At 39.4% G+C, this 144,179-nt stretch overlaps 7 protein-coding genes across 8 annotated transcripts; 4 read left to right on the top strand and 3 right to left on the bottom strand.

Annotated features, from left to right (window-relative positions):
• The first annotated feature begins 768 nt into the window (after positions 1 to 768).
• LOC108681261 (ATP-dependent RNA helicase DDX51) lies at positions 769 to 13,642 on the top strand. 2 transcript variants are annotated; one of them, XM_018170277.2, is made up of 9 exons: positions 769 to 1,098; positions 8,038 to 8,128; positions 8,925 to 9,130; positions 9,978 to 10,134; positions 10,685 to 10,965; positions 11,264 to 11,511; positions 12,203 to 12,536; positions 12,833 to 12,998; positions 13,430 to 13,642. In XM_018170277.2, exons 2-9 carry the CDS (start codon positions 8,108 to 8,110, stop codon positions 13,628 to 13,630), a joined length of 1,614 nt encoding a protein of 537 aa, XP_018025766.1. In that variant the 5' UTR covers positions 769 to 1,098; positions 8,038 to 8,107; the 3' UTR covers positions 13,631 to 13,642. The 2 variants fall into 2 exon arrangements, with proteins under 2 accessions (XP_018025766.1, XP_018025767.1); XM_018170278.2 differs by lacking the exon at positions 769 to 1,098 and having other exon boundaries at positions 7,942 to 8,128.
• An 857-nt stretch (positions 13,643 to 14,499) lies between these two features.
• Positions 14,500 to 23,772, top strand: LOC108681259 (dnaJ homolog subfamily C member 22). The gene is made up of 8 exons (XM_018170276.2): positions 14,500 to 14,871; positions 18,541 to 18,687; positions 18,921 to 19,071; positions 19,275 to 19,476; positions 19,750 to 19,881; positions 20,196 to 20,328; positions 20,711 to 20,793; positions 21,089 to 23,772. Exons 1-8 carry the CDS (start codon positions 14,752 to 14,754, stop codon positions 21,213 to 21,215), a joined length of 1,095 nt encoding a protein of 364 aa, XP_018025765.1. The 5' UTR covers positions 14,500 to 14,751; the 3' UTR covers positions 21,216 to 23,772.
• Positions 23,686 to 35,741, bottom strand: LOC108681258 (RNA polymerase II subunit A C-terminal domain phosphatase). Its single transcript, XM_018170275.2, has 13 exons — positions 35,571 to 35,741; positions 34,287 to 34,504; positions 33,735 to 33,930; positions 33,353 to 33,478; positions 32,723 to 32,964; positions 32,247 to 32,440; positions 30,746 to 31,626; positions 30,524 to 30,608; positions 29,654 to 29,739; positions 29,278 to 29,407; positions 28,646 to 28,725; positions 28,008 to 28,059; positions 23,686 to 27,634 (listed from the first exon to the last, which is right to left on the bottom strand). The coding sequence occupies exons 1-13, from the start codon at positions 35,634 to 35,636 to the stop codon at positions 27,258 to 27,260; spliced, it is 2,733 nt and encodes a 910-aa protein (XP_018025764.1). The 5' UTR covers positions 35,637 to 35,741; the 3' UTR covers positions 23,686 to 27,257.
• A 20,124-nt stretch (positions 35,742 to 55,865) lies between these two features.
• On the top strand, positions 55,866 to 75,493 carry LOC108681255 (CCR4-NOT transcription complex subunit 3). Its single transcript, XM_047883163.1, has 15 exons — positions 55,866 to 56,023; positions 59,216 to 59,283; positions 59,607 to 59,771; positions 60,092 to 60,247; positions 60,445 to 60,627; positions 61,436 to 61,564; positions 64,706 to 65,221; positions 65,541 to 65,637; positions 65,988 to 66,110; positions 66,437 to 66,672; positions 66,705 to 66,761; positions 67,240 to 67,324; positions 67,637 to 68,043; positions 68,295 to 68,504; positions 69,470 to 75,493. Exons 1-15 carry the CDS (start codon positions 55,999 to 56,001, stop codon positions 69,566 to 69,568), a joined length of 2,556 nt encoding a protein of 851 aa, XP_047739119.1. The 5' UTR covers positions 55,866 to 55,998; the 3' UTR covers positions 69,569 to 75,493.
• Positions 75,303 to 81,424, bottom strand: LOC108681257 (GPI-anchor transamidase-like). The gene is made up of 9 exons (XM_018170274.2): positions 81,226 to 81,424; positions 80,650 to 80,807; positions 80,071 to 80,206; positions 79,438 to 79,549; positions 78,922 to 79,018; positions 78,143 to 78,260; positions 77,671 to 77,781; positions 77,190 to 77,365; positions 75,303 to 76,733 (listed from the first exon to the last, which is right to left on the bottom strand). The coding sequence occupies exons 1-9, from the start codon at positions 81,295 to 81,297 to the stop codon at positions 76,649 to 76,651; spliced, it is 1,065 nt and encodes a 354-aa protein (XP_018025763.1). The 5' UTR covers positions 81,298 to 81,424; the 3' UTR covers positions 75,303 to 76,648.
• A 1,169-nt stretch (positions 81,425 to 82,593) lies between these two features.
• On the bottom strand, positions 82,594 to 100,413 carry LOC108681256 (YTH domain-containing protein 1). Its single transcript, XM_047883162.1, has 16 exons — positions 100,278 to 100,413; positions 97,424 to 97,519; positions 97,013 to 97,103; positions 96,273 to 96,523; positions 95,775 to 95,984; positions 95,162 to 95,269; positions 94,247 to 94,522; positions 93,092 to 93,209; positions 92,529 to 92,613; positions 91,553 to 91,998; positions 87,552 to 87,694; positions 87,089 to 87,194; positions 86,554 to 86,677; positions 85,763 to 85,858; positions 84,826 to 84,972; positions 82,594 to 84,482 (listed from the first exon to the last, which is right to left on the bottom strand). Exons 1-16 carry the CDS (start codon positions 100,303 to 100,305, stop codon positions 84,387 to 84,389), a joined length of 2,421 nt encoding a protein of 806 aa, XP_047739118.1. The 5' UTR covers positions 100,306 to 100,413; the 3' UTR covers positions 82,594 to 84,386.
• Positions 100,414 to 104,398: 3,985 nt separating this feature from the next.
• On the top strand, positions 104,399 to 113,830 carry LOC125178721. The gene is made up of 2 exons (XM_047883165.1): positions 104,399 to 104,586; positions 112,776 to 113,830. Exons 1-2 carry the CDS (start codon positions 104,535 to 104,537, stop codon positions 113,828 to 113,830), a joined length of 1,107 nt encoding a protein of 368 aa, XP_047739121.1. The 5' UTR covers positions 104,399 to 104,534.
• The last annotated feature ends 30,349 nt before the right edge of the window (positions 113,831 to 144,179 follow it).

A 144,179-nucleotide genomic window follows, 5' to 3' on the forward strand; every position in this document is an offset into this window, starting at 1 on the left:
ATTTTTAGTTGCTGACAATTTATTATAAGGCATATCTGAATTTACATATAAACGGGCCAATATTATCATGAATAGTTTACTAAACATATATTTAGAAGCTACAGAATAGCAAACATCTGTTAACTTCTCATTATAATATCGTACGACACAATAGGAAAGCAATTGAAATAAATCTATGCACATCATATAAGAGAAAGTGCCACAACTTTTGTGTTGGGGGAAATCTTTATTTTATATCCTAACGGGCACATTTGTTCCCAAAATTTACACTTTACTATATGCATACGATATTGTCAACATTATTGATAATTTGTGATTTATATGTAATTGGCGCATTTTCCAGCTACAAATTTCAATCATTGGATGTAGTAAAATGTTTTCAGTAATTGAGGTACATACGTTTTTCTCAGGCGTGGTGGAGCCATGTTACATACACCTCTTTTTTGGTCAAGCTCAGCCGGCTACTACGCATGAATGCCTGGTGGCAGAGAAACAAAACATGTTCCGTACGCATTCTGAACCTTCAGAGAACACACTTTATTAACAGAAAATAGCTAAATGCAATATCTTTACTTTTACAGCCATTTTTATTAGTTGGGCACAAATGTTCCCGTTCGGCGTTAATGGGTTAAACTGTTTAACTAATATGATACAAAGGCATAGATTGCATGCAATTGGGTCCACATTCATTTGAGCTGGTTAGGAGTTGGATGCTAGCGTATTTTCAAAATCAGCTTCAGGTATGATTTTCAGAAATAATATAAACAGTTAAAAAGTAAATTAATTATGACCATAGAAGAAAATAATTTTGTGTGCTCTGAATCAACTGGTCAAACTCTGAACAACTAATACATCAAGTGCGCTTAATCAAGTCGTATATCAACTCGACTTTTGCATTCAAGTATATCAGCAAGATCTAATGGAACTTTTTTCAGAATCAAGAGTACATCCTTTACCAGCTGCAATGCTGTGAGGCCTCCTCAAGAACTCCTTTGCTTACCGGAGAGTGACGTGTCTCTACTCGCGACCTCGGAAACATTCATGCCGGGCGCAACGCTTATGCAGCCTTCCCAAGGTCTCCCTTGCTCATCGGTGACTGTGAGTGACGAGTCTCTACTGGTGTCAGTAGCGACCTTGTAACTTCTACCAAGCACAACATGTGCTCTTCTTTCAGTAGATTCCTCTTGCTTATCTGTGAGTGACCCGCACAATTAACAACCTTGGGATCTTCTCTGTGTTGCCTGATGTAGCGTTCATACCGATTGCCGAGGCCGATTTCTGACGACCCGCAAACCTGTTTCTAGTTGCATGGAACGGTTTTTTTAAGGTGAAATGCTTTTTTTAAGTGAACCTCTAATCTTAGATTTCCACTCTGGTTGGAGTTGTTCTTGGAAGTTTCCTATAGCACATTCACACATATGGCGAGGTATGGCCATAACCTCTGCTGCAATAATCTGTCCCCTTAGATGTGGTAGGGTGTGAGGGCAAGTGGGCAACTTCTGAACACCCTTTCTTTTAGATGTCTCCAAAGAAAGAAATTGCAAATGCTCAAATCAGGTGATCTCGCAGGCATAGTGGCAAACCAGTGATTTTTTAGAATTAGTTCATTTTTAGTTTCCTCATTTACCCAATATTTAAGCCAATATCTTATGTTTGATGATGCTGGTACCCACGATACTTTTCTGGTCTACTTATAGGACTTAAAATTGAACTTGGAGAGTCTAAAAAACTCTCTGCTTTGCTACTATGCTCGCAGGCCACTGTAAATCGCCCCTCAGAGACACCAGACGTCCAGAAAACATGTGTCTCAAAACATTGAGTGACATTCGGGCTGTGTGAGCTGTAGTCCCATCCTGCTGGAACCACACGTCTCCCAATGCTTCATTCTCAACAATTTTTTCCAGCCTGGGCTGCAAGAAATTTTGCAACATTGCAGCATAGCGTTCGGAATTCACTGTCATGGTTACTCCCTCCTCTGAGAACGACTCCAACAGTGTGTTGCAGCTAACGGCCCCCATCTTTCAGATATTGTTTTCAAAACATAAGTATTCTAAATGGTATGCTATGCTAACCTCTAGGAAAATAAACTTTCTTCTTTATGTACCTCCATTACTCTTTTATTTTGCCTCAAAACTGCTCAATCAGTTCTGCCCCACCCTGTATATTGAGAGGTTGAGATTGTATTGACCTTTTAGGCAATTAGAAAGATTTTCCACCCTAATATGAGTATTATAATTAAAATATTTAATTTCAATCTTTAAATATGTGAATTTAAAACTAGAAACAATACAATTACAATTATAAAACTATATATAAAATAATTGAATGCAGTGAATGGAAATAAAATTTTGGAATTGTGCGCATGTTTATTTCAAACAGTGTTAGCTTTTTTTCCATAACTTAAGTCTTGCTTCAAGTCATTTGAGGTTTGTTTGGTTATCATTCAGTTTATGTTTTTGGTATTGGTTTATTGGTCTGAATTAAATGGGAACAGTGCAGTCAGTCAATCAGTCACTACTAGTCGGTGTGTATAGAGGGTAAAGTCAGGTAGATTTATGGGACATAAAACTAGTAGATCTATTGATAGTGCTGTGCACTGTGCTATCAGCTACCTATCTGTTGTGTGACTCTTCAATGTTAAGAAGATCTGCATTACTGAAGTGTTTTTGTATATTGAAGCCAGTTTAATGGTCAATATTTAGCTTGTTACCTTGTTCCATACAAACTTTACAAAGCTAATGAATGGACTTGTCAATAATTGTTTACTCAAAAGTACCTGAGTGGTAAACACAACCTTGGCCTCTTGGCCATTATTGAAGGCAATAAGTGCCCTTTTAGCCATCCATTATGATCCATATACTATTATTGTTAGTAGGCTAATTGCCACATAAAAAATAACCTTTAAAAATGAAAAGAAAAACTGAAAAATAAAAAAAATCATAAAAAAATAAAAAAATCATTGATTTTTTATTTTTTTGATTTAAAAAAAAAAATAAAAAAAATCATCAACCCTGGAGCCTTGAGATTTCATACCTAGTAAAATTATATGATATTAGAATTAGAGCCACAATAACTAAGAAAAAAGTAGGACTTTTCCCAACTACAGTAAGTGCAATAAAAACTGGCACCTAAAAAAAGTGAAATTCATCTACAAAGCCTAATAAAGGTGAAATAAAAAATAACCTTAAAATTTGTTTTAATACTTAGTCATTTGACCTTTTGGCTTCAGGACCCTCTCAAGGCAATTTGGCATACTCCTGGCTAAGTTTTCAAAATAGTAAACATCCATCTCCTGAATCCAGACTCATTTTATTTCCTTCTTTAATTCTGGAAGTGATGTCAAATTCACAATTCTCAGCTTACTCTTCATGTGTTTCCATGCATTTTCAATAGGATTAAAATCAGGGCTATTTCCACACCATTCCAGGACCTCAATACCCTTCTCTGCTAGGAAAGTCTTCACTTAACCCATTAATGACGAGAATTATTTTTTTGATTTTTTTTTTGTTCCTTGTGAGAATATTATCATTTGTGATGGTAATATGTAAAAATATGTTCATATATTTATTTTTCGTTCTGTGCGAAAAATTATAGCTTGGTTCCATATGGAACTGCTCGGCATTAACATAACGTTTCTGCAAACAACACTGTTACCTATAGTAAATCATTCAGAATGAATAGAAAGGTTGTCCATTTTACGAATGTTTGTGGGCGCGTTGTCCACATTGTTTGCATATGCAGTGCTTCTGATGTCTTTTTGCTGGCCGATGTTGTTGATTGCTGTATTGCACTTCATCAAGGATCAAAGTAGAAGGGTGCACTATACATCCTGTTTTTTTATTTAGGGTCTCCTGTATTATTGCTTTTCCTAACCAACCTTTTTGATAAGTCATTGCAATAGCCATTCTTTTTTTTCAAAAGTTTAAGAGAAACCAAATTAAACCAAAATAGATCTTACATATAATATGTTAGCCTAGTACAAATTGCATCATGTTTGTGGGACCAATCTATGTTCCAGCCCATGAATAAGTTACTTTTTCTATTAGATCCACCGAATGGCTTCAATTGCAGAAAATATATCGTCTGATTTATCTGCTGCCCTAAGTTTATAACTAAATCTCACGGGCTAGCCACGTATATGTCATAGCATAAGGTGGCCATGTCAACCGCAGTTGACTTTCTTCTCTGTTGATCAGGGTTGGCGATTTTTTTGATTTTTTTAAAAAAATCAAAAAAATCAAAAATCAATGATTTATTTGATTTTTTCATGATTTTTTTGATTTATTTGATTTTTTTGATTTTTTTCAACTTTTTTGTCTATTTGAAGTGTTATTTTTTTATGTTGCAGTTAGCCTACTAACAATAACAGTATATGGATCATAATGGATGGCTAAAAAGGGCACTTATTGCCTTCAATAATGGCCAACAGGCCATGGTGGTGTTTACCACTTAGGGATTTTTGGGTAAACAAAACTCTACCTCTATACACACCAACTAGTAGTGACTGTAGCTGATAGCACAGTGCACAGCACTATCAATAGATCTACTAGTTTTATGTCCTATAAATTTACCAGACTCTACCCGCTATACACACCGACTAGTAGTGACTGAGTGACTGACTGCACTGTTCCCATTTAATTCAGACCAATAAACCAATACTAAACATAAACTGAATGATAACCAAACAAACCTCATACGACTTGAAACGACACTTGAGTTATGAGAAAATCTAATACTGTTTGAAATGAACATGTGCCCAATTCAAATATTTTATATCCATTCACTGCATTAAATTATTATTATATATAGTCATATTATTGTAATTGTTCTGTTTCTAGTTTTAAATTCACATATTTAAAGATTGAAATTAAATATTTTAATTAGAATACTCATAGGTATTAGGGTGGAAAATCTATCTAATTGCCTAAAAGGTCAATACAATCTCAACCTCCCAATATACAGGGTGGAGGAGAACCGATTGAGCAGTTTTGAGGTAAAATAAAAGAGTAATGGAGGTACATAAAGAAGAAAGTTTATTTTCCTAGAGGTTAGCATAATATACCATTTAGAATACTAATGTTATGAAAACAATATCTGAAAGATGGGGGCTGTTAGCTGCAACACACTGTTGGAGTCATTCTTGGAGGAGGGAGTAACCGTGATAGTGAATTCCGATCACTGTGCTGCAATGTTGCGAAATTTCTTGCAGTCCATGATGGAAAACATTGTTGAAAATGAAGCATTGGGAGACGTGTGGTTCCAGCAGGATGGGGCTACAGCTCACACAGCCCGAATGTCACTCAATGTTTTGAAACGCATGTTTTGCGGATGTCTGGTTTCTCATAGGGGTGATTTGCAGTGGCCTGCAAGGTCACCTGATTTGAGCATTTGCAATTTCTTTCTTTGGGGACATCTAAAAGAAAGGGTGTTCAGAAGTCACCCTCACACCCTACCACAGCTAAGGGAACGGATTATTGCAGCAGAGGTTATGGCCATACCTCGCCATATGTGTGAACGCGCTGTAGAAAACTTCCGAGAACGACTCAAACAGTGTGATGCAGCTAACAAACGCCATTTTCCTGATATTGTTTTCAAAACATAAGTATTTTAAATGGTATGTTATGCTAATGTTGAGGAAAATAAACTTTTTTCTTTATGTATCTCCATTACTCCTTTATTTTGCCCCAAAACTGTTCAATCAGTTCTGCCCCACCCTGTATAAGCTAGCTAACACATTTAAATTGTATATTGTAATATATAACAAATAGTCAAATAGTTAAAGACTACTTATAGCCTTATAAGAATTAGCTAAGCTGCTAGCTACGTACAATGTACTGCACACTTGATGCCTCTGTACCAAAAACATTCAATTTATTTGAACCTAATACACACTAAAGGCAACAAGTTTATATACCAATTTGTCATTCATAGTACATTTATGCTAAACCATGAATAACAATACCTCAATATAAATTAAAGACTGCCACTCAATATATTTAAATATATGAAAAAATCAAATAAATCAAAAAAATAAAAAAAATCATGATTTTTTTTATAAAAAAATCAAGTGATTTAATCACATGATTTAATCATTTCGATTTAATCATTGCCAACCCTGCTGTTGATAGTCATTGTTTTAACATTTGGTGATTACTGTTTCTACAATGACTATTCTTGATAGGCGAGCGATATTGCTAGTGGCTGCCTCATCTGAGTTATCTAAATCTCAGTCTGTTTCGTTTGTTGCTGCTTCTGTGAAAGTTTCAATTGCAACTATTTGATCTTCGTGCTATTCTTCTCTCGAATCTCAATTATCTGCCATAAATACAATTAAAAAATCTGCCATAAATACAATTAAAAAAAAGTGACTCGGGATGAAAAATCGTATAGTGTAACGTACCTACTTCCTAATATTTCAACTTTTGGGTTATATACTCCTAACAGCTCTAAAGATAACAGTTCAGTAATAAATAACAGAAAAACTGTGGCTCTAAGATCTAAATAAATAATTTCTAAATCCAAACAAATTTTTGAAAGACAGTGCGTAACTATATCACAAAGTAATCAACTGGGAAAATGAGATGACCGGAATGCTTACACTACTGCCGAGCGGTTCCATTTGGAACCAGGCAAAATATTTCATGATCTACATGACATTAGAAACATTATATCACGTAATACCATATGCAGAATTAAAAGTACTCTCTTTATCGATAAAATTCTGCATCTAACTTATAAGTAATAAATTTTTAGAACAAACTACTTAGGTACCATTCTCTGCAATGATGTCAAGCCCTTCTGTCTGACACCTGATACTTACAATCTTTTAATGTTAACTGAGCAGGAATTAGTCGGCGCAGCAGAACCAAACGTTGTCAGAACACGTCCAAGATGTGTATCAAACCTACGCATCCACTAGTATATTGATTTGACCATGCAATTTTATTATGAATCCGTTTTTTTCCGCTGGTTCCAAATGGAACCGCTCGGCATTAATGGGTTAATTGGACATGTGGCAGCAAGCCTTGTCATGCATGAAAATTTATGTTCCATGAATTTTATAGGGCAGCAGCAAATGATCTTTTAAACACTCAATTTAGCAATTGCCATTCATTGTACGTTTTTTGGGAGGAAATACAGACCCCCTATACACATTAGGCCACTGCAATAGTCCCAAACCATTACAGATTCAGTATGCTTCACAATTTCTGATATTTACTTTTGGGCAAAAGGGTGAGAGTCACTAGGTCTACTGACCCTTTCTCTTTGGTTGGGAAACATCTGAAACATGCTGTCGTTGCACCACATCACTTTTAACCATTGCTCAGGTGTCCAATGACAATAATGATGGGCAAAATCCATTCTTTGCTTCACCATATGGGCATTGAGAAAGGGTTTTTGTGCCGCAACCCGGCAAGGTAGGCCTAGGTCTTTCTGCAGGCGATGCTGCACCGTATGGACAGATACCTGCTGAAGCAACATCAGTAAATTTTTTTTACACTGCAAGGACCCTCAAGATGGACCTATGGCTCCTCCCTGTACTTTCACAAATGTTTAAAACAATCACTTTTTCTTCATGTAATATCAATACTCCCTTTTCCACAAGTGAGATGTCTTTAGGGGATATTATAATTAATTGCAATTTCACAGGGACGTTTATTAAAAAAATGTGTTTTCACTGAAAAAATCGGTACTAGTGCGTATCAAAACGTGCGCCTGCTACAAACACAAATTGCAACTGGCATATCGACAAGTGACTGGCATCACTCATCAGGGTCTTGGTAGTTGCCAGAAGCCTCTTTAAGTAGATTGCAATATTTACAGCATCTGAAATGCAAATTAAATTGACCGCACCAAAACAGTGAAAATGGATGGAAGGGTGCCAGTTTTTATTGTACTATCTGTACTATGTACCTGAGATAAAGGTGAGCTTACTGAGCTAGCCTACTAGTTCTATCATTTTTGTGCACACTCGATCTAACATTTTGTAAGATGATTAAATGATATTTTCTGGTGACAAAATTTCTTCAATTTCAGGTATCATTTATTGATTAAAATCTTGGATTTGGACCTCCAGATTTTGAGAAGGCAATCCAAACATTATAATATGGTGCATTCTCAAGATAAGGTAAGATCATTTATTGTGGAGCTTCCTAATTTGTATGTAATCATAAAATTAATTTTTGTGTATCAACCTTACCATGTAAGCTTCATAACATTTATACCGTACCTACTTGGTCATCTTCGTGAAAGTTATCTTTTAATGAATGTATATCAAAGTCTCACCTCATGGTAATCATGCATGGGTGTCGCTGCTGTTAAGTTGCCTCAAAGTAAAGGAAGTGATTAATTTATTCATCAGTTTAAATATTACATAATCTGTGAAGATGTGATGTGTGTGTGATGTTATTTAACATTTTATATGAATGATTATGATTTTCATTGATTTAATGATATGATTATTTATAGATGATTTATGAGTATTTAACTTTTTATATGAAAATATTAAATTACATATGCAATTTCTTTGAATTATCAGGGTCAAGAATTTTGGAGATATGATAGTGCAAGTATTTGTAGTTTGTCAGTGTTTTTCAGTATCAATGAGTTGTTATGGTAATTTTGTTAGCTATAAATCCAGTTCCATTGATGTTTTATGATCTTCAAAGCTATCATGCCTGAGGTAGGGTGCACTGTTGAGGTTCCTGAGGAACCAATCTGCAGATCTTGGGTTCAAGGCTGTAAATGCCAGTCATGAATTCAACTGTATCTCCTGTACAGTTGACTAATATATGCAAGCATCATTGGCTAAAATGTCTTTGATTCGTTTTGCTTTTGGTAGCTTTTTTGACAGCTTCAAATATCATGTACCTACTTCATTTACAATATAATTGCAAAACTAAAACATAATTTTCTTGTCTTAGGTTGAGCGTGTACTTCCATACTGGCTATCCAATCCTCGGCCGCTTGGACAGGATTTACAAAATGACAGCTGTTCAGTGATGGACATGCCCTGGCTTGACCAAGCCCTGGTTGGCAGACTCAAGCAGAAAGGCATACATCGTTTCTTCCCTGTGCAAAAAGCCATTATTCCTGAAATTTGGGCACAAGAGGCTGAAAATGAATCTTGGTTTGTGCATATATCAATTTTTTTTAGAGAGAAATTATGAAGCAGTTAGTTATTAAATGGTTAGAAATGTAGCTTAAATTTTGCAACATATAAGTATGTATTAAGTTGTATAGTACCATCAACTGGGGTGACTTTGGCCACCAGGGGTAACTTCGGCCACCACTACAACAGAAACAAATGGCAGCAAAACAAAATAATAAATGTTGGCCAAAGTCGCCCCAGTCACTTTGGTCAACGTTTATTATTTTGTTTTGCTGCCACTTGTTTCTCATGTAGTGGTGGCTGAAGTCACCTCCAGTGGCCGAAGTCACCTCCAGTGGCCGAAGTCACCATAGTTTACAGTACCTAAAATATTTGGTCAGGAGATAGCTATAGTAGCTTTTTTGAAGGGGTTTATCTCTGTGTGCATATGATTGTTTACTCATTTTGTCAGGTCATTTTGTTTACTCATGATGACAAATGTGTGTGTAGTATTGAATGCCATAGCATTGTTGATTTTTAACTTGAAAGATACGGTATTTCATGTATATTCTGTTGAAAAAATACTGGATTATTATTATGAGTAATTAAAAAAATACTTTGGATTCCTCAATAAATTTGGTCAAATAAAGTTGTGATTTATTTTTCTGTTTAATCAAATGTATACACTTTCTTTAGTTTTTTCTTAATAATTTTTTTTGTTATTATGTTTAATTTTTAATGGTATCTTAGAAGCCTTTATGAGACTGTATGGATCAAAGAACAATTTGATTAAATTTATTTTGTTATTCACTTATCTATTGAATGAAAAATTTGTGTTGGAACAATGGGCTCAATTTTTCCTGTTTGCCTGACACTATATTTTCAGGGTGTGTCCAAACGATCTGTGTGTGTCTGCCATGACTGGCAGTGGCAAGACTCTGGCTTATGTTCTGCCCATCCTTCACTGTTTGAAGCCTCTCGCCAAGCTCCCCAAGAAGATAAGAGCTCTTGTTGTGCTACCTACTGGGCCCCTTGCTCTACAGGTAGAGAATAATTGAACCACTAACTGCCTATGAAAATCTATAATACGTAGTTATTAATAGTACTCTTTGCAACTGATGTAAAGATTAATTCAACTCATCAGGGTTAGATGATCTGACCTCATTTGCTAATCCTGTGTATTTATTGTGGAGTTTATGACCTTGGAGTTTATGCAATGAATGGACAAGGAGGCGTGGTTAGAGATTTTTGAGGTTTTGGGAGAGTAATTCGTGATTTTCTGTAAAAAATTTGCAAGAAATTTCTCTAGAACTGACCAATATTACTGGCATTGAGTTTGGTCTTAACTTGCATGAAGTGAAGTCTGAAGACAACAAGTGGCCTTAAGAGTAGCGGCATCCAGAAAACTCTGTTTAAACTACTTAGTTGAACAAAGCGTACATAATTATGAATAAGAAGTTTGTTATCCTCTTTAAGAGTATTTTGTAAATTTACTAAATATTTTAACCTGTAACTAAGAACTGTAGTATTAAATTTTAGTAAATGTTACATAACACAACATGGATTTTTATAATGAATTGATTGTTCTTTCAGTCAGTGAAGGTATTCAGGGACTACAGTGATTGTATGGGCCTGAAAGTTGGCACTGCAATTGGGCTTGAGTCGCTACGTCAAGAGCAAAGTGAGCTGGTCCGCAGACTGGAGCCCTGGGAACAGAATATGGTCAAGAGTGGACACTATGGGGTACTTGGCCCTCCTAAGCCTGGCTCAGACCCAGTCACGCACTGTGTTCTGGTGGATATAATTGTGGCTACACCTGATCGGCTGAAAGATCATGTTGCTCATACCCCGTCTTTTGATCTCTCTCATCTAAGGTGACCTTCTAGGATTTAATTACCTATGTGTACTTCTACCAATTTATTTGTCTAATAATTTTTTCAACTCTCATTAATTTAATTTTTCTGTTAGGTATATTTTACACCATACACTGAATTTTGCAACTTCTGCTGTACATATTTGAATGCAAATGACATCTTCATTAAAATCAGCATTGATAGATCCTTTATAAGTAATTCACAGCTCATTGATACCGGCACAACGTCTGCAAAACTTCATAATGATAATTAATAATGATAATTGATCTATTTTAATGATAATTTTTCTATTTTTCAGATTCGTTGTTTTTGATGAAGCTGATCGATTGATGAGTGGCGATGGAGGCCACTGGCTCAACAGCATCGTGAACACTATTGAAACTCAACAACAACCAAACCAGAAGCGCTTCTCTACGATCTTCTCTCCTCCCGAGCCTAAAGCCATGAAGCTTCTCTTTTCTGCAACGCTCTCTTGCAACGCCGAGACCTTGCAGGTCATCAGGCTGCACAATCCTGTGCTGTACTCTACGGATCTTGCATATCCTAGTAAGTTTTCTTTTAACACGTTGACTACGAAGTGGTACATATGCGTACCACGAAATGTATTTCTCCAGGACGTAGTGATACATAATTAAGGTTGCCTAAAATCGGCCAAATCCGAGAACGAAAAAGGCCAAAAAAAGGCCGATATACTAGTTTATTTGTAGCTTCTGCTATACAAATTCCATTTATTTTCTTTTTGCAGTATTTAAAATTTACTTAGGAAGTACCCCTATCATAAATTTTAGCTGGCCAACGCAATTGAGAAAAACTAAATCACGGAATTTGTCCGGAAAAAATGACCGTCTGGCAAAACTGTTTAAAAACGGTACTAAAATTGAAATAATAGTACAAGATGAAGCAATCGTAGTCAACGTGTTGAAGGAATTAATCTCGCTCGATTTAGTATGTACACAATTCATTTTACCTACTCTAAAGATCTGTGTGCACCGTATTCTGCTGGTTAGCCAACAATAATGTTTTTTAGCTCTGCTAAAATGTGTAATTGCTCACTCAATGTAAACTTGTTTGTATACCATTTTACGTACGTATATATGCTGTTCACTCTTACTGACATACTTCTGTGCTCAGGATGAATTGCGAATTCGGATCTTATGTTTAATTTCTTATTTATGCTTATTTCGGTGCTTTATTACTTAGCTCAAATTCCATGTCAACTAAATGTGCAAAATTTCAGACCGGCATCGGGGAAAGCAAGCAAACGGAAATTATTCAGCTCGTGCAAAATCTACAGCAGCAGCAACTACTACACACTCAGTGCCGAGCTCCCTCACTGAACAGTACATTGTCTGTGAGCTGGACCTACGTCCCTTACTGCTACATCACCTCATCCTCACGCATCATTGGAAACGTGTACTCGTTTTCACAAACAGAAAGGAAACTTCTCATAAATTGGCTTTAACTTTGCAAAACTTGTCTGCTGACGGCTACAGAGTTGCGGAGTTCTCATCTAAAATTGGCAAACTTCAGGCAAATATTATTCGAAAGTTCCACAAAGGCGACATTCAAGTGTGAGTTTTATAGTGTTCATTTATCTCCAGCTATTTCTATCAATGCCAAAACGAGTAGGAATTTCTTCTCTTACTGCACTTTAAGAAACTTTGACTCATTGCTCTTCAATGATTTATGTTCATCAATCTAGCTGAGAGCGTTGAAAATTTCCAACCTCATGAACACTTATTGTAATGATAATCTATCGAGTAAATAATATTGTAATCTATCGTGCGAGTAAATGTGTAATATTGCAATCTATCTAGCGTGCGAGTAAATTTTCGACGTCAGTTACCAATTTTTTCGTTGCTTGCAGGTTGGTATCGACTGACAGCCTGTCTCGAGGCATGGACTTCTCTGAAGTGAGCGTAGTGGTGAACTATGACCGCACCGAGAAGTACACCACCTACCTTCACCGGATCGGCAGAACTGCTCGTGCTGGCAAACCCGGTTTAGCTTTATCACTTATCAGGCTTGTCCAGGTGTGTTAGCATCCTCACGAAATCTTTCTTTTATTATTACACTTGTTTTCTTAAACATCTACGTATTAGACTTAAATGAAGTTTACTGACTTTAAAATCGTCAGACCTTTCGTTGTGACGTTGTTTAAAACAATAAACGTTGTTTATGTCTGAACAATGAATTTAGAACTTTGTGTAGGTCTGACAATGACTGCATAGCATCTAGTTATTGATTCAATCAGATGACGAAAGCAGTTTATTTCTCTATTTATTTTAAAACAACGCTTATAGGAATTAATTATTGCTTATACCATCCTCAGAATAGTTTCCTTACTTCCATATGAACTGTGCATGATATAAAATTATATATTTTAATCTCCAACATAGATTAAAAATCAACTGGTATAGATATTATGCTCCATCGTGATCAACTCGGCCTTTTATACTTCTAGGTTCATGAATTTAAGAAGATGGTAAAACAGCACTCAACCCACAAAGTCACTGAATTAACTGTCGACACCAAAGAACTTCACCCGTACGAAGAACTCTACAAAGAAGCTCTGAGACTTCTCAAACAAAACGTTATTCAAGAGAAACGCACCAGCGCCAAACGTCTCAAAAAACATGTTGTTGGCTTGAAAAGTAAATCTTAACATGAGTCTATGTATTCATAGTTTTATTTTTCCCTCTTTGATCGATTTGTACGAATAGACGTACTCCTACAACTTGATCATTATGATCATATCGGCTAATATTGTCTATCTTTGCGTCAAACATAAGTTTGCTTCCATCAGCTATGATGTATTTTGGGTAATGGACGTAACATGCAGTCTTTATCTCTGTTTATTACGCATGGTTGCATTTTGTTCTGGTTAGAAGCTAATATCACAATATATTTCATTCAAATTTGCGGAGAGATGCTATTTGGTTTCTTGATTCCCACTCGTGCATCTGGCGCATGAAGCATTTTTCTCATGTTTTTTTTTTAATATTCCGATTTACAAAAGTGTCGACGTTTTCTTTGGCCCTTTATTCTTGCGACGATTACCAAGATTTTTTTTTCACTATGTAAATTACGATAATTGGTAATAATCCTTGTCCTTTGTCTATAAGTACAGCTATTTGAGCATTATTCCAACTTGATATCTGTGCTATGATGGTACGTTGCGTCGGGTGTCACTTTGCAGTGTGGAAAAAGGTTTAAAATAGCATAAGAAATACACTCATTTATACTATTCATTGCAATTCATGGTATGAATTGAGCCTAATTGTTTCAGAGTTGTGTTAATATTGCTATAATTAATTTAATGTATTTTACCATGAGCGCAGTTGTAAGACAAATCTATGAGCATGAAATGACGTTCGAAAAACTAGAAAATTTTCTTCGGTAGATTTCAAATATTTTTCCTCCGGTTGCATTAGTCTTGACTCTTGACATTCCGAACAAATTATTTTGTGCAAATCTCATTTTTTGGCGGCGGCGCTCGTCATATTTAGTGTCGTCACTTTGACCGAAGCATTGCATTCCGTATTTTCTTTGATTGGACGGAAACCGACGCTACTCCACAGATCTGCAGCTGTCAAAATTACCAAGCATATGTTTGGTAATGATTGTCGATATTCGGAGTGAATTGATAACACCTGCGCTCAGCGCTGAGCACGTAGTAACTTACCGGTCAGATAAGTCTATTCGAATTTCGACTAGAGGACCCGTTGAACATCATTCGTCGCATATTTAAATTTTCACTCTCTTTTATTCACGAGTACTACTATAATGGCATATACAGAGAGCATTAAAAAGAAGAGTCGAAAGAGCTTGTGTACTGCTTACTTCTTTTGGATTATTGGAGGTTGGGCTAGCTTGCACCTATTGTACCTTCGTCGTTATGATCATGTAAGTAACTGTTAATATATTTATTCCTCAAGCTATGAATTTTTTACAAAAATAGGTATGTACTCAGTAGTCAGTACTATTATTATTATATATTAATCTTCTAGCTATCAACATTTTCTAGCTTGAAACTTGAATTTCCCTGCTTAGCCTAAGTACTGGCCAGTTTGGCCTTATCCTAATAGCTAACCTCAAATTCAATTCTCAAATGTCAATTGTCAATGAATGTAAATGACCCTTTTGAACTAGGAGCTCTCTTTTAGCAAATAGGTACTGCATTTACTAACTTGCTGATATTCATTTGTAAAAACTACAGAACACTGTTATACTCAGAATCAGATGGTTGCACAACTTGCACCTATAATTTATTTAATAGTGTTAAAGCTGAAACTTTTTTGGACTCTTCCTAAAGTTCATTTTTGAGTCCTCTAAGTAGACCAGTTAAGTATCATGGCCCATTCATGGATACCAGCATAATTCATAGTGGCAAAGAAGAGAATTATTTGTTGTCATTCATTGAGTTCCTTCAGGTCCAGGAGTTCTATAAATAGACTAGGGTAAATGCGGTACCGTAAAATGGGGTAACTTAGACCGGCAAGGTAACTTAGACCACTTTTCGTTTTTTTAACAAAAACCCCCACAACTCCAAAACTATTTGACATAGAAGAATTTTGTCAATAGGCATTAAAGGCCTAATACTAAGGCTACATAACACAATAGAAAAATTTGAAAAGTTTGCGTATCTAATAGGTTAAAAAATTAAAAATGTGATTCACGAAAAAAAGCTATTATTTAAAGCCTGTCAGAGTACCCCCTCCAATTTTTTTTCATTTTTTGGTTAAATAACTCCAGGTTTTGATGCATTGTAGTAGAACTCTTCTAGTTACATATGCAAACGACAAATTTTAGGAAAGTGTCATAGTTTGCAAATGGGGGGTGCCACCCCCCAAATGGGGTAACTTAGACCACCTAATGTCAGCCCTAGTTCGCTGTGTGAGCTGTATTGGGATACAAAACGGCTTTGAATTTGAACACTAACGAATATTGAACACTACTTAATTACGTTTTAATTAACAACTATTAGGCTTTTAATTAAGCAAATTTCAATTTTTGTACAAAGCTTGGAATGATCTGTGTGTGTCCAATTCAAGTTGTGTCGGAATTAGTTTTCATGTGTCTGAATCCATTTCTCAACTTAATCATCTATTAATTTATTTACGACTTGAAATCAGCAAATACAAGTATACTTAAAGGATTCCTAATATATTCACAGACGTATTTAAAAGTCTCAAACCATAATATTCTTCCTATAAAAACAGTTATTCACTATTTGGTAGAGCAAGGTCAACTGTCAAATTTGACACTTTTTTCGATGATCTCACTGGGTAGTGTGCATTGTCTCTCTTTGGATCTCAATATTTTCCCGCTAGATGGCCAAGACATAGTGTTTTGGCATTAGTTTGATGCACAAATGTATGACGTCACCATTTCAACCATCAACGAACGCATGGAGCTAAAACAAAGCTTAATATAAAGGAAAAACTAGAGAGGTGACGGAATTACCCACGATGTCGGAATATACCGCGTTTACCCTAAGTACCAAGTATCATGGATACTAACATTATCATACTTCAATGATGAACTAGATCATGGAATTAACCTTGAACTGGTTTTTGAAAAATTTGCTTTTTTGAAATACTTTTGCTGCTATGCTAGTATTATCACACATAAAAATATTAGTTAAAATCTTTGCCTTGCAACCATAGTAGGTGAGAAAATTAAAATAGAAAAAAAATTGTATTCTACAACCCTGATTTATCTGAACTAGAAAATTGGGCAGATGTTGCTTGTAAATCGGACAAAAAGACCCATAAATCAGGCCAATTTCAAATATTTATTCAGTCATTTCACAATTGTTTTCAGTGAAAAGGGAGAAAAATCTGCCTATTTTACCTATTTGGGGTATCTGGCAAAAGTATCCAAAAATTGCATGTAAAAACCATTGTTCCTTGGGTGATTTAAAAAAATTGCAGGTGAAAATGGACTGTTTATCTTTTTTTACTGTAGAAATTGGGTAAAAGCCATACGAGTGAGTGAAATTAACCAGATTGGCAGGCATTTTTGCTAAATCAAGGATTTCTACCTAATTTTCCACTTTCTATTTTCACCCACTTTTTTTATTTCAACACATTGACTCCAATTGCTCATATGCCAAACTTCCCCAGCAGACGGTGACAAATTTAATTTCTCAAGTTAGTTTGACGCTTGCTGTTGCATTGAAAGGAGGTGCATAGCTCTATATGCATTAGACCGGACATATTGGTGAGAGAAAACAGATGGGACATATGTGTACCACAACGTACTACATCCAAAAAAACCTTGCGACAATCAAAGTGGGACACTATTGTACCACGGCTCTTCGGTATAGTCTCATGAAAAACATGAAAATGTCTAGAAGTGGGTGCAAAGCATCAAATGATAAAGGAAATATGACTGGTATTCCATATTTTTATTAATTTTAATCATTTCCGCTCACTTTATGTGATAAACTGAAATTTGAGGCTGTGACAGAATGCTGTATTTGTTTCACTTCTGTGATATTAAAAAATAGGTATGTGCATTTGAGATTTGTTATATTTTTTCATTGACCCTATTCTTTCTATTACTGGTAAAAAATATAATGTGACTCTTAACTTCTTTACTTTTATGTTAAAATCTATTTTGAAATAAGGTGCTGAAATAATTGAAATGGTACACATATGTATCACTCCGTACTGGAGCAATATACCTCGTGGTACAGATATGTAGTACCACTTCGGAGTCAACGTGCCAAACCACCCATGAAGCAATCATTCTCACATGCTATATTATGAAACTTCTGCCCAATCTTCAAAATTGGTTGGTTATTGAATTAGATTACCACCAATTATCAAATAACTACAGTCCTGTTTCAATCTTGCTAGAAAGTTGTGGTTCAATGTTGTGTATAATTCAGTATAAATATGATGGTTTCTGTTGAAGGCCAGCAATATAAGTGTTGAGTTGTTGACTGTTGTGGTGACTCAAATGCATTGATGTTTGATATATGCAGAAATTTTGATACATCAAATTGATAATAAAATTTATAACACTTAGATTAAAAAATATATGTAATTATATAGTATAATATTTATAGATTTTATAAATTAAATCTAAAAATGGCTTAAGTTATTTATCTCTGTCAAAGTTGCACCAGAAAGTGGCTCATGTCTGGCCCCAGGATTAGGCTATTCCAATGGATCATTGTCATCCTGTATGTATGTTTTCCTATTTGCAATGATATATGTTTAAAAATTCATTTTTAAAAACAACACTTCTAAAGAATCCAGTGTCTCCAATGTTACATAAGAAATGATAATGATTTATAAAGTAATTGTGGTTTAATCAGCAAATTTTGAGTTTGACATTGATAGGCCAAGAGTTGAAGTGATTGTGCACTATTTCACCTGTGCACATAGCCCTTATTTCCTTGCAATCTGTCCAATGAACCTGAAAAGAAAATTTCCATCATTCCATATGCTGGTTTTGGTTCTAAGCATATTAAATAACATATTTTGGTTTTGATTGTCTTTTGCATTTATTTAGATTTATTATAATTATTGTATTTATTGACATATTTAATTTTTTTCACAGGCTTTTGTGTACTGGTGGTCCCTTGGAGGCTATCTTGGATGTGGTATCTTCTATGACTTCTTCAGGATTCCTTCTTATGTCCAGGAATGCAATAATGATCCTGCTTATGTCAAGAATTTCAAAGAAAGAGTAAAGAAAAAATCAAAAGTTAGTACTGGGATGTTCAATATTTCTTTAAAAATTCTTGCTGCATCAACTGTTTTGCCCAATATGGACACTAAGATATTCTATTGATGATATTTACTGCATAAAATAAATTTACTGACAAATGTAGAATGATCAAAAGAGGACATGAAGGTTATATCATCAATTGAATATTTTTCCAAAAGATTTCTTTCGTTTTGTTTTTTGATTTTTTAACAGTTATTTTTGTTTCACAGCCACCAGTAAGAATTGTGCGCATGGTTGGCCAGGTGATGGTGGGCAACATGTGGTCTCTCTTGGTGTGCTCGGCCCTGCCCCAGGAGCTGCTCTCTGAAGGGATACTGCAGTTCATGTCTGCAATCATCGGTCCTTTTGCAGCAGCCATGGGTAATGCAGACATTTTTTGAATGCCTTGCCAATAATTCAATACCTTACCCATTCAATTAGATAAATTCAAAACCTTACCCAGCACCATCAAAATTAAATGTAAACACATGATCAAGGTTGTGAACCCATGTTCTCCAGGATTTTACAATTTGCAATTGTTGTCAGTTCACTATTTTCTATGAAATTTATTTCTCCTTTTCTAGCTGTGTGGGTAATTGGCAACATCGGTAATGAGCAGGCTGGTTCCCCTAAATGGGCTTTGATTGGATCCTATATAATGACACCATTGGTCTGGTATAATGGCACTCAAGTGCTAAATTCCTGCTCTGTACCATCCATGCTGCTCTTCAATGCCAAGGGCAGACGATGGCGCCTCTCTCCACCTCCTGCAAAGCCTGCATGCAGGTTCGACTTTGTAGCAAAGAAGGGATTCTTTGTTCATCCATTTTTTATTGCAGTTTATATACCTAAGATTACTTTTGCTTTTGATCAAAGGAAGTTTTGTTTTTTTTATTGTTTTTCGTAAAACCTTTGCTTATTTTAGTGGATGTATCTAGAATGAATTTAGCTTTTTTTCATAAAATTATTAGTGCCTATACTAGATTTTCAGAGTAAGAGAAGTTACAGACATAAAAAAATCTACAAGTTGAACTAATAACAATTATTACCCATTCACAGACAATTCTTATATCTCTCTATGGCATCATTGCTTTTTGCTGGCTGCTTCAGTTCGTTTCTTTACTTCAATGCCAATATTCATACTGAAGGAGAGAAAGTTAAATTGAGAGACGCTGTTCGCCACTTTGTCAAGTGAGTTTAAATGAGTGGTCACTACGCACTACAAACTATGAGTCTAACAATAATTTAATTGACTGGATGTGAATTTTTCACTCTATATATTACGTATTAAGTCTGTCATAATTTGAAGAGGTATCTGGTATTAATTTTAGTGCAGTCTAATAGCATTACGGATTATTCTATTTGAATACAAGAGACTATTCCAGATTATGATTGTCATTCGCCAACTCACCAGGATATTTATTTACCTAGCAACGTAACAAAAATTCAGCCTATGCAATTAGTTTGTCAGTCAGTAAATTAGCTAATTATTTTCTTTGTTTTAGTTCACCAATGTTTCAAGAGTTTAAGAAGAACTTCTATAAAGTCTACAATGACACCAGAAATGAGGGCTTTTCAAAGGCGTGGGAGAACTTCATTGAACTCATGGATCCGTTCGGCAGTCAGCATGCACTAAAGGTACTGTTCTAGTTCTTGCAATTGGGTGAAGAACAAAATTAGTAGTTGTCAATCAAATTTTCCAGAAACTTGTCCTGGTCCCAATTGTTCTTATCTTTTGTTCATAGTTTTTATTTAATTATTTTCATTAAGATACCGGTACTCATAATTATTGCTTTAAATTTTTATCAATTAGGTAAATAGAATGGTAAGAATTTAAGTACCGTAGTTATAGAAATGTTTGCTTGATATTTGTTAGATTAACCTCTAATAATCATGACCCACGATTGTCTTCACTATTTTTTCTTGATTCTTTTCATTCCTGATGTTCAAGTGTTGAGGAACGTGACAAATTCTATTATTTTGTTTCAATTTTTGTAACTTTTATCTATGAAAATTTCAGGTTTTGGATCTTCCCCAAAATGCTACTCAAGCTGAAATAAAGGAGAGAGTTCGCACGCTCTCGAAAAAATGGCATCCTGATAAGTGAGTATTAAAATAAATAATGTTATTTGTTGTAGAATTAAAATTTGTGTTTTTGGGCAATTTCTTTTTAAAACATTTTCATATCACAACTGTTATTTTTGAAGGTTGCAGCAGAAACAGTTCAGTCCCTACATTTTTACGCGATATATAGGTATTTAAATAAACTTTATTCATCCACAATTGAAACAAGTATTCTGATGGCTGGTTTGCAATCGTGTACCAGTTCACAAATTTTTCACTAAAATTTGAATTATATTTCATTAATTAGCAAATAGTAACGTGTGTTTAACCACAGGCACACTGACGAGGAAGCAAAGCTGTTGGCGCAAGAGAAGTTTTTGGAAATTCAGCAAGCAGGCGACGCGTTGCTGGAGGAGAAGCGGCGACGGGCGAGACGGAATAAGAAGAGCACTGAGCTTTGATATGCTCGCTTGATTGGCCAACTCTCTCTTTGATGTGGTGTCAATACTCGTGTTGTAGTAACATGGCATTCATTTAAACATGAATGAACTCTAGACTGATTTGTCTTCACTCAACACAGTCTAATCGATATGGAGCTTTTTTCGACTACCGTAAGCATTTTACAGCTAAATTTTTATTGGATTCTCTGCATACATTTTGTGCTCCCGTCATTGATTATAATGTACGTCTTAACCCTTTTATAGGCATGAATGAACTTCTCCATTGTATATCTTTGTCGATTAAAATGTTCTCGCGGTATGGTCTTTGCTTCGAAGGCATTCTTACCTTATTACTTAACTAGAAATGTAATTTTCAATTGTGAATGATCAAGATTTCAACCTTTTTCTATGTCAACGTCTGTTGCAAAACTGTAGCGCAACTGGAACAAAGTTTTATACTAGATGATTAATGTCCTTTGTTCAACACATGCCTTTGATTGTATATTTGATGTCCCAATTGGATTGGCTGCAATTCATTGCCTTTGTATCGACATCTCCGTCATTTACTTGTAAGGTAGCTGAAATTTTATGCCCTCACATTGTTAATGCTTCGGTTCCGTGGACTTGTTTAGCTTCTAGTTCCTTAGTTCAACGTTTGAGTGCAGCGTCAATTAGGGCTCTTCTTGTCTTGTGTGATTTATTGATGGCATTCCAGGAGTTACTCGCAATAAATTTATTTTCTAATGAATTTTCGCTCATAGATTAGCCCCTAAATAAATAATCCATTCGGCTCATAAATTTGTTAGTATGTTTAATGTTCTAACCCTAATTTAAGTTTCTATCAACTTTATAAAAAAAGGTTCGATATTCGCAAGTCTGACTTGTCTAAGAACTAAGAAACTCACTACGATCTGAAAGCTGCCAGTTGTGCATTATTGTTTACTCTAAACTCCTTATTCATTCTCGTTATATTGATTTACTTGATTTTCTTGCGCTATGTTAGGAGAAGAGTTATATTTTAAATGTTGTAGTTGGTAAGTAATTTTTACTTGCTTAATCTTTGACATTAAGGCATTCTTCTCATCGCATGCGAAACGAATTGTTCGCCAATGCAGTATTCAGTGATTTTTCTCTTAGTCTCTCCATTTCATTTGTCTTGGATGAGATTAGGCTAACTATTATTATGAATGATATTATTATTTTATTTTAAATTTCTACTGGTGTAGACTTGAAGTGGGATGTGAGCTTCCATCAGAGCTCCAATAACACTCCTTCGTCTTTTGCTTCTTCGGCATCATTGATGAACTTATAAGGTCTACAAACGAACGTGTCAACTCGCCTTTTTAATTTACAGACCATGAAACCGAATTATTCTTACCTCGACTGCACATCATTCCATTCGAATTTTCTTCGTTGTCGTTTTTATGCAAACCATTAAGTATTCAGATGACCTCTGTACATTATCATTATCAGTAAGCTAAGACTCATTATTAGTCTTAAATCTCATGTAGCTCACGGCGTGCCTCTACTCACTTGTAACTCGTGTGTTGTGCTCATACACTTTGTGCACAAATGCTTCTTCACCGAGGAAGTCTATTCATATTTTGTGGGGTTACTTCGATAAGCTTTGTACGGTTTACAACAATAAGACATAAGTACGAATCATGGGGGAGATGTCCCTTAGCGGTTCGTTCGTGTCAACGAACCGGTGTTGAATTTGATAAATTTCTTCTGAAGAACTGATGTATTTCTGTGAGGAATTATCCTTGAATATATTTTGTTTACCACTGTTGCATGCTACAAGTATCGCAATGTTAACATTTGTTATAAGACTAATTTGCGTGCGAAAAATATCGTGCAATCGTTAAATTTACCACCAAAATTATGTTTACATAATCTACATTTTTTTGCTAGTGTATGTTAGAGACAATTCTATTACAAGTATTACGAAAAGTTGTAAATTTTACTTTACATAAGGTCTACCAAGTTTACTTATGAGTAACTCTTGAAGTTATTGGCTGTCATCACCAAATAATAGCACAACGTCTGGAGAGTATCGTTTTCTTGAACATTATTGAAGTCTTCAGTTATAATAGTTCATTTGTTTAACGAGTGTTACATTCCTTTGTTTAAGGGATTTATTTACCGTCATGAATGACGCTCAAAATTTGGTCACTTACCTAAGCCTTTGCAAGCGACATGGGATTAAATATTTTGCTAAAGTTCAGAAAATGTGTATTGGGCATTTCATCTAGTTGTGTTTATTGCTTTCGTTCATTTTTATAACTTCTAATCAAGCACTGTCATTTTGAAATTACTTAGCGTGTATTTTGCCATAGCCTGTAAAATGTAAACAGTTTTATGAATCCATAGCTTACGTTATTCTGATGCCAGATTTCATAATTTTTTTATTGAAACGTTTCTTGTAATTGAATGTCTTTAAATCGAAAAAAATGCGCCGCTAGTCTACGGGCTCAAAGAGAGAAATGACGAGCCTTTCCTGTTTATTGAGTTTTGTACTTAGTGGTCAGACGATCGTTAAATTACAGCACAAGAAAAAGAAGTGACAAAAGTTAAAGACCCTGGTTTCAATAACCTGGTTGCTACATACAAAAGTATTGCAGATACATCTATAATTTTTTTGTTATCTAAATCATGAAGCAACTATGTCAGAACATCGCAAAAAAAGACATTACATTTTGAAGTTCATTTCAAATAAAGCTTAAACCTGCACTGACGCCGCAGTTAATATAGAATTTTTAGAGAATCCAAACCAAGAACAAAAGAAACGGAAATGACAATTACGCAACGCATCCCAGTCGTGCAAAGATACAGTATTACCTACAACAGATGTTTATCTCGTAAAAATAACTCATCTACATCAAGAGGCGGAAGATCATAAATATTCCTAAAGCGCAGAATCTGGCGAGAAAAAATCAGCATAAGAATCTCAAAGCAGATAGATTGGATAAGTGGACAGCAGCAGAAACGGTTCTTTGTCGCTAGGAGGGGGCGACACAGAGTATCCTGCCGCTAGAGAGGAACTCAGGGTGGCAGGTGTAAGGTATCCTGTCTACACTGCGACACTGGCCTGCAGTCAGATGGTGTGAGCTATAAGGAACTTGGAAACATTGTTTTATGGGGATATGAAATCAAACGGAGCTTCCCGCAAAAATCATAAGAGAATGAGAAAATTAAAACGAACAGCTTCATTTCCGACGAGAGACACCATGAGTGAACTTTTGTGCTACATCAACACTGATAATATATGATAATAACAATGCCTCAATATTACGGAACCTAACATGTAATTTACACGCAGCGCGATCAGCTAATCTGGATTGAATTTCTATTCTTGGGATAGTAAATAAGTAAAATAACCAATTGATGATACATGTACATTCGACATCTTGACTAACAATTATCTGCAACCGTTACTAGGGCTCTCTTGACACATTGAATGCTTACACGGGACGTCGGCCTAGTTAGCATTGAATATAGACTTCGCTCCGAAATTCTTTGAAATTTTTCGCATCGAGGATCAACTAATACTTACAAATCTACACATTCCTTGTCGTACTGGTTTCACTACTAAGTGCAGATGATGACAGGGTATCTATTTATCTTCACATAAATTGTTAACATTATACTTGGTGATGCTGACGGCAGGCAACACCGGAACTCAGAGGATTGCTATAAACTCCGACCAATGATTTGTGGATCTGATGCACACGACGAGGTCTTGGTCTTACATTGGGTTGAACATATAATAGCGTTCTCAATGGTAACACTTGGCACATTAACGTTAAACATCACAACAGGTCATCAGAGGTAACAAATCGCGCGCTCAAATATGACGGACATTCTTTACAACGACGTCATGCTAAACGTAGTCAATTATTCAAGCCCAATAGGTACATAACAAGAACAAGGAGCTAAATATACAATGCAAGATTATCACGCATGACAGGTACAATGTAGAACTCTTATGAATAACTAAACCTGAACAGTAGTTATTCAGCAGCAAATGTAACTCATATCCAATATGTAACTGGTGTGACCTAAGGTGTTACATTAAAATCAACGAGCCCGGTTTCAACTTCATTGATGCTACATTTTCCGGCTTATTTTGCGCACTAATACGTTTGTGAAGCTCGCCATCTATTGAAGCATTCAAAGTCATCTGTGCAGAGCTTCATCCATTGAGAATGGAAGGGGATCCATGCTTCACGAAAAACTGATGTACACTTAAAAAAACTTTTCGGTTACTCAATAGTTTCATCGTCATCATTTCTCTCATTGCATATCATGAGAGGTTTAAAAGCTTAGAAGAATCAACCAATGGATTACCGAGTCGGTAACGAACCAGACCAGCTTTAGCCAATTGTTGACAACAATAAGAGAGAGCAATAGAACTCATCGGTAATAAGTCCACCAAGAGACAGTACTTATAGCACGTATGTTTGTAAGCAATAAAACTAAATGCGCTTTCATGAGATTAGCCCATAATTGTTGTACTCTATTACAGGTTCAGGTGACCAGCATACGTAACGAGATCATCTCAGGTGGACTACACCACAAGTGTACAATAGAAACTCGTGCTTAAACATTTCTTCCTATTAAAAAGAAATTTGATAATAACTACAAAATGAAAATGTATGTTGAGCTTATACCGCCCCGTACTGCGCATGTATCGACTCAACTAATTAGATGCGAGGTTGGCAGCCATCAAGGCTTCTGATGAGAGGAAAACGCTAATTGATAAGCAGCTTGGAACTAATCTATGAAAACGAGGACGACATAAATATCAAACGCAATAACTAGACTTCATCTCATTATTGTGTGCAGAACAAAAAATTGCTCAAAGCAACCCTCCCTTTGAAGTCAACAACTATTCCCCGATCACTATAAAGTATAAACATTAATACAAATAATTATTCCTCTATGATACCTTCACAGATGATTCCGTGCAAATGAAATTTAGTTCAGATGAATTTTTCAGTTGATGCCAACCAGTCCATTTATTATCAAGCCATTAACAAGTTTACATTTATTATCAAGCTATTAATCGTTCGTGCGAAAGAAATCCACTAATTTAACGAAAAAAACAATTTCTTTTAAAAAACATGAGATCGCTTTTCTGGAGAATAAGTCAAAAGCATGAAATGTTATGAAAAAAATTTCGTCACGTAGTTTTGACTTTCAGAATAAGTTTCGTCCCATGAATTGGGAAGCAAAAATAGGCATAGGGAATAATTGGGGGGAATTTTTAAATTCATTCCCAGTCCTATTCTATATTCCGAGCTCACTCAAGTGTGGAGAAGGCCGAGCAGTTAGCACTTATAGTCTTAGCAACTTACTTCACTGCGCTTCATCGTCGATGGACAGTAACACGTCTAACGCTGCTATAATTTACGGTTCAATACAGCTGTCAACGGCTAAAACTTTTTTAAAACTATTGGAATAATGTTTATAATTCTTTTACGAGTGGATAACTCTCTATGAATTATTGTGTGACTCAATATCAATCCATAAATCTAGCCCAATAAGTTAGAAGAGTATGAAACACTTTAAACCGTACAAGAATAGCATGATACAACGTAGATAACGGAAATTCCATGTCTGATGTTGAGGCCTGGTTGTCCATTTACCCAAATGCAGCCATAAGTTCGAGGGCGGCAATGTTTCCATTCAATGTCCTTAAATGTGCATCCTGTTCACTAAACACTCGTTGAACACAATTGAACAGCTTGTTACACCTCACATCCCAGTCTCAAGGCCACGATCTCTGTTGCTTCAGAACTAACATCTGCAGCTCAGCTCAATAATCACGTACTTTAAATTTAAGAAAATCAATCATGTACTGTAAAATCTCATGAAACAGATTCCACTTCATTGAAACTAGAAATATGATAGAGATTATTCATCATAGTAGCATCAAATATCGAGACAAATTGCATCAGAGAGAATCCAAGTTAGTTTCCGATTTTGTTTTAGTGTGTACTGTATACTGTAGTGTAATGATTTGCTTAATGATTGACCGGCTTTCAGTGTGATGGTCGCCTACGAGTCCATGAGCTCTTGCTCCATCTTCAAGAGTCGCTCTTCCTCCCCGCTGTCGAGCGCCTCCATGTCGCTGCTGTTGTCGCTGCTGCTGCTGCCGTCATCGCTGTCGCGCCTCACGCCGCTCACCTTCTCGCCACGACGAAACTTCACACTGGGCAGTTCCTCCTCTTCATCGTCATCGTCGTTGTCCAAGTTCCTTGAATTTTCATCATCATTGTACGCTTGGTTTCTTTTTCTTCGCTTTCGTCTGTTTCTTCTCTGCTCAAGACGACTGCTGTCGCCGGTGTTGCTGTCTTGAGATGAACTAGCGTCTTCCAAGTCGTCGTTCTTCAACGAGCGCTTTGAACCACGATTTTTTTGAGAACCACTATCTCCTGGTGAACAAATGATTCTAATTAAATGAGCAGAAGAACCAAATTAAAACAACTTATAGTATCTAAAAGCAAGAATACATGGTAGATAACGCTAACATAAATTTCTTCAGACAAATTTTTAGTTTTAAATAAAACCATTCAATTTTTTTAATTGCATTAATAACGAAAAATTAATTTTTAATGTTTTTAATTCCAAAGATATATGCGTTCTGTGCTTACCATTCAGCTTGTTGAGTGAATCACGTATTGACATGAAATTGAAATCGAACATGGTAATTGATTTAGCTTCATTAATTAATTGACCACACTGGAACGCATTTATTGGTCGAATTTACCGAAAATAATTCGCAATAGATCGGGCGTAACAATTCACCTGAGGAAGCTGATCCGTCACTGGAGTTGTCTCCCTCGAGGAGTTCCTCCACCTGATGAAAAAAAGCCTCTTAGTTTGCCTTAAATATTATAACAATAAATTAAACGGCGTCCAAGCCAACGGAGCGCATATTTATTTCATACTTTACAATAAATTTAATGTAACCTAATATGAGCATTAATTATGATTGCCAACAATTATCTTAGAGACGGTCATTTATATTAGTTACGAGCGCGTGATAGAACAGATACAACATTGAAACTTGCAGCGAATATTGATATAAGAAATGGAAATAATGTGATCACGTACATTATTTCCTCGACAATGGCAGGAGGTATGGCAAACGTTGAAAATAAAAATGCAAGAGATAACGGGGAAGTTTGAACCAAATGAAAATATTCAATAAGACGAACTTCGAAAATAAAAATTCAAGAGATAACGGGGAAGTTTGAACCAAAATGAAAAAAAATTCAATAAGACGAACTTTGAAAATAAATAAAAATGCAAGAGATAACGGGGAAGTTTGAACCAAAATGAAAAAAATTCAATAAGACGAACTTTGAAAATAAAAATACAAGAGATAACGGGGAAGTTTGAACCAAATGAAAAGATTTCAATAAGTTGCCAGTTAAGTTTACCTCTTCCATCATGCGTTCCTTGGCCTTGTCTTCCATGTAGAACAAGTCGAGGCTGTTCTGACGCGAGGCGTTGGGAGGCACTGTCGTGGGTTAGAAACTTCATTGTGATTAAATGATTAAATATCAGGAAAAAATCACAATAATACTTTCTGAAGTTTACTACAGTATTATACAATAATGAATGTTAAATAGTACCATGACGTTTCCGATATTTCTTCCTATAAGAAATAAATTTACTGCAAAATCTTTACTTATCACCATTATATAAGTGTTTGGGGGATAATCAACGGTTAGAATTAAAGTAATTCCATCTACGCCAAGAGATAAAAAGGGATGCGATTTGATGATAGAAACGAAGAGTGAAGCAATGACGAGTTAAGTGAACCCAACTACATAATAATGAAGAGAACTGTGTTGCTGACAGAAGTATGGGGCGCAGCAATGAAGAGAACTGCGTTACTGACAGAAGTATGGGGCGCAGCAATGAAGAGAACTGCGTTGCTGACAGAAGTATGGGGCGCAGCAATGAAGAGAACTGCGTTACTGACAGAAGTATGGGGCGCAGCAATGAAGAGAACTGCGTTACTGACAGAAGTATGGGGCGCAGCAATGAAGAGAACTGCGTTACTGACAGAAGTATGGAGCGCAGCAATGATGCGGAGGGTTGCGGGTGACGGTAGACGAGGGAGTGAGAGGGAAGAGTCGTTCATCCACACGCTCCCAGCGCTCCATGCAGCACCACAGCCAGTCTGGAGTCACCACCTGAGCAAACAGCAATGTTAAAAACAAGCCAATAATTATTAAATTGGGGCGGGCGCTCAGTAATAGAACAAAACTAACTCATCACTTCAAATCAATACAACACAGTACGGTACGCTGTACCAGTACTAAAACAAACGCTACCCTTTACGTTAGGGACACAATATGAAACGAGGATTCAATATCACGTAAAAAAAAATTAAAGGAAAATACCACAGATAAATTAGCGATAACTCGACCTGGCCTCACCTTGATTGCTTTGCACCGCTGGGCCTGATGGACCTTCTGCGTGTGAGGATTAGCGGCCACCAAATGCGTCGTGTACGATGCTTGGCCTGTGATGAGTAATATTGTAGCGCGTCTGCAGCTATCACTAGTTACTGGTAACTAATAAATTAAAAATAATTTGAATGAAAAAGGTGGTAATTCGTCAGATTTATTTCCAAGGTAAATGTTACCTTGAAGGCAATATAATTGATTTCATTCCGCGAGTTAGCGTTATGAATGGAATTCACTCGAGAAGCTCAGAATGAATAGAACCTTGAAGCATGGAATTACATTATTAAATCATAAATTACGTGAATTGAAGAGGACAAACCGTTTTTAATCATACTAATAACGTATAATATTACAGGAATAACTTGTAAGAATATTTAGAAAATTCATACAGGGTTTAATTCCTTGACTAAAGAAATTGTAGAAAAGAAAAAGGTCGCATTTGTTGCAATTCTCTTTTCATAAATTAGTATCTTCAATACAATTCAACTATCATCATCTTCAATTACTGTCTTAATACGTAGTGTCTTTTCTGAAAAATTTTCCGTTGATACCTACAGTTCAGTATTTTCTAAAGTGATCTAAACTGTACATTGGACTTTGCAGATCCACATTCGCAATCGCATAATGTTTGCTACTGCAGACAAATTCAGCAATATGAAAACAAAATATTTACTTTTACAAAATGTCCAATTTTTTCCAAAAAACTCACAATACACATCCACCTAAAAAACTAATTCAAAAAATAAAAAATAAAATTCAGATCTATTTATATACCTCTTTCTATTGATATCCTATGAATTAGTAATGGTAAGATAAGGATGACTGATAAGAATGACCCACCTGGCTCGGGCGCACCGTCGCTGGCAGGCGGGAGGCGCAGGTCTTCGCTCACTTTGGCCCCCAAGCACATGGCGATCCCGTATGCCTGGCAATAAATGTAAAAATAAAAACATAACTCAACCCTAAGTAAAAACTTGAAAAATTCGAGTAAAATTTGATATGAAATAGAGAACACAGTTGACTATCAGATAAAGCAATTTATCACACAGAAGCAGAAGGCACCTTGCTACTTCTGAGGTCAGAGTTCTGCGGCACAACACTGGAGAAGACGATGTTGCAACCTTTCAGAACACTGCCGCGGATTTCCGGCACCAGCCACTTGAGGTCGGGCAAGAAGCCTCCGTCTTCGGCACCGTCAGCTTCATTATCTAAAGAGCCAGGAGCCTCGGAGGAGCTTGCCGGTCGATATCTAGCATAAAACTCGCTGTGAATCTTCTTAAGTATATCTTCCAGGTGTAAAAGGTAGTCGTCGTGGTCAGGTACATCTATGGTATCGCTATTAATGCTTGGAAAACTTTCCTCTAATTGTAAATTAACAGAGTCTTCAGTTTCAACACTAGGAGAATCGTTAGGGGAAGAATTAGAGCTTTCTTCAGTAGCCTTACTTGACTTCACATCATCTTTTTCAGTGGGTACATCGTCTCCTACATTCAATTTTGTGACTTCAGTGTCTAAGGAATTATTTTCAGTTTCATCAACATTCTCAGAAGACTTTAATTCTGCATTATTAACAGCTAATTTCTTATCTACATCATTATTTTCAACAGCAGGACGTGACACTTTGTCACTAAGACTCAATTCTCCTCCGTTCTCCGATGGTGGTAGAGCTTGCAGGTCAGTCGGCAGCTCGATCGAACTAGTTCCGACGTTCATTTTAGAATTACCAGTAGATTTCATGGGATTTTCGTCACTAGTGACTGAGTTTGCTTCGTCGTCGCTATAAGTGGTACTGGAGCTGCTACTGCCGCCGCCACCACCACCACCGCGTGAGCGAATAGAACCCTCGCTTGCTGTTTCATGTTCGGATTTTTCGTCAGTTTCCGCGCTAATCCCTTTCCGTCCTTTTACTTTCGAACCGTGCCGGCGTTCCGATTCTTTTTTATCTGGAATAAGAGACAATAATGAAGATTTCCCATACAATTAAGATGAATAACAACTACTACATAGTAAAGTTAAAACATGTTTAATTATAAATGCGACCCATTGGTGTAGTAGGTATGTAAGCTGGTGGGCATGTATGTAACTTGTTGACATGGAAGACGTCAGATAGATATAATTGTGCCTTAAAAATAACCCGTGGCGAGATAACGAATATGCGGGGGAAAATTTAAAATAACTTGGTAGGATGGAGACCATATCAGAGTGATAGAGCTAAGTCGGAAAACCTAGCAACGTTAGTAAGAAAACAACGTTAATGAAATAGCAGCAACGTTAGTGAGATAGCAGCTACGTTAGTGAGATAGCAGCTAGGTTAGTGAGAAAGCAGCTACGTTAGTGAGATAGCAGCTCCGTTAGTGAGATAACAGCTATGTTAGTGAGGTAGCAGCTACGTTAGTGAGATAGCAGCTACGTTAGTGAGATAGCAGCTACGTTAGTGAGATAGCAGCTAAGTTAGTGAGATAGCAGCTACGTTAGTGAGATAGCAGCTACGTTAGTGAGACAGCAGCTAAGTTATCGCTGAACTAGCTACAAACAAGGTAGGATAAAATCATAAAAGACTTACTGAGTGCAGAGAAGTCAAAGCCCTTGTGCTGCTGGTCGTTCTCCTTCTTCTGCAGGCCTGGCGGGGCATTAATGTCGCCGGTGTGCTGGAAGAAGTGGTAGGGGAGGACCTGCACCACGTTTGGGGCAAAATGCCACACATCAGACCTGTCGTCCATGATGCACACGAGCTCGTCCCCGCACGGGAACAGCGACCTGTACACATACATCTTTTATTGAATAATATCAAAGGCAATTAACACTCTAATAATTTTCATAACTTTGAATTAATGAACTCACTCCTTGACCTCTTACAACTTGATTGTAATGCAGTTAGCTTCAACAGTTCCTTCAGAAAAATACTGCAGAAATTCTAATTTTTCAAAAAGGGCAAAACTAATTCAAATTTTACCTTTTTATTCAAATTTATCAACATCGTCAATTCAATAAATGCCTTTAACATATTCTGACAGCATAATTAAACATTAGATAACGCACTTGAGATTAGCCTTCTTAGACATTGGGTCAAGACACTCGTTGCGACTTAGGATTCTTTGCTGGAAGAGTTTGCCATCAGGGTCGAGGAAATGCGCAATGACATGCGCATACTCGCGCACTCCGAAGGTGCAGATGTGCAGCTCGTAGAGCTCCGACATGCGCGCCAGGAACTTGCGAGTGTACGGCCGCAGGCGGCAGTGGTACACGGGGCTGTGCGGGTGCAGGCGAAAATGGTGCACGTCCTGACACAGAAATATGCCATAGATTATGGGAGATGAAGTACATTGTGACTAGAGTTGCTCGACTGTTGTTCAGTACTAAGAAATGGAAACTGTCATCATTTCAACTTCTTGAAATATAGAAGCAAATTGAAAGATATAATAAGATAAGAAAGATAGATGAAGTACATTATGACAAGAGATTCTTGACTGTTGTTCAGTACTAAGAAATGGAAAATGTCATCATCTTCACTTCATGAAATATAAAAGCAATTTGAAAGATATTATCATCATTGTCTTCCTGAAAGTATATTATTGTTTAAATACAAATAAAACAAAGTTATGGTCAGCAGGGTCATGTTGATCAAACAGCTTGAACTCATTTTTGTGGAGAGAAGAGGAATATAAGAACCTTGATGTTGTGTGGTACGTTATCATTTGTGGTGTGAAGGAGCGTCTGGTCGAGGTCAACTAGCAACACAAGTTTGTGTTTCTCCAGCAGATGGGCTCGGTCTGCTGCTCCCAGCCGCTCAGCCTCCTGAGAATTGCAGAGCAACATCAGCAATTAACTCAAAAATTTACATTTTAGCCAAAATATGTTAGTAAATCACTTGCACAGTGTGTACATAACAGAAAATTTTGAGTAATGAATTAAAAACTAGATAATAACTTGTTTTAATATTTATAAGCACTGATTTAAAAAAAATTTCAATACCAGCATATTATAGCTATGAAAAACTAAAACAATTAATTTAAAAATTAAAACTACACAGTAAATATTTTCAAACACATACTTCCACAGTGACTCTGAGGTTAGGCATGGAGTGCAACATAGAGACCGTCTTGGGTTGTATGTTTGCTCGGCCTGGTTCCCTTGCACTGCTGTCCTCCTCCTCATCATCGTCTTCTTCAAAAGTGATGCCACAGTCACCGCAGGTGTTGCCCAGCATTGTGGGATGCTTGCACACTGACACTCTCAGTAAAGGTGATCTGCAGAACACAAGGTATTCTCTCTAATTATTTTTTGATTGAAGATTTCTGTAAAACAATACAGATGTCATGTGAATCTACAATTCATCACTGTACTTTAGGCAAAATGTCCAAATGTATTGGCAGATGAATTGCATAATGCTACCAAATATGTGGTCAATGCTGTTAACTACCGCATCAGTAGTAAAGTGCAACACTTTGAGACGAGTATACTTGAAAAATGATCAAAATTTAATTAATTACCCTTCAGTGCAATGAGTTTTGAAATTTAATGATCATGGGGAAACTAGAAGATTCTTTGGCCGAGTTGAATGCTGCAGACACATAAAGTTAAAAATATAATCTTATCAACTTACCCAAGAGTGACAATTTGTCCAACTTTGATGAGGATCTCTCTCACAGTTCCTGACTTGGCTGACTTTATCAAAAGTTTGTTGCTGGAACTTGAACTTGATTTTGAATGTGTTGCATGTTTGCTGATGGACAATTCTTTGTCTTCGCAGGCTTCCAGCTCACATACACGCTGACGTAAGTACACTGGACCTCCAATGAACTTGATGTACACTTGTAAAACCTGCAAGAAATATATTTTTAAAATATTTAATGTATGATTCAAGTTAAAATAATTGAAGACAAATAAAGTATACTAAACAAATATTTAAAATTTGGCAGGTTGACTTGCATGCATAAAGTGATTTGAAATCTCACAAAAAGGACCATCATGTCTCTTTCTTTGTATTTGAGGCTACATTGCCATGCCTCAGCCTATCACCAATTATCTACCCATCATTCCATATATATACATGGCATCACACCATACAATGGTTAAGAATCAAAATATGTGCTTTCAAAGAATAAGTTGTGGATCTGATAGGGTCTCTATGCTCAAAACTTGAATAAAATTTAAAAATATAACTCAGTACTCACTGCAGTGAGTGACAGAGAGCACATTTTCATATCGACGAAAACATGAAGCCACGGACGGACAGACAGACGGACAGATGGACAGACGGACATGGCAAGCACAATAGTGCATTTTTTCATAAATGAGAAAATGCACTAAAAAGGAAATTAAAACACTAACTATAATTTGATTCAATATAATTTAGTTGCTGTAATTAAATTGAAGTGATATGGCTACTTCTGTCTTTTAAAAATTTGACAGATATGTCATTTATGTTATCTGACCAAAACAATATTTAAATGCCCATACCGTACTTCAATTCTAGAGCATGGCAAGGAGTGATGCTTTGTATGAAATGATAGGAGGTGATTATTTATTAACATGTGGCAAGAGAAAACATTTTTTGTTGCCCTTCCTCAAGTTCATTTTTGAGTACTATTAGTAGACTAGTAAGTATCTTGGATACTGCCATTATCATAAATAAGAAATTGATTAAAATATTAAATAGATCAGAAAATTAAAAACGAGCGATTCTAAAAAATCACTGGTTTGCCACTTGGCGTGGTGAACAATGGTGAATTAGTGTAGCTTGATACACAAACAGCAGAATAAGATTGGTCATTTTTGGGAAGTTTTTAATTATTATATATGTACCAGTATACAGTAATTTGCAAGCCAAAGGGTCAAGCTAGAAATCAATTAAAACTTTGTCCAAACTGACATGCCACATACCTACCTTGTAAGTTTTTCCTGGGGGCAATCCATCTTCTCCTGTCAAATGCAATACCTCTGTGTCATCCATAATACAATTTAGTTGTCATGAAGTATTCATCTGTTAAAATTTTTGAAGTGAATAAATTAAGGATTTACTTCTAAAGTAAGTGGTTGTCCTATATTTAATAAACAATAACGATATTACCATCAAATGGGGTAATAAAAGACGAGTAGGGTAAATTGGGACAGTCCTCCATCATGGCATAAAAATGTTATAGCAGCAAAACTAATTGAAATATTGCCAAACTAAAAATAGTGGCATAAACTTTGACATTTTTCTATCTATGTAGAATTAAGGAAGTTAAGAAACATACATCTACTATATACATAGCTCTAAAGGTCACTGGAAAAAATGTTTAAAAAATTATATTTTGGAAAATTACTTCTGCAAAGGTCTGTAGTAAAACAAATGAGGCAGTGTAGTAAAACGAGGCAATGTTTTGCAAATAATTTCAGGGAAGTATTGATAACCTAGCATGAATTTTACAAGCATTTTAGTGAGAAAGTATTGAAACATTATTTAGCCTAGGGTCATTTAGGATTTAGCCAGTAGGATTAATTAATTTGATCAGCTTGCTAAATGCAAAAATTTAGCATGTCGTTCATGCACAATTTTGTCAATTAGAATCATTTCTTGACGTCATTAATAACGAGGCTATTTATTTAAAATACAATGAATAATGAAGGTATTACAATATCTGATGGTTGTCAAGATTATCTAGTCTGCTTTGTTTTCAAGTAGCGTGCTCAATGGTCAACGCTAAGTTTTAGCACCTCTTCAACGCTTTACCAATCAAGAGTTTAGCGCAATGAAGCGGACAGGAATAATTCCAACTACGCTCATTCAAGCCTAATGTCAATAAAAGCTTCATTTTTAATTAGGACCACGTTAGTTTAGATTTGATGAACTAATGCATGGAAAATGTGCTAGAAATTATCATTCAGCATTACACTCCAAATTGAGGTGGTTCAAAAAATCTGACACTGCAGCACCGCAGTAGCGCTGCATCCCTCAGTGAATGTGTTGTAATGACAATTCCGCTGTTTCCAGGTGTCTCTAATGGGCGAGGCAAACTCGTGGTCTACTTGTGAATTGAGAGGTAAGGGCAAAAGGATAATGAAACAACTGGTCTAAGAAATTAATAAAAGGGATCTTGTACTAAAGTGAACTCAGGTGACTGATATAAATGAACAAACTACTCTGTAGTTGTAAGTTAAATGATGTGTAAATCATAAGTGATTGTAATGAAAATTAGAGCATGGGCAGGCAAGATGGAAGTTGTTGCAGTTAACTGGACAATGGTTTTGCTTGATAGGATATTATCATATAAAATAAAAAATTAAAAAATTAAAAAATATATAAAATTAACTATTAATGGGAACAATTTGCACAGCTTTGGATTGCAGGCAATGGTGTTATGATAATTTTCATTAGTGCTGGAACACAACAAGAAACAGATGGAATTGTTAAATATGGATGCATCAGACAGTTTAAAATCAGGTAAATAAGTGAAGGCCAGTGGAAGTCTAGTAGCTACTTCAAACTATTGTTAGTCATGAAAAGATCTGGTCAAATGACATGATTTTAGATCTTCTGTGAACAAGGCATGAAACGGAAAAGAATCGGAGGCAGACCACATCAGGCCTACACTTTGGCGCTGAGATCACTATGTTATGTTATGTTAAGGCAGCAAGGGATATGCTACATCCTAGCTTAATTATGCTAGGATGTAGCAACTAAGCGTCACCATGTAGCAACTAAGCATTGCCGAACTAAGCGTCGCTGGGCCGGCGACGCTTAGGGCTTAAAAACCCATATATTGGCAATGCTGCATCCACCCTCTGCACCCTGGGTTTCTAGTTCAGACATAATAAAAAGGACCAAAGGAGGCCTCTAAAAATTAGAAATAAAAATTTTCAAACAATTTTTTGTCTACCAGGCATTGAAAAAGGAAATAAAAAGACAAATGAAATTATAATTATATATTGAAAATTTATAACAATTAATTTTGCAGTTTCATCCGCAGCGCGGGAAGTCAAAAATGTAATCCAAGATGTTAATGGTGCTCTTTAATACGTGCCGGGCACTTGCATACATATATGGATCTTGGAGTAATTCGATATGGACTACCGGTAGTTTAAGAATTTGCAGTTGTTCAGTCTCTAATTTAATAATGAACTATTCCATTCGAATTCACGTGCTAACAAATTCAATTCTATGCAAGTGGTATTTCAAATGATGAAATGTGAACGAGATTGTGAGGAAATGTGAATGAGTGTAAGTCTGTGTATGAGAAATAGTGAACGCGTCTAAAGAAAGACTTGCCCTAATCCCAGATTGCCACCCTGCATTACAGCAAGTAAAGCGGATTGAGGAATTTGTAAATTTTATAATGACATGTTTGCAAAATGCAAACCTCGCTTTTTTTCAATCAAACAAAAATACATGACATTAGAGCCAGGAGATTTAATACCTACTGAAATTATTTGATGTTAGAGGCTTAGAGCCGGATTGAGCCGCAATATTTCAGAAAAAGTAGGACTTTTCCCAACCTGGGGTCAGTGGGTCACTGGGGTGAACTCCTCACTCTTGTGTTCCAATGTGCTGCTTCCGGCCCGTGCCGCATTCTGACAAGTCGCCATATTGGAATGAGGAAGGAGTTGTATAACTTGTATCTTAACCACCAACAATCTCATATTCTCACTTTCACAGAAATGTCTGAGTTTTGAATCAGTCATTGTAATTTGTCAGCTATAGCCTAATCAGATCATTTCAATCTAAGTAATGGGTGAAGGGTGATCATGATTCATGGGTCTTAACTCTAACTCTGATGCATTTGGACAATTTGGTGAAGCACCAGGGTCAATAAGATCTTGACCCTTGGCCTCAGATGAATTGATCATTGAGGGATCGTTTAGCATTTTCACAAATCACAATTATTAGGAAACAGAGAGGTTTGCATGAAGTTCCTCTTTTGACAACGGTTCAAGCTTCTCTCCCTGTGAGGCTGTGATCATTTCTTGGTTACTTACTTACTTACTTGGTTACTACTTGGTTACGATGAGGCGCGTCACCGTCTTGAGTATTGGCGCCCCCAATCTGCATTCTTCAGGGTGCATTAAATGTTGTTGAGCATGTTGGTGGCTTGGAGGTATTTGATGATCAGTTCAGCAGGGAATTCAGGGGTCATAAGCGAAGACAAGCAGATAGGAACCGAGAGGCGAGCGCATGCGGATTTCAGCTGGTCACGTTGAGGAGACAGTACCGGACAGCTGATGAAGAGGTGTTCAAGGGTGAGGCGGCTCTGACATGTTGTGCACTGGAGTGGGGGGGATCTTGAGAAGTGGTGGCCGTGAGTTAACAGGCACACTCCTAGCCGGAGCCGCGTGATTGTGACTTGGTGAGGCTGAGGGAGAGATTGCTGAGTTAGTGGGCCTAGTATTGGCTTGAAGGAAGTCAGTTCTTGTGGTTGTTCAGTCCATGCTCTCTGCCATATGCTGCGAAATGAGTGTGTGATGAGTCTTCTCACATCAGCAGAGCTATAGGGCATCTGGGTGATTTGGGCAAGCTCCAGTGAGGCATGGGCAAGTCTGTCAGCAGCTTCATTGCCTTTTATTCCAACATGTCCAGGTACCCACTCCAAGGTAAATTTGTTCGGTATTGTAGTCATAAGCAGGTTTTGTATCCAAGGCACCAAGTGATGTCTGGAAGGGTTGGCTGATTGGAGGCAGGCGATGCAAGCAAGGGAGTCAGTAAATATTACAAATTTGCCCATTTTTTCTGCAGCAAATTTTATTGCAAAATATATTGCATACAGCTCTGCTGAGAACACTGAAGTGGCAGGTGGTAGTGGGGCTTTAATTTTGAATAATGGGCTGTAGATTCCACATCCGGATTTGCAGTCGCTCACAGAGCCATCTGTGTAGACTTGGTGGTGAAGAGGGTATTTATGCTCCAGTAAGTCCTTAAAGGCTTGCTGCCATTGCTCTGGGGAGGTTTCTTCTTTGTGTTGTACAGCTAGTGTGGCAAAGGTTCTGATTCTGGCTGGGATGTATCGTGCTTGCATGGGCACTGTGGGGATATCCTGTGCCTTCAGTTGGAATTTTCTAAAGCCCTGATATGCTCGGCCTGCAGCTGGTAGCGGTCGTGCAAGGTGTTCATATAATGCATAGGGGTGGTAGTTGAGTAGCAGGAGTCTTGCTGGGTGACGTGGTATGGTGAGGGCGCGGGTACAGTACATCAGTAGAATCTGTTGTCTTCTTAGATTGAGTGGCATCAGGTCTGCCTCTGCCTCCAACTTTACGACAGGGGTACAACGCAGTGCCCCGAGTATGATGCGTGCAGCTTCATATTGAATTCTGTCAAGCTTTTGTAAGTGGGTGGCTGCCGCTGGGCTTAGTAGAAAACTGGCATAGTCGAGTTTAGATCGGATTAATGCAACATACAGCCGCTGAAGTGTTGAGGCATCAGCTCCCCACCGCCTGGCAGCAACCACTCGCAGTAGCCGAAGATCAGCTTGGCATCTGGAGGTGAGGTTTGCTATGTGCGAGCCCCAAGTCAGTTTTTGATCAAATATAACTCCCAGAAAACGGACCTGGGACACAAATTGTAGATTTAAGCCATTTAGTATTAGCTGTTGGTCTGGAGTTTGGCGTGCTCTGGTAAACACAATGGCTGTGGTCTTCTCTGCAGAAATTGTTAGCCCCCACTGTTGGGACCACCTCTCTATAGTCTGTAGGGCACCTTGCAGAATGTTGATAGCTTCTGTTGGCGTTGGTTGGGACACCCAGAGGGATCCATCATCTGCATAAAGTGAGCACTGCACTCGTGGGGGAACCATTGCAAAGAGGTCATTGATCATAATACAGAACAGCGTTGGGCTGAGTACAGAGCCTTGGGGTACACCGCTGTATACCACCCACACGGCCACCCACACGGGTGCGTAGTGAGCGCAGTGAGAGGAAGTCTCTCACAAAGCAGGCCATGTTGCCACTGATTCCTATGCTCCTCAGTTTTAATAAGATACCACCGTGCCAGACGCTGTCAAATGCTCGTGATATATCAAGGAACGCTGCAGCACATGAGTTGTTGATCATGAGGCTTTCATGAGCTGCTGATTTCAGGCAGAATAGTGCATCCAAGGTGCTGTGCCCTGCTCTGAAGCCGCTTTGGCAGGGGTTGTAGAATGCGCTTCTTTCTAGTTGTACCTGCAAACACCAGTTGATCATTTTTCTATTATTTTGCAGAGGCAGTTTGTGAGAGCGATGGGGCGGTAGGAGGAGACAGATGTTGCTGGTTTTCCTGGCTTGAGGATGGGGACAATAATAGCCTCCCTCCATTGATGTGGGAACCCGTTTTAATATACCTATGTAGTTGTAGAAGCTGAGTAGTGATTCTATTTGTTGGGAGGAGAAGTGGTGCAAAAAGCTGAAGGGAATGGTGTCAGCTCCAGGTGATTTGGATGAGGATGAACGGAGTGCTTGGTGCAGTTCTTCTAGGGTAAATTTTTTATTGTACCATTGCCTTGAGTCCCTTTCAAAGTGAGGAAGGCGGGCATCTTGTGCTGCTTGATGTGCAGAGAAGACAGGGTCATCATATTTCCCACTGCTTTGCTTTGAGAAGTGCTGTCCGAGGAGGTTTGAGGTAGAGGATGGATCTGTGTGTAGGGTATTGTTGCTGATAAGTGTCAGTGCTCATTGAACTCGTCTGTGGAAGAGAGCCTTGATCTTGCCCCAGATCTCTCCGCTGCTGGTTTTTTCTGTCATGGTGGCAAGGTATTCTTTCCAGCTCTCTTTGCGGGCGGTCTGAACTGTTTTCCTGAAGATAGCTCGTGCACGTTTGAAGGCAATCCAGAGGTCGAGGTTGCCGATATGATTTCTGTACTTAGTTAGGGCGCTGTTCTTCCTGCGTCTGGCCACTGCACACTCCTTGGTCCACCAGCAGTTGCCTAATTTGTGTCTGCCTAGTGCCTGGTGCTGAGCATGGGATGTGAGCATGAGCAGCAGCAAGGATGGCTGTGGTTACTGCCCCGCATGCTTGGGTTGGTGATAAGAATACTTTAGGTAGGGTTAGGGAGTTATGAAATCCTGCCCAGTCGGCAGAGTTGATGTGCCATCGTTGATGCTCTGAGGTCTCGAGTGCTATGTGCGATGAGATGATGAGAGGAAAGTGGTCACTATTATAGGGGTCGGGAGAGGGGGCCCAGTTGAATAGTGGGGCGATGTCTGGAGTTACTATGGTGAGGTCTATATGGCTGTATTGCCCTGAGGGGGCCAAGAAGGTTGGTTCAGAGGTGTTCAGAATAACCAGGTCACACTCATGCAGGATGTCATTTATTGCTACTCCCTTGCTGTCTGTCTGGGGAGAGCCCCATGTTGTGTGGTGTGCGTTACTGTCAACTGATATAACGAAGGGTGTGGGGAGTTGTGAGATTAGGGTGGGTAGCTCAGCTTGTATGACATTCCTGGGGAGATTAGGAGGTAGGTAGAGGGAGCACATTGTGATGTCATGCCCAGGAAGGTGTATGGTGGTTGCACATGTCTCAAGTGGGGATGTTAGTGATAGTATAGAAAGTGGAATGGTTGTCCGTACCAAGGCCAGGACACCTCCCCCACGACCGCATATTCGCTCACAGCGAGCTGCAGGCTGTTGGTAGCCAGGGATGTGTATTTTGGACTCCGTCTGTAAAAATGTTTCTTGAAGGCACAGGATATCTGGGTTGTGATCTGATACTAGCTGCTGGAGATAGGGCTTGTTAGAGTGCAGGGAGCAGATGTTCCATTGGATGATCTTGAGATTCATTGAGAGATTGAAGTGAGGCCAAATTGTGCAAGCGAGTCAGCTACGGTTGTGTCAGCATTGAGTAGGTGGCCCATCTCGAGGAAGCATTCAGCGTTGTCTGTGATTTGTGTTGAGAAGAACAGGCGAATAAGAATTGGCAGCAGTTTGGTTAGGATATGCAGGAATTCAGCTATGTGATTTGGTAGTGCAAAAGGAGGGGTTGTGGCGTGCTGGGTGTAGGCACTTGATGCGGTTAGTGGGCAGTTGCGGGCTTGGCTGTGCTCACTGCTCAGGACTATGGGTTGGCGCTGGATGGTCTTCATTTCTGTTGTTTGAGAGGTCTGGCTGTGTCTCACTTCTGTTGGTATTAGCGTGGGCGTCAGAGTGGTTTTGGGTGTTTGGGTACTGAGATAGAGATTTTGAAGGAGTGGCTTGCACTGGAGATCTGGTGGGTCTGAAGGTACTGGGTGGTCCCCATTTCCAAGAGGATCGAGTTGTTGGTGGCTGGTGTGATGGTATGGAGGATGATGCATCTTGGGCGATGAGCTGTGTGAGTGTTGGGAAGACCTTCAAGGAGTTAAGTTCCAGGTTGTTGGCATCTTTTGTTGGTTGCTTGTTTTGTTGACTGTTAAATTCACTGAGTTGAGCTGTTCTTGCTGTGTTGCTTTGTCTTTGTAGTATAGTTGGTGAGGGTGCTGGGCTTGCTTCCTCGGCCTGAACTCTGGCTCGGGCAGCTGCAAAGCTGATCCATTCATCTGCTGTGAGGTGGCATGCATAGATTTTGGCCAGGTATTTTGGGCACTGCCTAGATGTAGCATCATGGGGACCTTTGCAGTTTAGACATTTTGGAGGCAGGGAAGAGTCAGGGCAGCTTTCTCTGGTGTGTCCCTCTCTGCCACAGTGGCTGCATGATGGGTGTTTGTTTGAGCAAATCAGGCTGGAATGTCCGAATCTGCAGCAGAACCCGCATCTTAGCGGGTTAGGATAATATCTGTCTACTCTGACATAACAGTATCCTATCTGTATCTTGGGGGATGGAGTTGGGCTCAAAAAGGTTAGAACAAAGAGTGGGACATTAGCTTTTGCTGGATCAGATAGGAGCTTCCTCACTCCCACAACTTTGTTGGGTCTCAAGATGGACAGTAGGTATTCTAGGGACTCACCTTGCAGTTCTGGAGCAAAGATTTTACTGTATGAGAATTGGGAGGACCAAGCAATTGTGGTTTCAACTGGAATTGAGGTGTCGGCAGGAGCAAATTAATTCATTTTTGTTATTGCATGCACTTGTTCGAGTGTTTTGGTGGTGACCAGCAAGGATCCATTGCGTAGGTGTTCTATTTTTTCAACTGGTCCACAGATCATATCAGTAGCCCTTGCAATGCGGAATGGATTTATCTTTGACAGGTCGGTTATTCCATCCTTGGCAGTTATCAAGATTTGCCGGATGTTCTGTCCTGCATTTTCCAGATGTTCAGAGCAGTTCAGATTCACTCTTGCTGATGTTGGTGCAGCATTCTGCTTCATGCTAGACCCATTATCTTGAGTTAGATGGTTTTTCTGTGTTATTGTTATTTGGTTGGGTCCAAGGGGGCTGGTGCTGGTAGGGGTTGGCCTGATATTGATTTTAGCATCTCCTCTTAGGTCTTAGCGTTGTATCTTGTTTCTCTTGTTGATGCGTTATTTCATCTGCACTGTCTGATATGACTCCACTTATTATTGAGTCAGCATCGTTTTCTTCCATGTCCGTCATGGAGGGTATCTAGATGTTTTCGCTCAGGTGACCGTGTCGGCATGTGTCATATGTGCAAGTTACACACGTAGAGACCAGTCCGTGGGATGGGTGTTTGTTACTAGTCCTGGGCCACTGTGCAGAGAGTGGATGAATATTGTAAGATCTTTGGCGACACTTCAGTAGCAAAATTTATGCCTTCAGAAGATCTTGCCGACACATTTAGATTAAAATTCTTTCATTTACCTAATATATTTGTCAGTCTTCGGCCAACTATTTAAAAAAAGTAAGGTTTCCGGTATGTTAGAAGATTGATCAGTATGCAGTGAAGCTTGCCCGGAAATCAGTTGCGATGAGTTCCCACCAAAAAAATGTAAACATCAAGCTTACGATTACGTAGTTGCGGTCACATTACAGTGGTCAAGGTCAGACTGCATTATCACATGTTCAGTTGACACTTGCTATATAAATGGACTGTTTTTAGGGTAAAATTAGTTATTTCAACTTATTTGGGGTAACACGTGCATGCAACCTTGTAAATAAGTTCGTGGCTTGTAAATAGTTTTTCATTTCTCAGCCTAAATGGCTTTTCATTAAAAAATAAAAATTACCCGGCGATGCATCTTAAAATTACCCGGCAACGCCTAGGGCTTAAAAACCCATATATTGGCGCATAGTGGCAAAGCAGACAGTTTTTTAGACTCTCCCTCAAGTTCATTTTTGAGTCCTATAAGTAGACAAGTAAAGCATAGTGGCAAAGCAGAGAGTTTTTTAGACTCTCCCTCAAGTTCATTTTTGAGTCATATATGTAGACCAGTCAAGTATCATTGATACCAGCATTATCACACATAAGAAATTGCATTAAATCTTGAGTAAAGGAGGAAATTAAAAATGAACTGATTCTAAAAAATCTCTGGTTTGTCACTATGTATTGGCGACGCTGCATCCACCCTCTGCAGTCTGCACCATGGGTCATAGTGGCAAACCAGCAATTTTTCAGAATCAGTTCATTTTTAATTTCCTCATTTACTCAAGATTTAAACCAATATCTAAAGTATGAATGTATGATGATGCTGGTATCCATGATACTTTGCTGGTCTACTTATAGGACTCAAAATTTAGCTTGAGGGAGAGTCTAAAAAACTTTCTGCTTTGCCACTTGTCACTATGCCATTATTTATTGCCATGGGTAGGTATGTGCACAAACGACGTACGAATCACAACAAACCAAGCAAAATGGCGGACCAGCAATTTTTGTTAGCGCGCGCGGAAGACATTTAGTTCTGCAAGTCCCGTCCAACCAAAACCATTATTCGACCGGCTCGTGCTTGGAAACAAACAAAAAAAGCTTTAATTATGACGACGCCATCTCATTTTTTGAGAAATCAGCGTAGTTTACTTAATTAGTGGGCATTCACAAAGGGTGCCATTTTGTGCTGAAAATAAAATGTGATATCGTATTACAATATTTACCAAAATGTTATCAGAGCAAGCTAAGAGTTCTTTGAACATGCTTGTAACATGTCAGAAGCTCTGCCTACCATCAAATAGTGACGGTGAGGTCTGATAAAAAGACGATTTTTGGTTTGAGATCTGACCTGTGAATGACATCCGAAATGGCGTTTGAGATGCGGTCCTATAGTACCGCATCACGAACGAGACATAAGATGAGACATATAGGAGGTATAGGACGAGACATGAGATTGGACACGAGATGAGGAGACGAGACATGAGACAAGACTTGAGACAAGCATGAGACGAGACGTGAGATGAGATGCGAGGCAAGACATGAGACAAGCATGAGATGAGACGTTAGATGAGACATGAGACGAGACATGAGATGAGACGAGACATGAGATGAGACGAGACATGAGATAAGATGAGACATGAGATGAGATGAGACATGAGATGAGACGAGACATGAGATGAGACGAGACATGAGATGAGACAAGACACGANTGTAATGAAAATTGATTCACTTGGCGCACGTGTTCGCGCAATCCCGGCCATCAATTCTACGTCGCGCTGCCGCGTACGAGCAGTTTGTGGAGGAACAGACGTAAGCCGCAGTTTACGATTACGATTACCGTACGTTCCGTATCCGGCAAGCGGAACGCGGAAGACGCGCTGCCGCGTACGAGCAGTTTGTGGAGGAACAGACGTAAGCCGCAGTTTACGATTACCGTACGTTCCGTATTCGACAAGCAGAACGCGGAAGAGTCAGAAGTAACCCAGACATGTCTTACATTTTATTATTGTCACTTCGACTCGCGTAGTCAATATACTCGCGTATATTGTCGACTTTGTAAAGTACGGCGCACGGCGCATTTTTTTACCAGCATTGTACGGCGCACCGCGCAGGTCGTTAAAATGACAAAAAAAATTCCCGCGCACCTGGCACATCTTCCTGACCATGGGTTGTACAGCAAGTGTCAACTGAACAAGTAATAAAGCAGTCTGACCGCTCTAATGCGACCAAAACTATGCAATCAAAAAAATGTTGTTTACATTTTTTGCGGGAACTCATCGCAATTGATTTCCGGACAAGCTTCGCTGCATCGTAATCCATCCAACGTACCAGAAACCTTACTTTTTTTCTAAATAGTTGGCTGAAGACTGAGAAATATATTAAATGCAAGAATTTAAATCTAAATGTGTCGGCAAGATCTTCTGAAGGCAAAAATTTTGCCAATAATGCGTCGCCGTAGGTCTTTAAATCTTCGTTCACTCTCTGCACAGTGGTTTCGACCTACCCCACTTATACTTATGTGATATTTTTCTAAATTTTTTCTCTTTTCAGTGGTATAATTTTCATTACGATCAAAGGAAAAAATTTTTTTTGTGCACATACCTACCATGGGTCCTGGGGACTCTCTGTCAGCATGCTTGATTGTTGCAGTCAGGCGAAGGCCTGATCCTGATGCGGCACTTTTCTTTGTGTTAGGGGTGGCAGCAGGAGAAGCTATTCTTCGTTTTCGTGATTGGCTGGATTGATTCTTGCTCGTTGGACGTTGATGGTAGTACCGTAGTAGGTGTCACTGTGGGCGTTTTTCTGTTGCTTCCGCGCCTTCCAATATTGTTGGATTCTTTGGGTCTCGTTTCTGTGGAACTTTGGAAGGGCTGTCATTTTCATGACGACCCTCCATTTAGGAGGAGTTCTCCCTTGTCTTCTTGGTGGCAGTTTAGATTTACTACTCAAGGGAATGAGACAAAAATTTACGGTTGGTTAAAGTTAACGAACATACACAGATTGAAAGCCGGCAGATTTGGTCTCAGCGAAATTACCACCACCTTTCACTGTGAACTCTCGATTGAAACTGCCAATGATCATTTCAATTTTCAAGCAAAACTCACATAGAAAAGCTGGTAATTCACCGCAAACTATTTCCCGGAACACGGATTGGAGAGATTTTCATTATTTTGATAAGAGAACTATCAGTTTTAGTTTTTGGTCCATAAATGATTTGATCCATGGTTGATTTAATATATTTATTAATTCAACTATGATTGGATCCATGGTTGAACTATATAAGGTTGAGTTCACTGAGATCAGTGACGTCACAGACGAACAACAAACTACATCCTCAAAAATGAGCACCTCAAGGGTCAACCTTATACTAGTTCAACCATAATTGGATCCATTAAGTAAAATGAATTATTTCTTGGCTAATGTTTTTAAACATATAATTCCGTTACAATTTGTGTGATGGTTTCTGTTTATTTTAAGGTAAACTTTTTTCCTATGTCATAGAAGGGATGACGACACAAGTTCTTTTCTACTGTTACTAACAAAGTTTTATAAGTTTTATCGAGCAAGTTATTTTTCATCCCTGTTAGGTCAGACTGCATGAGCTAACTACACTACGTGTTTCTCAAAAAATAACACCGAATTGGGTTAGGTAAAGCAAAGAGCACGAGAAACCTACTACAAAAGACTTTTGATTTGGAGTATGTAGTTTCATTTTTTAGTCACAAACACTGCTGTGAGTTAATCACGTATGGAATCTTTTCTACATATTTTTAAGTAAAGAGAAAAAAATTACCAACAAAGGGATCTTCGGCGTCAGGTCACATCAGGCCTATTCTTCAGCGCCTACATCACCATGACATGACATGACATGATATAGAATAGAATAGTAGTGTCGGCACTGAAGAAATAGGCCCATAGCCTGTTACCAATTCTTGTACTTTTCTTGACTTGATTCATAAGGGATTCGGCCTTTAGAACCCGATCTTTCCAGAACTGACGATTGATTAAGATAGTTGCTGGACTTATTGCCTGGTCGGTAAGTTGCTAGGCATTTTAAGACTGAACATATGCTCCTGCATAGCTTCGTCTAGTCTGTTCTTGAAGGCGTTCATACTGGGAGCGTCAACGATGCAATCAGGGAGGCTGTTCCACATGTCGGTGACTCGAAGAGAGAAGAAATGTCGCATGGGTGTCCTTACCTTATGACCTTATGATGAGTTCGGGACTTCCTCGTCCCCGGTCACGCTGATGCGCCGCCTTCGTCGTCCTCCCTCTCAGAGTCGTCGCTAGGCAGGTCACCCCGCCCTCGGATCCCGGATGTAACGTTGGACGTGTTCCGTCCATTTGCCCTCCTTTGGGCCAGCTGATGCAAGATGCTGTTGCTTGTCACTTGCTTAGGATAGTTTCCCGTTACTGGACAATCCGGGATCTTTCTCAGCCACTTGTCCAATCGTCTCTTGAATGTTGCAAGGGTGAACTCCTCTCCTCTCAGCGCTTTTGGCAAGGCATTAAAGAGCCTCGGTCCTGCCACGGACAGTGATCCCTCACGAAGAGTCTGTACTCTGGCCGTGGCTCGGTTATTAAATGGGGGAACCTCGCACCGCCTCCCTCTCCTTTCATTGTAACGTGTCACTATTCTGGATGTCTCACTTTCAAAGTTGGGAGCCAGTCCGGTTATCATCTTCCAAGTGTACAGTATGATATACCTTTCTCTTTTCCTCTCCAGTGTGTACAGCCCCAGGTGTTTCAGCCTTCCCCAGTAGTTCAGGTTCAGCTCCCTTATGCCGCTGATCCTGTACGTGAAGGTCCGCTGCACTGCCTCCAGTTTCCACACCGCACCCGCCTTGAGTGGCGACCAAAATTGGCAGCAATACTCAAGATTGGGGAGCACGAGGGCTCTGAAGAGTGTAATCATTGGTGCTGCTTCTCTCGTTCGAAATGTCCGCCATATCCACCCCATCCGTTGCCGGCTGCGCGCGACTATTTCCTCGATATGGGCATCGAACGTGGCTTCAGTACTCATCAACACTCCGAGATCTCAAACTAGTTGCTTCTCCTCAATTTCTGTGCCATCTGATGCTAAGTATCGATGTGGCATCCCGATCTCTTTGAGGACTCTGTATCTCATTACTTCGAACTTGGTGCCGTTGAACTGCATATTGTTCACTAGGGCCCAATCGTAGATTAACGATAGGTCATCCTGCAACCTCTAGCAGTCTAGGTAATCTGTGATCTTCATCAGCACTTTTGTAGCGACCGCAAATGACGATGTAGAAGCGTGGTGTGTTCTGAGTCAATATCGGCAATGTGGATGAGGAAGAGGATCGGTCCAAGCACTGGGCCCTGCGGAACTGCGCTTTTCACCTTCGCTTCTCTCGATTTCGAGTTTCCAATTGCGACAGCTTGTACTCTATCTCTAAGGAAGTTGTGGATCCACCTTAGCATGCTTCCTCTTACCCCCAACAGCCTCAGCTTTCTAAAGGGCACCCCATGGTCAACTTTTTCAAAAGCATTAGATATTTCTAGGATGTCTAGGTCTAGGTATATCTAGGATGTGTTACAACGCAGTTTTTTAGTTCATAGCCGTGGCCCCTGGTGTTGCTTCTTGTTTCAAATTCTAGTAATCCTTCTGGGACCTTGTATAGGCCATGAGTATACTGTTATACACGTATGTTTCAATGAGGTCCCCACGCAGACGTCGATAACCGAGGCTCGGAAGCTTCATAATCTTTAATCTTTCCTTATAGGACTTGCCTTTCAAGCCCGGAATTATCCTTGTTGCACGTCTTTGAACACTCTATTAAATTTTTATCCTTTTCAAGTTTCGGTGACCATACAACGTTTCCAAACTCTAGGTTCGGGCGCACGACAGCAACAAACAACTGCTACATCGCTTCTGCATCTTGGAACTCGAAAGAGCGGCTGATCAGTCCAAGTCGTTTATTGGCTTCATTAACTTTGCCTTCAATATGCGTAGAAAATTTCAACTTATTGTCGATTATTAACTCCTAAATCTTTTTCCATTGTCGACTGTTGACACTCTGTCGTTGCAACCGTGTCCTCTCATACTATAATCTTGCTGTTCATTATTCTTGCCAAGGCGTATTACTTTACATTTGTCAGCGTTAAAACGCAGCTGCGCACTTATCAGCCCAGTCAACCAGCCTGTCAAGATCACCTTGCAACTGTACTTTCTGCGACGTATTCTTTACTGTATTATAAATTTTTGTGTTATCAGCATTCATCGAGCAGACGCTAGACACAGCTTCTTGCAGATCGTTTATAAACGCAACGAATACAACAGGCCCGAGAACGCTTTCTTGTGGCACGCCGCTGCGCACTGAAGCTAGTCTGATACGGACCCATAATACAAACACGTTGTCGTCTCCCTACCAGAAAATTTCTTATCCATTTGAGTACATTACTCTCAATTCTCAAAGACTTCAATTTACCCAACAGCCGCTCATGTGGGACACTGTCAAATGCCTTGGCAAAATCGAGGTACACTGCATCTACTGGCTCCCTTTCGTCCAGGAGGCGGGTCCATTCGTTCAGAGTAGACAAGAGGTTAGTGGTGCAGGATCTCCCGGCAATAAAACCATGCTGACAGTCTGATTGGAGATTATTAGCAGTCAAATGATCCATCAATCGATCCCTCACAACACATTCCATTACCTTGCAAACGACACTTGTCAAATTGACAGGGCGACAGTTGTCCGGGCAGCTTTTGACTTTTGTCACCTTTTTTGAACAATGGTGTCACTTGAGCTTCTTTCCAGTCAGCCGGTAAGATCCTTTCCTTCAAAGTTTTTCGAAAAAATGACGTCAGTGGGCCGGCTAGGACAGTTGCTAACTATTTAAGTAATCTGGGGTGGAAGCCGTCCGGTCAACAAGACTTGTTTGGATTTACAGCGATAAGGCGCTTGAGAACCTCTTCTTCTTGTGCTTCAAAACTTGTTAATTTAGAGCCGACTGGGCGCTCTGCAATAGCTGGAATACTGTTCAAGTCCTCTTCATTGAATACGCTACTGAAAAACTTATTAAAAACGTTAGACTTGCCCTCATCAGAGGACATCTTTCGTTGATCTACTTTCAAATCAGAAATACCGTTCTTTATCTTGCATTTCGAGCTAGCGTACAAAAAGAAGGCCTTCAGGTTTTTCTTTTGCATTTTAGCAATACTTTATTCGGGGGTTTTTACTGCGGTGCGACAGCTTTCTTTAGCTTGATTTCGAGCTCTTGCGTATAGGATCGCTACGAGTCTGAAAATAACGCTGGTAGGCTTCTTTCTTTGTTTTCAGCTTAGCTAGAACTGTACTGTTCATCCACTGAGTTTTTTAGCTCCACCTTCTTAATTTGAGGTACACGCGCATCAACTGCAGACATAACCGTGTCCTTGAGTAATGGCCATGAATCAGCCACATTCATGTCCTTAATACAGTTCGAAATATTCACTGCATTCACTGCTTCACGAAGTTTATCATAGTCGCCTTTCGCAAAATTTAAACGCTCACGCTTTCGAGGCGACTTTTCTGTACATCACTTTAGACTGAAAAACAATGATTGGTGATGGCTTTTGCCCAATGATATGATATGATATGATATGATATGATATGATATGATATGATATGATATGATATGATATGATATGATATGATATGATATGATATGATATGTACGTCTCATACATCATCCGTCACTCATCAACTGGAACGGTCAACGTTTTGGTCAACGTCAACAACAAATTTATCTTCTCTTCCATGAATTTTTCACTCATTCATCTACGCAAATTAAGACGTATAAAATAACGGAAATGATAAAACGACATCATCCTACATGAAATGTACTGCATCATCAAGTCCCAGTGTTGCGTATTAGAAGCAATGAGTACTGTATGTATTCCAAATTGCTTCTAACAATTCGTATTCCTCTCAATGGACAAATGCGCAAGAGCGCTAGAGGGTCAGCCACTGCTTTCACGTCCGAATTTCGGTGCTTTTATGCAATCTCGATCATAAGTAGCCAGTTATGTATCCGGCTTTATTTACTCACATTGCCTCGACTTTCTCTCGACACCTGAACAGATCTAATCAAAATTCATTAATAGCTGCAGAGGGTGAGAAAAAAAGTGTGGCTAGTAAATTTTTCGCAAAGTGTAGGCATGTGAGAAAAAAATTCTGTCGTTGGCTGCAAGAAGGACTGGGTAAACACGTGAGGTCGTGCAAAAGTGGTTGCATATTTTATTATCTCAATAAGTGCTATTATCTCAATCCAAAAACAGTGCGCAGCTGGTAAATCTTATTGTGTTCCAGCGTGGCCTACGGTTTATAGCTCATATTCTGAATAGAGCTATTTTTTGCTGAGGCTTGGAATTGGCAGGGTAATTTACGAGTTGGAATTTCGGCCCACTACTGCATCGCAGTAGGTGAGGCCGGGTACAGAATTGCCTGCTTATGAGCGGGCAGGCTTGTAATTGAATAATGTTAGTGGACCGGCGGTCTTGCTTTCAGCCCAGAATTTATTGGCTACTTTGCCCTCCATTCTTTACGATCAATGATATAGCGGTATCAGCGTTGAATAGGCCAAATCTTGCCTGTCGCAACTTATTGACCTTAGACATCGCAGAATTCTCACAGCTTGTTGGGATTGCGAACCCGTACATCATTGCTTCAATCTTTCAATCTCAACCACCCGTCCACCTTGTCAATTATGGCCAAAATTGTCACAGGAAGCTGAGATCGAGCCCACAACTCACTGTTGTAATCTTGGTTCTCAGTAGTCTGTACTTTGACAACGGGGCCACCGGGCATTGGGCAAACCTTTAAGAGTAAACTTAAACGAAAGAGTTTCCAGTACCGTATTTGCAAGGAAATCTATTTCCAGCAACTGCGAAGTTGTGAGGCAAACATTTCCTCAAGTTGGGTGAAATTTATAGTAAAGCATTCATTTTTCACTATCCTAAAACCAAATTCTATATCGATTGAAATGTCTGAATTAAAAATGTCTCGATTTAGGTCATTAGGTCATATTACGAAGAAATTACGAATTTTACAAACATAAATTCCGATTCTGAAACGATTGAATTGAGACCCTTGAAATTCATTCAGCCACTGCTCAATCGTACTGTGAATTTTATTATGGAAATTGGATACAATAAGGAGTTGAATGACTGTAGTTGGTGTCGGAAAACCTTATCTTGAAACTGCTGAACTTATATCCTTGAAATTCACACAGCCACTTTGCAGTTGAGAGGTAGTTTCATGTTTAGACTGAGTTGAAATATTGAATTGTATCTTGAAAGTCAAGGTGCTTGTAATCATGCTTCTACCTGTCCAATCGATCTGAAAATTTGAACACTTGCGTAAAGTCGGTGACAATGCATGAATCAATTGACAGAATAAATAATTTTGAAAATTCAATTTTTTTATATATCAAAAAATTTGAAAACAAATTTTTTTTGTGTGTTTGAAAATTAAATTAGAAATTTATTTCACATGTGTAACATCACAGACACTGGATTCTTTAGAAGTGTAGTATTTGAAAAGTAATTTTTATACGCATATTTCACCGTGCAATTGGCCTCGTGTATAGGCCCTATATTTAGAAAAGAAAGTACGTAGTTTTTTTAAAGCTAATGTGTTTGAAATTTAATGTTCTCAACAAGTGTTACTCTTTTATGTTCATTTCCTTCAGAGTTTAATAAGCTGTGCTGAGTTGGGCGACTTCGAAGCGATAGGCGACAATTACAACGCGACTTTTATCCTATATGCAAAGCTTAATTGGCTTATATAGGCATCCACAAGAGCCTATTATTCATTTTTTGTGATGTTGTTTAATATTGTTACTTTGTCGCAGACGCGTGTGTGAACAAATATTAAAGAGAGAAGGACATAACAAGCGTTCTGTAGTCTCAACTAAATCTATAGGCAGCGCGAAGAATATCTGAAGATGAGTTAGGTTGAGCATTCAATTTGATTCCATTTTCATCATAAATGTATCTAACCGACATCAATGCGCAGTGATAACTATCAAAAAGTCGTTTACTAAGTTTGTTTTTGGAAGACTAAACGCTCTTTTCCCGTAACCATTATTGGTTACGGGAACCATATTGATTCCCGTGGACCATATTGGTCCACGGGAAACCATTGGTTTCCCGCAACCATATTGATTTGATTTATATTTAATAGTCACAGTTATTATCTACTTACCAAACCACTGCGTTTAACATAAACAAAACTTAATTTCGCAGATTTCGCTTTCTCTTTATAGGTTATAATAAGCTCATTCATTGACTAATAAACAGGCGACACGTGATCAAATTAAATTCTGATATTTAGTTAAAAAAAATATATTTTGTCATTGGCAATGCGAGCGTCACCAGAATTTGTTTCTTTTTCCATTTATGATAATATATAAACCTAACTCTGTGACCAACCAAGCTAACTAGTCATATGTCATTGTGATGTTATTGTGACGTGAAATGTTTCCTACCGTAATAAATGCTCAGGAATAATAATCGAGAAAACCATTAATTTACTTTGTCAGTTAAAAATGATTTATGAGAATTTCAACGAGTGACTCGCCATCAAATTATATTGGAAGTGCCGCGTATAAACTGTAGTTCTATACTTAAGAGGGAAATAGCTGAATGCAGTCATTTATTTATAATTTTTAATAAGTTATAAACGCAGGCACGTAACATACTACATAGAACACGCGCTATCCGACGAAAATTAAATGCAAACCGTAAAGATATTAAAGAAGTAAATAATGGAAATCCCTTTAACGAATGCGCTTTTCCTGTAGGTATTCTGTATGCAGTCAGCCTGTCAGGATATTACGCAGAAGACAATTTTTAGGTACAATATCATCCTGAATATAGTTAATTTATGAGAAAATCTTTATGAATGAAATCTTCGGATAATACGTGGACGACAAAAAATTGTTCTATAGACATATAAAATTTTTTAAAATGACAATTAATAGGAAACATATACTAAATGCTCAAGATATAAGGATATTAAAAGAAGATGAAAGACATGTTAGGATATTGAAAGAAGATTTTAACGAGCGCACAAAGCGCGTTGTTGCGCTCTTCATCGACGATAACCTGCAACTGGCCGATTTCTGTCAGTGACTGTGACTGAAAAAATGAACGACATCAACATGAACCCATTGATATCTTTGTCACAAAAATGTTTAAAATGAACAATTAACGATGGAATCTAAAATATAATAAAAAAATTAATTAAAATTGAATAGATAAACAATGTTATTCAATTAGTAATGAGGAAATGAGAACATTCTGATATCACGTTATACCAATAATTTAAATGCACGCTATTAGGGTTTGATGGCTGGCCATAAGAGTATAAACCACCTATTAAGGAGATGTGCTGCAAAAATAGAAAAATATGCAAATATTGCTTTATTTTACATCAAAGTAAATTTTTAAAAGACTTGGATTTTGCTTCAAGAAAAGAAGATCAGAAACGCAGCAATGGTGGACACACTCTAAGTATTCGCAGTCAGTTGAAAATATTTACTTAAACAATCGACCGGTTGTGCATGTATAGCAGTAATTTAATTATAAATATGTCAAAAAGTACCTGGAGATCCATTTCATAGCCATGGCCGCGTCTAGAAGATTACAAGGTGAGTGTAAAATGAAAGTGAGTAAAACGAAAAACAAGAATTGAGTTCGAACAGTGTTATGTGTTCATTGTAAACAAAAGCAACTAGTAATAAAGCAACGCATCGGGCTATTCTTTGTGCAATGTATGTACCTTTTGTCTTAAATTACTGTGAATCTATTTGATTAATAGTCTCATTTACAGATTCTGTATTTATGATGAATTTTCAAATGAACCTATTTTTAACTTCACAGTTCCTATCTTTATTTTAACTAAATTTTTCTAGGTAGGTAGGTAGGTCGTTCTTTTATAACATATGAATTAGTGTAGATGTTTTTTCTATAATTTTAATGAGCTCATTTTTAAAAATTTCAAGTCATTTGTTTGTCCATATCATTTAAATTCAATTTTAATCTGATGTTTCAGGCACTACCTACCTAGGGCTAGGCTAATTTGATTTGAATTTCACAACATGTTAATTGACCAAGCTTGTTTATTTGCAATACCCAATACCTATTCATTTACTACCTGATTTGTCTAAACTTTGAAATTACCATCAAGTGTCAACCGGGGGCCTGCGGCTACTCGGGACAGTTTTGAGCATTTTTTTTGGTAATAACTATTAATAACTTCTTATGATGAAACATTTCATAAACAAGTTTATGCTCATTTTATAGCTCATTGCGAGGGCTATCGAATGGCATTGTCAAAAAAATTAAACATGCTATTCGTAAGGTGCCAGAAGCAAATAAAAAGTGTCCCGAGTAGCCCCTTCGAACGGGGCCATAGTGACAGACCAGAAATTTTTTAGAATCAGTTCATTTTTAATTTCCTCATTTACTCAAGATTTTAACCAATTTCCTAAGTAAGCTAATGCTGTTTTCCAATTTTCCATGATACTTAACTGGTCTACTTATAGGACTCAAAAATGAACTTGAGACCAAGTCTCAAAAATTATCTGCTCTGCCACTATGAACGGGGCTACTCGGGACACTTGGAATAAAACTTCATTTTAAAACATTTGAAGCATGCAGATTGCAGAGTATGCAGAGTGTACTCATCCATTACTAACAGTACTCTGAAGTCCTCCTTTTTCATTGTAGATGATGTAGAGGTAGAATAAGTGACATTTTCTGCGATTTTTACTTGTTTTTCCTTTACTGATATGATATTACCATATACATTAATTACCATATTATTGATGTGATATTACCATATCTATGAACAGGCCATTGAGCATTTCAACTACCTTGTCCACTGCAAGCTTCATATCAGCAGCCTTTATCATTTTTTTCTGTATCTGTAAGCTTACAGGATGGCTTGTAATTTCACACCATTTTAATTGGGTTAAGTGAATTTACTATAAAAAAAGATAGTGAAAAACGTACCTGAAACAGAAAGGAATGTTTTAGTAACATAATATGTTTTGGAGAAATAAATCATAGTTTAGGTCAATTACTTTCATTCTATGATGCCTGGTGCACAATTCTAAATATGACATTCTATGCACAATTTTGTGATGACTGATGATGCACTAATTTTTTGATAAGTAAACTTTTTTTGCTCAGTGAGGTAAATGTAATCAATATTCTTTGTTTTTAATCAATTTTTTTCTTAACTGGAGCCTTTGCTAACTGAGGTTCTACTGTAAATGTGTTTTTGGGGGTGTCCCGAATAGCCCCGGGAAATCCCGGTGGAAATGACCATTTTTTTTTTACTACAGACCTTAACAGAAGTAACTTTTCAAAATAAAGTTTTTCACCATTTTTTCAGGAATTTTTCAAAGCTAGTGAACGTAGTATTTTCAAACTTCCTTTATACTACATAGATAGGAAAAATGTTGACATTTACGCCACTATATTTATTATTTAGTTTTGCAATATTCCAATTAGTTTTGCTACTAAAACAGTTTTACGCCGTGTTGGAGGACTGTCCCGAGTTGCCACGCCCGTCCCGAGTAGCCCCGGTTGATGGTATCTATGGGGTATGGAGGGACTTCCTCTCATGAAATGTGTTTCTTATGTATCATTATTCATTATTACTTGCAATACTTGGTAAACCTACCTTTTGATTTTCCAAGGTGATCTAAGGAAATGTTTTAGTTTGACTGCTTGAAAATTGTAATGAATTCTCATATGAACCAGAAAATTTTGCCATGTAACACTATTATATATATTTATGTACCGTAAAATGGGGTAACTTAGACAATTTTTTATAAATGATGCCATTTTTTTACTAGCTAATTTAAATTTGAATTTAAACATGCAAAATACAGGTCTATACTCAAGCTTCACTCACCATAAATTGCTGGCTCCTGCCTCTCATAGTCTTTATGTAATTTCAAAATAAGTGATGGTCTTTGTTACCCCAGCTCTTGGGGTATCTTAGAGCGGGTGGTAAAATCAGTTATATTTTTTGGTAAAATAACTCCAAATAAATCCAGGTTTTGGTGCATTGTAGTAGAACTCTTCTAGTTACATATGCAAATGACAAACTTGAGGAAAGTGTCATAGTTTGCAAATGGGGGGCACCGCCCCATAATGAGGGAAATGTGACTACCTAATGGCAGCCCTGATGGGGTAATATCTGTCTCTTATACACATCTAGATGTGTATAAGAGACAGGAGTAGCCCCGTTCGACGGGGCTACTCGGGACACTCTTTTTTTGCTTCTGGCACCTTACGAATAGCATATGGAATTTTTTTGAAGATGCCATTCGATAGCCCTCGCAAAGAGCTATAAAATGAGCCTAAACTTGTTTATGAAATGTTTAATCATAAGAAATTATCAACAAAAAACGCTCAAAACCGTCCCGAGTAGCCCCGGTTGACGGTATAGTACCACTCCTAGAACTTGACAAACTGAAGTGAAAGCAGTTGATAAACAATGTTTGTGACTAACATCGTACTATTTTGTGCACATTAGAAAATGAAAATGAGCCCAGCAAGCCTCATAGGTCATATTTTACAGCATGTCTCTACTTAACTTTCATTTATCTATGTATTTGATAGATGACTTGCATTTTGTGTGGGCAGAAGTTCCACTAAATCATTTTGCTTTATTCCAGTTAAGAATCATTTATCTTATTATTGCCCTAATCACTGAATATTATACTTTGTTCATGGTTAGTTTTCAGCTTGATGTGACTTATGGCGTATTTGCCTAAATTTTCAGTTGGTAATGAAAAAGTATGTGAAGTTTTTTCTCGTTCCAGGTGAAATTGATCGATGCTTAAAGAAGGTTGCAGAAGGTGTTGAGCAATTTGAAGATATTTGGAAGAAGGTAATTGGCATTGAATTATTAGTATTAGATTTTGTACCATTGTCAAATTATGTAAATATCTCTAATGCAGCACAAAACATCTCTAAACTATAAAGTTTCAAAGTAATTCTAATTATTATTTTGAAAATGAAAAAGAACAAATTTTCCATGGAAGCCACAGTTTTTATCAGTTGTTTTTAAATAATTTGTCTAATTGGATTAGTGTTTAAGAAAGCTTTTTCATTGAGTTCTGAATGATGTGCCAATGAAGGAAGAATAGTTTATTTGCCATAGCTGCGATGGAAATGATAGCTAAGAAATAATTGTTCACCATTTGATGACAGGTTCACAATGCAAACAACACAAATCAGAAGGAAAAGTATGAGGCTGACCTCAAGAAGGAGATTAAGAAGCTGCAGAGACTCCGAGATCAGATCAAGTCATGGCTCACTTCTGGAGAAATCAAGGACAAGACACAGCTCCTGGAGAACAGAAAACTTATTGAAACTGTATGTTGAACTCTTGGAATTTTTTTTAATCCTAATTCATTATTTCTCAACCTAAATTTTCTGTGAAAGCATCTTGAGAGTTCTTTCAAACTTTTAACTAAAAAGAAATATTTAGAGACTTAGAGTTGATCATGCAGTTTCTGGCTTCTAAATGTAATTAGGTCAAAATGATCTATGTTGGTAAATTTGTTTATTTTGCCTAAAATCTGTTCATACTAGTGCTTTTTGTTATGATAATTTAAATGGATGCTCTGCCAAGCAAATTTTGTGTGATGCATTATTGAACTGGATGAAACTTTCCTTTGATATAATTTTCACAGCAAATGGAGAGATTTAAGGTTGTTGAAAGAGAAACCAAAACGAAGGCATACAGCAAAGAAGGTTTGGGTGCAGCACAAAACAAGGATCCTGCGCAGAGAGAAAGAGAGGAACTTAATCGATGGCTCAATGAAGCCATTGATAGTCTCAACATTCAGGTGCATCTCAATTACTATTAAAAATGTTAAGCAGCCTCCATATTGTTTGTGACATTTGAAATTGGTATATTTGATATTTTAATTTGAAATTAGTCAAGATGTGTGTGATTATTGAATAAAAATTTTCTGGGTCATGAAATAACTGCTTAACTTGTTGAATCATTTGCATGTAACTAATTTTGATTTTATCTTAACAGATCGACCAGTTTGAGTGTGAGATTGAAGCTCTCTTAGTTGGTGGGAAGAAGAAGAAAGCTGACAAAGACAAGTCTGAAAGAAATGAGGAATTGAAAGCATGGCTGGAGAAGCATCGATTTACCATCAAGAAGTTGGAGATACTCATGAGAATGTTGAACAACGAGACAATCGACCCTAGCGTTGTGAGTCTCATTCTAGGCTATATTTATTATAGATTTACTATTTTATTTTGAAAGAATAATGCTGCTTCTGCATGCATGACAACACAGGACTGTTTATTCCAGTTTTGATTAGATTTAACCATGCAAAGGGATTACTTTTCCTCATAATCCTTATTATTTTCTCTTTCTGTATCATTCATATACCTCTGCTATTGAGGTTGCCAGTAGGAGGATGGGTGGTCAGTGTATCAGTTTTGATTTTGAATTTCACTTATGCCATCCCTCAACTGTAAAGACGCTTGATTATGACTTCAAATTTGGTAATAAATGGGTTTGCTCAGCCTGAATGAAGCTCAATTAATTTGTGAAAGAATCATCTGGGCATGCTCAACTTTGAGTGAAGATTGATTACTTTCAATTTGGGATCAATAAGGCACATTGATGTATCATAGCCTCTTGGATTGTGCAATCCTTATGGGTGCCTCAAGTGCTTTTGACTCAAAATTTTTATGATATGAACCCTCGTCAGACTGCAAAATTTTGCAACGTTATAATCCTGCCCAGTGTAGTTACATTTTTACCAGAGCAGTCCGACAGTTGTTAAATATGTTTAACTGCCCTGGCCCATCAACATTGCACTGCCCTGCAATAGGCATATTTAAGTATAATTATAATAACACATGTAATCTCGTATATGATGCTGTTTGTGCAGTTGTGTAATATATATATATATTTTGTTTGCTGTAAGACACTAGAATCTGTTTTACTTGATTTCATTTGATTAGTTTACTTTTTTCAATTGACTCAAGCTATTATATTATTTTTTCAGGTTCGGTCCATCAAAGAAGATGTGGATTACTATGTGGACAGCAACCAAGAGCCTGACTTTGTTGAGAATGAAAGCCTTTTTGACGACATCGATATGGAGGACCTCGATTACCCCACAGCAGAAATATCGGTATTGTTTAAAGTTCTGTGTAGTGTAACCTGCTATCCTTGCTACATTGCTGGGGGCTTGTAGTTCTGTGTAGTTGTTTGTTGCCCCAACATCACGCTTGCACGGGGGGAGGCTCCAGTGGTGCCCAAAGGAAGGACACTGGAAGAGAGGGGAGATAGGTGAAGGACAGGAGGGTAGCCAGGAACGCTACTGCCTCCACGGGACTGTCCCACAGTGTGGAGACACTGAGAGCCGTGGGGAAGGAAGGGCAGTTAAAGAGAGAGGCACTGGGGGAGTGTTCAACCCTGAAGGTGTAGGACGCCAGGAAACTGCAGTAGCCCGAACAGAGCTGAGATAGCACTGATCGGTAGGGGCGAGGGAGGGAGTCCTATTCCGGCACAATTGGTTGGGGTTGGGTTGCTAGAACGGCATTGTTTTTGGCGACCACCGCCATGCGGGAAGCGATCTCTGCATAGGGAGCGCTTCACTTCTTCATACTCTGGCAGGTATGATGCCGTTTGCTAGGTAGGGCAAAATAAAGTGGCTGAATCTTGATGTAAGAAAGGCTTTCATGAGTCTTGCCCTAGGGGGAGCAGAGACAGCATGGAATGAGGTGTGGGTAGGCTGCAGGGTGCTGGCGAGGAACTGAGCGCAAGCCAGGTCCAGGTGATCGGGTACGGGGAGGACGCCATTCTCATGGTGGAGATAGGCAGTTGTGGCCATCTTGAGGCAGCTGGTGGCCAATTGTGGCAAGGATAGCTGTGTTTTGGATAGTTTGGAGAGACTCACTATCGCAGTGCTTGAGGCGACAAGGTGCCAGCATAGTTAAGGATTGGACAGGTGATTGTCCGATAGGTGGCAATGATGTCCTCTTTAGAGAAACCCAGTTAGTGCCAGCCAGGGCTTCTAAGATTTGTAGAGAGCCCATCGATTTAGAGGCTATGGCTCTGACGGGAGGTGAAAACATGTAATGGGTGTCCCAGGTGACACCTAGGATTTTGGGGGTTTTATTTAGATGGATGATACTGTTGCTGATTGTGATGGAAGGGTGTGTGCGGGATTGATGACTGTCTGGGCTGAAGAGCATGACTGATGACTTGCATGGTGCCATAGTCACTTTCTTGAAGGCAGACCAGTTGGAGAGGCTTCGTAGAAGCCCAGCAAGGTCAGCCTCTGCAGCATCAAGCCTAGGAGAAGCCACAAAGATCTTGAGGTCATCCGCATGTGAGGCAATATTGGAGACTGGTATAGAAATGTCTGAGATGAAGGGCGGTGGAGATAACTGAGCCTTGGGAACTCCTGAGGGAATTGTTATGTGGGGAGACTGTGTTCTGAGATAGAGGCAGGATAACAGCCTGCCGCTGAGGTAGCAGCACAGCCAGCGGCCCCGATTGTGGTGTAGATCTGAGGCTGCAATTGTGCTGAGAAGGCTTCAATCGTTCGACGCTGTTGAAAGTCTTCAATAGGTCAACTGTGTCTGTCACTGTGCGGGCTGGGGACCGCCATGAGTTGAAGCCCATTGCAATCTGGTGCGCGAGTGGGAGGAGAGCGGTGACAGTAGAGTGTCCTGGCTTGAAGCTGTGTTGTGATTGGACGGTAGTCAGGGAAGCCAAGATCTGCTGCAGTAGGTGTCGTTCTAGGATCTTGACTGCTGGGCAGAGGAGAGAGATGGGGTGATATGACGAACCCTGGTTACCAGGTTTACTGGGCTTTTTTTTGAGGATAGGGATAATAATTGAATAATTTGAATATCAGCATAATTAATAACAATAATTTTGAAATTTTAGTTCTATATAGTGTAACCTGCTATCCTTGCCACATCGCCTGTGGCATGTAGTTCTCTGTAGTGTAATCTGCTATCCTTGCCACATTGCCTGTGGCATATAGTTCTCTGTAGTGTAAGCTGCTATCCTTCCTACATCGCCTGCGGCATGTAGTTCTGTGTAGTGTAATCTGCTATCCTTGCTACATCGCCTGTGGCATGTAGTTCTGTGAAGTGTAACATGCTACAACGTACCAAACCTCCCACGCTTATCTCATCACACCAATGCAGCTAATACCATCTACCCTTCCACTTTAAGGCTCGTAGTCAGAGTGCGGCAAAGTTTGAGAGCGAGGTATTCGCGACTATCGTGTGAAATCTTCTATATGCCCTGATCTCAGCTAGTCGCTACCATAGATCTTGTAGTCTTTGTAATATGATATCCTAGCTGCCCGTTTTTGCGGCAACTTGCGGCGTTCAGGTGGCCGAAGAATGGCCAGCGGTTGGCTATAACTAATTGGACTAAAGCGATCACTGGCCACGTATTATTCTTCGCCCCTCATTGAGTTTGCCTTCACCGTGCCGCCCGTCGTGGACTGACGGCTCAGTAACTTACGATGTCTCTTTCCCCTCATACCTTCCACAATGCCTCCATCGGATTGGTTAATATATGGGCTTTTCCCTCCACGTATCAGCATGCTTGTTCATAACTAGTTTTTGGTAGAAAATATCTATAACAAGTAGGCTGAGCAAGAATTGCCGAGTAAGCCATTCAATGGAGAATAAAAACATCTCCATCAAATTCTCTATAAAATTAATTCTCCATTAACATTAATATTCAAGGTTTCTTTAAATTTCATTTTATCATAACTTTTAATATAAAGTTTAAATATTTTTTGTTACCATCCACCGCTTATAAATAAATAGCTGGGTAAGCATGGAAAAATTCATATCGCCATCTCATTTACGAGTGGAGTAAAGTCCAGCCTAGTTTGTGAAGAAACGCATAGGGAAGAGCCGAGCCTGTTCGAAGACCCATGGTTCTCAATCCGAGCCTTAATGCAACTTACCAGCATGTTTTTGATCTACAGTTGCTTGTTACAGTTTTTAAAATCATAATGCATGCTTGACAGAATTTAGGCATGTAGTTTTAAATTGCCGTATACATTTAACGTGGAATAGGAGTTTATAGTTATTAAAACCTACCTAAAAAATATTGATAGCATTTGCTCAAGACCTATGGGAAAATGGATGCCCAAAGATGTGCAATGTAATAATAATGATAATTGGTTCATTATAAGAGTAATTTCTTGCACTAGTAGTGTAATTTAATTTTTTTGATAAAATTTATAATCATTTTGCTTTGATGTGGTTGTAGTAGTGTACCTTGATTGTTTCAGAACGCTTTGGGAGGACTTGGAGGCGCGGACAGCACGGAAACTTCGACGCCATCTCCGTCCGTTTGTGGTTCTTCGTCTTCTCCCGCGCCGTCTCCAGCTTCTTCGTCCATAACTTCGAACAACAACGTCACAGTAATCCCGGCAGTCTCGACGACGGTGGTGATGCCCTCATCAAACAGCACCAGCAATGGGAACAGCAGCAACGCCCTCAACAACGCAGTACCTCCTCCACCTGCTCCAGCGTGTCCGAGCTCCACTTCTCACGCGCAGTCTACCAATAATTCCTCTTCAATTACCACTAATCATTCCTACAGCGGTGGCAGTAGTGGAAGTAGCAGCAGCAGCAGTGGCAGCAGTGAAGCCAACTGTGTTGGTGGAAGTGGCAGCCAAGCCAACAACACCAACAGTGGCAGCAGCAATAGTAGTAACACTAATAGTAATTTCGTTAATAGTACCAGTAGCTTACATCACAACGAGAGGTCCAACAAGAGGAACCACAAGGATGATTCCAGAACAGTGAGTGTTGAATTAATTGTTCCCGTAATATAGGCAATCTTTTATAAGTGTTTCATGTCGTTTTCTATCATGGATTGATATCGTGGATTGGCTGACCCAGATATTAAAACTATTGCTGTAAAACAATCTTAATGGCTGTTTATCTTGCAAATTTCGTTATTATGATTAAATTCTCGGAATCCTTTAAACAGGCTGTCACAAAGAACTAAGCATGTAGTTTCTTCTTTAATGCTTCATAAAGAGGTCCTTTTGAGCTACTCGTGATTTGAAGAGCTGCACTATTATGACTGCACTTGTTCACTGTTGTTCTTATGGACAGCCTGTGAAACCGGCGGCAGTGCGGCCTAACCCTACCAACAACAGCAGCTCGAGTAGCGGCAAGGGCGTTCAGCATACGCCCACCAAACCCGTGCAAGGTTTGTCCCCTATAATTATATGCCATTTGCTACGAGATATTAGTCACGTTCTTGATTTGAAATAACGTTTTAGCGTAGGCGTCCTGCTTTACTTAAGTTCTGGAATAATTAGAATGTTTGAATTTTGTTATCCAATGAATTTAATGTATGAATTTTGTTATCCAATGAATTTAATGTAACTTCCGTTCTTCGTGTCAAAAGCCAGTAATTTTTTGTTTGTTTTTGTCTGATATCTGCAACCAGTTTTGATCTAAGTCATAAGTTTGCATGTTTTAAATGGCCTATTCAGTTAGTGTTTACTATAGACGTAATGACTTCAATCGTTATTTGAACTTGAGTTAACCTTGCAGGATCTACAAGTTTGTCAACACCGAATAATAGCAGCACAAGTTCAGGGATGTCATACCTCGCTGCCTCCCAGCAGCAACAACTACTTCATAATTCAAAAAATTCCACTGCCAAGAACAAAGACGGTCAGTAATATTGCTGATATCGATGTTTAAGAGCAGGTTTGGAGCTCTTGAGCAGCATTACAATGTTATTCCACGTTATCTTGTGTAAATTTGTGATTCTGACCCTAAATATACTATCTGAACCGTTGGAGGGAGAAGAGAGTAGATCTTTAAAGGACCATTTCCGTAGTTTTCATCTTTCACTGTTGTTCTTTTTTGGGCGTCTTCTTTCTAAAGGTGTTATAAAGTTGTGGAATGCATTGAAGTTAATGCAAGTCTTTTGGCCAGCATAATTTTTCAGGGCATCACTTATTTAGTTAACTCTGCTCCTCAGGCGTGGCGTTGAGCAATCATGTTGGTGCTCAACAACAACAAAGTCAGCAACAACAGCAGCAGCAGCAGCAACAACAACAACAGCAGCAGCAGCAACAACAGCAGCAGCAGCAGCAGCAGCAACAACAACAACAACAACAGCAGCAACAACAACAGCAACAACAGCAGCAACAACAACAGCAGCAGCAACAACAGCAACAGCAGCAGCAACAACAACAACAGCAGCAGCAGCAACAACAGCAACAACAACAGCCGCAACACAATGCAACATCAAACGGACCTATAATGCACCACCACATACAGCAGCCTCAGTCCCAACACCCGCATAATAAAGTTATAGTAAGTTAACTTTCATCATCTGACCAGCAATAATATGTATTGATGATACCACGTGGCTTGTTGCTATCATGAAAAACAATTCAATTTTTTACCACACATCTATTTAACATCACTTCATGTTGTTTGTTTGTCTGTCTGTTACAAATCTTATTATCGATATTTAGTACGCTTCTAAATGTCCAATCGATCTAAAATTTTGCACACTTGCGTAAAGTTGGTGACAATTCATAAATCAATTGACAGAATCGCCAAATAAGTGCTCAATCAGCGGTAGTCAATTAATTTTTTTTTTTTTTATGAAAAAGACTTTTGTATAAATCTTATACTTCACAAGCAAATTCATTGTTCATGTGTAACATCGGTGACACCGGTGTGCTCTAAAGCGTGGTCTTTAAAAATACTTTTTAAATGCATATTATTTGTTGTGTTCTCATTCTTAATTTATATTGATGCTTTCAATGCCCTCATGTTCTTTCAGAATTCTTCCTCTGAAAATGGAGCAACGTCTTTGAAAAATATTGCCCAGAAAAAAGTCAACGAGGTTTCGCACCAGTCCAGTCCAGGTTAGATGCTCAATTGGACTCATGCATGCAGTTGCATAGTATTTCATTTTTCAGGGGAGCCTGAAGACTTTGCAACCAGTCGAAAAAGATGTTATTTTTGTGAGAATCTGCATCAAAATATTCCAAGCATCGTGAATATTGGAAGTGAAATTCAAAATTAAAATTTAGAGACTTCTTAGTTTTTGCTTGTTAACATAATCTACGAAATCGCTAGTGTAATTTTCAACTAATTTTTGTTACGGAATTATAAGATAGAGGTACTCTGGAAAAGGTTTGTAATGATTCTGTAACGGAATTCTCTTGCCCAAGCAGCCGCCTCCTCCAGCAGTGTGAGCAACACAAGTGCCTCCTTATCAGCGTCTGCTCCGAACAGCGCATCTGTAGCGGCAGCAGCAGCAGCAGCGGCCGCGGCAGCTGCTGCTGCTGTCAACACCAGCGCCACTCCTTCCACCATCTCAGTTGCCATGTTCTCAACTTCTGTGACTGCTTCTACTACCACTACGTCTGCTGCGGGTGCGGCCGCTGCCACAGGAGAGGCGCACGTTCCACCATTATTAGGAGTTGCTCCTCTTGGCCTGACGCCCCTCACTGCGGACCAGGAACTTCAGTACAAGAGGTTACAAGCAGCATCCATGCACATGCCACACCCTGCTGATAGTGAACGTCTCAGGATACACTTCCCAAGACAGCCCGTTACAACGCCTCCGCATTTTCCTCAGGTCAGATATCGCTGAAATCTAATCTCTTGCAAATTTTTGAGCAAATATGAATGAGCATGAAGTCTTCGTGAAATCGTGTTCCTAGTTATGAACGCCAACTGTCATGATGTGACAACACTCTGTGAGGGCCTGGTGGGCCTCTTATCTGGGGCCATTGGTCCAAGTTTTAGTGAATTTTTAGCGGTAGTGTAAAATTAACTCATCAGTTATGCTTCTTGCTTAAATTTGTTTACACTCCCTCCTTACTGCAGGTTCCGCCTCCTCTATCAGACACGGTGGACTTCTTCCAGAGACTGTCAACTGAGACGCTATTTTTTATCTTCTATTACTTGGAAGGCACCAAAGCACAGTACCTTGCTGCCAAAGCTCTCAAGAAACAATCTTGGAGATTTCATACAAAGTACATGATGTGGTTCCAGCGACACGAAGAACCCAAGGCAATAACGGATGAGTATGAGCAGGTAAGTGACTGCTCTTTGTGGCTAGAGTTTTTTTATGGGTTATTTGCCACATTAATGACCCATTTAACTATGTAAAGAGTAATTAAATTCTATTATCTTCTGGTGGATATTTTGTTCATACGAAACGCCAAAATCTGTTGAACTGTCTCTGTAAACGCAAGTGTTGTGCCTATCTGTAACTTTCAGCTGCAATGCTAAAGTATATTAGGAAAATAAATTGGACATTGCCGTGACTGCTCACTTCGTGGATAATATAAACAAAAATTTGTTGCACTTTGTGTGTTGGAGTAGATTTCAAACAAATTTCCTGTTATACAGTGAAACCCTCGCATTCTAAAAATTTGTTTGTGCAAACAAACTCTACTCTGTAATAGGAACCTTTTTACCTTTACCTCGCTCTCACAATACGTCTGTGGTTTCTTCTGTAAGCCCCAGCACTTTTCTAGAATTGTCTCATTTACTAGTTAACTTTACAGCTAAAGTATTTTTCATTGTCGTCACAGAGTGTATTTGCTTTATCTTGAGATTGTGTGCGTTGCTAATTGGTGTCTTTTAGCGTTTTCGCTTCGATTTTCTTCATAACTTTTTACCGCCCGAACATGGTTACTGTATGGATTTAGTAAGAATAAGCGGGTTCCCACTGTATTAGGAGATCAGACGAATGGGAAATGAAATGTTTCAAAGATTATGTTGATCTCTAGTCCCAGGGCTTAAACGGAATAATTTCTATTCACACTGCAAACTTTTTTGCAATACGTCACTGTTCTGCTTGTGCTGTCGTAAAAATAGGTTATTGTTGTAGTGCATTCTGCACACTTGTGTGAAACATTTACAAGTATTTTCTTATAAATCATGAATTGACTCGAGTATCTTTCATAGAATTTTAATTTAATTCAGAAATATGTTTTGATGCAAACGTCTTCTATTTACACAAACAATATCTCGATTATATAATTTTTTTTCAGGGCACATACATTTTCTTCGACTACGACAACTGGGGCCAACGTAAGAAGGAAAACTTCACATTTGAGTACAGATACCTGGAAGACAGAGACCTCAACTGAGCCACAAGTCATTGTGTAGCCATTAGCTATTTTTACGATTTCAGAGGTTTTTTTTTCTTCCATTCTGTTTTAGTATTTTTTTTTAAATTTGTTATTAAGAATAACATGTAAGATACTTTTTTCATAGTATAGTAAATTATATTCTGTACTATTAAAGATTTTATTTATGAATTTTCCTCCATTTCATCGATGCGTAATTTGTTGGCTACTCGTTCAAACCATCATTGGGTGTTTGGTTCAAGCTATTGCTCATCAAGTAACTCATTACTTACATCAAGTGACTCCCTCATTACCTACATCAAGTGACTCCCTCATTACCTACATCACGTGACTCCCTCATTACCTACATCAAGGGACTCACTCATTACTTACATCAAGTGACTCCCTCATTACCTACATCAAGTGACTCCCTCAAGCAGCGTCTAACCTCTACACTTCCAACTCGCATTTGTTTGCTGATCTTCAGCTAACCAAAACTGCCGAGGCGCTGCTAGTGAAAACATTCACATTACTTCTCTGAGTTTCAAGTTGGTGAAATTTCCCAATCAAAGGTGTCTAGCAAGTGGCATTTCAGTGCTGTGTTGTGCTTTCGAAATTCAACTGTGAAAGAACCGTAATATGAATTCAGATGAGCCTTGCTGCTTCCATAATAACTTTGCCAGTTCAACCTGTTACGTGACAAGGTTGTTCAGGTCATATTTTTTTTTGTGTTCACTTTTCCTACGTTATTTCTTCGTCGGTTTTTACGCCGTTCTTACTAAAACATTCATTTCAAGTGGTTAGAAAAGATATTCTGAAAGTCGAAAAATAGCTGAGTTGGTGATAATAAAATGGGAGCGTGTTGAGCCCTTCGTAGCAGAAATAAATATGAATTACAATATCTTTTTGAGGAGCCCTTCGCTCTTGTGATAACTTGAAGTCATTGAGTTTCAGTTCTGTGAAGCTCATGCTGTGTCGAAATGAGCATTCTTGCCCTGCTGATTTTGAGGATTGATCGTAATTTTGAATTTTTGCAGGGTGAACTGGGCTCCTATTTTATCTATATTCTGTTAAGATGTCCCGTAAGGTCATCTTGCTATTGAACAAAGCACTTGAGGTTTCTATAAGTTATTGGTGTCATTGGCTATATTTATCAAAATTTACTAAAGTTTCATGTGTTTTGCCGTTAATAATACGATGGTCACACTTTTGTAGAAGAGGAAACGATTTACTACTTTTCAGGATAGCTTCCATTCCATGTTTGCTCACGCTGTTACGTTCGCCGAAGTGATGTGCCCTGTTCCTACTTGCGACTCGATTAAATGGTAAACCTCAAATGGTGGCAACCTCGTGTACCAAAACCTTGTACTTTCCGTTACTGAATTGCTAACTTGAGCGGTTATATGCTCTGTAAAATGTCCTTTAGGAATCTTTTGTTGTTGGAGAGCGCATTCATCCTTCAATGAAGTCGTGGTGCTGGCTGGTGGTACTAGAATTACGCATCCGTTGCATAATTATTTCATTTTACTCTGATATGTAAGCAAATTATTCATCATCGAGCGAATATCCATCTTCGACTTCAGCAGTTTTGGTTTAATCTGCTTGTTTGCATTCTTCAATTAATTCTCGTCACTGAACTTGGTCGGTTTGTCTGAACATCTTAGGTACTCTGTTCCATTGTTTTCATCAATTTCGTTCATCCGTTTACAGAGGCATGGTAAATAATGAAATTGAAATTCACTGCCAAATGCCTTTAATGGGATGGGCTGAAATTTAAAACGCGTAGATAGGCTTTACATGGCTCGGGTTATACCAGTTAATATCGTTAATTTGTTGTCCCCAGTGTCATTACGGCGACCGCTTCCAGCCGTCTTTTATGAATATGTCAAGTCATGAGTAGCTTTCTCTACTGGCAATCGACTTTGCTCAATAAATTCGAGTTCCTAAATTATAGAGGCATTTTCGACTTAGAGTTTGGAAGAAATTGGAGATAAGTGCCTACTCGTAGGCAAACGTTCGTATCGTTCTGAATTAACGTTCTAAAGTGCAATATTTTATTTGGGCTTACAGTCTAGCAAACTCTACCTGCTTATACTGCAAGTGGCGTTATCTCTCAGCAGTACATAACGAGGTGCACTTGTTATTCCAGCTGCTGAATCATTCAAACATCTCGCGGTGAGTCGTAAGTGATCAATTTGTTTTACTAAGATATCGAGTTTTGCTAGTAATCGATTTAGGCGCCGAAACCTTGAACCGCGGAGCTCAGTCCCAACGTCGGTGCATTATTTATGTGGCCAAGTTTCTTCTTAGCCTCGCTTGTGTCGAAGTTACGAAGGCTTCCATTTGTGCTCGCGCGTGATGTTCGTTGTAGGAGTCAGCGAGGCGCCGCCCGTTCCGATGCCTCCCATGAATAGCATTTCCATTACCGTTATTCCTAGATTTCTTACGGTCGTCGGACGTTCAAAAACTAGTGTGGGTCTGGCTTCTTCGGTTGACCTTGGACTTCGTTTCATGGTGAATGTACACTTGTACAGTTTGAACTGCTGCTAATTTTTGAGAATTTGTCCAATGCTATTATAAATAGTGTAAAATATGTATAGGATGCTTTTCTCCATTTGAACCCTGTTGTCGTTTGGAAATATTTGCTGATTGTATACAGTTGTACTTAAGGCGCTCAAAGACGAGGATCTGTTAGCTCCTCCTCTTCATGATCATCGTCATAAGAATTGGATGGAATATTCTCATGAACTGTACATTATTGATACGAATCAGGTTTAATAGAATGCATCACATCGATTGGAGTCTATTGCTCTCGCATATTTTCTATGTTTACTTTGTAAGCGAGTTAACTCTGTGGAGAGACGCACTCATTCGACGCTTACACTAGGAATAATGGTTATGATTAGTACGGTATTGTGATGGGTAGAGCGGGCTTAGGGATCACGCCATCAACCGTCCACTTTCCAATGTACTGATCCACAAACAAACGCATTTTTTTATAAATTCCTCATCTTTGTGAAAGTTTTCTACCATGTCAAACCCATAGTTTGCGCCACTGCTTCGTGATTGCCAGATTGCCAACCCTCGGTGCTGTTAAGTTACTTAGGTCTCAACCTTCTCTGGTATTAATTGACTGCAAATTTACTAATTTTCATTGAAAATTGACTGGAATTGAATCGTTCTTTTTTCAGGGTAGGTGTTCATTTCTACTTCAGTTCTATTTAGCTATTCAGTTGTGTATCTATCAAGTTATTTCAAATCAAAATGCGTGCGTGTGTTTTATGATTTCTCTGGAACGGTCGGGTTTGATGTCGCGAGTTCTTGATTTGCTCGTGTTATGTGGTTAACATTGAATAAGATCAGAGTCTTGGATAAGAGCAATGATGGATATCGAAGATGAAGAATCGTTGTTCTGGTGAAGAGAAAGACAAGAAAATAGGAAAAACTGTGTTGAATTTGGCCAGATTTTTGTGTTTGTTGTGTCGGGCAAGAATTCTATTCTGGAAGCTTTTCAAAGGGGTACTGTTGTGGCACTGAGCGACATGACACCAATTATTTTCGAGAGTTGATTTTTCATTTACCGCAAAAAAAATTTCGTCACGACTTCTTTTGTACTGTATTATTGATAGGATTCACTCAAAATTTTGCTCACAGACATCTTGTCTCCTGTTTTTTTTTTTAAATTTTATTGCTTCCATGGTCAACCATCATCGGTAGGGATTTTTCATATGTGAATCGTCCTTTGCAAGTAACGTCATATCAGTTCCCATAGTCTTATTTTGCCAGTTCTAATTAAGTTCTTGGCCATATTACTTGTTCAGACGAATGTCATGCTTATTGCGTCGGCAGCATATTCGGCGCTCAATAGCGACACCTTCGCCTCGCCAATTAATTTTTTTACTTCTGATTTTTAGAATGGACAGCATTGTTCTAAAGATAGCTCAGCTTTCTTGTGATTCAAACGTCCATGTGAATGACCCTTCCTAACACTGTTATTTATTATGACAAAGTCTAGTAGGTTTTGCAACTATGGTTTGAAGGTATTTCACGAGATAGCACTAATCCTGTAAAGGCTTGGCGAATACGTCGCTGATTTGGCGTTTAAACACTGCCGTCGTTTATAGCTGCATTCTGCTTGAATATGTTTGCGAAAAATGTATGTCTATGTTGGTAATGTTCAGGAAACTTGTTGAGCTACGAGCTGTACATGTAAACTAAGATGATCTCATTTGTTGTAGGAGCAGCTGCGCTATGTTAATTGAAATCCCTTCTCTAAACATTGTATCGGCATTTCATTGAGTGGGTGTTAAGTGGTTCACTTGTCCTCTCTTCTTGGTATTTTGACCGAATTACTCCAGCTGTAGAATTTATTCCGAAATTTAACGATCGCCGTGACCTTAGGATCGCAATATCGGCTACCTGAAGTATCTCCAAATTCTTCCTTGAATTTCCTTGAACTTTCCGCTACCTAAAATGATTTCAGTTTTGTATGAAAAGTATCGGTTTGGTGCAACTTGGCAGTTTTTAATTGACGGCGAGCCAGCGTTCGCGCAGGTGCAGAAGTTGTCAAGGTTCAAACGTCAGCATTCCTGTTAAATGGAGTTTCCCGTCGAAATTAAATTATTGAGTTGTTAACGAATGGTAATTGCTTTGCATATCATTCTTTTATTGTGGATCTGAGTATGTATAGGGGTCTCTTACTGCTCTTCAATAAACCAACTTTTAGAACTGTTTTTATTCGCTGTTGAGTTGGGCTTATCCTGGGATTCTTCTGTGGCTCATGTGGAGATATTCTTCATGTTTATTTAATACCGTTAAACTTACTTGGTGATTGTGGTCGCCGAAGTTTGACGCGTTAGTGTCCAGTAGCTCGGTCGAGTACGTGAACTGAATTAAAAGTGATACGCTTGCAATCTTGTTCTCTTTCTCGTCCACCGAACTGTTTGCTGCTTCCTCGAGTTCAGACACGATACGAAAAATGCTGGGAAAAGCAGCTCTGATCTAATGCATTGGCTTAACCTCGTTTCATGCCGAGAAATATCCCACGTTCCTCTAAGATTTTACTTACAAATTAGAAGGTTTTATGTAGAAGATAGGATTCTTTGTGTGCTGGACGATGAGTGGAAGTTCCTCCAGATTTTGAGCATTTATTTAGAGGCGTAAATGGCTCTTTCCGACTTCTGAAGTGAGCTCAGAGTATTGGTAATAGTTTATCTATGTGTCAAAGTCGGCAATGTCAATGTGGCAATTTCATAATTTATGACGCCCAAACATTGGATAACTGGTAACGTTCATGCTCCCAACCGTTTAAGTTTGGCATATCCAGGCGTGTAATACAAGAAGATAAATGCTTTAACAAGAAATATTTTTTAATTTCAGCTCGAGGTGCTTGCCTTTTAATTTAGTATTATGCGATCGTGCTTCCCCATGACAACTTAGTTGCTAGTCGCTAAGTAATGGACGATATTGATGAATGATCTCTTAAGCCCGCCTCCTGTTCACCTCGACGTTAGGGATGTTTTCAAGTCTCCGTGGTGGCACATTTCTTATCGTAGTAACGGAACATAACTCCCGTCTGATAATTTATAGCATCCATTTGGGGTTCGGCCAGAAGTGCCGAAAGTCTAAAACCGAACGCCTAAATTCCTGAAACTAGCTGATTACTTTAACTGATTTTTATAAACGAAAGATTTTCGTACACTTGTTGTTCTGTCCTCACAACAACTAACGTTCAGGAAACAAGAAACCGCAGTGCAAAACAGTAATAACCTTTTATCTCGCGGAAACGTGTGAAGCAACTCAAGAAAAACGTTGCTAGTATCGTGAGCAGAAGAGCCTGCTACGATACGAGCGAAAGCAAACTTTACTGGAAAGCAAACATACAAATAATCGCTCCGGCACCTGAAACATTTCAAGTGATATTAAATACACTTAATTTTCCTGTGACCGATGTTTTCTTCACCCTGCCTTTCCTCATCCTGACTTGCGCTGCTCAAAACGAGATAAAAAGTAGATGCTCGTGCTCGTCTCGCTTAGGATGCTACTTATATACAATTCTTGATACATTGACATGCGAGTATATGTATATGATTAAAACTTTCCAGACAACCTACAGCCAATTACTTGGCCTGGAATTACTTCCTTGACCTCCTGGGTGTCGTAATCAAACAGGAATGGCATTAATTGCGACCTTTAATTCACAGCGTCTAAGGGGCCATAACTTCTGCGTGATTTCATTGTTTAGACAAGGAATAAGAAGATGAGTGGAGGCTTGAAAATAATTTTTCAATTCAATTGTTCATTCATGTTCAGTTGTAAGGGATGTCGCATTTTGTGCACACCACCGTAACCATAATTCTAGGCGCGTTTTGGAACAGGACATATCAAACTCCTTGCCATTAACAATATTGGGACAAAGGCAACAAAGACTAGACATCGCTTAGAATGATCATGAGGTATTGCCGTGACAATTGGAATGCTTCACAAACCTTTGAAATAACCAGCATAATTACATACTCAATCCAGGCAACTATTCAAAATCTGCGCTGGAAACAAATTTTCAACTTGAGCGGTAAAAATGAGGAAATTCGCACAAAATGTGCACTGAAATGAACTGAACTTATTCGAAATTTTATCACAAAAAGTAGAGAAGCATAAAAAAGATCAATCTGACTCGCGAATCGCGTTACGTTAAAACAGTTCGATTTAAAAGTTTGAAAAAAAAGGTTTTGTGATGACGCTTCGACTTCTGTCCACCATAATCACGAAAATAAAAATCAACTATAATAATCGCCTTATAAAAAGTCAAGAGTAGTTAGCACACAAGAGGCAATGCAAATTTTTGACCTCCGCTACGAAAACCTTTATAGCTGAAGCGCCAGCAAGCTATCCTACAACTATTAGCACACGAGAGATCAGAATGTGGAACCGGACTGTCCATTCCATTTGCAGAAAGTTCCGCTGATTATTAGGAATCTAAAACAGCGTAACTTTCTTCACCTTAATAAAAACTGCATAGTAACAAGGTGCTATGCAAAACACACATGCTCATTACTTCTGCAGTAGAGCAGACGACGTCGTGCCGTCGGTGGTTATCGGAGCTCAGGAGGCTTTTGGTATGGGGAGCTGGTGGGCGAAGGAGAGGCTTTCGCCTGTAACATCGCCAGCTGAAGACGACGAACAAGTTCTGGGAAAAAAATATACTTTCAACAAAAACAGAACAGAAATAGCTTTCCGACTAATGATTTTCAAGTCAGTAGTGGAATCATGTTGGCATATGCCGAAGTTTGCGGAGGAAAGTAATGTATTCAATAAAGATTCAAGCTGAGCTCAAGTTTTCCTAGTACTCTTAGAATAATTTAATATATGTAGATTATAGAAATCAACATCGACTAGAATACGACTACTAAATAAATTCTGATACCCAACAAAAATATTTCCTTTATTATGAGGATGCCAATGACCATGTTTCCTAAGGCATGCAACGTCAATTTAAAATTAGATGCTAAAACTCCAAAAGCAAATTTTTTATTTAAAATTGAAATCTAATAAATTTTAATCACAATATTTTAAGCTTGATTATTTTTCAATCTAAAACTATAGGCTAGAAATCCACAAGGTATTTTTTTGTGTAAACACAGACTGCGGTAGTGTGTCGTTGGGCAGGAGGCGGGGCAGCTGAAGGACGTGGTAGGTTAGCAGGACGTTCCTGACGGAGCCGAAGAACTCCGTGACCAGCACTCGCTTGGGGTCTCGTCGGTAGAGGTCGCGACGCACTCCCACTGACGAGATGCAGTTGTGCTTTGGGCACACCGACAACTGGGGGACAAATCAGTATTTTGATGCGCATGACGATGCTATTTGTTATTTGACGTAACGTTTTAGTGCATTTGAAGAGATTCAAGAACTTCCTAAGAGAACTTATGCGAGTATGCGTAATACTTACGAACTGTGCGTGACACAAACTATGAGTGTTACTCACGAACTATGCGTGACACAAACTACGAGTGTTACTCACGAACTATGCGTGACACAAACTATACGTGTTACTCACGAACTGTACGTGATGCGCATTATGCGTGGTTTTGACAAACTGGGCGTGACGCACTATGCGTGTTACTCACGAACTGCTCGAGCGTGTGGGCGCTCTCGGGCGTGACGCGCTCCAGGAACTCGAGGGCGTAGAAGGTGAAGCGGTCGATGATGTACACGCCGATGGCGGGGTCCACGTGATGCTGTCACCACACAATTATCAGACATGCAAATAATTTGATAATGGTTAGTACAATTAAATTATTGAACAGAGAACTCAATTAATATGATATGAAATTTTCAATGAAATCAATATACAATAATGATCATCAAGATGAAATATGAAAATAATTATAAATATGATAATGGCCAGTGAAATCGGTTAAATACTATAAGGATTTTCAAAACAGATAATATCTTCAATCGACAATCATATGTCATTGTATCAAGAAATCCCGTTAAAGAGAATGGCAGCGACGAAAGGCTCTTCTTCAATAAAACCAAAGAGTTTTTATTTGTGTATAAACATCCTTGTTTTGTAATCTATAGCGAGTGAGTGCGTACCGACAACGAGTCTTCCCCTACGAGGCTGGATGCGATGGCGAGGATGTTAGGGGAATAGAAATGCTCGTACATGCTGGCCGCTTGACACGTGTCTATGATGAACAGAACTTCGTGGTACCTGCACGGTTAGTGGCATATATGATGAACAGAACTTCGTGGTACCTGCACGGTTAGTGGCGTCTATGATGAACAGAACTTTGTGGTACCTGCACGGTTAGTGGCATATATGATGAACAGAACTTCGTGGTACCTGCACGGTTAGTGGCGTCTATGATGAACATAACTTCGTGGTACCTGCACGGTTAGTGGCATGTATGATGAACAGAACTTCGTGGTACCTGCACGGTTAATGGTGTCTATGATGAACAGAACTTCGTGGTACCTGCACGGATAATGCCTAACTTGGGCTGTTTTTTCTATAACCATGAAGGACGTGCAGGCGGCCTGAAGCGAGTTCATAAGACAGCTTTTTGCACGTGTCAGGCAAACGGTACCATGGACTAAAGTAATTAATAAATATTTGTAAATAAGTAATAAAAAATATGCTACAAATAGAAACCGGCGGATGCGAATCAGATTTTTTCATTGAAAGCCTCGTGCAAGAGACAACGAATGTTGTCCATTGCAAGAGTCTCAGTAGAGGTAACAATTCGTCAACATTTACAGTTCTAATAATTTCGTTTTCTACAAGTAAACAAAATAAGGCAAGCTTTATTTTTGTGTAAAAATAAGCTAAAATTTCGCAGTCATTTCAGACAGAAAAATGTTGAATAATTCACCTTTTCTTCTGCCACATCTGCTCGAAAGCATCAGCCAGCTCGACGTTGGTGATCTCTTCGGAATCTTGAAACTTGAGGAACCCGTCTCCTCCATGGCCTGAAATAAACACTAAACTTAATTGCTGCCACATAATTTCTTCTATGGTTCCAAACTAGTTTGAATTAGTAATTCAATGCTTAAAAAAATGAAAGTAAGCCGCGATAAATTTAATTTTAAGAGAAAGAAATCCACGTTTCGACGCTGAACTCTCGAAGTCTGAGAATGGCAATGAAGATACTTCACAGATGTATTGGCATGTTAGCCTGAACTGAAAAAACAGCTTGGGTCAATAATCACAACAATAAAACCTAGAAAATACCTTTAACCCTTGTCGCACTGAATAGGTATAAATGTGCCTACACTCGGTATTACTACAATTATTTAGCCTGACAGGAGCTAAGTGTATATTTACAGTATATCTTCCCGCAGTATCAAGACATATGAAATGACCACTACGGATGCCGCTATGTCGTCACCGGTCATGTAGAGGAGGACGTTGCTACCGTCGTCTGTGAGCAAACGTTTGCTGCGAGGTGTGGACGGCGACAGGCGACCTGTCAGCAGGCGGACGAAGTTTTCCACTGTCACCTGCAGAGAAAAGTTCCGCAAATGATAGCAATCGACGAGGTTGATGTTAATATGAACAATTTCGGGTAGGTTTCAACACATGAAAAACTGAAGAATTAAATGGCAGATTTGAATGCAATATTGATAAATACATATGGAAATGTACATAATATACAGAAATGTAACTGTAAAAACAAAACGGGTGAATTTGACCAGGGTGCATGAAAATGTTCTGAAACAACCGATATCATGTTTGATTTTGCATGCCAAATTCAAGATCAAATCGAGATAGAGCCGTGTAATAGGTATAAAAAGTTACGGGTTCTTGACTGCGTCAGCCAATCAGTGCCGGCGTTTCAATGTAAAACCACCAATCACATACAAGAAATCGGCCGCTACGTGTACCGAGGACGTTATGTGTACTTAGGCCGCTACGTGTACTTAGGCCGCAACATGTACTAAGGCCGCTGCGTGTACTTAGGCCGCTACGCGCAGTTTAGCAAGTTTTGACAGTACGGCCCCAGGTCTACAGCAAGACTCGCCTCGTAGCCGCGGTAGTCAACTTCAACGTCTTCACCGTAGACGTTGATGTGTTGGTGCGCGTTGTTGAACACCGTGGCGGGCCTGGGGTTGCGCGGGTTGCACGCCATGTCGTCCGCAACCATCAGCAGGATCTGACTGTAACACCAGCTAAGCAAAGACTGACAAGCTAAGCAAATCCTCTAACGACGATTATTTAAAAAAATGTGCGCAAGATAGCACTGCGACAATGACTGCGATTCCTTCCAATTCAGATATTCAGCTGTTTATAAATATAATAATGAAAGGTTAAACTACTAAATAAAGAAGGACAAGAGATTCGATTGTTTCGTGAACGAGAATATTTATAGCAAGAAAGAAGGTATTGAATCAAGTTGAGCAAAAGGAACACGTCTGCAGAACTAATTCAGTCATATCCATCCATCTGTGGGAGTGAAGAACATAAATCAAAAGAAATAAGTCTGCAGAACTGATTTCGATTATGACATTAATATTAACATTTCATTAGTGTTATTCTACCGTATTTCCATGCTATAATTCCATCTGTTGGTAAAGATGCAAATTACAAGAAATTATTGGACCTGTCAGGGATGCCGAGCCGCTTGACGGAGCGGTACATGGAGAGGACGTTGGCAACATGGCGGTAGTTGAACCAGAAGCGCGAGGTATCCACCAACACCGCCCAGTTATTAGAGTGACTTCTGCCTTCTTGGTTTAGGAACTTCTCAGCTTCGGCTTCCTGCAGCGACATTAACGATGTATTATACACTCCCACATGCCGGGAGCTGCGGCACACTCACGATCATACTGCATGCAAGCAATGAAGTTTCCGGCAGTGAAATATCAAGGGCCGCAATATCAAAAATAGTTACGAGTTTGCAACTCCCTCAATCACTGACAGCTTTACAAGCTTATCCCACCAATCACAGACGAGAATTTGGCCGCTTCGTGTACTTAAATGAGCTTTGATAATTTGGTCCCTGAACAACTCGCGTAAAGCTCATTAGGAGCTCGACTTCCACAATCACACGCGAGTGCAAAAAGTATCAACCATAAAGGCAATTGTACACAAGACATGGACGTTTAATAGTAATTATGAGATTGCGATGATATAGTCCAAAGATTAGGCGAGTATTAATAGGTCTTGTGATACTCACGGCATCAGGAGAACAGACAGCAAGCTGGACGACCAGCAGCAGCAACAGCAGGCGGCCAGCGTGCGGTTCCATGACGAGTTACAGGCTAATGCATCAAATGCATATCTTTTAAAATTGCATTTTTTGCTAATTTTATAGAAGCATCGCTCATCTATAACTACACTAAAAAATTCTGTCGAATACAAAGTTTCACGATGGATTAATTGAGGGCAACCACACGCACAGTTAAGGACGGAAAAGTTAGTGATGCGTGAGTTGTTAGTAGTTGTAAATATCGGTCAGGAAAGTTGGTATATATGGTCGAACACGAAGCACGCATCTTCGTCGGAGCTTATAGGCACTAAAGCTCAACAGATTCAAAGGAAGGCATTACGACACGATCAAAGAGTGCTAAGTTAAATTGCATGTAATTGACGCTTGGGTAAGAATTTTGGGCGTCGTCGAGGCCTTTCGTTATGCTTTGTTGACCATTTACAGTTTCATTCATTAATGTCATACGTGAACCGCGAATGAATCAGAGGCTGTATACATACTAGAATAAAAGTTCATGGTGAGCAGGAGTGTTGTGCGTGTCATATGAAGTCGCCTTCAGTGAGTGATGGCAGCTCTATTTAATATAATACGACATCAGCCATTGTAAGTCTTCGGAATTGACTCTCATTTGTTTTTCTGTGTCCGGCTTATTTTTACTGGCAATAAAGTATATAAATCCTTCATCCAATGCATACCAATGTGTACGAATTAGCTTTATTAATGATTTAATAAGAAGTTCAAGTATTCTAAGTTACAGTCCGCAAATTACGAATGACAAAATTCTCTTATCTCACAGAAGAAGTTGGAATTTGGGATAACCAACTTGGTTAGCCAAAATGCCATCACTAATGCCATTTATCGTGTCTCTTGACCCACTAGTCCCACTATGATTGAGTCATATATCGTGTCTCTTGACCCACTAGTTCCACTATGATTGAGTCATATATCGTGTCTCTTGACCCACTAGAGTAGCACTAGGATTGAGCTCGGGGGAATGCGCCAGTGTCCCCTAGCAGAAAATATTTCCACTTCCTGCGAGCTTCACTTTACTCGTCAAGTACATACACTTTACTCGTCATTTGCATACACTTTACCCGTCATTTACATACACGCAGACAATTGCAATCAGAGAAAATATAACAGGAAGATACAGAAGACATAAATACAGTTTGAGTTCTCATACAGAGATAAAATCAGACCGAGCGACGGAGTTATCCCGATTCCTCTTCTGGTGCATCGGAAATTATTTGTCATAATATTCTTACGTGAATCTAACCCCAATTATTCCGTAGGAATAATTACTCAGTGTTAGTGGAAGGTTAAATTAAAGCCGAGTGAAATTAGATATTTTACAAGGGCGTTTGAATATGAAAGTCACGACAGCATATATTATCAACACAGGCATCTACGCGAACCTTTAACTCCGTTGAAAATATTAAGCAACACCGATGCAGTCAACAGGTTCTGGTCTGCGTTATATCTCGTTCCCTGCAATCAGAGGATCTGCATAATTTAATTAGTTGGATTTAAAAATCTCGATTGCCCGAATTGCAAAATAATCAGAAAAATTTATAAATGAAGACAATGCTTCAAAATTTCGCCATGTCTCACCAGAAGAACGTTTCGGAATCTCTAATGTCAGTTCGAAAATCTTAGACTACAATCACTAGCGATGTAGCCGAAAATGACTACAAAATTTTCGCTTTCGCACTTCCAGTGTTGCAGATTCATGAACTTATAATCACTTTTTATAATTTAAACAGAAGTCTAGTTGGAATAACATAAAAGTTCTTACCCACGCAAACTTGTAAATAGAAAAGTCAGTCTGCATGATGTTACTTCATTTTGTCATTTATTAAATTAGGAAATTACTGTTTCATTGTTTTTTTTATGTTGATTTCAGCTGTTCCAATTGGTCTTTCTCTCATTCTAGCATTTTCGAAGTAAAGATGGAGCTGGACTCCGGACATATTTTTATAAAGATATGATGAACTTTAGCGGCATTCTATTTGCTTCTAAATTTTTATTTATATTGTATTTTAGCTTTTCACCTTATTCTTGGGAGAGTGAACGCCTTTTGTACATTACATTCAAGCAATGTATATTTCTATATCATAAGCGCTCCGTCGTCAATATAGAAAGAGCTTTGAATCTAGAGAAAATCCTAAGGAAAAATAGTAAGCTCAATTATGTTTGTGACAGAGTATGCTTAAAAAATACTTAGGAATAAAGGTACTTTTACAGCTCAATTCAAGAAAGAGTCCTAAAACTTATTAATATATAGATTATACGCACGAGTCAGATACAAAAATAATGCAGTGAGGAAATTTGAAAATGCATTCCCGAGATTCTGAGAATATGAAGAGACCTAACAGAATCAATTGACATGGGTACAACGCACGAAAAATCAAAGACAATGTTTACAAAATGCCATCTCTCTGTAAAAAATGAGGCTTGTTGACGATAAAATTTTACAACGAAGCCAGCAGTCTATGTACCTCTACATGTTGGCCATTTGTCACAATTGGCATCGTGAAGGAGTCAAGACAAGGTATTATAATCACATAAATACAGATCACCTGCTTTATCTTCAACAAATTGGGTGGCTCGTTTACCACGATCATATGGGAAGTCGTGTTCGTTCATAAATTAACGCATTTTCAATAAACATGAAAAACACAGCAAATTTTCCTAAGGATCATAATTAAATACAATTGTTATTTGGATTATTATTACTTACAATTCATTGGGGTGACTATTAAGCACAATTGATCCATCGCATGATAAAAATGTACGACGTAAATTCCGCTTCCGCTATAAATTTGCGTCCACAAAGTACTGAATACGACAGCATCCTGACATTCAGTATCATCTTCCTGGAGTAGATTGATAGAAACTGTGACAACAGCTACAATGAACAGCATAAATACAGACTTATGGAAAAAAGGTTCATATAGAAAAAACATATAGTTTAGTATAGGTATTGCCGTACTGCAGAGTAGAACGGATCACTGCAGGAGATTGACTTCTGATGAGATATTGCCGCACTCTGACGTGAAATGGATGAGAAGGATGAGGTACCATCAGCCACAGGACCAGCAATGGTATGTAGGTGCAGCGCTGGTCGCTTATCTGCGGTCGCGGTAGGAGCGGCGCTCGCGGCTGTCGTCTCTCCGACGGTCGCGGTTGCGCTGCAGGAACTCGTCCACGGAGCGATCGTACGACTGCAAATATTAGCGTTGTTAAGCACAACGTGACGCCAGATTATCAATTAGAAATAAGAGCCGGGAATTTAATATGATGCACTCAGAGAAATGAGCAAGACTTTGTGTAAATGGCGATGCAGTTTTTGCCCTGGTGTGGGTCATCCTGACCCAGTTTGGCCCGGCAAAAAGGCGTGCCTGCACTACATTCATTCTCTACTGGTGCTGTGGGTAACAAAGTGTGCTTATCTGGACAATATGACTCATTGATCAACGCACGGTTGGAAGTTATGGTTGAAAATGTAATAAATATCGTACATATGATTATATTTATGAATAAATATAACATGTAAGTTGTACATACCTCGACGTTGGCAGAGCGGGAGTGCGTCTTGTCGGCTCCCGACGCTCGAGCCGAGCGCGATGAGGGTGGTGGAGGGGGGGCGCTGACGTAGTCAGGAAGGGGGGGCGGGTCGTAGTAGCGGGGGGGCGACAGCGGTGCAAAGGGCGGCTGCTCAGGCAAACCACGCCGTTAGTGACCTCACAATCTTCAATGTTTCCTTCAAAACCAACTGGATAAATGACTGCGTGGCTGCTCTGTATTGCATACAGAACAGCCATAATGAACTGTACAGTACAACCATATAACCTAGTAACCTAGTCACCGTTAATTAACCCAAATGCTAGTTAACTACCACCAAGTTCTCACCAATTATCTCCCAGTTCTAATAGTTACCTTCATATATTGAATGCCAAGTAGTTCCCGCCTGCTATCTTGAAATCTTAAACTACATCGCGATTCTCTTGTATACCATAATAACTTCGAGGAAGTACCTAAATTAGCGTCCATCACCTTCTCGTCAGCGTCAGTGACCTCTCAATCAACATCTACCACCCCTGCCTACAATCAAGGATCGGCCAGTAGCGGCCATAGGTAAGCCACCAGCAGCAGGCCACCAACAACCATGGGTAAGCCACCAGCGGCAGGCCGCCAGCAGCAGGCTACCAACGACCATAGGTAAGCCACCAGCAGCAGGCTACCAACAACCATAGGTAAGCCACCAGCATAAACAGCAAGGGCAGCTCACGGGGGGCGGGAAGGCCATGGGGGGCAGGGAGGAGGAGGAGGACGGTCGCGTGCTAGCGTAGTCGCGCATCTCGCTACCAACGACCATAGGTAAGCCACCAGCAGCAGGCCACCAGCAGCAGGCCACCAGCAGCAGGCCACCAGCAGCAGGCCACCAGCAGCAGGCCACCAGCAGCAGGCCACCCTCAGGCCCTAAACAGCAAGGGCAGCTCACGGGGGGCGGGAAGGCCATGGGGGGCAGGGAGGAGGAGGAGGACGGTCGCGTGCTAGCGTAGTCGCGCATCTCGCGCAGCAAGAAGTCCTGGTACGACTGCACAGACAACCACAACCTCGTCACAATAATAATATTTATACTTATTATATAATATTTATACTTATAATATTATATTCATACTTATAATTCTATAATATTTATACTTATAAAGGTATAATATAATGCGTATAATCATAATCCTATGATATTTAAGGTGTACTGCATTAATGTAGTTTGAGTTAAGCTTAAGGAGTTAGGCATGAGGTCAATAAAGATTTTAGTGATCGAGGAATATAAATTAATCCTTAACTGAAAAAGTAGGGATTTTCGAATCCACTTTCTCACAACTAACGTGTGACTGCAGATGCTTGAATGGAAACTCTAAAAAACAACGAATATATAAGTAATGCGCGTTGACGAATTGTGGAATCAAACTAACAGAATAGGATATGCAAGCAAAAAGGCTTATAACAGTAATATGAAAGTTATGAAAATTGAAACATCGTGCTTCGCGTTACATTGATACATTGACATGTTGTTTATGATAAAAACATTGTAGCGATACCTACAGTGGTAATGATTGAAGCTTCTGTTATGTTTCTACGGTAGCAGTCAAATGAAATGAAGGGATAGGTGCATAAAGCTTCATGTGGTTAATAAATGAAAAAAAGGCACAGGCACATAAAGCTTCATGTGGCACATAAATATAAAAAGGCACATAAAGCTTCATGTGGTGTAGCCCTTTATCGCACAAGTGGAGCAGAGTTGTGGCTGGAGCTGATCTTGGGGGGCGGGACGCTGAACATCGTCTGCTGCTGCGAGCTGCCGCCTCCATAACCACCACCGCTGCTGTTGCTGCTTGCTCCAACGTCTCGCCTGCCGTACACGCGATCAATTAGTCATTATAATTCATCATTGTTTTATTATACTGTACCTTCAATATATAGTAATGAAAATAGCAAGCCTCAAATTGATATATACATCGCTTTCGTATATAATCAAAATGCTCAATAACGAGTTTCATCAATCGTAACGACAAATTCTGTAGCGAGCTATTTTGAATTTGATGCGCTAGAACTGAAGTTGCGACATCAAAAGAAGTCAGCTGATAAGGAAGCAGTGATCACAAATATGAACTTTATTATGATGATAACGAGTAAATGTTGGGTTAAGCTTGTGGTTGGAATAAGGAACGACATTAACCAGTCTTTGACTGTCGGCGGGAACTCGATTAATATAACTGATAATCAGCCTTAACTTAATAACTAAAATAACTAATGGTATCACCTGAAGGCAGAGGATGAGGAAGAAGAGCGGTATGGGGATGAGGGATGCGCAGGGGAGCGGTCCCTGCCTCCCCTCACCCCTTCTCCTCCCCCGCCGTAGCCCCCGCCTGTGTTCACACATACGTAGATGAGACGCCGATGTATATATATAAGTAATGGGTCAGGCCTCTAGGGGCGTTACTAACAATTTAAAAGTCTATTTACCAAAACAAACTCATTGGTCTTGTCGTCAAGAAGATATTGACCATGACCAAAACAAACTTACTGGTCTTGTCGTCAAGAAGATATTGGTCATGACCAGGTCATGACCAAAACAAACTTACTGGTCTTGTCGTCAAGAAGATATTGGTCATGACCAAAACAAACTCACTGGTCTTGTCGTCAAGAAGATATTGTTCATGACCAAAACAAACTTACTGGTCTTGTCATCAAGAAGATATTGGTCATGACCAAAACAAACTTACTGGGCTTGTCGTCGAGCTCCCGACTCCTCTTAGGTCGAGGACCTGCGTCGTAGTCCTCGTCATCGTAGCGCTTCCTCCTGACGCCTCCTCCGCTGTAACCCTCCCCATCACCAGCGTAACCCCGTCCGCGGCCTCCCCCACGGCTGTAGGAGCGCCCTCAATTTAGAATTATGGTACTATACTAAGCAAAACTAAACGTGTGTTTTCCGGGGTAAAAGCTCTATGAGTAAAATGGCTTCCTTCATTCGACTGACGGTCCCGTGAATGAAATTATTATCCTTTCTTATATTCTTCAATCAGATTATATTCGAAGTAATGATATTCACTGAAAAAAAAGACCCGTCAACTGTCTCTATTGGAAGATTATATTGATTAAATTCTTCCTTTAAACAACATTAATAGCCGACTGAAGTGTCCGCCATGCATCTATTTCTGGACATTATATAGATGCGACTAAATGCAGCACATGGCTAATATGGAACTAGCCGAGACCTTACGATGTTAATGTTCATGTAAGGCACCTCAAACCCTAAAAAGAGTGATATACTGACGACACGTTCACCCACGAATGCACAGAGTCTGCATTTCCTTACCTTATCCCAGGCCACGATTATCTCATTGAACTTCACAATATTATCGCCATTTAAACTCAAAACTGAAATACTTTTTTCAAAGGGAGCAAAAAAAAGTACTTTGACAACGGACAATAATATCGGCCCTGTATTTAGTTGCCAATAACACATCAATCTGACAAAGCACACGCAACACACAGATATTTTGCTATAAAAACGAAAAATACGACTGCGTACGGGTCATCTGAGCATCTAAATCAAAGCATATTGGGTGTACGTAATAATTTAACGATAAAATTATTAGACAGAATGCTTGGAAATTTCTGAACGTAAGCCTTTAAGGTTTGACTAGCATATTAAAGATTATGCTTGAATCTTGTCTGGTTCTTCCTCTAATGACGGAAAATGTCATGCTTCATAGCGGCTAACGACGTTCACAACGACGTTCAGCCCGAGGCAACCACTTCGGTTGATTTGTTATAATTTAAAAAATATTTTACATGAGGAGCATCACTTGAAAGCACAAGGAATCTGGACAAGAAGTAAGGAGGTACTCACCTAGTCTGCGGAGACAAGAACGAGGGTATCTAGCTGAGAGAACCCCTTTGAAGACGACTACGCAACAGCTTCGTTCCACATTTGTATTTAACACCGTGTAATCGTCACGTACGGTAAATTATCAAGTTCGTTTGCACAAAGATTTGGATTAATGTGAAACTTGAAATATTGAGATAATTGAATCACTCGGGCAACATATTTAACTCGTGTGACAATCTAACACAGCCCTTGAAAACCTCGTTTTACATGAAAAGTTTTTGATCTAGTACTATGGCCAGGAAAGCTCAATACAATAACACAGCAACAGCTGTCAGTTCACAAAAATCTGCCAAGTGGCCACTGAACAATAAAAGAATCAATTATGAACTCTATCTTCAAGACCGCGATCCACTCTGGGCAACGCTACTGACGAAACAGGCCAATTCACTAAGTGATAAATTTGAATGAACTTTGGATTTAGTGATTTCCAAAAGACACATGACGTATTGATGACATTATGCAGATGGAAATCGGTTCACCTCAAACGAATTCTCAATCGCAATACGTTATTAGAATGAGAATTGTGGCCAAATACTTTAACGTTAATTGGATCAAGAACCGCGGGCTGTAGAGGCGTTTTCTCAGCAAGCAATCCCGAGTGCCTGAGTCGTACTCTCCTCTCTTAATTTGTTTTACCATCGGCTTTCAACTGGCATTGAGCAGGTGAGAGCCTACGCTTGAATTATTATGTGGTTAAGCCGTTTGCCGTCTTTAACTGGCATCGAGCAGTTAAAAACGCTCACGTCGATCATGAATATTAGAAAGGCACAGCCGTAATGGTTCTCAACTGGCATCGAGCAGTTGAAAACCGGCCTTCATTTTTAATCAAATAATATCCTTAACTGGCATCGAGCAGTTAAGAATCATTTCCTTACGTTGACTGAATGGGAATAAGAATCTAAATTGGCATGGAGCAACTGAGGATCTAATAGCATAGTTATTGCTTAGCTCGAAGTACCTTTACCGTTGGGCGCAGAAGTCATGCACCAGAGATTCTCCTCGTGTACAAACCGTGAGTTGCGGTGGACATGCCTCGGTCAGATATTAGCTTAATTAGGTGGAAAGCAAGACTGGCATTGGGCAGTCAAGCCTTCAACTGATTTTCTTCACCAGAAAATCCCTGGTTAGCTATCAGCTAATCTTGAGATCCACAGCACAAGGGGCTTTCATAATAACAGCTTCAGATTTGCACCATGTAGTCCATTTTTTTGCCTGAACAAATATCACATCACCGTCAGAGACAAGAATGCCTCTATTTCGAAATTTTAATTGAATGAAGCAAGTCCTCTTATTATCTACGTCGTCCATACAGCACTTGTCACACGTCCTCCTCACAAGAAAGTTCCTTAAGCCTGAGTAGCACTAGAGAAATATATCACCGCTCTCGGAGGTCACGTGGGCACACTATTCATTTGTTAAAAAAAATCAGAGTTCCCTTTTTCAAACAACTAAAACACTGAGGAGAAAATCCATACATTCGAATGCTTTCTTCGAGCTGTGAAGAAATAGAAAATTAATATCAAATAAGCAAGAACAAGGAAGTCTCAAAGGTTACTAATGCTCGGCAAGAAGCAACAAGCCTTGTGCCGCAGGAAAATTCAAAGTTAAACTACACTTCAATATCTAAAATTTCGGAAAAATAGGAATAGTGAAAACTAATTATATTTAGAATAAAAAACTGAAAAATTCATCAAAAGCACTCTTGTCAAGTCGTCACCTCAGGAGTACAGTTCAAGATTTCGCTCTTCTGATACTATTTTCACTGTATTTAGTTTAAATCAAGACCACATGAGTATGAACAATGGAAAAGATGAGCACTTCAGATGGGAGTCTTATCAAAAGATAACACTTGTAAGAGCAAAATGAAACATTAAAAACAATCAATTAGAAGTTATAAAGTAAGCGGCGGCACAAGGGCTTCGTTGCTTTCGAGAGCATTCAGAAGATCACCATGAGAAATCTCAGAGACAAAGTTGTGATAAAATAGGATGTCGGTATTCCTAAACTGTTAATTTTGGAGTGAAGTGTCTGTAAAATGTAATTGTTGCTCGAGATAAAATGAAACATTAGAAAGTGAATTAAGAATGAGAACTCATAACATAGATATGGCTTATTATATGACGATTTGCATCCTTGCACAAGGGATGATGATGATGTTTGGGTTAGTTTACTATGTATCAACAAACAAATTCAGTTGCAAATAAAATATAGCAGAACTATAAAATTTCGGTACGTAACATCTTTAATAAATCGAATACTCTCTAATTTTGCCATATGAAAAACTGTAATATGAGAACTCTGAGAATTTGACGATGAAGCGATTTCAACGAGCAACACGAATTAGGAGTGCGGTGATCTAAACAAAAGTTTGATGATGTCTACATATAATTTCATTACTATTGGTATTCAGATGTTGTTCATTAAGGCTAGATAGTTGAAATAAATAACAGAAGAGAGTAGCATGTTAATATAATTTACACCAGTTGATGTCAGAAATGCAGATATTCTATGTTTGAAAATTAAACTGGAGTGAATTTAGAAACTGATAAAATAAACATCTATTAATGTGCTGTAGAAACTAATTTTGCTCACTAATCACCAGGACCACAAGCTTGTCTATCATATGACCTTTTATCCAGCTGAAGACCACAGACATGTCCAGTGCAGACATGAAATTTTTTCCAAACAATTCAACGAGATATGGTGGAAGCAACGGCTGATTCTTCCATACAGGGAATCTTTCAGGTAGTGAATCTATCAACTTTGCTCGAAGCGGAGCCGCTTCTTCAGATTAAACTTTCTCAGGTCGGAGATATGAGCACAGCGACCAACCTGAAGTATTCTGTCCGTGCACCGCGGAACGACTGGCGCCCGGACATTCCACCAGCTCCACCGTCACGACGGGCATTTCCACCTCCTCCTCCACCTCGACGATCCCCTCCACCGAAGCCTCCTCCTCTTGATCGCTGCTGGAAATCACCGCCGCCTCTTCCACCACGAGATCGGAAAGAGGCGCTGTAGTAATGATCTCCTCCACCGGAGCGATAGTTAAAGTTCGAGTTATAATTTGCAGCAGCGTTGAAGTTGGCACCAGGTCCATTGCGGCCGTTATTGCGGCGTTCGCCAGGGAGAAGCAAGGGGCGCCGTATGGGGCCACGATTAGAGCCGGCGGTGGCCTTAGCTCGTTTCTTGCTGCGTAACAAAGCGGATGTCAGCGACACTGTTTCATCTTTAGGAAATAGTCGGCACAGTTCCTCCGCTACACGGGGCTCGATTTCCTGCACAGGCACCACACATTATCTCAGGTTATCACTACATTATAGTCGAAGCTATGGCTAACTGGGGTTGATAGTTCAACATCTGCACTAATGTTAGAAGAGACGTACGGGAATACAGCAATAATGAATCTCAAATACATCTTTCGGTTACAAGCGTTGAAAAAATTCTAAGGTTTTATATGGACTTTTGAACTTAATCCATCGTTTCTTTTGAAAACTAATTTTGCCACGGGAAAAATTACTCGTTTTTGGCTAGCTGAATTGCACAAAAATCATCACTTTGGTAGCCTTCTTTACAAGCGCTCGCTTCATTCTTAGGGTGACATTGTCCCTTCCTGTCACCAACTAATTCAGTACGCTGCACGAGTCATACCCAAGCTAACACATGCATTTATATTACCTATACAGCCATCACATCCATAACATCCATAACATCATGGATATTTCCTAGTTGCGAATAGTAAAAATAAGTGGTGGCACCAACTAATCGCGGCGTTTTCTTTTATGCAGTTCAAGTTGTGAGTTTTCACCTGTCCGTCTCTGCCGATTTTGACAGATTTGCCTTCATTCCAGGGATTGTAGAGATGTAGAGTTTTGGAGAAAGGCAAGTCCTTCCTGAGGAGCACAAACGTTTAATTTTACTTGCTGGATAAAATTGCATGCTTTAATAGATAGAAATTTACATCCGTTTGCTAAAACGCATGAAAAATAGCAGAAGTTTTACTCTTGTGAGTAGAAGGACAAAAATTTCCAAAATTGAACATTGAGAAGCACAGAATTAAGACAGCATTGCTGACATACTATCAAGATTGAATGGTGAGTAGAGATTGTGCGTCGTGCGATGTATTTACTGATACACAGCAAATACAATAATTGTCAACTATGGGGAGAAATTGTGCATTGTTAAAAACCTAAATTATTCGAGAATTTACACAGGGACCGAATATGGATGATTGTCTAAATGCCTTTAGTTATTTTTACACAAACTGAAGGCTGTTGAGGAAATGGAACTAAAACCACACCGCCCATGTACAAAGTTAACCAAGCCAAAACATTTTTGAAAGGTAAATTGAAGTAAATTTTCTAGTCAGACTTGGAGATCCAGTCGAGGGTGAAGACGCCCCCAAGGGCACGAGCTGACAGCCCTGGCGGCAGCACCCAGCTCACGGGGGGCAGATCTCGGCGGCTCTCGCCAGCCACGCGCGCGAACCCTGGCAACATGAGGACAATTGTGACGAAATTAACGTAGAAAGATAATGCTTGTGTGTTTATCGTGGAGGGCAAACACAGTGATGCAACTTATAATAAATCAAGACTTGATAAGTTTGGGTAAAAAAACACATATACATATTGTAGGCCGAGATAGGTATACATTAAATTTTGCAAACAATTCTGTACAGAGAGGCTTCTGCAGACAGCGTGCTTGGCGCGCAGACATCAAGCTGCTCACTGCAGAACTCACCACTCACTGCAGAAATCGCAACTCTCCACAGAAATCGCCACTCTCCACAGAAATCGCCACTCTCCACAGAGCTCGCCACTCTCCACAGAGCTCGCCACTCTCCACAGAGCTCACCACTCACCGCAGAACTTGCCACTCTCCACAGAGCTCGCCACTATCTACAGAAATCGCCACTCTCCACAGAAATCGCCACTCTCCACAGAAATCGCCACTCTCCACAGAAATCACCACTGTCCACAGAGCTCGCCACTCCCTACAGAGCTCGCCACTCTCTACAGAGCTCGCCACTCTCTACAGAGCTCGCCACTCTCCACAGAGCTCGCCACTCTCCACAGAGCTCGCCACTCTCCACAGAGCTCACCACTCACCGCAGAACTTGCCACTCTCCACAGAGCTCGCCACTCGCCACAGAGCTCACCACTCACCGCAGAACTTGCCACTCACCGCAGAACTTGCCACTCACCACAGAGCTCGCCACTCTCCACAGAGCTCGCCACTCTCCACAGAGCTCGCCACTCACCACAGAGCTCGCCACTCTCCACAGAGCTCACCACTCACCGCAGAACTTGCCACTCACCGCAGAACTTGCCACTCTCCACAGAGCTCGCCACTCGCCACAGAGCTCACCACTCACCGCAGAAGTTGCCACTCGCCACAGAGCTCGCCACTCTCCACAGAGCTCGCCACTCTCCACAGATCTCACCACTCTCCACAGATCTCACCACTCTCCACAGATCTCACCACTCACCACAGATCTCACCACTCACCACAGATCTCACCACTTACCACAGAACTTGCCGCTCTCCTTGACCGAGTACAGGAGGATGACGTTCCTGCATTCCTTCACTGCCTGGTTGACTTTAGTTTCGTTCTGTGGAGGCGTAGACCACACGCCCTTGCTTTTAGATAGCGCGATGTTCTCCTCGTTGTTGGACTTCATGAGGAAGAACCTGGCCTCGCGGAACAGGTAGTTGATCTTGGTGATATAGTCGTACTTCTTCTTGCCGGTCGCCGTCGAAGTCGCGTTGGTGGCCACCTGCTCTTCAGTATCTTCAGTTTTCTCTGTAAGTTCGAACATAAAGCTGTTCATGTTTTGGGGATTTGGTTGAGGAAAGTGGGTAGATTTTCTAGTAAATTCACATTAAAGCAGCTATCGAGTTCAGAACTAATGACTGACTGCTCAAACTGAGGGCAGTAAACAGACAACGTTAATTTTTTAAACTTTGCAAAACGCTGCACATGAGGAAACATGGGCAGAAATAAATCTGTCGTGAAACTGCTTAATGTTTCAGCAATCCTGAAACATTGCACTAGAAATCAATTGTATCAACTAAACAGATAATAATAATAATTATAACAACAATAGTAGAAGTTTCTGCATTTTTTAGGCTGTAGACCTGTCGCCGATTCTTAACATCGCAGAACATTCAAAGCTTGTTGCGGCCACGAACTCGCAACTCACAGCTCAAATTTTGATTTACTTAATCACCCGACCTCCTTGAGAATTCTGACCAGAAACTGGCGCATAGAGCTGGGATCAAACCTGCACCTCTCTGCTCCAATCCTTGTACTCTGAACTTTAACAACTGGGCCACCATGGCCAGTGGTCAAGCCAAAATCATAGCATATAAATCCTACAAACAGATATTTCCAAGCACCGACAAAACTGGCCATGTTCGTCACACAGCGGGCGATTCTCACCCTCCCGCTCGCTCCTGACAGAAGAGCTTCTGTTTCTCTTGTTGCTGCTGTCGTTCTCGCGACGCCCGCTGTCTGAGTTGTTGGCCTCATCCTCATCTCTTGGCGCAGCTGGGAACGGGAACAACCAATCCATGGAATTTTTGTGTTGAGATGAAAGCAAAAACTGAACTATTTGACTTAAGCACAGCTATTCAAGTTCAAGAAGAACAGTGCTTGGCCAGTGATTATTTCAACTTTCTTCAAATACATCAAAATATATTTCATCATCACTTTAAAACCTAAAAGATATTATAAAAAATAAACTGAATTGCATCGCTCATATTGATTTAATTATGAAAATAATTAGAAATGGGAGACATGTTCGAAGGTCCAAACACAGTTGCTTAAAAGGAATTATAGATACGATAAATACTTAGCTCAGTCATTGAAATTATTCAAAATAAATATGTACTGCTCTTATTTTGCAGTCTTCATAAGCTCAAGCGTAAAAGAGCTGTGTTTGAAAGTCAACTGTTCTCGCAAAAAGTACGATATAGAAAGTCTTAAATAACCCCATTGCAGGTATATTCAGTAAGTATTGGTAAGACAATGCTGGCAAGACAAAGCAACTGACGAGACTGGTTCCTGGAAGTGGAGGACGCGCGTGAGGCGCCGCTGAAGGAAGGCTCCCTGGATGTCCTGTTGTTCTCGCCGGCTGAGGAGATCGCGCCATCGCTGTGGCGAGGCGAGTCCTCGAAGTCCATGAGCTCATCGTCGTCCACGTCAGTGAGCTCGTCCATGTCTTTGCTGCTGTTGCTCGGGGCTTCTATCTTCTTTTTGGGAGCTGTAATACAACAGACGTTACATAGATAATAGATATAATAGGATTTTGACCATTTAAAATCATGCAGTGAGAAAATGGCAAGTCCAGTAGTACCTAAATAGTTTTATTGATTGCTGAAAAAAGTTTTCTTCGATTGTAAGGCAGGAATATGTCTCAGCAGCAGGCTATTGATTCTGTATTAGTGCAAGGATGACATATATACCAATTAAATCTCTTTAACATCAAACAGCATATCTTTACCAAATAAGGAAACCACCAAATTAAGCTGAAGAGTTAGAACATTGTTACCTGTAATCGCTTCCTTGGGTCTCTTCTTTGTTCCAGAATCGCTGTTTCCAATGTTAGTTTTAACTCCGGGACCACTCGTGCTGCTATTTCCTAGTTCACAATTGTTTGGGCTGAGTGGAGCATTATTAGAGCTGCTCATCTTACTCAGAGTATCACTGTTCTTCATGCCAGCTCCACCCTCGCTGGAGCGGCGGCCGCCATGACTGACATTTGTCCTTGTAGAATGGCTGTTGCCCGAGCGAGTACGACCTCTTTGGGCCAATGAAAAATTTTGTAGTCATATTTTTCAGATTACAGTTGGTAGGTTTACAGATTTTTCAATGTCAAATATGAATTAGAATCCTCATATTCATTGCCTCCTTATTAATATAATTCAAATAGAAAATGAAAAATAATTATCTGCAAGCCAATGTGATCATACACATTCAGATGGGTAAGCATAGTATTAAAGAGTAATGAAAAAAAATTCATGTTTACAAAGTGAAAGTGTGTTAAAAAATATAACTCAGTACTCCCTGTAGTGAGTGACAAAGAGCGCATTTTCTCGTCGACGAAAACATGAAGTCACGGACAGACAGACGGACGAATGGACGGATGGACATGGCAAGCACAATAGGGCATTTTTTTCATATATGAGAAAATGTGCTAAAAAGAAGCAAATGAGGCTCTGAGATCCTCGTTCTGTGCTCAACTGACAGTCTAATTATAAACAGGAGATGTGATCTACCAGCATCACTAACCTGTTAATTTGGGGGTCAGTAGTATTGTCAGATCTTTTGTTCAGTTTACTGGCATCAGATCCTGAGGAGTGATGTCCTGATCTCTTCTTATCTGAAGAATAGTAGCAAGTTTAGAAAGCAGAAATGGAGAGACCAACAATAAGGCTTTGGTATAAGTGAAAATTATTGAATAAAATAAAATTACTTAAAAATTAAGAATTAAAATTATCCAGCAAAATCCAAAGCCATACATCACTCTTAGAACCACACGCTTAAAAATTTCAATGCACCTTTCTGAATTAATATTCAAGTCTTATTGGTAGTTCAGCTTAATCATATGCATTAAAAACTTAAGAGCAGTAAAATTATATATATTCGTTCATAAAAACCTATTGCTTTAACAACTGAAAACATAAATAATTACCAACTTACTAATTTTATCATCAGATACCACATCATTCAGTTCATCAAAATTCTCTCCCGATTCAAGAAGCTCATCCATAAGATCCACTTCTTCTCCTGGTCCTCCTGAAAAATTCCAATTACAAATCAAGTAAAAAATGATAACAAATGGGTAGTAAATACCGTACACTAAAATTCAGAGGTGGGAATGACTACAACTTGGATTGTACAACAAAATAAAATGTTTTGTACAGCTCATTTCATCTTTTCCTAAGAAGGAATATACCTATACATAGGTATGTATACTTGCCATATTCTAAAAGCTAATGTCAAAATTGTGCACAAGTTTACCAAAAAATAAAAATAAAATAAATACACAAGAATAATTTTTTAATGGTAGGACAATGAAAAAAATAGTGTTTTCAACTGATATATTGACATATCTCAATTGATATATATCAATGATACATATACCAAATCTTTTCACAATCCTATGAGTAATGGGAAAGTCTAAATAATGGGTACATTTTTTTCAAACTACATCAACAATTTTTCCAAACACAAATTGGCTTTCAAATATTGCACATTAATGTTATAATAATAATATTTGAAAATTTTGTCAGCAATTTGTATGGGTAAAATTTCCCAGAAGGCTAGAGGCATAGGGGAAACGATCTGATGTCATACGCAGCCCTAGCCCTGGCTTATCTGGACAGGTGGCTACTGCTTACACTTCCAGCCTCACTTTAAGGCTGTTCTTAAATATCACAAGGCCCAAACATTTAAATTTTAACCCATAAATTTTGTCACTAATTTCTGATAAATGAAGTAATATCTTGTACATCTTACTGTACTGTTAATAAAATATTAATTGACACAGTGGAAAATTTTACTGCAATTTGGTTTTAGTGAAAATTATATAATAATGGTCATTATATATAGGTATTCATTTCTTTCAAATAACATTTAAATAAATAAAATAACAATAAAACAATAACAATATAATAACAATCAAATTCATTTCTTTCAAAAAATACATTGTAGCTTTGTTTGAAGCTTGGTAGATAGCTACCATACTCAAGCATGGCAGACATTACAAGCAACTTGAGTAAATCTTGCAAATTTCTTTGACTTATTGTTGCCTTCATAAGTGATGCATAAAATGATAAACTATGTTAACTATATAATTTCATCACTATTTTGAGCTAAAAAGACTAACTGGATCATACGTATGGAACTTAGATGTTGAGGTCTTGTAAGACCAAGTGGACTGAAATGTAGCCTTACATTTTTTTTTCAATACATAAATTTCAACTTGCTACACTCATCTCTGAATTATTCAGTCACCATAATCATGACAAGAAACTAATGAACATCTTTTTTACTCAATTAATAAAATGTGGTCATTAGAGGATTAAGTGCAGTAGGTAACTACTCAAATGGAATTTATGTGTCATTGATGCTACAATAGTACATATGACTTGCTGGTCACTGCAGAATCAATGAAGCAGTAATCTAACGGCAAAATGTGTAGCTTCTCCAATCTTGTTCAATTTTATCTAGAAACAATGAAATCCTGGTCAGAAACGGTAATACTTCTGTAGTCAAGTATATAACCCAAAAAAAAATTTTCAACTGCCTGTCTCTCAATGTAAAAGATTTCACAAAACCAGGTTTTGAATTGAAGAATCTATGGTTACTTCAGAATTTCATTATTGTTCATTATTTTTAAAGAAAAAATGAAAATCTAATTGTTAAATAAATTTGAAAATTTTGAGCTCATATGTGATTGTTGTTTTATTAGTTATTACCAATTTGATAGAAGAAATTTGTACTCTAGTAGAAATTTCAGTAGCATGAAATTTATACTCTCTAGTTCCAGTATGGAAAGTTGATATTTTCTATACCTGCTCAAAATAGTGGCAAAGCAAGGACTTTTTTTAGATACTCTCTCAACAGTTCAACTCTCAAGTTCATTTTAGAGTCCTATAACTAGACCACTACAACCACTTGGCACTTAGACTGTTAGACAGACCGGTAAATCATAGTTATGATAGTATATAATACCAGCAATCCCAGCATTATCATACAAAAGACATTGAACTGGTCTAAATCTTGAGTAGACAATGAAATTAGAAATAAGCTGATTCTAAACATTTTCTGATTTGCCACTATGCCTGAGTGCTCACTCTGCTCAGATCCCAGAGTCAAGAATGGGGCAGAAGCCACTTGTGATTCAGACAAAAATGCTGGTAAATCTCATTACATTAACCCATTTTCATGAAGTTTTCCCAATTTATTCAGAGAACAATTAAAATAAGTGCTCATTTTCACAGTTTCTGCAATATTTGACAATCACCCACAGTCCCACACAATGATAGATTTTGCCTGCAATTTTAGGAAACTTCTGTGTCTCATTTTTCAAATTGGCTCAGGTCCTCACTCTCCTCAGGTTCAGGACTCGGGTGTCATTGATGATGAATAGTTTAACCTGCAAATCTAAGAAATCTTACCAATATTGATTAAAAATAAGTTGTATGTAAATATAATTTTATTAAAAGAATCAATAGCTAAAATAATCATAGTGGCAAAGCAGAATCTTTAGAATCAGCTCATTTTCAAGTTCCTCATCCACTCAATATTTTAATCAATTTCTTATGTATGATAATGCTGATACTCCAAGATACTCACTAGTTGACTTTTAGAACTCAAAAATGAACTTGAAGAATGGCAACAAAAAAATTGTTCTCCTTTACCACAATGGGCCCCCTTGAACTGAAGGTGAAGTGACTTGTTTGTTGGGATTAATTGACATAATGTTAACCGTAATAAAATACACATACTTCTTGATTATTTCAACTAATCTAAATAACAGTTCTCTCACCTCTACTGTCCATATTCTCCGAATTCATTCTCTGTTTACTAGAATCTGCCAAGATAATTGATTTGTGTCGAAATTCTGCTGCCACTTTTTGTACCGTTTCACGGATAGCTGTTGTAAACAAAGACAAATTAGAAAACGATGTTCGTTAGAAAAACGCGAGTATTTTCTAAACAGAGATCAATAAATATATATACTAATCCAAAAATAATGCTATCAATTAGATGAATGTAACATAACAGTTATTACTGAATACTGATCACATTTTATCAGTCAAATAGCAAGCGATATTGATAATTGTAAACCTCGCGAGAGGCACACAAACACTAAATTCGACGTTAACTGCATTTATAAAGAAGCAATTAAATGCGTCTATCTTTACCTACGATATGACGCTATTCAGGCTTAGAAAGTTACAAATATAAGAAAATTCTAGATCTATACCCCAGCTATCATTTCGATTCGAAAATATTGAAAGTGGAGGTTAATAATAGAAAATTACCACAGTTGATTACTCCCTTTTCTCATGATAATTGTTGAGAAATTTCTAAGACTTGACTATATTATAAATGAGATTGAGACGTGATATACTGGACTGGAGTGTAGCTACAATCAATTGTTTTTATATAGGGTATAAAAATTTCAGTACACTGATCAAGGCATTAATGTATAATTAAAAAATATAGCTTCACTTTAGCTTTAATTTCATAAGAAAAAATTATTTTCCGGCAAGTACTGTGTTAAAATAGTTAGGCTAACAGCTGTATACCATACCAATAATTAAAAGGCCAAATTCTCAGCTGACAGTCCTATGGTTTCACTCTACGCATGCGCTTGGAGTCAATCGGTTACTAGCCGCCGTAAAGTCAGGGTTGTGTCTAGGCGGGCTTCTTGGTCAGTGTCGTGAATCTTCGATCTCCCGAATCTCTATTTTGCTACGTGTGCACACATTTGATTGTTTGTATTGATAGGTACCGTTATACAGATTATGTTTCACATTTTAGTAAAGACATATACGTTTGTTGACACGAACGGTGGAGGAGTGGCTGGGCAACTTCATCGTGTTTCATTCACACGCCTGCCAGTGTCGTTGCGAGTCCTAGGAGTCCGCGCCGGTTTGCTTGTGTCTGGGTGCCAGCACGCTGTTATTATACAAAAATATCACAAAATTGACTTTTAAATTAATCGGGAGAAGTAAGGTAGCAATAATATATTGCTTTAATTAGTTTAATATCCAAAAATAACGGGTTAGAAATATATAGATAGTTTTATAGGTTAATACTTGTTTACTATGTATGCTCTTTGTCATACTTGACCGTACTGAGAATTCAAGTGTTTTTCCATTTCCTTATTCATTTTTAATGTTGTAAAGCCGGATGCATTGTAATGATTTTCATGAAGGCAACTAATTTAAATTCTGTGATGTTGAATTCCATACGAAAACTTTAGTGAATTAAGGTTAAAATCTATCATTATTATTATTATTTATTTTCTGGTGTTATAATTTAATTTTAATACTGCAACGTTCATGCGGCTGCGTGCGAATAGTGATGGGAAACGCGGTATAATTCTTGCGTGTAATTCAGAGTAATTCAACGTCTACAGAGGGTCAGGAGATTAACAACCATTTCCGCCGCTTGTACCCGAACTGAAAACATCACGATGTACATTTATTTTATTAGTGTAGGCTGGCAGAATTTCTTCTCTTAAGCAAGTTTTGTTAAAGACCAGAGAATTAGTTTTATTTATTAGCTTCTTGTTAGTTTTTTCAATAAGTCGTACTAAATTCTTCGTAGGTGTTTTGAAGATTGAAAATTAAATTACCGATAAACATTTCTAATATTGAACGACGTTTCGAATGTATAACATTCATTTTCAAGTTAAAGACGCATTGAGGTTGACATATGTACGAAATCAAGTAAATTTGATACCATTCAAATGCTAAAAAATGCTAAAATTTCGTTAACGTGATACTACCTACAGGAAGATTTTACAAGCGCAAAAAAAACTACTCGGAAAACAGTCTCAAAGTTCTGACGAAGCCGGTGGTTTGAAGGTTGATAGCTGGAGTCCTCTCCTTAATGATGAGGGCCTCAGCTATCGCCAGTCGTATAGGATCGGGGCACCGCATAACGATACTGGTGCATTCTTCCAATATCGGGCGAGTGATGGTCTCGTTGTGGGCCTCCTTCAAGTGATTCATTGGTCCTCCGGATCGGTAATTTAAAATTTAATGTCGACCAAGTTAAAATTTAATTTAAAAATGTCTATTGGTAATTTAATTTTCAATCTTCCAACACCTACGAAGAATTTAGTACGACTTATTGAAAAAACTAACAAGAAGCTAATAAATAAAACTGGTCTTTAACAAAACTTGCTTAAGAGATTTATTTTATTGTACACCTTCAGAAGAACCCTTTTCGCCATGATCGCTGCCATTCATTGTTGGCGCGTCTGTGAAAAATGTGAAGGCGAGCGTGCCGAGCGGAAAGGAGAACCCAATACGGGCAATACCTCAAGATTAGAAGCTGTTATCCAATATCCAGCTTGGCTCGTTAATTAATACTTGTCCTGAAGTTAATGGTGCAGTATCCTTCCTAAGGATATACAGCTTGGCTCATTCAATAACATTTGTTCTGAGGTTGACGGTGCATTACTTTGTCAATGCTAGGCGCTTAACACGGATCGATATCAAAGTCTATAACAACAGTTAAACCTTTACTATTTCGAGACAGATCAGTTCCTGCCTGTAAGGAAAGTCATGTGAGTGCAGTACATTTATATAGATTATAGAAGCTAGCACTAGTGAGCTGAACAGTGCATTAAAGTTGATGAGTATTTAATATTAACTTGGTAATTGTTATCTTTGCTCCCAATACCCATCATCTTAATTCTGCTGTCTCATTTTCATTATTTTTAGCGAAAGGTAAACCATAAGGCGCTTTCAGTATATTCTAAGGTAGCCTTATGTTAAAATCCGAAGATATTTCCTTTTCTGGGCACCAGACATTTATTCGGCATGACTTATTAACATACCGTGCTAAGTCATGGAATTTAGCTTCAGTTATATCGCAAAAAACATTGTACTGTCATTACTCGGATTGTAATTAATTGAACATCTTACATAGCTCACGATGAAAGTCGCCTTGCTTTCGTCGTAACGTCTTCCCTTCGAGGGCTCTGCTTCAAGGTCCTATCGCGTCAGGGGGGCGGGCGTCGACTGCTCCCTTTTTCTAGCCACGTAATTTTAATGGCCGAGGAGGCTTGCGTGAGGATTAGGAGGCAATGATGTTAATAGCCGAGCTGGCTTGAGTGTAGCAGGTTAGCAGGTAACTCGTGGTGAGGGCCATGCGAGCTGGCGAAAGTAATATCATTTAGAACGTGCTTTGAAAAATGTACACTGGATTTTTTTTTGTTGAGAAGGCAGTTGATGTCACGGGATCATGTGTTCACATTGCAAAAGGAGGCAAACTGATAAGAGCGTGCGGCATTAAATGCAGAGATATTTCCTTGGTTGGGGGGAAATTCAGCGCCAGCAACACTTCCAACGAGAAGTAATAAGTATATTAGTAAGCATATATTAAATTATCGTGGCCTTTGCAGTTAGTGCTTCACCGCACTCGCGTCGCGCAGTTTGGCTTCCACAGCTTCCTGGGCCTCCAACTTCGCCAATTACGAAACTCTGGGCTAGTCTTCCCCGCTTATGAAATCAAATTTTTTTTGTGTGCAAGAATTCCTGCAACGCTCAACTGCGAAGGAAACCGTGCAGACTCGTTTACTGCTGCTGAGCAATGATTGTCTGCTGCTGAGCAATGCTTGTCTGCTGCTGAGCAATGATTGTCTGCTGCTGAGCAATGCTTGTCTGCTGCTGAGCAATGCTTGTCTGCTGCTGAGCAATGCTTGTCTGCTGCTGAACAATGCTTGTCTGCTGCAGAGCAATGCTTGTCTGCTGCTGAGCAATGCTTGTCTGCTGCTGAACAATGCTTGGCTGCTGGTGAGCAATGCTTTGGAAAAATTTTATAATTTTTTTAATGCTAAAAATTTTCTATTTGCTCTAATGCACTTTGGATACAACGAATTTAAATAATTTATCTTCACCCTCCAGGGAAAATCTGTCCTGGATTTTTAGTGATCAAGAAAGAATGTGATAAAATTTAGGAACAGATGTCGAGACAATATTATTGCTGAAGAAACTGTGAATATTTTCCACGTTTCCTGAGAAAGTATCGGAACAATCGCAAGACTTCGCCGCGTCTCGGCATGGAGTGGCGTTCGGCTGATCCTGTACACATCAACGCTTCTGTTGATCTCAGTAAGTGGGTGTAATCTTACAGCGTACATATTATGTATTTGTTTGAAGATCAAGGTTCGAATTTTTGTGTAGATCTCGGTAAGCGAGTGAAATTTTTCGGCGTATGTTAAGCAAGTATTTTTGAGTCATAGGACGATACTTTTGTTTACATCTCAGTTGATGTAATCTAAATGCTTAGTAATAATGTGTTCCTTTATCATTACAATACTTCTTTATGTACATTTCAATAATTGATGGTAATCTTCCGACTTAGCGATGTATTTCCATGTCGTGATACTTACTCTGTATGCATTTCTAAGTGGATCTGCAATCTTCTCCAGTACTTCTTAGTCATGTTTTTTCGTTGCTTAGTTTTTTTATTCGTCAATTTATGTTAGGTTATCAACCTTGGAAATTACCATAGCCTATTTGTATAATGTTAATTGCTGGATAAGTGGTGAACTATAAATGTATTGTTGAAATGTTGAACTGATGTTGGAGCGTGCCTTCGAAAGGTTTCATTGATAATAGGGTAAATTCTCATGTCATTTTCTGTACTGTGAAACTGAAACTGTTTTAGTAAGGGCTTTAAACAATTTTCTGACCTCGAGTTCTCTTTTCGAGCCTTTAATTGTTCTCGTTTATAAGAATTCTTTTTTGCAGATTTTAAGAAATGGATTCGATCTAAAGGACTAATGATTTATTTCTCTATGATAAGTTGATAAGTACAGAACTCACTTTTGTATGTGCTCATGCAGTACTTGGAACAAACAGGTTGCGCGTCAGAAACATTTTTTAGCAAATTCGGCAACCGGCAAGAAGTTAAGGTAAGGAACTGGAACTTGAGATAGATTGGGGCTTAATTCTCAGCTCGTCTGCAATTCTGTGATGGAAAAATGTGGTTCTAGAAACTGGAATTGAACTTGGAATCTGGGCTGGAAATTTTTTAATCAAGAATGTAAATCATGAATGTTGAATGATAAATCTGAAAGTTAGGACGGTCCCTTCAAAATGTAGAATAAAAAATGTAGAATCTAGAAGGGAGAATTTGATAACTGGAATATGTTATAGAAGCTTACGGTAATATATATTGTACAGTCTCCCTAAGCTGTGTGTCCTCGCATGGCAATATTAAGCTCTGATTGCAGAGATTGCAGCAATGGCCAGCTGCAGCTGCTGCTGGCCGTGGTCGGCGGAGCCTCTTTACGTCAGTGTCTCGCCATACCCCGTACCGTAGAGACTATATTGATATTATTCTCTGAGCTACTCTTTACGTTCTCAGTTCATATATTAGTATTTTTCGATGATGAAATTGACAGATTTTGCCATAAATTGTTATCATGAAATCATGCATGTCTAAATTTACTATATCAAGAGTCGGGCTGGCTCGTTGCTATTAAGTCTAGGGTATTGAGACGCCACGTTCTGAGACGTCATCACCGCCCGCCTCAACTGCAGTCGCGCTACGGTTCTTATTAATTGCTCTGTTCGCGGAAGCCAAAATCAGATTAAAATTTTGCGATAATAATGAAAATTAACGAGGGAATGATGTTATCATTACTATTTTCCAACTGTGAGGTTTAAAGAATTTGGTATATTCAGGCTAGACAATTTTTCTTGTTCGTTTTTATGTGATATGATTGAAATGCGTCGCCAGATCCGAGCCATACAACAACGGCTTACATCGAGTCAATCCATGAATTTTTACACATTACCACGACTGTTTTTACCGTTCAAATAATGCCGATAATAGTGCTACGGTGAAATATGTTTTCAGATGATTAATTTGCAATATGTTGTGCGCTCTATTGCATCAATTTGCAACTCATTGATGATGACCGATGCATTTTCAGTATCTAAAGCTTTTTTGATTATTGTAGATTTTTTTACCTAATTAGGCAGATTTTCACGTATCAAATCACATGTGCATATTCTTTTCATTATTAAGCTGAATATATAAGCTTTTAATGGACTAAACATGTTTGAAAGCTTTAAAGAACTTTCAGAGAGATCTGGAATTTTGATGAACTTATTGCATAACTCAATGTGATTTGTGGAACTTTTTTGTATTTCTACGTTTAAGTTCTTAACACATCAATATTGAAAAGTACACACTTAAATAATCATGCTTGAATGGTGATGATGTGGTCAAATGATTTGAGTTTCTTAGATCTCTAAGGAAAGAGCAACACCACGAACCTCAATTGTTATTGGCTGAATTTGTACTTCTTCAGTCAATATACTGGATTTATTTAGAATGATCAAATGTTTTTATTCCACAGAAGAATCCTATCATAATCGGTGAAGCGTAGTTATGCATATTATGGTTGATGATATGTGAGGCAGTGAACGCAGCTCTGTACAAAATCTCTGCCAGTGTTTGATACCTAAGTCAAGTATCATAATTAATTGTAACATTGAGTCCTAGCCATTAAACTGTGTTCGGTGAGTAACAAGTTGTATATACTGTGTGAACACAGTCGCTCGTGTGGGTGACCGCAGCCATGGTGTTCCCTATAATTGACGACATGGAAATCTCAGGTGAGTATCGTTATCTTGATTCTCGGCACAATAATCATAATCTCACCTATCGCTGGAGTTACGTTCCAGACCTCGATAGGTGAAATTCGCAAAAGAAAATTGATTGATTGATAGTGCTGGAATAAGTATTTATATTGTAGATTTTATGTAAGTTTTCAATGTCTTAAGTGTTCACCAAGCCTTATCTGCCGATCGAGCTCCACGAACTGTGTCAGCAAACGAGCGATGAAGTGTATAGGTGAAGTGCGACATAGCGAGTGATTACTGCATGGTTTTTGCTTCGTCCGAGTCTCGTAGCTGCGAGAGAGACAGCAGCGATGCGACACAAGTTGTTCTTGTTCATGTGGGCGCACGTTAATTTGTCCTGACGCCAGAAAGTTCAGACCTGTTCGATCTAGAATTCCAAATTTATATTATTCATGTTTTCAAAATTATTTATTACGTGCTGTATAGCTTTGTCCAAAAATGGTGTTATTTTTTATTTGGAGCATATCATTGCAAGGTGATACCAGTAAGAAGTTGTTGCATTACTTTTTGGTATTACCCAACCAACATTGGAATTTGCGGAATTCGAATTAATTTAAAATGTAATAAATTTGGATCAAATGTACTCCGCAGGTTTTCATGAACTTTGTAAAAATACATAGAACCTCCGAATTCATTAGAGTTTTGATTAAAAAAATGTTGTGCGTTGGATGCGCATCTGTGCTAATGAAGTCCATTGATGACGTGCTGGATTGTGGTGAGGACGCTCATCGCTAAGGAGACTTTCTCGGTATACATGATTTTCATTAGTAATAAAGTGCGTTTTTAGCACGCAGTCAAGTTTCTGTTGTAACTATAACAATCGGAGTGTTGTCGCACGAAAAAGAGCAACACCAAAACGCTGCAAGCGCGTCGTTTGAGTTTGGTTGATTTCTGTACCTATTTCCGGGGGGAATTCACTTGATTTTAATACGGAATTTAACTAAATCCAAAGTCGGAAATTTGAGTTTGTGTGGACTTCACTCGATGATCGCAAGGCACTTGAGATGTGCACTGCGATGTTATTGCAAGTCGCTGCAGCTTTAACAATAAATCCTCGCCATATTTTTTTTATTTAATCAAGGCATGGCAGTTGGGTCGGGAAAACTTGCGCCAGGCTCGGATCTATGGCGTCTGTTTGCCTGTAAATATGGAAGCAAATTACAGGGCGACGCCCCTGCCTAATGCACAACCTCTCCATGGGGGCTCATTCCGGCCTTGTGTGTCCACAGCTGCAGGGATGAAGGAGAGTTTCATTCCATTCGAAATAACCGTGAAAATAAACCATTTCGCCGTCTTTTTTCAAATGTTGTACGGGTTTCTTGTGTTGAATCGGAAAAGACTGTGTCACGGTTTTTTTTCACGTGCCGGCCGGTCACTGAAATGTCGTTAATATCGTTCACCGTGATTTTTCGAACAGTGATACGATGCTCTCCCATATCGACGCGGTGCATTGATGCTGCTGCCTGAGCCATGGAACAGGCCTTCTCTGTAGCTCGCAACAAGACTGATCCTTGTGATTAGTTTCTTTGATACCCTTAAGGTGATGATAAACATGATGATAATGATACATTACGATAATGGTACCTTGTGATAATGGTACCTTGTGACAATGGGGCCTTGTGATAATGGTACCTTATGATAATGGTACCTTATGATAATGGTACCTTATGATAATGGTACCTCATGATAATGGTACCTCATGATAATGGTACCTTAATAATGGTGGTAATGGTACCTCATGATAATGGTACATCATGATAATGGTCGAGGTCGCGCAGTTTGCATGTTGCGGACTCATCGTCTACCGGGCGGCGCGTGTGGCGCCAGGCAGGCCGTGACTCACCGCCCACTGCGGATCAATGAAGTCGTCCGGCGCTGGCAACTGACCGTCTTCCCGCTATCGTCGGTCACGATACCGAGCCTTCCGTGAATTTCTTTAGTGTGAGTTAGCCACGGTATCATATCTTCGAACGTTGTGCTGCACCTCCTGGTATCATGGAGACCTGGACCTCCGCTTAGCCTCGTGGCCCTCCTCAGGTTTTTCGCTGAGCCGTGATCACCTCTCAGATCTGTTGGTTATTATCTTGCTCGCCGAGATGTGCCGAGCATCCCTCAGGTTTTCATGCAGGTTATCCTGCTCGCCGAGATGTGCCGAGCATCCCTCAGGTTTTCATGCAGGTTATCCTGCTCTCCGAGATGTGCCGAGCATCCCTCAGGTTTTCATGCAGATTATCCTGCTCGCCGAGATGTGCCGAGCATCCCTCAGGTTTTCATGTAGGTTATCCTGCTCTCCGAGATGTGCCGAGCATCCCTCAGGTTTTCATGCAGATTATCCTGCTCGCCGAGATGTGCCGAGCATCCCTCAGGTTTTCATGTAGGTTATCCTACTCACCGAGATGTGCCGAGCATCCCTCAGGTTTTCATGTAGGTTATCCTGCTCGGCGCTTCGCATTTCCGGCATGATTTATATTCAGGTCGAGCGTCGGGCCGACAGAGAGGATCTTTTGAGGCTCAGGCGGTTTCATCACCGGCCAGGTGGGGCCTGAGGATAAGACGTTTTATGCAGAAATGTTTTCATAGTAAGCGCCAATCATGCCTAATATGTCCCTGGTCATTTATTAAGAGCATTGTTGAATCTTGAATTACTATGCAGGATCTACCCGATCTCAGTTCGAAATTCTGGTGTTCACAACGAGTTTAACTCTTCTGCTTTGATCTGACTCCAAAAGATCTTGATATAATAATTAGTTAGTCGTCAATGATACAAAACTGATTTACACTAATTATTTACTTTATTTAACTCAAAACTTCAAACTCCCCAAAAAGTTTATCATCGAATTTATTTGGTCACTTGCAACGTTGGAAATTTGCCATCGTGAAAATCGATTTCGACTGGAAATAAGAGCTACGGGCGGTAAACTAGCTACGAAAATAAACTAGCTACACTCGAAAATTTAGAGTTTACAAATAAATATTGGGCTATCAAAATATCTAACATAAATTTCGACCGCACCAACCCCAAAATACAACGAAATCAAATCTCATAAGCATCTTTATTGCATTTTATTAGTGGCGCAAGAAACATTGGTTAGATATGTTACCACTTCTATAGTTAATCAAAACATCCTGCCTGTTTTCAATCCGCGGGCGAGGGTGAACATGAATTATTATCGCTTCGATTCCGCACCAATTATACTTGTGGTAAGGTCAGTGAGGGGTTTAGTTGCAAAGCCTGTAGCCTCCAGCCTTACTACGTATTGAAAAATGATACGCCTTACTCCTTATTGAAAATGATGAACAAATCCACTGTTTGAAATGGAGTTTATTAATCCGTTGGACTTCATTTTAATGTGGCAAAATTTTTAATGCCTTTGTTTAAGGAAGCCATTCATGATCTCGCTCAGGATCTCGCAATCAGCACCTTTAAACATTTAAACTATGATCATACCGTAGCTCGCTTCACAACGGGGCGTTAGGTTCAGGAGGCTTTTCAATTTAAACTTTACCTCGCCAGCCTCTCATTCACCGAGCGTTCAGGTGCCATATATCGAGGCCGTCGATATGTTTGCGCTGCGTCGCATACGCCGTCCTTTATAACGAAATTTAAAAATTTGGAGCACCCATCCGATGTCTCTTAAAGGCAAGTTATTGTATTTCGGACTTCGGTATTTTGGGTATTGATTTTAAGAAATTGAAATTTACTTCCACTCTGACAAATTTCGATCGCGAGTTTCAAAGTTTGGCTGTGTGATGCTGATTTGATTGTCTGGTCTTTCTCTGAAATGGTGAAATTAAATGCTATTTGTTTAACCAATCAAACTTATTTATGAAGTTTATACGAATTTGCGAAATATATTACTTATTATAGTAATTCACAATCGGTGTATTATTTTTATGAACAACCCAATTATTAGTACTTCGGCCACATCCAACAAAATCAAAATTATTTTCGTTTTTTTTTTCACTGATGATGCAAATCTTGAAATACCGGAAAATGTACTCGCAGAACCATAAACTTTTCAATGATGGAAATTCAAGTATGTGGATACTCCCTTGGTATTCAAGGAAACTGGCAAGCGTCACCTGCACAGCGTGCACCGCGAGTCACCGCACGCGGAATCTCAACCTGTCTGCCCTTGGTCGTGGGGAGGCTTTCAGGATAATCGAAGTGGTGGCTACTGGATGCCGTTAGTGTCAACTCCTTCTAACTGATACCGGTAGTCACATGTGAGGATAATACTCCAGAGACCTGCCTGCTAGCGCCGACAAATAACCGACACTGCTGACTATTCAGTATGAGTATTGGGTAGAAAAGGTACCAAGTATAATCGAGCACTTGCTTTTAGCATTCATCATTAACAGTGCTGTTTGAATTAGTGCGTTTGCATCCACAAGAAACATTCTGTGGTACAAAAACGCTTATTTAACAACGCGATCGCAAATTGTATCGAGGAAGACGGCCTAATGTTTTGTTTTTGAGGTTCCTTTTCGAAATAAGGAATAGCAGAGCGTTGCGCCTAGTACACTTTTCTTCTCCTTCCTTACTCTTAGTTAAGATCATTGTTCGAACAGGTTATCATGGCTCTCTCCTTAAAGGAACCGTACCTCCTGCATCGAGGCTCTTCGGCTCTTCCCGCAAAATCAATAAGTTCGGCATTTTTGAGGAGCACTTCCTGGCTGCGTTTTAGGTCGATGAGCGAGTGTCCTCATTTCGCCGTAATGGAGCGAAGGTGCGTCTAAAAATCTCCTCTGGCAGTTCAAAATTTGCTGCCTAAGATCTTGATGTGGATTTGTGGCTTGAGAATGAAAAGTTTCGACGCTGACAGCGGCTTGTGAAGAAGGAAGTAGAAATTGGCTTTATATTTTTAAGCGAAGATAATGTCTAACGGACAATATATTTGCTGGAGGAAATCATCCCCACGAAGAATATTGTTCGGTAAACAGCGTTATATTATAGCCGATTGCTTGTTATTTTGGGATGGTTCTCTACGATTGATTATACCAAGTTCACAAGTATTATTATAACACATGCGCAATTTCATCCCTGCTCGTTCATGACAGTTCGCGAATTCCTTGGAGTTGATTGAAAAATGATATAACGGGAGTGCTGGGGCGGGCATTGCACTCTCACCTAACTTGAACGCAGCTCCGCCTAACTGACCCTGCACCTGTTCGAATTATTCTGCGCATTCTTAGCGAGTCTAGTATTCATCTAACAAAAATAATGTTGGCCTATTGTTGTTTATTTCCGCCTTTCGTTTTAGTCACAGCTAAAAGATTGTGTTCTGCCTTCTATTGTGTTCTGCTTTCAATGCTCATTTATGCGAATTGAATATTTTCTAGAGAGCATTAGTGGAGAAAGCAGAAATGTTTTTGCTTGTTATGTTACCTATTTAATTTGAGGGTCGAATTTTTCGTCAATTGGATTTATTACTGTCCTAATTTTGTTTTTACATCTTATTTAGTAACCACTCTTATTTTGTAAATTGTTTTTTTTTTAATTTTTGTTTTGAATTTACCCTCACTTGAATGTGTTTATTTTATTTTCTACAAAATTTTTTCCAATAATTTGTTATTTCGTTTTTTATTTCACTTTTTATCTTTTGTTTTTCTATTTTTTTTTTTTTGGTTCAACATTGCAGGCGAGTACAGCAGCTCAGACGATGATGAGCTCGGCCCCTCATCCCCCATTTACTGCCCCCCTGCAGCCCCCCTCCTCACCACTCCCCTACACCGCACCACGAATCTGTTGGACGAAGCCAGACGTCGCCGACGACTGGACCAACTGGAACAACTGAAACGTGAGCAACTGATGCACCTGGACCAACTGGACGAAGCCGACGACAAGTTGCAACCCTTGCTAATCGCGCACACCGAACACAACCCCTCATTTCTGACCGACATACTCCACATCTCAGAGGATAGTTCATCCTTACTTAGTCCTTCCAACCCTGGTAGTTCCTCAGTAGGTGAAGTTAGGTCAGAGTTGGCGTCACTTGACGGCGGATCAGGTGTAGATGCTAACTTGTTAGCTGCTTCCGGTTTCGATGACAGCGAAAATGAGGATTCTTCATCTGGAAATCTTTCTTCAATTGAGGAGGCTCCAAACGAAATGCTTAACAAAAATGAAGCCCAAAACCTGATGCAGCATCTTTCTTCCGATACGCTGCAAAGCGATTTTCCTAGCAACTCGGACCACAACGGCTGCGAAGAAATAAATCTCCCAAACGCCTCCGCTTCTGCTCTGCATTCTGGGCAACTCGAGAAAGATTTCCCGAGTTATTGCCAGGAGTCTTGTCAGGAGCCGAAGTTAGACGGGGGCAGTTACTCGAATCTGCCGCAGTTTCCTACGCCTTGGGAGCCTCACGTTGATAATGGACATCATATAACAAATACGGGTAATTCATCATCGTTGAATCCAGACGAATCTCTTATCTTACTGACTGAACGTGATTCAGTAAGACAGACTGCGATACTCAACGAGGAAAGTTCTAAGAATACGCATTCTGGTTCTCATTCATCTGAGCGTCAGCGGAGAGGAGAAAAAATCTGTGGATTTGACTCCGTGTCTTCTCATCAGGAAGTTAATTCTTCTGCTAGTGGTAAGAAAAGTTTATCTTCTCTTCCGAAAGTTGAGCCTCCTTCCAGTGCTAAGAACACTTCCATAAGTCTATTTGAACTTCTTTTCTTTGTATGATAGCACAATGTTATTTTAATTAACACTTCATACGCATTTTTGAGCTCGACTCTCCCACCTCGTACGTAGCTGACTGCGTCCGCCAGCAAAGCTCGGGGTGTTAAGCCTAAATGTTTTATATTTTCTGTAATATTATTAGTCTCGTGTTAGCAGTAGAATTTTTTCCGTATGCATAATTTTCTTGCTACTGTATATAGGCGACTTGCAATCGCGCATAAAGTGCTTGCTAATGATATTTGACTCCCCATTAATTGTAATTCAAGTGTGTGCCGGTTATTTCTGTAATAATTGATCTCCAGGTCCCTTAATACCTCAGATCTGACGTAATTGTTGGTCAGCATTGAATAATTACGTCAGTTCAGTATTAAATTGGGCATCAAATTAATTCATTTATGCATAACTTGATTATGCGTTTCATCATTAGTTGGCGCCACCAGCAAGCCATGGAGCGTTGCCCCATCGAGTTTCCACGCGTCGCACAATACAGTGATTTCGTGATGAATTTTTTCAAATCGTATTTTACACATATAGTCGAATGTCCATTTGCGAGCGTCTGCTCGTACGAACAATTTGAGTTACGATCCACGTGTTCACTAACAGACGACGAATCGTCTACATCCAGAGCAAAGATCGCCCTGGAATACGAATAGTCTTCTCTCGTCCTTGCTACACATTTTCGGTTTCTCCTGCATGATGACTTTATTTCTCTTTCTCTTCGCTGATTTTGCCATTTCATCCTCGTTTTTGTGGAGTTTGCACCTATTGCGGTTTTTTGTACCTTCTTATTGCGCATTTTATTTCATAGTCCAGTTTTAATTTTCTTATATTGCTTCTACATGCGAACTTTGTTGATTTTCGGAATGAATAATTAGTAGGTTAGACAATGGTAGAGAAGTTCATACGCAGAGGCACCACAATATTTGCTACATTTGTTTTGCGTTCGTAACATCTTTCCTTATGGACCTTTAACAATAATCATGCATGAGATATATTCATTAGTATCATTAGAATTAATTGGTATCAGCCCGTAACCGAAACTAGTTATATAAGAGCGATGTAACACATGCGACAGTTCAACGCTGGCTGTTCAGAGGTCACGCCGTTTTGAATATTTCGTTACTTTATTTTCTATCCAACGAGATGCATTAGCGTACAATGCAGACGTGACGTCAATCCAGCCTGCTGCATGCAGATTTTCTCGGTGAGCTTCTCATCAGCAGTCGACCATCCATTGTACGATTGCAGCTCTTCTTATCTTGCTGAAAAACGCGAATTACTATTAATTATTAAAAGCTCGAAGTTTGATTATGCATGCATGTTTGCACCGACCACTTATAACGGAGACTATTGTCCCGACCAGCACTGCTAGTCATGCGTGTCCCGCGTTGTCCCGACCAGCACTGCTAGTCATGCGTGTCCCGTGGTGTCCCGACCAGCGCTGCTAGTCATGCGTGTCCCGCGGTGTCCCGACCAGCGCTGCTAGTCATGCGTGTCCCGTGGTGTCCCGACCAGCGCTGCTAGTCATGCGTGTCCCGTGGTGTCCCGACCAGCGCTGCTATGTCATGCGTGTCCCGTGGTGTCCCGACCAGCGCTGCTATGTCATGCGTGTAGGAATACCGAAACTTCTATCCGACCAAATCTGACGTAAAATATTGCGAACACACTGTTTGTGATATGTTTTGCAATCTCTAAATTTAAACCATTTCTCTACCTATGTCACTCAGTAAGGAATATATCGCCGAAAAAAATATTTTAAAAGTAATAACTTATTAACTGATCAAGGTTAGTCGCTCACTGATCAGTGATCAGACATGACGTCATAGATTTCATCGATCCCTGGATTACGCCATATGCAGGCCGCGTTATTTAACTATTCTTAATTTTAAACTGAAGCAACGAAGAGTTATTAAAAGCAGCGCAGATCCGTCGACCTTCTCATGTACATACATGTTCTGCCATTGTATTTACCCGAAACCACTTTTATCAGTTTTTTAAGCCTTTAAATGTGTCAATGGAAGGAAAGGCTGGATATCAAGTTAACAATTCTTACTTGCCGAAGTGCCGCTGATATTAGTTTTTCTATTTTATTTTCGATCGTGATATTTGGAAGGAGTAATTAATGTTTTCCTGCGCTTATTTATGCTAAAAAGTTATAACACCTGCTGTGATATGCTCGCGTTCACGCAACACGGTAAAGAATCTCGTGACTTATCCGCTTATACGTAACTTGGACGCGCCATTGTTTTGCTCGTTGTCGCCATGGCAACGAAGTCCTCGATACCCTTGCTCTTCTTCCCTCTCGTCTCTTTTTCTAGATTAAATTCTCCCCTCTTGCCTACGAGGTTAGCATTTGGTTCTTCATTTATTCTCTCTGAACTTCTGAAACGCGACGTACGCGCCGCCGGCCACAGGATTCGTTTTAAACGCCATTAATGATGAATGATGGCAGCTGCCGGACTTATGAGCCTTGCCAGACTTATGAGCCTTGCCAGGCTTATGAGCCTTGCCAGGCTTATGAGCCTTACCAGGCTTATGAGCCTTGCCAGGCTTATGAGCCTTGCCAGACTTATGAGCCTTGCCAGACTTATGAGCCTTGCCAGGCTTATGAGCCTTGCCAGGCTTATGAGCCTTGCCAGGCTTATGAGCCATGCATGTCTAGCACGCGCTAGACATGCGATGGTGGTGCGTTTCATGGGCGCGTGTGACGGGCACTCATGCGTGTAAAGCTCATCTTGCCAAAAATTATGTCAAAGTAAACATCAAAGCTGCAAGTCATCATATACATTATGTGGTCATTAAGGGGAATATTTCCATTACTCGTCTTTTTGAAAATTTATGTGCTCAACTCGTTCAGTTCAAATGAGTTTGTCTCACTCTACCTGAATTATTCACTTGCTGTTATGCGTCCCGACGTCAATCCATGAATAATTTTCATGTAGCTCATGATAAATATTGTCAGTGCTACTCCGCTAGCTATCTCAAATTTAATATAATAAATCGAGATGGTTTGCATCGAAGAAAAAGTTCCGGGGTTCTATTGTAACTATTAATTTGGTAAGCAAAGAGCAAAGTTGTATCCGAAGTTTTCCGTTTCCAGATTTTCAAATACATTTTTCTCGTGTAGGCTCAATTTTAATCGCAATGATATAATTGAAACTGTGTCAATTTATAGCCCTATTTGGAGGCTATTTTTATGGCTTCTATCGATGAAAGTTTTTTAATCATCAACCTAACGACTGCTTTCACTATTTACAGAGACAAAATTAAATCTAGTGACCCTTTATATTTATTATATCTATCGGTAATGGTTAGTTGGAATTTAATCTAACGTGGCGCGTGATGATCCAACTCCATATAACGCGTAACGTGGTAATCTAACTGCTAGGATTCAGAGCACGTTCACTCCATGGAGCGTTTAGTTTGGACGTAAAATTATCTGTACAGATAACTGCTGCTATCAACGCGATGGTAGTTTTTCCTACTCAGGCTCTGCCACGGCTCTCTCCCTTCTGTAGCAGCGCCACGCTACCTATATATTTACTCCCCCAACTCTGCCTAACTTTGGTCCCCCAACGCTGCCTAACTTTTGTCCCCCAACGCTGCCTAACTTTGGTCCCCCAAACTTTGGTCCCCCAACGCTGCCTAACTTTGGTCCCCCAACGCTGCCTAACTTTGGTCCCCCAACGCTGCCTAACTTTGGTCCCCCAACGCAACCTAACTTTGGTCCCCCAACGCTCGAGCTGCTCCCCATAGCTACCAGTAACTCCCCAGCTCGTGGCCTCACAGAGAGCAATGGCAATAACCGCCTTATTCTCCACAGCTTACGTGCTTTTCCGTGAATAATCTTGGAACGAAATGCACACTCAGACTCTCCATAGATCAAACGCATTTAATTCAACAGATTACTTCGATAAATGCGACTTTTCGGGTAATTTTTAGGCGTTCAGGCATTCTATGAACACGATCCTTACAGATTGTGCCCCTTTATGCTTCCCCTGAACGAAAGAATTGAAATCTCGAATATTTAATTTAGTATTATGATCAAAGACGCCATTTTCTGCCTTTTGCTTTTATTAACAAATAATAACACTTAATAGTCTATTGATCCGTACAAATGCGGTCAAGAAGTCAACTGATTATATTCGTGCAAATATCATATATTTGCAGGAAATTTTAGCGGTATTCGCATGCATAGAAAATTCGACTGACATCGAAGAATACACTGGCTAATATGTTGCGTTTTTATAAAAAATATTACCACTATGTAAATAAAACGTCCAGTAATCAATATTCAAATGATTAAACTTCCATTTTATAAAAGTCTTCTATTAAGCCGTAACCATCAATAACGTTTGCAATTTAATGCTAAGATAACATTAAAGATTAGTCAACGATCGGTAAAGAAATCATCAGAGCAACGAGAAATGCGTAATGCGCCCTGCGATGCCCGATGGAATGCGCTTTGCAATGGATCCCCTCGTAAAGTCATCACTTCGGGTTGACTATCATCCTGACTCACTAACTTCGCTCTTTACGATGTACAAATTTGCCAGAATAATCATTATTACCATGAGCAGTATTAACAATTTTCCACAAGAGAGTATTAGTACTTGTCGAATCTTTGGTCTGTTATTAAATAATTGCTACAAGAAATCCTGTAGGGCCCCACTAGCCGTTAGGGCCTTTGGCGTTCATCACTTCACTCTTGCCTAAATATTATCATTTATATAAATTTTTTCATATTGTTTACAATTATGAAGAATATAGTTCATTCAACAAAAACGTAGCACAAACCGCTACATTTTACGTATTATTGAATTTTAGCACCATTCTACTTATTGTTTAACTTCAGCGGACTGTTTAACATTAGCAAATCGTATTATGCTTCGCTGGTCACAGTTCTGCTCCTCATATTAAATGTATTAAACTTATTATTTCTGCCACCTGATACGCCATTCCTGCCATGTTTCGTCAGCCACTCAGCCATCTCAGGTCAGCGGCAGCCGTGTATGCCTACTCAGTGTTCACTGGAAGCTTGGAGAGTGAGGTTATGTTTCAGAGCGCGTTTTTTACTAAAGCATTTTCTTATTGAAATTACTAAAGTATAAACAATTCATACATTTTTAAACTTTAATTACTGTAAAAAGTTTGGAATGAATTGATGTTGTAAGATGGAGACAATGTAGTATAGGCAGTGAGCGCCGGAAGCCAACTTTAGGAGCGAGCCCTCACATGCCAGCGTCTCCCACACGACTCGTGACGTGTGATCGCCAGTTGTTGGTCCGCTTTATTATTATTATTTACTAATTCTAATTGAGTATACTATTTGTTTCGATTAATACTGAGGTCTCAGTGCAATATTTAACGTAAACTTCCATTGGTCAGATATCATAAAAGACAAACGAATAAATATAATGACATAAATAACCGTACTTGTTATATCCATCGAATCAGGGAGAATATTACACCCACTACTAGTTTTTTCACGCTATATTTACATCTGTTTATATTTTATTTTCGATATGCTCATTTACAATTGTTGGAGGACGAATGACCTCATCACAGCTGTTCGGTCTATCGTAAGCGTCTATCAAATCAATGCTTTTCTGTTGAGTTACGTTTGAATTTAGTTAGCAAGCAATAGGCATCAAGTAATGCCGGTAAATATCATGAAATTATCAAAGTTTTGTAAGATCAGTCAAGGAACGGAAGAAATTGTTTGGGTTATTATTTATTAATCTTAATATTTTTTAGTAGCCATAATAATTCAAACCAACTCGCCGGTTATTCGAGAAAGTTAAATTAGGAGAAACTAAATGTCGACACCAAATATTTGTACAATAACTTAGCTATTGTTGGACAAGTGATATTTTAGTGATCATACGAATATTTCCGTAGGACGTGTAAGTGAAATATAAATTAGCAAGAAGTTAAGTGCTCGACTCTAGTGTTATACCAGGTGAGTTTTCAAATCGATTATTGTGTCATTATCAATCATTATTGTTCTAGAAATTATTTATTATTTCATCTCCTTTGGCTGTTTTATTCCTTCACGCACGGCGCCTGGTTGAAGCGGCCTCATTGAGGTTAACGACAATTTAGCTTGCAGCTTAAGATCTTTCGCATTATTCACTAAATTAAGACCTTTTAGATTATTAAGTATGCTCAATGGAAGCAACGTTGATATATAATTTTTCACAATGTTCAAAAGAGGATGAGAAGATAGGAGCTGACATTGAGATATTACAGTTATTGAGGAACTTGTTGTACCAAGTCTGCGGACTCTACTCCTAACGTTTGAGTATCTCGGCTTGCGGATGCCAACCCTGAACTAAAGCCAGAATTTTAGGAGGTAAACAGAAATTGTTATGCTTCGTTTTCCCCACTTGCGTTTTGTCTGTAGTTAAGCACATGCAGCATTGAGTTTGTTTACGTTGGACAGACCACTGGTACTGTCTATAAATAAAATTCCGTCGTTGCTTTTTTATAAATTGAAAATTTGGCCTTGAACCAAAATAGCATGAGGAATAGCTTCTGCCTAACTTTCCCGAACTGAAAAATATTTGTTTTATAGCAAGCTTCTAGAATACCATGACGTTCACTAATCCAGCTAAGATCTGTTTCGCCCCGAAATTGCTCCCCTTATCCTACTAATCTTGAAGAGGTCACTAAAGTCATTTTATGTTGCATTTTCTCTGGTGGAGGGAGTGGTGGCATGTGTGACCTCGCGTATCACGGATACGACGCGCCTTATCTGCGACCGCAATTTTGGTCCGGGGTGCTGGGTACACTCAGAGATATGAGGATGCTTTGTCTCTATAATGATACACTTTTTGCTGGCCATACTGTCATAGTTTGGCTCGACACAAGGATGTATCAGTGCTACGTTATAGTTTCATTATTTGGAGAGGAAGACTTGTTCATTTTTATAGGGTACCTGGGAAATGTCTGAACATATCTGCCCTTTAAGCCCTATGTATATACTGCACAATAATTGCCCTCTTTTGCGAATCAATCCTCGTTCAAGTTCAATTTTCCTTATTTTTCCCCAAATTATTTCTTCCAAAAAATCCCTACGTTTTCAATTGTATTGAATAGGCAATTTCGACGATAATTTACTTTATTTCCTAGTTTCTCCTTGGTAAATAAAGACTACCGAAGAATATTACGAGTTAACTACACTTGGAAGGAACTATGGCTTCCATCCTGAGACTTTGCAGCCAGAATGACCCTGTGGGCGTACTGTCGTGTGCACTTTATTCTGGCAGTGATCCTGGCAGTGATCCTGGCAGTGATCCTGGCAGGGATCCTGGCAGGGATCCTGGCAGTGATCCTGGCAGTGATTCTGGCAGTGATCCTGGCAGTGATACAGTGATCCTGACAGTGATCCTGTCAGTGATCCTGGCAGTGATCCTGACAGTGATCCTGACAGTGATCCTGTCAGTGATCCTGGCAGTGATCCTGGCAGTGATCCTGACAGTGATCCTGGCAGTGATATTGACAGTGATCCTGACAGTGATCCTGTCAGTGATCCTGGCAGTGATGCAAGCAGTGATCTTTGCCGTGGTCCCGGGCGTGATCTTCGCAATGATCCTTGAAATGATGCTGGAGACATGCCGACGTTAATAAGAATCATTTGTTGGTGTCTCGCAAACCGAGGCCCTGAATGCGTCTTTCGGAGCATCTCTGTGTGCAAGCCTCGCAACGAAATCTTCTTGAATAATTTAAACCTTTTTGATTCTACTGCATTTTAAGCACGACTACTTTTCTATGCCAATTGATTATCAGTGCCTGGTCAACTTCTATGGATTTGAAGCCCTTCAATTGTCCGGTCCGTCTGCGCTAATGTCCAATGTAAGATTTTGAATTTATATCTACAGAAAAAATATGATTTCATTAAAAGCTGTAAGAAAACTATTATTAATGCAGGTAAATATCTGATATTTGAAACAAACAGGCTTTGTTGCTTGAACATGACCTTGCCAGCGAGGTCAGGTTCAATTATCGTATTTACTGCTTTACAGCCACGCAGTCTCCAGGGCTGCGATGTCGCTGTGCTCCATGCAGTATCTTGATGTTATATTTTCCCGGAGCCGAAAATATTCCGGCTGCTGAGGACCAATGTCGTTGATATTTCCAGGTTCTCATTCAGTTCTAATGGTGGCAGCGAGAAATTTCAATATTTTATTCTTTAAATTTTGTTGAAAGAGTACAGAAAATGCGCCTTGAATATTGGGTTTTACCATTTTGTCCAGCGTCTCGTAAAAAAAATCCCAAGTGTCTCATTCTATTAATTATTGTTATACTCTAAGATTAGATCATCCGTAATTGAGACATAATATTCACTAGACGTGGCAGAGATCGATGGAAAAGTCAGCATTCACAACCAACGGTATTGTAATTGAATTTTAGCTATGACGCAGTTATCGTTGGAGTTTAATTTTCCAAAGTACATTTTATTATAAGGAGCTTTCTTTCAAAGGAAATAAGATTTTTCTTTGAAGCTTTTTAGGAGAAGAAAATCATTGGTTTTTCATTGAATAAAATCATTGAATTTTCAAGTTTGAAAATTATCTCAAATAAGGCTAATGGATGTTGAAAAAATGCCTAAACTGGGCAAATCACCTTTCGTATTTTATTTTATACTGCGTTGCAGCCTCTCGGGTTTGCTGCTCGATTCCCTTAACTGTTTTTCAAAAAAAAACAGCATCACGAAATTCCCCAACAAACTCGCTCGTAGCTGCTGCATTTCTCTGGACGACGATCACGTTCGAACTCTCGGCTATTTTGCCCGTATAAGGGTTTTGGAATTATTCTTTTTGAAATGAAACAACTGCACCTTTTTTTACTTCGAACCAATTTAATATTTTAAGAGATTATTCAAGGTTTTTACAAAAATGTATCCAGGTGTTTTTATATCTTGGGAATGGAGTCCGTGCGATCAGATGACATCAAATTCTCCCAAGTACAAGCGAAGCGACATGAAACATTAAATATTCATGTAAGCGAGCGGTCGTGGCTTGGCGCTTGCATTCTAAGTTCTGGGCGTGATTCTAAGATGATCCACATCGGGACTGGAATATTTGAGGTCCATTTTAGTGCAAATAAAAATTCTGTTTTCATTTTCCATATTATGTTAGCTTCCGAGGCCACCGATTGTAAAATTACGTGTGAACATTTTCTTCCATGTAGTAGAGTCCCGGAAATATGCGTTGAATTAGTTAATGAAACGCATTATAATTAACGTTCTTTTATGCTTTGATTTTAGCCAGGCTTCTAGACATAATTGTTCCAACCCTGGAATCATTCCAACTCTGGAATGGTTCCAACTTTTGATGGTGGTTCCCGGTAACCCCTGTCTGCCAGCGGCGTATCGACTATTTCCAGAACCTTAATGTCGTATTAGCTTGGCAGGATTACGGCCGCTTGCTTTAGCCGAGCGTTTGTTGTTAAACAAACGTGCTCTGCCTAATTTTGTGAACGATGTATCAATTTGATAGTCCGAGGAGTCAAATACATATATATAGTCCACGTAGATTGAAACACGGCAATGAATGATTCTTTCGATGAAATCTTGAGTACGAGTGCATTTATACTAGCTCCTCCATTCGCCTAAAAATTGTTATATGCTTAAATGATAGTTTTTAATACAAAATTCAGTGTGGGTTAAAATACTTGTACCGACATGCTTCGGTGTGTATGAAGCAGGAATTCTCCGTCGATCACTAGAACCAAGTTCATGGCTGGAATTGACTTCATCGATTCCCGTAACGGGAGCGTGCGTGACATTTCTACTCCCCCCCCCCCCACACATTACAAAGAGTGAGGGCGAGGGGGTCCCTCATGTTCCAGCTGCCTGAATTAGGAGTTACTGTGCGCATTATAGCAAGTGATTAACTGGTGCGCATTCTTATCACAGAGCACATGGCTATGAGCACCTTAATTGGGATTGGTAATTAATGTTGCCCAGTATTAGTTTTTACAAACTTAAGTTCACTTGCGCGCTGAAGATGGGAAGCTGTTTTTGGAGGTAAGCACCATTTACGCAAAAAAATTGTCCAGGCATTATTCACCGTTTTGCATAATACCTGTCGTAATGCAAGCGATATCGATACTCACTAGTTTACTCTCGCTGCGCTCGATTTTCATAATTTTATGTTGCGTGAACTTGCTTTTAATGATAAGTAACTGCACAGTTGTGGACCCACCGTGGAGAGCCGGCAAAAAAAATAACTCTGCTTTGGAGGAAGGCGAAGTCTGACTTACTGGACCTGCTCGTGGCGGCTGGGTGGCGTTGCTGAGGTTGCGTGTTGGCGGTACACGCGAGAAAAGTATGAGTCTGCCATGTCTACTCCTGGCAACCCCTGTGCCGCTGCTGCTTCTGATGCCATTGCTGCTGCTAGCTGCTGTCGCTGCTGCCGTTGCTGCTGCTCGCGATGCTTCCGCCGTTGTTGCTGCCGCCGCTGCTGCTGTTGCCGCTGCTGCTGCTGCCGCCGCTGCTGCTGTTGCCGCTGCTGCTGCCGTTGCTGCTGCCGCTGCTGCTGCTGCTGTTGCTGTTGGTGGTGGTGCTGGTGGTGTTGCTGTTGCTGTTGTTGCTGCGTTGCCGTTGTTGCTGTTCCGTTTCTACCGCTGATGTTGCGTCGCTGCCGCTGTTGATGTTGCGTCGCTGCCACTGTTGATGTTGCGTCGCTGCCACTGTTGATGTTGCGTCGCTGCCACTGTTGATGTTGCGTCGCTGCCACTGTTGATGTTGCGTCGCTGCCGCTGTTGCTGTTGCGTCGCAGTTGCAACTGTTGGGTTGCTGTTGAACACTGCTAAAATAGCAATTATTTATCGCCAGTAGTACATGTGTTTTGTGAGCATCAAACCTGCTGATTTCGTGGCTATGTCCGATTTTCATGCAAGGACATTCCGATAGAATGCAAGATTTTCAGGTTCCCACTTATATCTGAAGTCCTGAAGTAATTATGTACTTTTTCGCACCAATTTGAAAACTAAGTAACATTCGTATCATTTACATTGTCTTGTGTGTTGAACTTCTAACCGGCGCGTGCGATTGTGAGAACATTTTAAGCTTGACATATATTTCAGAGATAACTTGACGCCTAAGTTGTTATCCCTGTATTCAATGTCGAGATTTTATTGTAGCGACGTTAAGTCTAGACGTTATACGAGGTTTGTGCTAAGCACGGCCCAAATTATGCTGGTGGCGAGGCCGGCCTAGCAAACAAAGCTGTTTGCAATGTGACGCCTCACGCCTACCGAAAGCTCCTGTCATTTTCAAATGCTTTTCTTTATGCCTGCCATTCTTTGAGAGCAATTTAATGACGGGCGCTGGGTGGACAACGTAATTGTACGTGACTAGTGTACGAATTAGTGTTAGAATAGCCAGAATTTTACAGTTTCTCATTAATATTATTTCCGTATCTGTTGTACACAAAATTTTAATTGGTTAAATCTCAAATCAAGACGAAATTTAAAAGCGAAAGTAACTTTATAATATCTTCCTTGAAAACGTTTTGGGAAGAAGCTCCATGATCAATTTAAACTTATAGGCATCGTAGTTCAATTGGACGACTATACTGGTTAACAGAAGTGATAAAAACACCTAAATGTCTACTGCAATTCAGAAAAAATAAGAACTATGAACGTTATTCATACGAGTTTTTCTTTCAAGAATATAGTGATTTCAAAATCTCCAGCACCGGAGGTGGAAAGTTATACTTTGAAATTGCTTTTCTCTATTATTTTTGAAGGGATAAGAGAGCTTGCATTCGAACCCCTATCAGTGAAAATATGGAGGAATTTTCCTAGCATTTTTTTTACCTTCTAAATCCATGTTGACACTTCGACCTGTACGCGTGAGCACACACACACCTATGTTGCCTTCTTGTTCTCATTTGTGCCGTACTAGATGCGGTTGTAGCTATGGAGCAGAACTACTGCACCTTGTAGTGCAGAGCAGTGTACACTGTACACTGTGTGCTGGCATTTCAGCACCGGATCTCATGATCGATTTACTCCGACGTCTGAAGAAACTCCGGCCGCTGACCTCGCTTCATTTTGCCCGCTTGCTCGCCGCTTGCTCGGCTCATCCAATGTACCGCCATGTACAGAGGAAGAACGGCCTCGAGGAAACTTCATTTTACGATGTTATAGACTTTTGCAGTTGTAAGTAACATGTTATGAAACACTCTTCATTGGCCTTATTGTTTGTGATTTTGCATAAGTTTTCGTTTTCGGTCTTTACTTAAACACCGATGATTTTTTTAACCTAGTTAGGTGCTCAAATAGGTTAGGTTGGGTAGTTTTAAAAAACGAAGCTACCTAGTTAGTTTGAATCTATCGTAATTAGGAAAATATTTTCGTCTAGATTTTGGAGGCACTCATCAAATGAGTGCCGTTATAATGGCTGCATATGATGGATGGCTTGGAAATTGCTGAACTGTTAGAAAGTAATATTATTAAATTATTAATTTGTCTGTGCCAATTTACAAAATCGATCACTGAAGAAATAAAAACTTCTGCTATAATTTTTTTTCCAAACAATAAAATTGCATAGTCAGGGAACTTTCTTTTTAACCATCGAAATATTCGAAGGTTATTGTACTCCAGTAAGTTTACTGCGTATATATAATATATTATCTTATGCGTTTTATTCGGCTGGTATTTTGAAAATAAGAAGAGAATAAATTTGATTACATCGTTTTAGACCGATGTTAAATCCAAAGCAAGTATTTCTGTGTATTTATTTCCAAAGTATTTCCAAAGCAAGTATTTCTAATTCTTGTATTATTGTTATACTTGGTAAATGTTTTTCTGCTGAACGTTGATGGGTGGAGTCCAATGTTGATCATGACGTTTAACGTTCAACCATTCAATGCATTAGAAAAAAACGCCGCTTCTGTAATTTGTTTAGGCTTCTGGGATCATTGTTGTTGCTTTAGGTGCCCCAATTTGATATATTGAACAATGGTTTATCTCACCTACCCTGAGCTCCATAAAATCCTTGCTGAGCACTAGGTGTACAATTTCTTGTAGCCAATCGATATAATCTCATTTTAGCATCCCTTGTATTAGCTGTCAGTAATATTCTATAGAGTGATGAACTGCTTTGGCCCTGCAAGGATTTTCTGAGACGGTGCGCAAAATTCCTGGGCTAAGGAAAACTTGGCCTCTTCACTTTGACGACGAATATCATATTTTGTAGACGAAAGCGAAGCGACACTGCATTTTTTGTTGAATTATTAAGCAGTGAATTCATTTTGTAGTTCCTAATGCAGTATTTCCTTGTGTGTTTTATCTATGCAATGCCTGGCATTCACTAGGACGAAGTGTGTTCTAGGGGAAGTGAACACGCGCCACACGAAGTGTGTGGGCGCGCGTGTTGCTAGTGTGAGTGTGTGTGTGGTGCGGGATATGCTGCTCAGGGGTGTGTGGTGCAGGAGCAGCGTGTACTCAGGTATGTGTGGTGCTGGAGCAGCGTGTACTCAGGTGTGTGTGGTGCAGGAGCAGCGTGTACTCAGGTGTGTGTGGTGCTGGAGCAGCGTGTACTCAGGTATGTGTGGTGCTGGNGCAGTAGCAGCGTGTTATCAGGTGTGTGTGGTGCAGTAGCAGCGTGTTATCAGGTGTGTGTGGTGCAGGAGCAGCGTGTTATCAGGTGTGTGTGCATCTGTGTGTACGTGTGTACGTGTGTGTGTGTGTGCGTGGCCGGTCATATTGATCAGCGGCGTCTGGCGGCGCTACAGCGCGCGACGCCGAGGCTCGCGCGCTCGGCGTTCGCTTCAATCAGCGAGACTGCGGGGGACGGCGTATGAACGAGCGAGAGAATAGCGCCTCCAATGTTGACTTGGACGAGGATAAACTGGTTCGTAGAGTGGCACTTGTTGATAACTGGGACTTGAAACACTTGGTTAGTAATGTTCTTGGATGAGAATTTGGATGTTCTCAATTTTGTCGATTATTCGGCACTTCGGTATGATTCGGACTTGGGTGTAGAATTTGATGGTATTTTTTTTTATAAGAAAAATTTGACGGATGGGAATAAAGAAGTTGTATTGGTTGTCGAAGCCATCTATATGCTTTATTTTTTTTTAAAGTACGTTGCTGAAGCGTTTAAATATGACATCAAGTAACGATGACAGTGAAAGAAAATCATTGGTCGAAAAAAATGCGTAGACGATACGTAGACTTTAGTTAATTGCAATTGTACTGCTGAGCTCTAAAGTAATTATTGCTCCTGCTGAGATTTTAGTGGCGGTTAACACAAAGCTAATTGTAAAACTCTGCCTACACTGACTAATAGAAACGCAGTTTAATGTCTAATATAAAATCATCCTCTCAGTAGTTAGTGAATTTTGCGTTATTTAACCCCGGCTTAGGTATTTAAGAAATATTCAATTGCGAGCTTCAAAACTTAAGATCAACTTTATTTATTTAAACTTGAATGCATGGCCTCTTGATTCTAATTAGGAATAATATAAGTATTCACAGGAATGAATTTATCTCTGGGTGAATGACTGAACTATATGATTCGTTGTCAGTCCAAAAATGGTGATATTATATGCGTTTTTATCGATTGTTATGAGTATTCACGATAGAACACTAATGGACAATAATCATTGTGTTTAATCTGTAATCCTGGGCGGCATCGTCTTATAATGTTGTTTTGGACGAAATTTTTTGATAGCTGAATTAACACTGGAATGGCTGAGTTGAGTCTTACCGTGCTACTCTGCAGGGTTGGCAATGATTAAATCAAAATGATTAAATCAAGTGATTAAATCACTTGATTTTTTTATAAAAAAATCACGATTTATTTGATTTTTTCGATTTATTTGATTTTTTTGATTTTTTCATATATTTAAATATATTGAGTGGCAGTCTTTAATTTATATTGAGGTATTGTTATTCACGGCTCCCTGCGAGATCTAATAAAATGTTCCATCACGATCACGCATCCATTGACAGGATTTGCCGTGCCGCGTCCTAGTCGTATCGCCTAAGTCTGTTCCTGTTCGTGCATTACGAAAGGCTTAGGTCAAAATTGATGCGTCTTTAGACAACTCGTACACTTGGAGCGATCACTCGTCTATAGACTTACGGTGTCTTGACGTGGCTTGCTGTTCGCTGCCGAAAAAGTGTTGCTGATTTCCTTTTCGGAATGTTTCACCCCAGCCTGAAAACATATGAAGAACATAACTGAGCATTCAATATAATTTCTATTACAGTGCAACCATACACTACTGAAAAAGCGCGTATTTTTGCTGCAGATCATATCTCTTGCTTTGAAAAAAATTCAAACATTTTTTTGAGCGTGCTGATGTTATGTAGTACGTACGCTACTCTGGATTAGATCTTTCCGAAGCGATCGCGTTGCGAACGCTTTTACTAGCATAGTGTCTTGACTGTCTTCACTAGGAAGGTCTCTGGTTTGCTGGAGACGGTAGGCTTGGCTGACCCTGTAACGAACTGCGATTGTGTTTCGAGTTATGCCTTCAAATTGTTCCTGATTACTTGAGTCATGTGAGCGTTTTTATATGTGAAACACCTCAAGACGGACTTCTGACGTGTATCTGTGCTTGTCAAAAGTCCTATATGGGATTTTGCGTTCATAGGAGCATAGTTCCCAAGTGCTCTACCACAGAGCTCGCGGTGTCTCACTGCGGGCTTCATTTGTGGAGTTTGTAACTTGTTATTATTATGTTATTATGAAGTTGTTATGAAGGCAGGATTCCTTACATTAAGTTATTATGTAGGTATGATTCCTTACATTTCCCTTCTCTGCATGTCTCTCTCCTGCGGGCGGCCGACGTCCCGTGTAAGCGATCTCTTGCTCGAGTGTCTTCGTTTCTGTTGCTTTTCTCCTGTCCCTCCTTGTCACTTCGACTCTTTGAGATGCTAACGCTGCTTCTTTCGAGCCAGCTTCGGCGAGTTGGACATCTGAGACCTTCCGCCCCTTGTGGGTGATGATTAATTTGAGATTTTGAATAATTGAGACCTTCCGCCTCGATAGCGATGTTATATTTTGACCTCCGGCACGAAAATAGCTTGATAGCCGAAACGCTAGCAAACCATCATACTACTACTTGAAATTGTGAAAATAGAGCATTGATGTAAACACGATTCTGTTATATGCTCATGAACCTGAGGTCTTCGATGTTTCGATTAACTCGTTTTCTAGAAAATCGCGTGTCCTTATGAACCGCTTGCCGTTGCTCATGGATTCAGCTATGAAAGTAGTACTTCAAGTTTATCTCAAGGCCTTCTAAGAAACAGTGCATGCTACTGAGAAATAGTATAGCAAACAGCGATGCTAGTTTCTGAATAGGATTTTATTGATCTGCTGCCTCACAGTAATGGCGCTGACATGATGTCCATACCGTACTTATGACGTGACCCCAAGTGTCAGGCACGCTGCCTTGCAGTCATGGCGCTGACATGATGTCTGCACCTGACGTCGTCACCTGACCTCATGCACAGCGTGTTGTGGTGTCGGCGTGGGCGTGTCTGTTTCTCCATGCGCTCTATACCTGACCTGCGTCGCCTTGTCTGGCTGTTGGCGTCGCCTCTGCTAAACGAGGTAGAGTCAGTCTTGCATGAGTGGGAAATTTACTATTTAATGTTTATTTATATAATAAAGTTTCCACATCTTGGCGAGCACAAATGTGTTATGAAATGAGATGATTGGTAGGAACAAATATAAGCATCACTTATGACCTAGTGAGCTTCAAATCGAATTAGGAACGTCTTAGTCTCGGTGCTTGGTGCCGCATGCTTGGTCCTCTGGTTCTTAGGAAGCGCTCCGCTGACATGACTCACAGATTCCCATGAAACTAGTCTCCGAAGGCCTGAATGATGAACCGTGTTTCAAGTATAGGTATTGTGACCACAAGGAACAAATCTTAATATTTGAATTGTATAGCGTAGTTGTCTTGACCTGTTGAAAATAAATGCTTGACCCTCAACTAATATTGATCATAAGATCTGACAACTTGCCCATGCCTTCGATTCCCGCTACCCAGGTGCCCTCGTGGAGACAAAGTGTCTCTAATTGTTCTGGAAAATTTCGTTATATTAATAAATATAATATAATGTATTCCTATCTCATCTGAGTTTGCCGTATATACTGCAGTGACATTTATGTTACTGGACGTCCATTGCGACCGTCAAAGTTTCGTTGACGTATGGTGTGCTGCTGCGTGATAGCTTGTGCGTGATGAAGAGTGTGCGCGATGAGCTGCGTGGTGAGCTTGTGCGTGAAGCAAGACGTTCTGATTCACGCTGACAGCTCTCACAATACCGCCTTGTTATCTTCCTTGTGCTGCTGTTGCTATACTGCTGCTGCACTGTAGTGCTGCTACTGCTATACTGCTGCTGCACTGTAGTGCTGCTACTGCTATACTGCTGCTGCACTGTAGTGCTACTACTGCTATACTGCTGCTGCACTGTAGTGCTGCTACTGCTACAATGCTGCTGCACTGTAGTGCTGCTACTGCTACAATGCTGCTGCACTGTAAGCTGCTACTGCTATACTGCTGCTGCACTGTAGTGCTGCTACTGCTATACTGCTGCTGCACTGTACAGTGTTCGACACTGTAGGATTGCAATTGCTACTGTTTACAATTGCTATATCACTGCAATATGAGGTGGCTGCACTGCTGTTGCATCACTTATTATCTAATATGGCAAAATTGTTGCCTCCATAGTTTTTGATTGGTATTATTGCCTTAAAATTGCATATGATTACAATCTTCATATTTGCATCCCAATCGTTGACGAGTCTCTTGTCGGAATTAGATAGATAAGCATCTTTTTTGCCGTCATGGTCGTCAGACTGCCGCGAATATTGTCATGTCTTATCTATTTGCTAGCCGCTAATAAACGTCCATATCAGCAGGCTGTCAACATCTTATCGCACATGAGAGCTCATTCTATCACCATAATTGAGAACGCACCAACTCAACTCTCCTCAATACGCACGGTATTTTGCTGAGTAAAATTGTGCTTTAGAAAAAAATTCGCATTCGTAAGAGCTTTTGTGTATAACACACGATTCCCGCTATTACACACGATTCATCGCCTACAGCCAAGCCAAATCTTTTTCACATTCCACTTGAACCTCATTTTTATTTCGTTATACGTGACGTGCCTGTCGACTTGTTAATAGTTAATAAAGTTTATGCTTTCCTTTTGGCCTTTTATTGAGAAACGCCCTGTCGATGAAACCACCTAAACTGATTTTGAAGAGTTTTTTTTTCACTGCATTAAAACGGGACTGTTTTCTCGTGATCGCAACTGTAGGTTTGTCGCTGAACTTTATTGAGCTAGGAACATCTGCACCCTCCTGTACTCCACAAACTCGTATATTCGGTGGGAACAACATCCCCACCAATAGAAAATTTCTCCCTTGTTTTGTAAGTTAGAACTTCCGCTTTTCATTGATGCAGAGCGTGGCTGCTTACATGTTCCTCGACTCATCTTTTATGCATTCTATTTTTACTGCACTCACTGCACTCTGCTTTGCAAGGTCCACGCTGGCTTCCAAGAGAAGCTGATTTGTGTGCGTTTTTGATGAGTCAAGCCAAGACGTTGCTGTTAAGAATGTCAGTGCAAGTCATTGGTGGACTTTCGCTGCCTGTATGGAATGATCTTGTGATTTGTGATGTTTTTACGTCAAGAAATTAGCAGCTAACAGCGCTATATTACACTCGCTTGAAATGTCGTAATAGTATATTATTCTGCTGTATTAATAGTTTTCAAAGAAAAAGTGCACGCGCGGCTCACATGGGATGAAGTTGTCTGGCGTTTCCTTGAGAGGAAGCTTTGTGCATGTCGGGTAGCTGCAGCTGAAGCAGCTGCTGATAGCGGCATATCCTGCCGTTAATTGATCACGGTCCCTGGTTGCTACATTCGTTTACATGATGCACCATTCCTCTCTAGAGCACAGCAAGTCTTAGCTACACAGCTCTTAATCGCAACCAAATGAAGGGCAGCGATATTTTCGAAAGCAAATCGGTCCGTCTCTTGCACTTACGGTTCCTCCAGAGCTGTTGTCATCTTCTACTTGAACGTCGTCTTATTTTCTTGCATCTTTGTTCACAGTCGCAGCCTTACAGATGGCATTTCCGTTTAAAGTGAACTCGTCGACTGCTAGTTTAAATTAAGATTTTCATAACCAATTGTCCAGCCTTGTTTTATTCCTTCATTCATTCAAGACGACAGAAATTAACTATATTAGTTGGAGTTATATAATATATATATATATATAACTCTAATAAATCTAACTCTTTTCTCGTTTTTTTTTCTGTAAACCCACAGAAGAAGAAATACTTCATAAATTACATTCTTCTAGAGGAAAAAAATTGTGAATTACTCCTTTCAGGTTGCTTTTAGGTAAGCCGCGTTTAAACGTAGTCTTATGTATTCTCGTTTCCTATCTAATTATTATTGTCCATATTTTTGTGCCATTTTTGTTTTAATTGCACTGTTTAATGGGTCTTTGCCTGTGTACACAATTGTGTTGATTGTGTTCAGTAAGCCTCGAGGCGTTTCCCCGCTTGCAAAACGATAAAAAATTGTTGTGTCTTCAAAGAGGCCATTCAACCTTCTTCTTTATTTTTGGAAGCTAAATTTAATGATTATTTGTTAACAGTTTGAAGCTTTTCAATAATTCATGAGCCTGCGGAGAAAAATGCCTAGTCTGTTTACTATACTAGCAGGTTACCATGAAATAATGAGCAAATGTTGCTTTGAGTTTCTACTTCATCATAAATTTTAAAAAATTATTAAAAACCGAATTTAATTTTTTACGATGTCTCATCATCTACCGTAAGCTTGGATCCTTACATTTTTTATCAGTTTATCGCCGCTATATTTATGCGTATAAATAAAGTTACCTCAGTGTTGCAATTAGGGATAACAGTACGTAGCCTTCATTAGCTTGCTATGCGCGCTCCATTCCGGCAAGAATATCGCGGTTGTGTGCGCGCTCGCCGAAGGGCGAATTTATCGATCCAATTCTGAACAAACAAAAGCTCATTTTGGCGGGAAATTTCTCAGAGTCCATTATCTCCAGGGACGAGGACTCGACTCTTCTCGCCTCCAATAATTTCTTTCTAATAGAATGTGACGTGCTACTAACCGTAGCTATTCAAGTCGTATAATAAATATATACCTATTACATTTGAAATAACCTGCTGGCTATCTTACAACATTGTCTGTCTCTAAGCTTAGACATTTAATGTCCTACGCTCGAGTACATTTCGTTTACTAACAACAAAATGCGACACGCAATTGCCCTCAGGAACTCTAATTCCATTTATTACGACAAAATTGAAACCTGTTTATGACACTAAAAGTTCAACTAAACTTATAGTTGACATGAAATTATACTACGTACCATAGTTGGCATGAAATTTCGGAGAGATTTGATGCTTTTGGTAGTGAAATGTTGGCCTAAATTCAATTAAAGAAGTATAAGCATTGATTGCGATATCTGAAATCCTACTGTGCATCGTTACAGAAATCAAGTTCGATAAAAGGGAACTGGGAATCGTGGATTATTGACAGCAAGTTTACACTTTCACACTTCCTTGCTTGTGGGCGGAAATGCGCCATTGAGGATCAGAGAGAGCCTCATTTGAGGGCTCTGTACCTACACATCGTCGACTCCAGTGCTTTGTTCAAATCATCACTGAAATTTATAGAAGCCTCTTGTTCTGTAAACAAATGCACACTGAAACCTTAGCCTCATTGTTGTGCTGTAAACAAATGTTCACCGAGGCATCAATGGCGCTACATATCATCTTCAAACATTCACCGAGGCATCAATGGCGCTATATAACATCTTCAAACATTCACCGAGGTTTTAACGGCGCTATGTTTTCAGAAACACTCGTCGTGTCCAGTTAGAAGACTTTAGCAGTTTAGCATAAGCCAAAGCACACACTGGCATGGCAGTATTCTACAAATGCTGGGCAGACTGTGTAGCGGTAATCTGTGTAGGGCGTGCCAACTGCTCACAATGCGTCGACTCCCTCATTTCGACGCTCGCCCAAACTTCTCTAACTTGCTAATTACCTTCTGGAGCAGCAAACTAGCCGTCCTCTTTCTGGGCCGTTCCTCTGTCCAGGCTAGACCTTCCTAATGCAAAGCTCACTCATACCTTCCTGCATCAATACGAGTAGTTCCTCTAATGAGGTTTTTATGTTGCAAGTTGCTACTTTTCGTTTCTTACAGTTAAATTAATGCGTCTAATCCTCTTACGGTGGTAGGCTTCAGAGTTAGAGAAATTTTACTCGCTACTGAGTTATATCGGTTCAATATTATCGTTCATAATCTTTTTCCTTGATTTCTAAAGGTCGCGTCTATAACTGCGAGCTTCCGTCTTCAGGCCGCAAAACGAGCTAGTCAATTTAAAACTCCGAAATAATTTTATGTCTCATTTTGTCTCCATTCGTCATCTTGTGTCATTTCGAGTAAAAAAATAGCAAGATATGAATAAAAAAATCGTCTGAGCTCGTTTTTTCCTTGAAATTAGTTGAAGGTCTTGGAGTTGCTCGAGTCGTCAGGCCTGGTGATTACGAGGCTGCTTCTTCCGTCGTCTCCACGAACATGTCAATAACTGCGCCTCTTGAATCTCAAGTCTCTTCGGTTTGTGTCCCGAGGATCTCGTTGTCTTACCCTTCCGCTCTGTGTGCTTCATTTAGAACAGAACAAAATTTTGCTCTTGTGAAGCGCCTTCCTAATTATTGATTGGGTCCACAGTAATATGCATTTGGCTTGTTTTATTAGTATTTCTTGTATTTGTTTTTCTTTGTTCACTATCCATATTTTGAAGCTAATTTTTCTCTGTAAATGCGTTATTCTTCCTTTTTGTTGCTATTTTGTAAGTCCCGTATCATAGTATGATTTTCGGCCTATCCGTCGTCTGGATTTTTCTGGTCTCTCTATAGCAGAGTACCTACTGAGCATACGACCTGGAGTTTATTTTGAAGCTGCATTAATACCCTTTACTTTTTATCATAGTAACCACTACTTATTCATTCACCACTACTTATTTTAATATCTGATTCGGGAACTCTCATGCTTAAAATTTCTCTGAACAAATATTTTGATATTCTTCCAATAGGAAAAACACGCATGAAGTCTGACCTCATATAGTTTATCTTTAGTCACCGGCCAGGCATCATTTGCGAACTCTCATTGCGACGTTTGCAAACAACAAACCAGCGGGTGTGAATACTACTCCACGAAAAAATGGTTTTGCGAACGTTGGCTGGCGTTCCGCTATAGGTGGGAATGAATCAGTGTTAGTTGCGCTTCCAATGTGAACGGATTTAGAGTTAGAGTAATTTAGAGTTCTAACTGACGCTAAGATTATAAATTTCTGTGAAACTTTCAACTTGGATAATTAAATACTCAAGTAATTCAATGGTGACAGTCGGCCACTAATCTTTAACAGGTTCCCTGAAATTTAAAGGTTTGCTTGAAAAACTTTTGATAGCACAGGCTACGCTGGGAACTTGGAATGCTCTAGAATCATTACTCGTAGAATGTATAAACCTTTCCTAAGAAGAAAACTTCCCACCTGTATGTTCATGAATGTTTTCCACCGGTAGAAACGATGGCTTGTGTGAACATTCTCAAGGAATGATCTGCTCTAGTTGATGTAAGTTGATGTGTTATCTTTGGCATCTTTCGAGAATCAAGTCCGTCGTCTAGAAAAAAATGTGAATCAAATGAAATCTTTGCTGTGAATCACAAAGAGTCGTGCATGGTTATGATAGGATTTCTTATTTTTCATAATCCGGGCTAACCAAAGTGATCGAATTTGTTGTTTCTGTATCCACTGTATCCATTTGTCTCTGTATCCACTGTGAGACTTGTCAAATGAAATTTACGATTCATGAAGTTTGTAGCAAAGACAAATTAACGTGGAAGGATATTTCATAACCAGATTATAATTCTCTTTATATTAATTATGGGCTAGGTCCGTTACAGTTTACCCTTAATTGCAGTTAACTGTTGAGGATCACGAATGATCCTCAGGCAAAGATTTCTGGCAGCGCGAGATCAATTAGTTCATTATTACTCGTGGTTGGATTATGGGCAGCCATAATAGCGACGGTGCAGAGTACTTTTCCCTGCTATTTACTGCTGCTTCGTTGCCCTTACACTAACTTCTGTTGATTGTTTGTTGGCTGTGTTACTGAGCTGTAAAAATGTCAATGCATGGAGAAGTTCCATCGAAGTTCGGGACTCTCGCGACGTCAAAGGCTTGCGATGTGGATCTCTCCTCAAATATATACACAGTTTCTCTATCCACTAATATAAGCTGTGACTAAAAAGCCTTGTTCAAAATAAAAATCTGCATGTCAGCTCAAAAAGTACCGACTGAGAGATTTGAATAGAACGCACGTGTATGCTCAGAGTATCTGTAATAAGGTTTTAAGCAGGAAATTATTAGGTGGCTGGAAAAAAATAATAAGTGTAACACGTTCACCGGATTTATCATAGGCTTCTGCCTTCATTCCATTGAGATGAGCTGCTGGGCGGAAGCCTGCCTTGTCTTCGATGCTCAGCTATTCTCAGTACTCAATAATTATCGGGTTTTCTGGCTGCCATCTAGCTGAGCATTACATGTCGTGCCTGAAATTACCCAGTTTCATCAAATGAAATTGCCTACGTGTGAAATCTTTTCACGTTCCACGTTGACGTTCCACGAACGTCGCAGCGAGGTCTACAAATAGTGTGACTCATTAGGCGCTCAATATATGCGGAACCTTCAGGCCCGTGCATTCACGGAAAATTTGTAGGACTGCTGGTCGTTTGGTCGCTGCTGGTAGTGGATCCTAATGTCAGTGGTCAGGATTGTTTGGGTGGAGGCGGTGGTCGTCTGTTGCTGTGTTGCTCTCTTCCCTCCCTGAACTCCGTAACGAGGCAATGCATCATGAAGCTGTGCTGTCGTGAGCACGCGAGCTACATCCTCATAGCACTTCCCTACCTCCACCGCTTCTTATTCTGTCTAACGCGGTTTGCGTGACTCTTGTCGTTGTCTTGCTCATACTCCTTATCATAGCACTTGCCTACCTCCGCTTCTTATTCTGTCTCACTCGCTTCGCTCGGTTTGCGTGACTATTATCGTTGTCTTACTCTTACTTCTTATTTATCTACTCTCATGCTTCTACTCCTTTTATTTTGTACATGACTCGTCTTTGGTTCTTGTTTAGGCTGCCAGCTTTAATTGGCTCGTACCAGCCGATATCTCATTTTTCGCCAGATAGTGACTTCTTTGTCCTGCTGTCACTCAGTTACTTACTCTCTGTCATCTCAGCTAGGACAACTTTTTGCACTGTCCTTACATCGTTTCTCCTGCACTTCTTTCCACAATTCTAACCTATATAAAGCTGACGTTTAGGATCATTTTTACCACGAAAATCAGAAGAATCGTGATCATTGCAATTCTCTTCTACTGTCGATGCCTTCTATGTCAACGTCCATGCGTGAACTTCGGCGCCCCATAATTTTGTGTTTGTTTATCGCATCGTATATGCCATAACTCCGACATTTTCAATTCGGCTCGCGATAACTTTCTCCGAATTGGCGATCAGGTAAAGTAGATGTGTAGATCGACTCCTCTTACAGTACTGTTCATAAAAATATATAGATCGTGTCATATCTCTGATACAAGTTTTTAAACATATTTCTGTTGTGAATATGGTTTTGCAGTATACTTTTTTATGTATGAATGAAGATACATTATTAGTTTAAACGGATACCTTAATCATTTTGTATTGTATAACAAGACAAAATAAAACGGAAACGAGATTCTTCTGCATCTAATTATGTATTTTACCGTAGGAGTTCTCGTTACTTGGCTACATAATGCACCAAATAGCTGCTACAAAATCGTGCTGCATTAATTTATGCAGCACGATGTTGAGATGCATGAGCGAGATGATGCCCCATTGAGTGTATTCGGACATGAAGTGTATTGAGACGTGCNATTTATAAGTTAGAAACATGAAACATTTCAATACGTATTTATAAGTTAGAAGCATGAAACATTTCAATACGTATTTATAAGTTAGAAGCATGAAACATTTCAATACGTATTTATAAGTTAGAAGCATGAAACATTTCAATACGTATTTATAAGTTAGAAGCATGAAACATTTCAATACGTATTTATAAGTTAGAAGCATGAAACATTTCAATACGTATTTATAAGTTAGAAGCGATTGATTGCAACCTGTTCTGAGTTCCCAGGCGCGGCACGAGTTGCATTGAGACGGTGATGCCTGAAGCACATTTACCGCTCCTGATGCTGTCATCCGTTATATACAGCGTTGCCACCATAATGCCTTCTAGCAGCGCAAGTCCCGTACGAGCTCACGCCAGCAGCTTCATTCAACGTCGGATAAGCAGTTTTTCACATCGCCATTTCAGATGATTTACCTTTCGAGCTTCGGTCACCATCCTCGCATGGTCATCGTTTTATACCCGAAGATTAATGTTTTCGCAGATATTTTAAACTAGTTCCTAAATAAATATTCTATAAACTATTCAATGTGTTTTTTTTCACTTGAAGCTCTGATTCGTATTTTTACGCCGTCTAAGTTAGTGATTGTTCCCCTATTTTCCTGACAATTTCCCGGTATTTTTACTGTGGGAGTGTTTGTTCTACGAGCGCTTATCGTAAAAACTGATGCTGAAATTACTAAGCCACATCAGTTGCGCAACCTATGGGTCACATTTAATTTAGTAAGTTGGAATTAATTTTTTCTGACATAACGCTTCAGATTGCGTGGCTGTTCGTTGCCGCCATGGCGCAGATTGCATGGATGTGCCAGAGATTTCTTGTTTATTTCTTGGCTCCTTATTTGAAGCAAATTTACCGTGCAAAGTGGAAGAAAATTGCCTTGCGCCTGATGAAGACGCAAAAGCTTCCTGTACATTCGAATTCAATTTAAGACCGGGAATGTATTGCGGCGCCTCTGAATGTCACGGAGGTTTTGTGTTTGATGGAGCTGTGTGTGTGTGGGGGCTGAGTCCACTTTTTAACTAAATATTTTTTGACGTGCGGTCCCGATTTTTGTACGCTGTGACGTACCCTGGCTTTTTGAAATCGTTGAGCACTTCGAGTTTTAAATTTTTTATAATTTATATGTGTAGGCAACCTGCCGGTCATTAATTACCTGCGCTGACGTGTATTTCTTCTCTTGAATTTTTTTCCTCATTCTTTTCTAAACAAGCACAAGAAGCCAGGATGACTTTGATACAAATACTTTTCAATGTTTCGTATAGCAAAACTATGTACAATTCATCCATAACCCGTTATGATTCTTCGTTTGAGCGTGATTGATAGAAGACGAGAATTGGACATTGTCAGAATAGGAGTGAAATTTCCTGTCTGGCTCGGCAGCGGATGTTGCTTGGTAAGGAGGTACAGGCGCCCGGGTCCCCCAGGCCTTCCTTTTCAAAAGCTCCAAATCAAATCCAAGGGTTGGGGCTCTCTTATGAATAATCAATACGCGATCGCGTCGTGCCGGCGACCGTAGGGGCTACAGTGTCACCTCGTATACTATTGAGATGCGGGTTCATCGCAATCAGGTTCTTCACCCTAAAGCCTATCCATTTTCACCAGTTTTGTGTTTTGCTCATGAAGTTTTAGTTGCGTATGTCTGATTCGAGTAATTTCTTGTTGCAGTTTTTATTCCCTATAAATATTCATTTTACTTACTCGATATTTTTTACTGGCAATAACTATCACTTATGATTAGTTTCTCACTTAATTACTTACTGTTGTCTAAAAAAATAATTGCTAATGTAATCAATTACTTTTGTTCTTTACCATTGACACAATCAACAGCTTCCTGAGAGGACCAAAACTGGCAGTTTAGAATTTGATGCCGATTTACAATAGTACGCTTAACAATTTTATTAAATATTTATCATTTCCATTGTTGTCGAGACCTTTGAAACGCTGCGGATCCTTTTTCACGTAACATAGATATTTGGTAGTGATACTGTCTAATTGTGTCTATTTTATTCCTACCTAAAAACCTGAATATTATATCAACCGTTAGTAAACCTAAGGTACTTATGGAATAAGCTTTTCAAGCGTACAATCTCTATCTATCCCCACTATGAATTGCTCATCACTATCGAAAATGACATACGTGGCCTCCACTGCTACGACATTAACCTCTCCCCTGACGCCGTTACAGCTCCTCACTCTCAAGAGGTTCCTGCCAGTGACAGGAAGGAGAAGCGTTTACACCACCGAAACTGCGCGCGCGCTTCCTGATCACAAGCTGTCATAAAATAACCGTTCATCACAGTATTACAAGAGCCACCAGAAGAAATATATTCAAGAACGTGTGTATGGTTCATTCTCGCATCCCTGCAGGGTAGTACTTTAATATATTTGAATGAGGTGTTGAATGATATGTTTTTTCTTATGAAGTATAACTAAAGCACAATTGGAATGACCTTCCGTTTCGCCTTGTGTCACCGTTACCGGAGTGAGAGTACCAGATCAATGGATATGGGGAGCTAATGGCACATCAAAGAATTCTCCATGCTCCCCTCGGAGTTCAGGAGAGGAGAGCCTGGCTTTCCATAGAGTGATGGTGTAGGGAAAGTTTTCTATCGAAAATGCGTGTGCTGGGCTTGAGTGGAAAATTTTCAGCGACTGAAGAGAGCATAAGACGTCATATTTGCTCAGAAGTTCGTTAGCCTTCATTGGCCGCATTTACTCCTCAGATCGCCGCCAGAAAAGTTATCATGCACTTAATAATGACAACCCCTAATTGTACACAAACCTTTTCGTGTGTGTTATTTTTTGCACGAATCAATGCCACTGACGTGAGAAAATTGTATTCGCCAATCAGTATGTGAGCAAATGGCATTAGATATGATACAGTCATGCATGTTATTTAAAGGCATGAGCAAAAGTTGCATCTGCTACTCGAAGTTCGGTTGTCTTAATTTTCACTGATCTTAGCCGAGATGTTGATTTCAGATGCCAGCCACTATTGCTAAAGATAGATCTGCAACAACTAAAGCTATTCATTCAGCCACTCACTACTGCTACTAGCTACGACATTCAAGTCTACTTCTAACGCAAGTATTACTGCTGCTTGAATGCAGTGTTTACTGTGCCGTAAATTACTGTTTCTGATGCAGAATTGCGGAGCAGCGGGTGCGGGCAGGCTGTCAGTGTGCGGGCGTGTTTGCACATCTGCTGCCTTTCCTCCAAATATTGCTCACTGGGGGACGCTTCGCTCTCTATTTGGTAGCCGTTTTCCGCTCACGACAAGTTCCGTCCCTGCTCCCGTCACAAGTCGCACTGAAAGTCTGGCATTTCATTTGTAGAGTGTATCGTTGGATGGTTCGTTGGTTGTGCGAATTTGTTATGTCCTGAATGTTGGCTTTCTAAGGTTTTCGGAGATTGGTTGAGTGGAATTTAAGTTATTAAATTTATAACTGCATTCATCTTGTCTGATATTTCCGCCTTTTTTTGCCTGTCGTCTGTAAATAAAAATTATCAGGCTGTTTTCTCTTTAGGAATTATTTGAATAAATAAAGATTATTTTATTTTTTTTAATGTAGAGGAATCACAGATGTAATAGTTTTCCTTCTTGAACAACTTGCAGTTGATTGTTTTTTTTTTGTTTAAGGTGCAATGCAATCGGTCGTAAACTAATAAGATATTAATTCTTAAATTGTCCTATAATTGTCCTTTTCCTGGCACAAGAAAGAAGTTTCTTGTACCTCTGTGTACGCGCTACTCTTCCGTTGTATTGCGGTCCCTTCCTGCATGGCTCAGGAGGACCTGGCATTGCGTGGCTCTACCTAGCAGTGGACGTGAAATCAGACGCTCCATGTTACTGCTGCTTTAACGTTGCCCGTCGGTTGCTGGCTTTCTCTCGCCAGCGCACACGACTCGCTCCAAGTTCTGACGCTTGATCGCCTCTTTCACGGCTCGTTCAAAATTATCCCTAGCGCGACCATTCTGACGGTAACTGAACTTTCTTACAACTCCAGAACGAGGGTAAAAAAATCTAATACGGTTGCTCAAACGAGTGAGGTTAACTTCTTGCACTTCATTGAAATGTTTTAAGCATTATGCACTCGCGTACTACCTGCGCTTCAAGATGTGATGAGTGAATGAACATTACCTTCATTTAAAATTTAAACCAACCCAATATCTTGTATTGATTGTATGATCAGTACGTTCATTTAAACCAATCCAACCCCAGTTCACTGCATGACTGCTCGAATAAACGTATCGCACCTTCATGCTGGAGTTTTTTCGTTACCATCTGAATTAGATTAGCCGAATATACCTCGAGTACTTCCCAAGAACATCGGGTAGCGTATTGTGCCAGTGGTTCATATTGCCGTTACAACTGTTTTATGTGCGTCTTTTGAAGTCCCTCTGCTTCTCCCCAATTAGAAAAGTTGGAGGTTCGCCTCGTTTGAGTTCAAGAAAACAGCCTCCGAGTTTTTCTATGATCAGGGCCGTAAGCTGCATTCAAGTTAGTTTGCTCCCTCATATAGTAAACAGAATGACGATTTTCCCATCTACCTAAATGTTTTCCTACCTAACCTCAACATATTGTTGGTAATCATTAATTACATATGCAGGTTTGATATGATGATTTAGGAAGTTGTTTGTGTGACGCCGTCGATTTTAATTAAATGTTTTTAGTGGTACTTGTCGCCATAGATTCAAAGATCAATCGAATGCCTAGTTCAATCAGGTAGCAAAGTCTACGTTTGAACCTGTGATGTTGGCTGCTAAAATTGTTTTATTTTCATGGGCATTAGAACATCCTATAAGGTTGATTATTATTTCTACACACATCTGGTGGCTATGTGCCGTCTACAATTCTACATTTCTGACAAAACTGTGATCTCAAAACTTATACCTCACTCCGCTCCCAAGTCCTACGTTCTTCTCTTCATTGATATTTCAGAATGCTTAACTCTTTCTGATGAGTTCCAGCATACTTGAAAGCTCTCTCTTGTACGTTTTAAACTTGCCTTTCAAGGTTTGTTAAAAAATCTGTTGGTCGTTAAAATCTGTTGAAAAGCCACGTTACTCATCTGGATTTTATATAAATGACAGTAGAAACTTACACTTAAACTCGTATGCACCTGCTAAATAGTAAATACCTTGTACGTTATTTTATAAATTCGTCTTCGAATTTAAAATTGAATTATTGCACACTCTATGCGCGTTAACCCTCTACCGCCGTATAAATGTCACTCTCCGGGAACATAAGTTTCAACATAAATTATACGTAAACTATTGAGGTTAGCAACCTGAGGACGT

Source organism: Hyalella azteca, unplaced genomic scaffold, assembly GCF_000764305.2.
Source record: "Hyalella azteca isolate HAZT.00-mixed unplaced genomic scaffold, Hazt_2.0.2 contig12168, whole genome shotgun sequence".
Taxonomy (NCBI): domain Eukaryota; kingdom Metazoa; phylum Arthropoda; class Malacostraca; order Amphipoda; family Hyalellidae; genus Hyalella; species Hyalella azteca.

Coding starts and splice junctions, on each gene's coding strand:
- LOC108681261 (XM_018170277.2), top strand. CDS start 8,108: ATGGTGCATTCTCAAGATAAG. Junction 8,129..8,924: donor TGGTGCATTCTCAAGATAAG/GTAAGATCATTT, acceptor TTCTTGTCTTAG/GTTGAGCGTGTACTTCCATA. Junction 10,135..10,684: donor CTGGGCCCCTTGCTCTACAG/GTAGAGAATAAT, acceptor TTGTTCTTTCAG/TCAGTGAAGGTATTCAGGGA.
- LOC108681259 (XM_018170276.2), top strand. CDS start 14,752: ATGGCATATACAGAGAGCATTAAAAAGAAGAGTCGAAAGAGCTTGTGT. Junction 19,072..19,274: donor TCCTTTTGCAGCAGCCATGG/GTAATGCAGACA, acceptor CTCCTTTTCTAG/CTGTGTGGGTAATTGGCAAC. Junction 19,477..19,749: donor CCTGCAAAGCCTGCATGCAG/GTTCGACTTTGT, acceptor ACCCATTCACAG/ACAATTCTTATATCTCTCTA.
- LOC108681258 (XM_018170275.2), bottom strand. CDS start 35,636: ATGGATGACACAGAGGTATTGCATTTGACAGGAGAAGATGGATTGCCC. Junction 33,931..34,286: donor GGACAAATTGTCACTCTTGG/GTAAGTTGATAA, acceptor TGTGTTCTGCAG/ATCACCTTTACTGAGAGTGT. Junction 27,635..28,007: donor TGACGGATCAGCTTCCTCAG/GTGAATTGTTAC, acceptor TTTGTTCACCAG/GAGATAGTGGTTCTCAAAAA.
- LOC108681255 (XM_047883163.1), top strand. CDS start 55,999: ATGGCCGCGTCTAGAAGATTACAAG. Junction 60,248..60,444: donor TTGATAGTCTCAACATTCAG/GTGCATCTCAAT, acceptor TTATCTTAACAG/ATCGACCAGTTTGAGTGTGA. Junction 60,628..61,435: donor AGACAATCGACCCTAGCGTT/GTGAGTCTCATT, acceptor TTATTTTTTCAG/GTTCGGTCCATCAAAGAAGA.
- LOC108681257 (XM_018170274.2), bottom strand. CDS start 81,297: ATGGAACCGCACGCTGGCCGCCTGCTGTTGCTGCTGCTGGTCGTCCAG. Junction 80,808..81,225: donor CTGTCTGTTCTCCTGATGCC/GTGAGTATCACA, acceptor ATGTCGCTGCAG/GAAGCCGAAGCTGAGAAGTT. Junction 76,734..77,189: donor CCCAACGACACACTACCGCA/GTCTGTGTTTAC, acceptor TTTTTTTCCCAG/AACTTGTTCGTCGTCTTCAG.
- LOC108681256 (XM_047883162.1), bottom strand. CDS start 100,305: ATGAATTCGGAGAATATGGACAGTAGAG. Junction 93,210..94,246: donor GGAGAGCGGCAAGTTCTGTG/GTAAGTGGTGAG, acceptor TCATGTTGCCAG/GGTTCGCGCGCGTGGCTGGC. Junction 84,483..84,825: donor CCCGCTCTGCCAACGTCGAG/GTATGTACAACT, acceptor TAATATTTGCAG/TCGTACGATCGCTCCGTGGA.
- LOC125178721 (XM_047883165.1), top strand. CDS start 104,535: ATGGAGTGGCGTTCGGCTGATCCTGTACACATCAACGCTTCTGTTGAT. Junction 104,587..112,775: donor CAACGCTTCTGTTGATCTCA/GTAAGTGGGTGT, acceptor TCAACATTGCAG/GCGAGTACAGCAGCTCAGAC.